We start from the raw sequence: 139,198 nt of genomic DNA on the forward strand, positions 1-139,198 counted from the left end.
ACAGACACAGAGTTTGCAGCACACCATGGGGGTTTTATGATGGGGTCGCTTCTATAAAGCTGACTGTAACAAACAAAGGAGGGAAGATCTGCAGAGGCCTTGCACATCTCCCCTTCTAGAAGATGCATGCTTAAATGAAGATGAATAAAGGTTTTGTGAAATGACTACTGAGTCCGGTGCCGTCTCTGGATGCCTCGAGGAATAAAAAAGAACCGGGGTGAAACTAATTTCGTAACAGTGCCTAATTATAAAGTCAGCAGATATTTACATGAAGTTTTAAATTGACGCTGACAATTACAGGTGTAAAAACATTGATTTTGCGCCCCAAAAATGCTAGAGCATATTTATTGAACTTGTAGGTAATTATATTTTATTTTTGTTTATATCATCAATACAAACGTAAAACAGTTACTAAATGAGCTTGTGAAATGAAAGTAAATTGGTATCTTTAATGGGGGGGGTTTTCTCAGAAAAAAATCGAAATCTTTCTATGCATCTATTTAAAACACGTGTCAAACTCAAGTCATTTTACGTGGCCAACAAAAGTTGTGCATGATTTAATTAAAATGAGTTTACTGTATGCTGCTGAAATGTGCACGCTGACTGTAAACTATTTTTTTTTTTTGTTTAAACCTCAATGTACCAGGGATGAGAGTGATGTACTGCCAGATCTGTTATTTAAATATTGACATGTGTGGTATCCACAGAAACTTCACAATCTCTGCTAAAAGCTAATAAAACCATTTCAGTGACCATCTCACAGATTCTGAAACTCCAGATTTTCAACCAAAATTCACTGAACCAGCAGCAAAAGAAGGCAACTACACTTCACGGTTGACAAACATTGTTATGACTGCCCACATACTGCCTGTCTCGCTTCTACCACGATAAAATCCTTCCTTCACAGCTCTATCTCTCATTATGCTTCCAGACTAGTTTCCCAACAAAAATATCTATTTTCTGCCTTATTTGCTTGCCTATTAATTTCTGCTTTACAGTACCAAAGAAATTTTGAATAATTACGCCAAATTGCAAAACACTTAGTTACAGAGTGTTTTTTTTTCTATTTTAAACACAAAGTTACAGAGGTTTTATTAGAGACATATATGTCTCTAATAAAACCTCTGTAACTTTGTGCAAAACAGAAAAGTTTATGTTTTTCACTTCCTACTAGAAATCTTTTTGGGGTTTTTTAAACTGGACAGTCTGTAAAAAGAGTTACTAGAAGTTGTTTTGTAATTTATTTATCACAATTTGAGTCCAAAGAGTCCTGCAGACAGATTTCTTTCTTTGTCACAGCAACTTTTTCTTTAACATGTAGAAAAACAGTTAAATATGTGACTTCTTTACACTGATGGAAAATTGAGTTTTACTCGTCGCTTAAGATCAAAGTGGGCTGTATGTGGCCCGCACTCCTGATCTAGAATCTAGATAGATAGATACAAATAATAACACTACGCAAGTCTCTCAGGTTTAGCAGGTTTAACATGATTGTTAGTGCTTAATTCCTACATTATTACAGTAATAACATGATAATAGCAGTGTATTATCCTTTTATCACTGTGCTCTAGAAAAACTGCTAGCTCTATCACAAGTCATTCAGAAATTTAGCAGCAGATGGTGCCGAATCAAAATAATTCACATTACAAGCTTTAACAAGTGCTGCACTATAGATAATTATGAGCAATGGGAGGATGTTAACAACACACTAGGTAACCAGTATTTTCTCCCCCTTGGTTTATTAATACAAATAATTAACTGCTGAAAATCCTGTGAGTGTTAGAATACAAGACTTAAGTTAGATAGGTAAAAAGGAGGATTGTAACATAAAAGAGAATTAATAACAACCATAAACAAAGTAAACAATATCACCGAATTCTCTACACACCTTCTTAGTTTCTTACCCTGTGCATTTCGGGGAAAGCCAGTATCCTTGGACTTCTCCCCAGCAGAGATCTATTGGAAGTGGGATAGGATATAACCCTCTGCAGCAAGCTGTGGATGGACCAGCCTTATAGATAAGCCAAGATGAAAACCTCAGAGGTAAACAACTTTCTAAGTATAAACTCCCACAACCCTTTGTAGAGCCATACAACTGTTAGCTGTTTTTTCTTGGAGTTCTCTGTGTGTTTCTGTAGGGTCTTACCTCACAATATGAAGTGTCTTGAGGTCACTGTTGTTGTTATTTGGCCTTAGATTAAAAAAAAAGCACAAATAAAAAACTGCATTGAAGTGATGAGCCAAATCTGGTAGAAGGGAGCAGTGGGACTTAAATAGATCATACCCAAATATCTGCAATGAACTGTGTATTAAGTTACCTCAGAAAATTGCATACTTTATCTTTAATGTTTGACTGGTGGACCAAAGTCGCTTTCAGCATCCACATACTTTTCATTTCTCAGTTAATGGCTGATGTATTGATGTAAACTAGGCAGAGTGACTAGCAACTTCACTTCTGCTTTCAATAAACAAACACATGACACAGTCTGCTTCTGTTTGCCCTCCTCCTACCAAAGCATTTGTCATACTGACTTTGACCTCGAGAATAATTCACTGCAAGAATACAATAGAAGAAGAAGAAGAATAGCAAACCTTATTTCTTCTTGTGTAATTAATGTAATCTAAAGAAAAACTAGATGACTGTCATTATTCTGGAAAGTTACACTTTATTTGCATACTTTTAAAAACAAAAATCTATACTTTTATCTACTACAAACCTTAAATAAGACCTTTAATACAAGACAACAAACCTGGCATGAAGCCCAGATACCAGAGAAAGATACAGATCTAATGAAAGTGTTTCTTTTTCTTGTGTCCTATTTTAAACCATTGCATTAGGTAAATGACCTAATGTTGTGTCATTATGGAAATAAGAGATTTTATTTTTAGAAGTGAGGCTTTTTTTTTTCATTCATTTATTTATTTTTAAACAAGGGAAAAAATATTGAGTTGATAATACAGAAGTTCTTTGAAGAAGTTCTCATGCTCACAGCATACACACCATAATCAAGATTAAATGGACGACTTTCAATAATGCTGTCTTCATTTGGACTATGGTTTGCATATTTCATACCACATACCATTCACTTTTGATACACTTTTTATTTGCTGATTGTTGATATTCAGTGGTGGCATGGTGGTTAGCGCTGTTGCCGCACAGCGAGAAGAACCTGAGTTCAGTTCCACCACCAGACTGCAGTCTTTCAAATAGTACATATATATGGTAGCATCTTAAAGTGAAATCTTGTGACTTTAAAAGTCAGTTTTTTCCTTCTGCCAACATAAACACTGAACAAATTTGAATATGAATACCTATTTAATTATATACTATACTCAAGAGAATAAAATGAGATACTGCAGGAATCAGCATGGCCAAAGTGTTGACATAAAAACAGTTAACAGTTATTACAAGTGCATGAAAATGACACATTCTGCTCTCGGTAACTCGGTGGTGCATTTTTGTTTTTTCCCCCCATTGCATTATATAATTTACCTGCAAGCTATCTAAATGATTATCACATTTTCATACAAGTAACAAAAAAAAAGGTCAACTACAGATTGTGAGAAACACAACACTCAACTCAACCTGCATATTTCAGAATTACACTTCATGGTTTTTTCTCTGGGTAGTCCTCTTCTTTTTTCCTATTTCCACTGCATCATGTAAATGAGTGTAACATAACCTTTACAGAAAATCTCTCCATCTGTGCATCACCATGGGAGTAAGAGATATTTGAAACGTCTGTATTTTAATATTCAAATTCTGACCTGAGCAAAAAGACGTCTCTGTGTTAGTATAAGAAGCAATATTTGTGACAGTCCTCATGAGTGCATCCAGAAGACATATCAAAGTGAAAGAAGAAGAGAAGAATTAACCACATGTAAGTATAAAATCTTAACGCCATTACATGCTCATGATGGAATGCAGAGGTGCAGTTTAAAGCTGTATTTATGGCACATTTATTATAATTTTCATCATTACAGGAAATCAAAGGTGGGTAAAAATGATTTTTGGCTAACCGTAACATCGTGAGTGACATGCCAGCACCCGAAAACTTCAGATACTTCATGAGCTGACTTTACAGTGTTTCAAAGATGTCCACAATGCAGAAATGTACTTTTCTTGGGGAAATGATATCTAACAGTAACAGAGACTCCAACTTACTTACCTGGATGATTGAGCATGCACCATGACAGTAACAGAGACTAATAACCGAGTGTTAGTTCATTATTTTTTTAAAACACATTTTTCTCAGTGTTACAGAAACACACAGAGTTTATCGTCAGAGTTTTTCACTCTCTGATTTTCTAAGGTTTTCTCTGATTTCCTTGAAGAACATAAAGATGAGCAGCATTGCTGCAGACTGACATTCCTTGTTTGCAGCATATAAAAAGCTGAGGTTATCTTTTAGATTTGTGCTGGACTGTGCACAGCATGTTGTCTCATGAAGTAGATCAGCTTCTACTCACATCAGCAAAGCTAATGTTGGGACAGCTGAGGACTGGGAAAATGAACCCTGGTCTGATAAATGAATGAACTTCAAAATAAAATATTAGATTAAGTTTTGAACTGGACAAATTAATGGACACAGTTTTGTTGGCATGCTGTTGTGTAGATGGTTTTCATGATTTGAATACTACAGGATATTTGAATAGGGCATCCTTTTATTTTTTAGAACACCCCTGGGATCATGTAGAAGAATAAATTATGTAACATAGAAGTAATGCAAATATTTTATTTCCCCATAAAAGAAGGATTTTTGAGTCTTTAGGCAGCATGAGAACCAGAGACAGACAATGAAAGCAGGTGTCACTGCAAAAGCATTGGTAACCCTGTTAACACTATTATATCTTTATTCTTGGCACCAATGCATGTAATTATGGATCTGCAGCTCATTTCTATAATGTCACAAGTTTAATATTACATTTAATTTATTTTAATATTAAATATTAAATTCTGATTTTAATGAAGTAATCAAGGCTTACATTACAGCATAATACAGGAGCAAGAAAAGAAGGGCGAGACAAGAGCGAGCAGAGTCAACGGGAAAACCATGTAAGTTCTTAATGTTAAAAACCTCTCCTTTCACAGATGGAGTCATTACTGTCAGCTGAATGTCTCACTCATCTAGTTTGTGCTGTAGTGACAGTCTGTGCATTTTGTAGGAAGAACAAACCTAATTTGCATGTTCCTAACATGTTCTAAATATCTCCATGAACAGAGAAGAATTGTGACATACATGCATTAGTCCAGCACACAAAATCTGTTGGAATCTTTATTTTCATTTTCATCTGACAGGGCTAAGATGCACTGGATATTATTTCTGCATATTCTGATGGGTAAGTAGATAATTTTACCAGTGCTGTCGAGTTTGAGTTTGCTCATTGAATGCTTTCTTCTAACAGAACATATATTATGTTTATCATATTTCTGTATTTTAGGTCAGGGTTGCCTCTTTACATGCCGCCTGTATGAGTACCACTTTATTAAAGAAAACAAGAGCTGGCATGAAGCACAGACATACTGCAGAGAGAAATATACAGACCTGGCCAAAGTGTTTGACATGACAGACATGAGCAGACTCCGTAACTCTGCACAGAATCAAGGAGAAGCCTGGATTGGACTGAACAACAACACAGGTGGAAACAGGACGTGGCATTGCTCTCTGCCAGGAGTGGAATACATTCATAATGACAGCAGCTGGAATCTGAATGGAAGACAAGAAACTGAACCTGGGCCTGGAAACTGTGGGAGGAAAAGAGACAAGCTGGTAGATGTTTCATGTGACAGTACTATGTGGTTCATCTGCTATGATGGTGAGGAGATGTGAAAATAAATAAAAAGTATGAAATGTGATGTTATCACATGTGATTAAAAAGGTGGAGGGTTTCTAAAGATAAATTATTGGGGGATGTCTTTGTGTGTTTTTTATGTTGGTTTCACAGGAATGAAGAAAGACAATAAAACATATTTGATTGAGGAGTATAAGAACTGGACAGAGGCTCAGAGCTACTGCAGATATAATTACACTGACTTGGCCAGTGGACTCGATCAGGTAGATGGAGAAGAAATTGAGGCCCTTATGAAATCGAAGGCAACTCCTTTTAGAGCATGGGTTGGTCTGTTCAGAGACAGCTGGAGGTGGTCAGATGGGAGTGATTTCTCTTTCAGATACTGGGATATGGAGTTATTCAATGATAAACAAAGCAACAAGACATGTGCTATGACTCTGTTAAACAGATCAGGAAACTGGAGCTCTGATGAATGTGACAAAGAAAAACCCTTCTTCTGTTATGATGGTGAGTTTTTATCAACATGTGTCTGACTGGTTTTCTCTAAAAGGAGGATCACTGGAATCACTGACAAGATCCAGCTGAACATGTTGTATATGTTTATACAACCTATTTATGGATGATGTATGATTTTCTTTTACAAATGAATTTCTAAGACATGAATGAATTTATGAGTTTATGAATGCAGCCAAATCACTTTAATTATCTGTGGGATAACTTACAGCAACTGTTGAACCACTTTTTTTTTAAAGTCTCTCTTGTCTGTAAAGAAGTTGAATATTTGAGGATCTTGTTGACCTGAGTGAGGATTGTTACTATTATCACACTTCGTTCTACTGAGGGTAGAGAAACACACAAACTTTCCATAGTTTTTTTTTTTTTTAGAACAAAATAAACAGTTAATAGAATTTCTCAATTGTACAGTTCAATAGATTCAATTGAACCTGTTATTTTGTTTTTATGGCAGATAAGCTGATCCTGATCAAAGAAAACAAGACCTGGAAGGAGGCCTTGGATTACTGCAGAGAGTCTCACAGGGGACTGGTCTCCATCACTAACCCTTACCAACAGAGATGGGTGGAGGTGAGAGCCAAGAATGCCTCGAGTCCTTTTGTCTGGCTCGGCCTGCGCTACTCCTGCACTCTGGATCTGTGGTTCTGGGTCAATGACAAGCTGGTCTGCTATGAGAAGTGGAGCAGAGAGGGAAAGACTGAGGAGTGTGGCAGGGCTGTGGGCATGCAGAGTGGAGGACAGTATGAGTGGGTCAGTCAGAGAGACAATGAGAAATATAATTTTATTTGTTCTTTAGAATAAGATTTAATCATAACTTAAAGATTTCACTCTGAGGTGAAATTGTTTGATTGTGTAGTTTCGTATTTTTTAGACTTTTCATGTTCTTCATTAAATTTGGTTTCCTTAGTTTCTTCTTGACTGTCTGATTCAGTGATATTAGACTTACTTACTTCACAATTGCTGCATTATTCAGTTTTTACACTTTTATTGTTAGATGTTTTGTTTATTATATTTGCTGTTATTTTTTGAGTATAGAAATAGCAATTGAATAAATATAAATAAAGTATTTTAATATTTTTAATCTTTAATATTTACCATATGATATAAATCAATCTCACTGAGAATTCAGGACAATTCATGGCAGAAAAGACTTAAAACTACTCTTTTTTTCATAATTATGTATTTGAAGCGACATGTTGTAAACTGATCATTTGCGTCTGTGAGGACAAATAAACTGAGTTGCAGGTGTAACAGTCTACACTACTTACAGTAGTCCTCTGAGCACCTATTTCTACACAGATTAGCATATTAATATTTATTTTAAATCATTAGGAAACCAATTGCACTGTGTTTTCAAATAACATTTAAAATTAGCCAACACAAAACTCTCCAACAGACACACAGAGTGAACTGAAACAGAGTTCATGACAACATCTTTTCTAGTGTTTTATGACGTTTTCCACCAATAGAAACCTTCCACTTGTGGTTCATTCATGGCAAGCTTTCACCTGGGGTGAGAGTTGAATATTTCAGCAGTGAAGCTCCAAGATTTAAAGCCACCACATCTACAGCAACAACAAAGGAGTTGAAAAAGCAACAAATAGCAGCGTCAACCACAGACCTCTCTAAAGACAAATATGAGCTATTAAAAAGAAAGTCATCATTTAAATCAATGTATTTAATTGTTATTTCACTGTAGTGTAGTTCAGAAACCAAAACAAATTCGAGAGTATTCACATAGACTATGACAGCCAAACAGTACCATCTAGTGGCTTTACAGGTTCACACCAGAGTAAACATGTATTACATTTCTAATGCGTGTACAGATGTGACTGTTACACTTTATCCACAGCAAATAATACACGATGCTAATGTGATTTTACAGGTTTCTACTACAGACCATGTTAGGAAACACAAATATTTAAGTCCTTCCCCAACTCACCTATGGTGGGCTTTTTAAAATGTAAAATGAGTGCTAAAGAAACCTGTGCATGAAGATAGAAGTGAAATGTTTGGTGTAAGTAACCAGGTCAAACCAGATCTTTTATAGGATGTGAGCTGGAAAGAGTAGGAGTTTGGTTGTTCAACCATTTGCAGAAATTTAAAGTAATTCGAGAAGTGTGAAATTACCTTTAAATTGTGTATGTGCATATATGACATGTGATTTATAATGTTATGATTATTTGTGAAAACTCATGTTCTTTGTCTCATAGGCCAGTTTGAATTGAGAAGGCTTTGCTTGAGAGTGTGTAAAGGTGGACTGTGGGATGTGGGAGAGATTAGTGGGTTGCAGTTTTGGAAGTTGATGTGTGAAAGATTGTCCAATAAACTAATGTTGTTGTCTGTTCAGAGTGATGTCTGCTGTTTTCCACACCACACCTCTCTGCGTAACAATGGTGCCAGAAGTGGGATTAATTATGTCTGTGAATTAAAGATGAAAACAGGCTAAAAGAAAGGAGTAGGATGTAGAAAAATCTGTGAGACAAGGATAAGCTCCCTTGCTGACATGGAAGAAGGAGAAGGTGGAAAACAGCTGAGCCAGATGGCTGATGAGGATGATTTTGAACCAGCGGTACGACCTAAGCAAATAACAGTTGGGGTTGTGAGTAAAGAACTTTCTGAACCTGATCTCTTTGATGAAATTTGAGAATTTATGTGATGATCCAAAAGAACAGAAACAATACTGTTAATAAAAACATTAAACAGCTGAGCGATAATTAGAGATGGACCAATCCGATTTTAGTATTGGTATCGGTCTGATACTGACCTAAATTACTGGATCGGATATCGGAGAGAAATAAAAAATGTAATCTAATCCATTAAATATCACAAAAGCGCCTCACAAAACTTGCGTCATAGCGTAACCCAGCTCATGAGCTTAGCAGTATGGTCTGGTGATAGAGCGGCTGTGGCATGCCAGACCTGTCAGCGGTCTGGTTGAGCATTTGGAGCCTCGTTTCCAAACCGGCATTTCATCTTGGAGGAAGTTATCCCAGAGAGAAGTAAAGCAAGTGTGTAAGTTCATCTCTGAATGTTTGTAAAGCATTCCCACGATAAGCTTAACAACCGATATATGGAGCGACTGCCTCTCTCTCCCTCCCTCTCCATGAAACTGCTTAATGATCAGCTGATCGGCTTTTCTGTCATGAGTCCATCTCTCTTCTTTGTTTTTGGCCCACTTTGCGCCAGAAAGAGGAAACCAGCAGCTGAACAACAGCAGCACGTTTAACCTTGATAAGCTGCTGTTAGAATTTATTTAATATTACTTTCTACACCAGGATCCTTTTCTACGCAGCTGACGGCTGGTAACTGTGCAGGGGCGGATCTAGCACAGTTTAGCCAGGGGGGCCGATAGGGCATGAACAGGGAAAAGGGGGCACAAAGACATACTTTTCTTTCTAATTGTCATGTCTAGCTTTTAATAAATAATTATCTGAATCTTACAACCAAAGTTGTCATCTGATGTAAAATGTATAGAAGTCCATTACTGTATAACTATTAAGTCAAATTTATAATCTAGAAAGCTACAGTACTTTTTCCTTTGCAATTCTGTTGAAGAAAGATGTTGAATCTATTTAATTATTGTAGAACAATGATTGACTTCTGTGCATTTTTTTTTACACGCGCTTTAAATTGAAGTCGATTCCGTCAATTAAGCATTATGAGGGTGCACTGAAAATAATGTTATTTTGGCCCTGTAGTTATTATTTCAATTAGCTATATAAATTTTACAAAAAAAATACAAATTCAGTGCTATTACTCTAAAATAGCAGTTTTTCTTGTAGTGCATTACTTGAGGATTGTTTGTAATTATGTGTCCTCAGTTTTGTATGTAAATTGAATCATTCGATCCAAGTAATATTCACTAAACCAATTCATTGGCTTAATTAGTTGATATTTCCAAGTAAAATGTAATGGAGTGACATCAGTGAATATGGCCACCTTCTCTGCATTCGGAGCATGACGTCAAAGCCCCTCCCCACATTTGAGCGGTCTTTCTTCAGACATACCATGGTCCACATTTCGACGGTTGGCAGACTTGACGGAAACGGGAAGAAGTGGAACCATGAATGTAATTTTTAAGCAGAACAAACTTTGTACGTTCCTGTTGGCTCACCTACTTAAGTCAGTTTCTCCGCACTGAAAGAAGCTGCGCTAGCAAATAGTGTATTTTCCTGCTAGACTTGCTGACTAACTTTCCTGGCAGGAGGTATGTCCAGAATTTCCCACAGCACTTTACAGCTTAGATGGCCACCTAAACAACACACGCCTGCTGCCTTAACTAACGTCTTTGTGAATAAAACGACCACGGTCCAGTTTAAAATAATTGCTGCACCGCTGCCATGAGGTGTATTTTGAAAAAAAAAAAAACAAAGCAAACAAAAAACGATTTCACTCAAGTCTTCATATTGACCTGTTTTAAATTTGCCACTGAGCTAACATATGTAAAAAAAAAAAAAAAATTAATATCAGTGTGCATCCTTGAGTTAGTAGAAATTAGTTGAAAAGCCTATAGATAACCTTTTTTCTTTTTTTTTCTTTTTTTTTTTTTTACAGAACATAGGACCTTCTGACTGCTAATTTGAACTCAATCAAATTAGTAACAATTAGGTTTAACTTGTCACATAATTGCTTTGTGTGGCAGTTTGGTTTAATTTTGAGATGGTCAATTTGTCTGTTTAAGGTGCCACAACATGAGATGGATGTGTAAGATATGTAGCTTTGAGTCAGAGAAGAGGTTGGGATTGTTAAAACACTACAGACTAAAGCATGGAAATGGTGGTCGCAGCCAGTCAGTCCCTTGTCTTCACACTGATTGCCCTTGCTCGTTTAAAACATTTAATGCCCTTAAGACCCATTTGTCTCGACACCATGTGAAGATGGTCACACAAAGTGGACCTCTTTCATTTACTTGTCTACTTTGCGGCTCTGTTTTTTTTAATTCAGAGAAGCAGTTTTTTGAGCATCTTAACAACCACTTAAGGAAGTTTGAAGTAGTTGCATGTGTTTTCAAAAACTGCAACTTCAGTACAAATATTTATTCCACCTTTGCTACACATAGACACAGAAAACACCAGTCACACACCCTTGAGGATTTTAAAACTGAAGTATTAAAAAGCAAACCTAATGAACCCATGTTTGCTCAGGATGAGACCTGTGTGGAAGCGAGCTTAGAGCTTTGGGATGGGGAACCACAGGAGTTGTTTCAAGATATGAAAGAGAAATTTGGCCATCTATTTTTAAAGTTAGAAAGCATGTTCAATGTTCCAAACAAATGCATTGATGAAATAGTAGATGAGCTTCAGTTTATATCCACCTCTGCATCTGGTCCACTTTTAAGAGATGTGGTGGTGTCCACCTTGAAAAGCCATAATTGTGATCTGGATCCAGCCATTATCTCAGATTTAGTGAAAAATCTTTGTGAGACACACCCTATAAGTACTGCCTTGGGGACAGGTGGCCCTTTCACAACTTATTACAAGAGAAGAGAGTTTATGAAGAAGCATTTTTCAGTTGTTGGAGAACACATACTTGATATTAAAAAAAAAAAGGGCAAAACCTTCCAGTATGTCCCAATATTGCCCTCCTTGGTGCAGGTCCTAAGTAAGTCTTTTCAAGAAAACACATTTGAAGGTGAAAAAAAACCTGAAAATGACTTTAAGTACCAGACATTTCGTGATGGATCTCACTATCAAAACAACAAGTTTTTCTCTGTAGAGGAGAACAGAGTGAGTCTCATCCTGTACGTTGATGACTTTGAGGTATGTAATCCTCTTGGGACATCTCGAAAAAAGCACAAAGTCACAGCTGTCTATTGGGTGTTGGGAAACATTCCGGTGCAGTCACGTTCCACATTGACATCAATCTACCTTGCAATTCTGTGTAAGGCTGAAGACACCAAGCAGTTTGGATTCCAGCGAGTTTTAGAGCCACTGTTAACAGATATCCAAAGCTTGGAGAAAGATGGTCTTTTTGTTCCAGCGTTAGGGAAAGCCATTAAAGGGACTGTGGTCAGTGTGGTGGCAGATAATTTGGGGGCGCACTCTGTGGCAGGATTTGTCGAAAGCTTTGCAGGGTCATACATCTGCCGGTTTTGTGTTGGGGAGCGATCCAAGTTTCAGTCCAATGAAGTGAGATCTGGGTCTTTTCATCAAAGAACCAAAGATCAACATACACTGCATGTACAAGCAGCTGTGTCTAGTCCAGATCACCCTCATTGTTATGGTGTAAAAAAACAGTGTGCATTGTCAGAAAAACTTGAGCATTTTCATGTTACATCTGGTTACCTTCCAGATGTTTTACATGATCTGCTGGAGGGCATTGTTCCAGTGGAACTGGCTTTGGCATTTGATAACTTGATCAAGAAAAAATGTTTTTCTCTCATGGAAATGAATGATGCCATTTCCAATTTCCCATACAAGTGGAGTGATAAAACAAATCGCCCTCATCTCATTCCTGCTAACTTTTCGACTCGAAAATCAGTAGGGAGCAACGCACATGAAAATTGGTGCTTATTACGTCTTTTGCCTCTGATTATAGGTTTAAAAGTACCCCAACAAGAGCCTGTATGGCAGATGCTGATGACACTGAAAGACATTGTGGACCTTGTCATGTCTCGAGCCCATACTGAAGAAAGCATTTGCTATCTTGACAGCATCATTTCAGAACACCGAAGCAGATTCCTTGATGTTTTCCCCCAACATAAGCTCATTCCCAAGTACCATTTCCTTGAGCACTATCCTCAGCTCATTCGGGAATTTGGCCCCCTAGCTGCCCTCTGGACAATGAGATTCGAGGCCAAACACAGCTTTTTCAAGAAGGTGGTAAGACACACTAGTTGTTTCAGGAATATTTTGCTGTCCCTTGCAAATAAGCACCAGCTCATGGTTGGATATCATCAATCACATTCTGTCAAACCATCACTTGCAGTCACAAAAATAACAGAGATCTCTTTAGATGTGTTTAAGGATGATCTAAAAGACCTGGTGAAATGCAGATTCCCTGCTGTTACAGCTGTGCATGTTGCCAATAATGTGTGCAGTTTAGGCACCAACTATGCAGTGGGAATGTTGTTGTGTTGTGGTTCCACTGCAGGACTGCCTGACTTTTCTGAAGTGTTACAAATAATGGTGATTTGTAACAAACTGACTTTTTTCGTGAGACAACAAAATACATGGTACAATGAACACCTGAGGAGTTATGAGCTGGAGAACACAGGGAGTGTGCAGTTACTTGAGCAAAGAGAGCTTAAACATTTTTATCCTTTACTTCATACACCCTTGCAGGAAGACGCCTGACAACTTTAAAGCACCACATTTGCCTATCCTTTTGAAATGTGAGGAGAGAAGCTTGTGAATAAATGTCTGTGTATTTCTCTTCTGTTGTTGCAGCTTCTTCCTGTTGATATGGCACCCTCAGCGAAACTGCGGATCATTTTTGGGGAGGTTGATGTCCACAAATTACTTTTACCTGCAGGCATCCCAAGCACACTTCAGGACCTCAATGATGTTCTTCGAGAGACATTTGATATTACAGGACCATTCACTGTTATGTACCAGGACATGGATTTCGACAGTCAGTTCTTCACTTTGACCTCGATTGAGGAAGTACAAGATAAAGCTAACCTCAAAGTAGTAAAAACTGAACCAGTAATTTTGAGTCTCACTACTGTGGACATGTCAGAAGTCGAATCTCCAGTTCCACTATCTAAAGAAGCAAGCTCCTCCTCATCTGTATGCGACACAATCCTGTTGTCCTCCCCAGATGAGAGTGGACCATCCTACAGGTCTAAGCCATGGCCATTTAAGTTTGAAAAACCAGACTTCTCTTATGATATAGACCTTGCACTGGAAGCAGGAAAGCAAGCTTATGAAAATGATGGCACACTTTTGAACAACCCAAGCGTAACTAGTAGCATTCTTGAGAAGCTTGCAGAGACTATATTTGGCTTCACAGCATATCCAACTGGTGTCCAGATTTTAGCTGTTGCTGAAGCCTTGGTAGCAAAATACCCATGCCTCAAAGAGCCAGGGTCTTTTAATGGCCTTATATGGTTGGCAACAGAGGATAAAGTATAAAATGGGCAACTACAGGGCAAAGTTAAGAGGTCGCCAATTAGCCATTCCAGAGCTCGAGGTGAACACACTGAAGAGACGATGCTCCAGTGAAGAGGGTTCACTTAAAGGCTTTAAAAGGGCAAAAAAAGCTGAAGTCAACTATCTGCAAGCACTGCCATTCGGTGAGACTGAGGAAACCTTAGAGATGGAGAGACTAGATTTGCTGAAGGAAATGAAGAAGAAGAACAATGAGAGGGCAATTAATGAGAAAATGGAGAAGTCTTTCGCTATGAGAAGAAAAGAGGTTGTCAAGGATTGCCCCGCAATCCAAGACCTCTTAGAGAGGTGGCCTTCTCTGTTCTGTGAAAATCAGGTAAATCCAGTTCTTGTTCATGCAGCAACTAAGTGTATGTGAGATCTCATGAGTCATCTTTGACATGATTTTGTGTTTTATCTCTCATTTCAGATCAAAGAGGAGTTTAAGCGAATAACCACAATTCATCTGGAGCGAACGTTTTTGTCCAGATTGGACGGGTACACCACCAAACTCCTGGAGATATTTCGAAGGAAGGGCGGGACTGCAGGGACCAAAATAAAACCAATGTTGGACTCACTGAATAAGGTAAAATTTTTAATTATTTTAATTACATAATCTAATGGAAAAGATGAGGTCATACACACTGAGAATGTATCACTCTTATTTAAAGGACAAGTTTGTTATTTTACACTTAAAGCTTTGTTTTCAGATTGTTTATGATGAAATCGAACGATTTTGATTGAAATTTGGACACATGCTGCTGGCCCGAGCTTTTTTGGTTTCTGTGGTAGCACACCCCCACCTCCACAATTATTACTTATTATTATATATTATAATTATTAATTACTTAGAAATAGCCCGAGTAAAGATTACAAGCACTTTCTGTGTGGAAAAAGTTGCCTAGCTTTTTTTAAGTAAATGTCACTCCAATTTTTTTTCAGTGTGGGGGGTGGTTCCCTGCAAAAAGAGGAATAGTTTCTTGCAGGATGTGTGTCTGGTGTTCTAGACGAGAAGTGGAAGTCAGAAGGGAAAGGAAGCACCTGGCGTGGAGACGGAGACAATGTTCTTTGTAACTGTGTTAAAAGTCATTGTGGTTTTAATCTGACCCATGTATGACATGGATCTGACGTTGAGGGGGCGTCATTAAATTCAAGCCCTGATGGTATAAAATATCTGTTTATGCTTTGATTAAGTCGGAGATCAGCCCTGTCGGCGAACTGAGCTGGTCCCCCCACGCGTGTATTTCATTAAAGTCAATTGTTTGACCAAGTTCTGGACCATGGTTGTTTGTACTCTCCTTCCTCAATATTTGAACCTTAACACTAGCGATAGTAAACCAAAGTTGCAACATGATGTATATTCTGAACTTCATCAGCCTTCTGTCCAGAGGGACGTTTCTACAACAGCAGCTTTCCCAAAGCAAGAGACTGAGACTCAGCTATCAGCTTTGCAGCTACCTCATAGAATCGCTTCTCCATCTCAACCACTCCATGCACAGCCTCAGCTGCATGTTGTACAAACTGCTCTGGTACAGAGAGCAGAAAACCTTCATGTAGGTGAACCAAAAATACCTGACTTCAAGGAAGGTTAGGATCTTGAAAGTTTCTTTGTACAATTAGATGGCAAAGCTTAAAACCACCATAGGTGAGATTGAGGACTTAGTACTGAAGCTGCAGCTGATCCCACATGATGTGGGGTGAGAGACAGAGTGCAGCATATCTGAATACTGATGCTGGCAAGCTGCATCCTGTTGTCTCCATAATTTAGATTACTTTATAAAAATGCATTTTCATGGACATTTTCATGGGTTTGGTCTTCTTTTCATGTTTATTGATTTATTTTAGACTGTTTATCTGTCCTTGATGTCTCTACATTTCAAGTGTTACAGTGCAGAAAAAATACCTAATACTTAAAGTGCAGCTCAATGTAAAAAAAAAAAGAAAAAAGGAAAAAGAAACTAAACAAAATATAACAAAAAATTTCAAACGTTTAACTGTAATGTTACATCACCTCACCGCTCTTAGTTTATGCTTATGTGAAACAGTTTAACAGAAGCAGATTACACCTGGTGTTTGTTTAAGGAAAACAGAAGCAGAGCTAACATTCATGAAGTCATTTAGAGTAACCTGATAAAATACTCAAGTTTGAAATGAGAGTGCTGAAAGTAGAGAGCTGACAGTCACACATTAAAGCCTTGCACATTCAGAGCATGATCTTCATCTCCCATTTCCAGCACAGAATTTATTACAACTGAAAGCAGAATTAGAGTTAGAAACTCAATCTAATTTCCATCAATGTACAAATTATTTAAAATTACTCAAGTTTTTATGTATATAAAAGTGCAAAGAAATACTTTTAATTTATCATTTTGATTTGATAGTCCAATATCCGGGCAGCACGGTGGCACGGTGGTTAGCACTGTTGCCGCACAGCAAGAAGGTCCTGAGTTCAATTCCAACATCAGGCCGGGGTCTTTCTGTGTGGAGTTTGCATGTTCTCCCCGTGTTTGCGTGGGTTCCCTCCGGGTACTCCGGCTTCCTCCCACTGTCCAAAGACATGCAGCTTGCGGGGATAGGTTAGTTGGAAAATCCAAATTGTCACTAGGTGCGAATGAATGAATGTGAGTGTGAATGGTTGTCTGTCCCTGTGTGTTAGCCCTGCAACAGACTGGCGACCTGTCCAGGGTGTACCCCGCCTCTCGCCCTATGACAGCTGGGATAGGTTCCAGCGCCCCCCGCAACCCTGAAAAGGATAAGCGGAAGCGAATGGATGGAGTCCAATATCCCCCTTTAACATTACATGTTTTGTTAAACAATATATGAATAATAATAAAATAAATGCAAGCAGCCTCACACAGACACGCAGCTGGAATATCCTCCAGGCTGGCCTGCAAGTCTGAGTTGGATAAGTTTTTAAGAGGATGGATGTTATCTACTCATTTTATGTAATGTTCATGCTCTCCCTGTGCCTCACTCCCAGATTAAGATAATGGATGAAGTTATTAAGCAGCATAAATAAGGAAGACGTGTTTATATGTTTTTGCTTCTTGGACTGTTAGCAGTGCAGCGGTTTCTGCACCTTTTTTCCTGTTTCCTCATCATGTAAATGACACCTTTTATGAGTCTTGTATAAAATTCCTCCCCCATCTGTGAGTCAGTCTGTCAGAGGAAACAGATGCACTTTTTAAAATTTAATATTCAAATCCTGACCTGGACAAAGAGAGCTCTCTTTGAGTGTATTTTAATATTTACTTGAGAGCTGTCCTCATGAACACATCGAATAGAGAATAATTTATCACATGTAAGTTTAAAACATTTAATATTATTACATATTTGTGGTACAGAGGTGATGTGTAATGCACATTTGTGTATTCAAAAAAGAAAAAAAAAACATATTATACATAATTATTACTAATATTAATCAAAGTACCAAGAGATTTCAAGATAAGTAACATTAATGGTTCAATCAGCTTGTTCATGAGCTGCTGAATTATTAAAAAAAACATTAACGTCGATTCTGGTTTATAATGGTTCACATATATTTCATATTCCCTACCATCTTGTCTTTCTTTCTTGGCATAAAGTGAATCGAAGAAGTTCTGTTCAAATCTTTGTTTCCTTGCGCAATAAAATATCACTTTCATCTGTCAGATCAAAGATGGAGTCTGTATCTGCTTATTCTGATGGGTAAGTGGATTGTTTTACCAAATATACTGTTTAAGATTTAAAATGAACACAGATCAATGCTGATTCATTAAACTTTTGCAGTATTTTTTCCAGAATATATACTGAATACAGATCATTGTTTATCTGACCAAGATTTTTCTATCATCTAATTTTTGTATTATTTTAGGTCAGTGTTGCTTCTTTACATGCCGCCTGTATGAGTACCACTGCACAGCTGCTAACATAGCCGCTAGCGTAGCCTAGCATATTCACTAAGCTCTTGTTCTGCTCTGTTTTTATTTATTAAGCTAATGCTAAGATTGAATGTTATCGCATGTGAATTGGCATTTAGCGGGGTTGTGTGATTCAGTAGGAGGAGACAGACGTCCTGCTGGCGTGTCAGAGATGTCCCTTCTGCTGGTGTGCTGGAGTTATGTGTTCACGTGGGAGCACGTGGAGAAGGTGACTGTGAGTGCTGCTGCCGCGGCCAGCTGGTAGCTTTGATCCAGTTTCCCCGCTATCCCCTTGAACTGCCTGGAGGTGGGAGTACTGTTATTTGCATGTGCTTTTTATTTTACTGCTTGGCAACAAGTGAAGCGACCATATTGTTTTAGGTCCCAACGCACCCGAGCCATGACTCAGGCCTGCAACGAGGGGTTTGCTAGCAGACAGACTGTAGCACTTGAGGTGTGTGTGTGTTGGTGAGAGTGCGTGTGGGCCCACAATATTATTTGATTATTTTGTTTCTGTTGAAGTAGATACCTTACCATTGTTTAACAAACTTTATCTATTTTACTTATTTTCTTTTGTGTTGTTAATTAATCATTCACTAAAGTGGAGTTAACTTTATAATTGACCTGCTTGTGTGTGATTTATTTCCATATAGTGTAGTTTTATTGCATATTTTATACCATAAGCATTAAAAATCAGTAGAAAAGTAACAACAGGAACCCAGGGCCCCTCTCATTAGAACGTGGGACGGGTGTTACATTACGTTACTATTCTATGTGCTTCATTTGATCTTAATTATCTACATTATATGTTTTCTTAAGTTCATTCCTAAAGGCAAATCAACTTGAATGTTCTCCATGTCTCCGTGCTTTATCACACCTAATTTGACTGGTCTGATAGTTTAATCAATGTGTGTTTGGGTGATCACAAAAAAATTTAAGTTAATACTGCAAATATACACAATCTAAGGTATTACAGTTATCAAGGATGGTTAAGTTTGTTTTAATAGGGAGAGAGTAAGCCTGTTCTATACTCCTGTCTGGCTCTTCCATGAACATGATATTCCAGTTCTAACTTTTGTTCTTTCTTCTTAATTTAAGCTTCCAGATTCATTGCCTGTGGTACTGACACATAGTCAGTGCTCCCGTGTGCCAGGCACTGTTACGTGCAGTCACACAGTGGCACTGCTCTTCTGAACAGCACACTACTCACAACTCAGAGTGCCGGTCGTCCCCCCTGACCAAACAATGTGATTGGTCACTTGCAATGTTGAACCTGGAACAACATTTTCATGATGATCTGGGAACAACACCAACACGACGATATCAGATCATCCATTAACACATAGTGAGTGAGAAAGGTGACTGGAAAGAAAAAACTCAATGCATCATGGGAATCCCTGGCAGCCTACGTCTATTGCAGCATAACTAAGGGAGGATTCAGGGTCACCTGGTCCAGCCCTAACTATATGCTTTACCTAAAAGGAAAGTTTTAAGCCTAATCTTAAAAGCAGAACGTGAAGTGCTCTAACAGGGTGATATGGTACTACAAGGTCATTAAGATAAGATGGGGCCTGATTATTTAAGACCTTGTATGTGAGGAGCAGGATTTTGAATTCAATTCTGGATTTAACAGGGAGCCAATGAAGGGAAGCCAAAACAGGAGAAATCTGCTCTCTCTTTCTAGTCCCTGTCAGGACTCTTGCTGCAGCATTTTGGATTAGCTGAAGGCTTTTCAGTGAGTTTTTAGGACATTTTTTTAGGAAGGTTTTTCAGCGTCACTCTGAGACAGGATATTTCTAATGATGCTGCCTAAGGGAAGCATGTATAATGTAAACAGAGTTGGTCCTAGCATTGAACCCTGTGGAAACCGTAAAGCAGAGAACTTTCTAAACCTGATGTATTTGATGAAATTGGGGAATTTATGTGACCTGTCCTTGATGTCTCTGCATTTCATTGTGGATCATTGCTATATTTCATTGTTGAATCTATGATTTCTGTGCTCTAAGGGAGAGTTAGTTTTATCTGTTTTGTTTTCAGTTTTCAGTTCAGTCATGTTTAATATTTACTCTTACCTTCATTGTGTCCCCGTGTCTCAGCAATTAACAGAAAACTAACAGTCACTGAATATTGTATGATGAAATTAACCTGGAACATTTTGCAACCATAAATGGGAAAGATTTATTTATAGTTTTACTTTTTTTTTCCTGTTCCTGCTCTTGCTCATTCAATGTTCAACAGTGCAGTGTTATATTTCTGTTTCCACAGCATTACATAAAATCCCCATTTCATCCTAGAAATATAGACTGGATCATTCTGGTGGAATATGTTAATATTCAAATGTTGACCTTTGGCAAACAAGATCTCTGTGTTAGTGTCACATACAATCTTCTTTTGACAGCAGTCTTTACGAACACACTGAGGAAAGACATCAAGGAGAGAACTAACCAGATGTAAGTTTAAAGTTTTTTAAGTCATTTAATCTATGTGCATATGCACAGGTCGAGTGTAGATGATGTCGTTACTGAGTATTTCTGACAGTGTTTCTATTTTTCTGGTTTTTAAATTTTGCGACCAAATATAAAAACTAAAATATTTTACATGAGTAATTTTTTAGTGCAGCAGAGTACTTAAATTTGTCCACGACACTCATCTAGTATGGAAGCTGTCCAGAAGACAAGAGCTAAAATTTGGGACTGATTGTGGATAAAGTTTCACTCATGATTAGCACAAAAACACAGGATCAGACCAAATCACAAAATGAGTCTGCACTGCTTTAACCAAACAAAATTTCTTCTTGAAAAACTTAAAAGTCACTGAAATATATCACACAATATAAGACGCATACAAGTGTATTAAGTGGACATGAACTTGTGTTTTTGAATGACCTGGCATTTGGCACTAATTTACAAGCATTTAGCTGCACATCTTTATTCTTTCCCTCTGTCCTCCCTTTTTATTCCTCTACATTACGCCGGGTGACTTGTGTACTGTAAAGTGTGGAGTCAGTTTAAAGTATTTCAGTTATTTTTATATTACTGCTTTAAGATTAAGAATATTGCTGTCTATATGTCAGCTCAAATATATCTGACATAAAAGATGCTGTAGAGTTTCTTTCTTTTAATTCTAACTGGCAAAGGGATTTTCTCTATTCATCAGCTTTATTTCAGCTGGTTTCATGAAACCATTTAGACTACTGACACTATTTATGAACCCTGTGGCTCAAGCCGCTCAGTTCTGATCAGTTTGATTGTATGATTTATCAGATTCTTTCTCCTATCAGCAACATTAGGTCAGTGTTTCTTCTTCATGTCTCACCTGTACCACTTTATTAAAGACAAGAAGTCAATTCAATACAAATCTTTTTTTTATATATCACAACAATTTCCTCACAGCCCTTTATATTGTAAGGTTAAGACCCTACAATAATAAAAATGAAATGAAAACAGAGAAAACGAACATTTGCAGACCTTGCCAAAACGTTTGACATGGAAGACATGACACTCCACACAGCATAAAGTTGAAGCCTGGACTGGACTTCACGACAAACAGATAGAAACATGACAAGCCACTGGTCTCTGCCAGGCGTCAAATTATTATTTTTAAGTAGTTAGGAAAGTTTGGAGTCATAATCTTTGGTTTATCTGGGGCCAGCAGCCTAAGCAGAGAAGAGCAGACTTGCCTCTCCCCAGCCACCTAATCCAGCTCTCTTTTCACCTCGATGTTTTGGTACAGTGTCCACATCACTGCAGCCACAGCACCAATCTGTTCATAGATCACTCTCTGCCCTCACTCATCAACAAAATACTTAAACTCCTCCACTTGGGGTAATAAGTCATCGCACTCTGGGAATGCTGGTGAAGAGTTGTGAGCTGAAGATCTTGACAGTTGAGACCATGTCAGGCACCTGTCTTTGTGCCTGACATGCTCGTCCTGTGATGTTTGTCATCACATCTGTGTTATACCTGTGTCGCTGGTGTATTTTCTCGGCGGTGTGGGTCACTTCAGCTCAGTTTTCTCTGTTTTTTCTTGTCTGCTCTTTGCAGAACTTGCAGACTTTTTTATATGAGGTATTCAGATTTGATAAGACGAATGGAATACTTAGAATGTTTTATATCTTGAAATGTAGCAACCCGCCCCTCCATGTGTTACAGTGCTGAACAAAATATCTAATACTGGAATTGCAGTTCAATGTAAAAAAACAACAAAAAACCCAAAACTAAAAAAAACTAAACAAAACATTTCAAACGTTTAACTGTAATGTTACATCACCTCACCACTCTTAGTTTATGCTTATGTGAAACAGTTTAACAGAAGCAGATTATATCTGGTGTTTGTTTAAGGAAAACAGAAGCAGAGCTAATATTCATGAAGTCATTTAGAGTAACCTGATAAAATACTAAAGTCTGTTTGCCTTACACATGCAGAGCATGATCTTCATCTCCCATTTCCAGCACAAAATGTATTATAAAAGCAAATTGAAGTTACAAACTCTGTCTAATTTCCATCAATGTACACATTATTTAAAATTACTCAGGTTTTTTATGTATATAAAAGTGCAGTGTAAACAAGACTACTTTAATTGATCATTTTGATTTGATAGTCCAATATCCCACCTTAACATTACATTTTTTAAACAATATATGAATAATAATAACAAAATAAGTGTAATCAGCCTCACACAGACACGCAGCTGGAATATCCTCCAGGCTGGCCTGCAAGTCTGAGTTGGAGAAGTGTTTAAGAGGATGGATGTTATCTACTCATTTTATGTAATGTTCATGCTCTCCCTGTGCCTCACTCCCAGATTAAGATAATGGATGAAGTTATTAAGCAGCATAAATAAGGAAGACGTGTTTATATGTTTTTGCTTCTTGGACTGTTAGCAGTGCAGCGGTTTCTGCACCTTTTTTCCTGTTTCCTCATCATGTAAATGACACCTTTTAAATCCCCCCATCTGTGAGTCAGTCTGTCAGAGGAAACAGATGCACTTTTTAAAATTTAATATTCAAATCCTGACCTGGACAAAGAGAGCTCTCTTTGAGTGTATTTTAATATTTACTTGAGAGCTGTCCTCATAAACACACCGAATAGGGAAGAATTTATCACATGTAAGTTTAAAACCTTGATGTAATGTACATTTGTGTATTCAAAAAAGAAAAAAAATGGTATTGGGTCATTTTTTATTCATTTGTGTTCTAGTTTCAGTTTAGCTCAATTTCTAGGTTGCTGTTAGTACTTTGTTTCTTAATTTCTTTGTGTCGTCTTCTCCTGTGTTAAAGTTGTTGTTTATTGAGTGTTATTGGTCATGTCTTTTGACTGCCTGGTTAATGTTGTCAAGTTCGTGTCACGCCTGCGTCTTGTCATGTTTTCCTGTTTATTTTGAAAGTCCAGTTTTCATGTCTTTATGTTTTGGTTTACAGTTCCTGTACAGCATTATGTTCATCCTAGTCAGCTGAATCCTCTTGTGTTTCTCTACCTCCCCTGATCACCTCATTTTTATTTAAGTCCTTTGTCTCTTACTGTTCTTTGTCAGATCGTCTGTTAGCCTCACCACAGATTTCATAGTTTTCCCTCATTGTTTCACTGTGTTTCATAGCACTTTCATAGTTCTTTCACAGAGTGCCATAGTCCTTTAGTTTACACAGTGTTCTTAGTCCCCTTAGTTTTCCCAGTTACAGTGTGTCTCTAGAGTTTTTCTCATGCCATCAGCCACAGTAAAGGCTCGCTTTATTTTTTGGGAAGTTAGTTCTGTCTCCACCATGTCTGCTTTTGGGTCGATCTCATCTACACACCGTGACAAGATTTCAAGATGAGTAACATAAATGGTTTAATCAGCCTGTTCATGAGCTGCTGTATTATTATCTATTCTGGTTTATAATGGTTCACATTTATTTCATATTTCCTACCATCTTGTCTTGATCCATCTTTTCTTTCCTGACATAAAGTGTGCATCAAAGAAGTTCTGTTTAAATCTTTGTTTCATGAGCAATAAAACATCACTTTCATCTGTCAGATCAAAGATGCAGTGGAGTCTGTATCTGCTTATTCTGATGGGTAAGTGGATTGTTTCACCAAATATACAGTTTTTAATTTAAAATGAACACAGATTAATGTTGATTTATTAAACATTTGCAATATTTTACCAGAATATTCACTGAATATAGATCATTGTTTATCTGACCAAGATTTTTCTATCATCTAATTTTTGTATTATTTCAGGTCAGTGTTGCTTCTTTACATGCCGCCTGTATGAGTACCACTTTATTAAAGAAAACAAGAGCTGGTCTGAAGCACAGAGATACTGCAGAGAGAAATATACAGACCTGGCCAAAGTGTTTGACATGACAGACATGAGCAGACTCCGTAACTCCACACAGAATCAAGGAGAAGCCTGGATTGGACTGAACAACAACACAGGTGGAAACAGGACGTGGCGTTGGTCTCTGCCAGGAGTGGAATACATTCATAATGACAGCAGCTGGAATCTGAATGGAAGAACTGATACTGATAAAGAACCGCCTGGGAACTGCGGGAGGAAAAGATACAATAATGGAGATAAAAACCTGGCAGATGTTTCATGTGACATTACTATGTGGTTCATCTGCTACGATGGTGAGGAGATGTGAATACTACTAAACGTTATTATAGTATCATGATATTAAGTAATCACATAATTGTCATTTCAGAAAAAAGTTTCAGGAGACAAATAATTGAAGGATGTCATTGTGTTTTATTCTGTTGGTTTCACAGGAATGAAGAAAGACAATAAAACATTCCATTTGATTGAAACATTTATGAACTGGACAGAGGCTCAGAGCTACTGCAGATCACATCACACTGACTTGGCCAGTGGACTCGATCAGGTAGATGGAGAAGAAATGAAGGCCCTGATTAAGAAAGAGGACTTCAAGTTTAGCGCATGGGTCGGTCTGTTCAGAGACAGCTGGAGGTGGTCAGATGGGAGTGATTTCTCTTTCAGATACTGGGATATGCAGTTATTCAATGATGAACAAAGCAACAAGACATGTGCTATGACTCTGTTAAACAGATCAGGAAAATGGAGCTCTGATGAATGTGGCAAAGAAAAACCCTTCTTCTGTTATGATGGTGAGTTTGTACAAACGTTTTCTCTGTTTTCCAAAATGAAATACCGCTGTCATTACTGAGAAGATTCATTATGATGTGTTTGTGTAGTCATTACTGTCTGTTGTACATTTTGTTTTTATAGCAGATAAATTGATCCTGATCAAAAAAAACAAGACCTGGAAGGAGGCCTTGAATTACTGTGAAAACAACTACAAGGGGCTGGTTTCTATCACCAACCCTGAGGTGCAGGGATGGGTCCAGGAAACAGCCAAGGATGCTGACAGTCCCTACGTTTGGATCGGACTGAGCTACAGATGCACTCTGGGATTATGGTTGTGGGTCAGTGACTACGTAGTCTGCTATAAGAAGTGGGCCACAGAGGGGAAGACTGAAGGGTGTGACATGTCTGCAGGCGTGGACAGAGGAGGACAGCATGAGTGGTTCAGTCGCAGGAATAATGAGACGTATAATTTCATTTGTTCCAAACAGTAAGATTTAGACTTAAACTCACTTACTGCTGGGTTAACCTGAATCTTACAGCTACTGGGTTGCCAAAGTAATCCCTGCATTTAATCTATGTCCAGTTAAAATCAAGAATGTACTCAGCTTTATAACCCGGTAAAAGAAACATATTGTTGTGTTTTTTTATGTGCAAAGATATTTACTCAGTCGTTTTATGAACACAATGTCTCCAAGTTGTGTAGTTTTTGTAAATTTAAGTTTTCCCTGTGGATCAATGAAACCTAGCGGACATTTAAAGACAGAATAGTTTGTTTCAGATGGATTAAATGTAGATAAAAATACTAAAACGATAAAGTAGATGATAAGTAGAGTGATTATTGAAATACTCTGAAATGTAAATACTGCTAAATTAAAAGGAAAATATAAATTAAAAAAAACAGGAAGTGATGTGGACATGAAGACACATCATTAGGTGGAAAGGTCTGTCATGGTCCCCGAGTCTTTGACTGTCTTTAGATTTTCTCTACGTTTGTGTTTTTGCTGAACTTTGGATTATGGTTGTTTTTTCTGGGTTGTTGATATTTAACTTCCTGTTATTTCCTTTTTATTTTCTTTATAAATGATACAAATGTCTTTGAGATTATTTGATGTCTTTAATTCTGAGCTTCTGTTCCAAAGATCTTCAGATTCTTTCTGTGTTTTATGACGTCCTCGTGGTTTTAGGTTTGTTGATCTCCTTTTGTGCTCCATTCTGTTCTTCAGTCTCATGTTTGTCTTCTGTCTCTGTCAACTTCATATCTTTGAGTCTTGGTCTCAGCGTTTGTTATTTCCTGTTTTATTTTGATATCCTGTTGTGACTCGTGTTTTGTGTTTAGTTCTACTTCCCCTGTCTCATCCTCTGTCATTAGTTTCAGCTGTCCTGACCTGTTTCCTCTCCCCTCATTGTCTGCTGTGTATTATTGTCTCAGTCTCTCCTTGTCCTTTGTTTCGTGCTCTCGCATAACTGTGTTTCTCCTCCTTTGTGGTTGTTTTGGAAGAGTTATTGTTTTGAATTGTCTGTGCCTGATCTGTGGTGGTTTTGTATCTTGTAGAAGTTCATCATTAAAGATGCTTAAGTTTATATCAGTTTCCCGAGTCCTGCATTTGGTTCCACATCCTGTCTGCCACACAGTTTTTGATAAAGTCACAGAATCCAGTATACTGCTGATTGATGTATAGCTGCATTTGCATTATATGTTAGCCTGTAGTTGGCAATAAATAGTGCCTTTGATGACTATTTACCCCTTATGGCATGGCTATTCAACTAAAAGGTTAGTTGGGACAGATTTTCAAACCGAGGAATTTATCTGGGCCAGATATTTTTTTTGCAGCCAGTAAGCAGCAGATCATGATCAATTTCAAACCCACACAACTGTATTGAAAAGCAAGTAATTTTTTATTCAAACCTTTTTTTTTTTTGCACATTTCAAATAATAACAAAAAACATTTTGATAATTCCCTTTCAAATTAAAATAAATATTTTGCTGACCACTCATTTTTCATGGGTTAGGGTTAGGGTAGGCCATGGATGGAGCACCCCGTCACAAGTATACAACGACCAGGACAGAGAGCCGAGGGATCGAACCAGGACAAGGTTATTATCGTTAACAAAAACTAACGAAATAACGAAAACTAGAAGTGAAAAAACATTTTTGTTAACGGAAATAAAAATGAAAACAAGACTTTGCAAAAAAAGGAAAACTAACTAAAACTGTAATGAGTGTTCACAAAACTATCTAAAATTAACTGAATTTATAGCGAAAATGTGTTTAGTTTTCGTTGATGTGTGTGTGTCATACAATAATCTATGGTGAAAATGAAGTGTAGTTTCCAGGTATTTTTCTTGCTGTGTCTCATTATGCCAGCAGGTACGTTAGTCGAGTCGTCTGTGTTGCTGCTCTGTCCTCGCGCAGAATCCTGTCAGCAAAAGTCGGGAGAAATCGCCAGAGTCCAAGTTGGGATTACTTTGAAAATGATTGTGTTTTAGATAAAGCAAGTGTCTTGTAGTGGAATGAGACAAAATATGCGGAACATTTCTAAAGGGAAAAAAATTCCACAAACCTTAAAGTGCACTGGAAAAGCTCACACAAGAAGGCTAACCTAGCTTACCTTGTGAAGGTAAGGGAGCACGCCCAACCCTCATCCCCAGAAACAGAAGCTAACCCCAGGCAAGGCAGCGTGATGCATCCTGAGACAACTCCACAAAAAACATTAATGCAGTGCTTCCAGCAGCGACCTGATGGCTGCTGGTTGGTCAATTCGCAGGAACATCACAAGCGAGAGGAAGCATTGGTGAATATTTTTATTGAGACTGGGATATCTACACAACTGTGTGAGTCAGTTGCCTTCAAAAAGTTTAGCAATTCACTTGAACCAAAATTATGAACACCCGGTGCTGCAAGAGTTAATAGTCAAGATATATCGTTTATAGTTGCCTGGTATCAATGGTTGTTCATCTGCCCTAATTTTATTTTATTTTTTTTAAAGAACCCATAGGTGGGAATGTGAGTTGTCTGTCTCTGCATGTTAGCCCTGCGACAGACAGGCGACCTGTGCAGGGTGCAGGGTATGGTAGCTGGAATAGCAACATACCCAAGGATAAGCAGAAGAGCATGACTGGTATGATGAAACTGGGATTTTGTTACACTTAATTATTGCAAAAACGACTAAAACTATAACTGAAACTAATCAAAACTAAACTGAAACTAAGGATTTTCAAAAACTAAAAACTAAACTAAACTAGCAAACAAATGGTAAAAACTAATTAAAACTGATATAAAATTGAAAATCTGAAGTCAAAACTAAAGAAAAATAAAAACTAATGAAAATTGCAAAACTATTAAAACCCTGAACGGGCAACCTTGCGGTTACAGATGAGCTTCCCAACCCCCTGAGCCACAGTCGCCCCTGCTGCTAGACTGAAAAAAGTCTGCTCTGATGATGACCAGGCTGCAAATGAAATGATCAGAAAACCAAAATAGATCTGTAGACTTGTATCAACTGTGAGTGCTGAGTGTGATGTAATAACGTGGGAAATGTTCTGTTAGACTGCACAGCATATCTGAAAACTATTGGCGACGAAGTGAATTTTACTTATTTAGAGAAGACCTTTGGGTAGACCAGAAGAAAGAAGGAGTAAGAAGACTGACACTTCCTACATGCAGTGAAGCAGAACAGCTTTAAGATTATAAATGGGTGTGGGTCACACTCAGCCAAGGTTTCGGGTGAGCTAATTGTGAAACCTGGCCCCACCCTATCATGTGATTTCCTGAGATCACATGGCCCAGGATGTGAGTGGGCGTTAAGGCATCTGGGAAGGGATCTCAAAACTGGATTATAGATGGCAGACAATTGGTGTCGTAAACCCCCGCCTCTGTTCAAAGATGGTCGCTCACAGTGGACATAGATGGCTTCTTTCACTCCTCTTTCAAACCATCTGTCCTCTCTGTCCAAAATGTGAACATTGGCATCTTCGAAAGAGTGACCTTTGACCTTTAGATGCAGATGGACCCGTGGAGGTGGCTCTTTTATGCTGTGCCATGTGTTTATGAAGTAGCTGTTTGGTCTCTCCAATGTAGAGGTCTGGGCATTCCTCGCTACACTGTACAGCGTACACTAAATTGTTAAGTTTGTGTTTTGGCGTTTTGTCTTTAGGATGAACCAGTTTTTCTCTGAGTGTGTTGCTGGTTCTGAAGTAAACTGGAGAGTCACGCGTAGAGAAAACTCTCCTGACTCAAAGAAAATTAATTTTAGCAAAATGCCTTTTAAACCAGCGACACAGAATACTTTTTCATCAAAATTGTTTGTCAATCATACTCTACTTAATACACGATCACATTCTTACTGAATCCTATAGCTTAAATGTCAGAGAGTCAGAGATCAGTGTGTCCTGTGTGATCTCATTCACTCACAAAAAACCCCCTCATACACACTAGGTTTATTTTTCCTTTGAAGCAGGCTAACCCCCTGACAGCCTCCAATTTCAGCCCGCCTCCTTTATCTCCCCTTCATAGAGAATGGCTCAAATCATTACCAAACAGCTACTGCCACTAGTCAGGTCCACTCAAGTCAGTTGGCAGCTGGACTTGAGTGGACTGCCAAATGGCTGTGACATATATCTTACACAAAACACAAAAGGATGCAATAATTGATATGGAAAATAATGCCAAGCCAATGTTTACTGGGAGAGTCTCCCAATTATTCCACACATTCTACAATATCTCTGTCTCTGCTAACATATTGATCAAACATATTGATCAAATTTATATTTTCATTCATTTTTTCAAGAAAGAATAAAGTCACCAGCAAAAGCACACAAAGAACAGAGTGATTTAGGCTCTATAAATCACATGTAACACTGGAGGTTGAGCCTTTCACTTCACTTCTGGCCAGAGAGATCTCAGTCTCCATGACACCGCCTGACAGTCTGTGTGCCTTACACAAACATAGTTAGAATTTCACAGAGCATGATATTTGTTTCCACAGCACAGAATTTGTTTATGAGCAAAAGCAGAAGTAGAGTTAGATACTCAGTCTAGCGTGCCTCGATACACAAATGTATTCAAATGACTAAAATGTTGAAAGCAGAGACTTTATCCTAGTCATCCAACAGTCCTGCATCATTTCACTAAGCATAAATTATGGAGGGCCAGGGGTGACAAAATGAATTCATTAAATATGCTAGTAAATAATTAATTGAATGTTTCATTCATTCGTTTAAATTGAAATTAATTAAATAAATATTTCAGTAATGACTTTTTGTCCATTGGTTTAATTTAAAACATGTAATAAATTATTTATGTATTTATTAACTTATTTATTTATTGTCCAGTTTATTAACTCATTCACTGCCATTGACGTCTATAGACGTCAATTACGTTTTTCAATGGGAGGGGCTAGAATACAACCTCGGGCAGCTTGTCAGTGAATTTTATTTTTTCATATATTTGTAAATAAATTGTTTTGATAAAACATAACCTTTCTCAGTGTTATTTCTGTTTTATAGAAGTGAAAAACTATTTTATATGTTAGAGGTGTCACAAAGCAAGAAATATTAGTGTCAAAGGCACTTTTCTGCTTGAAATGTATTTTTCACAAAAAGCTCGTTTTCTCCCTTTTTTTGGTCAAAACAGGCATTTTTGGTGGAACCCACCTCTCTTCTACAGATGATTACTAAAGAATGGAAAATGGTAGAAACAAGCTTTTTTTTTGGATGAAAGAAGAAAGTCTGTTCTTCATTTTGGTAGGTTCAGCGTTTATATGATCATAACACACAGTTTTCTGTGGCTCTTCAAAAATGAGTAAAAATGCTCAAAAACCCTGGCAGTGGGGAGTTACCTGATTTGAAAATGGCTGGCAGTGAATGAGTTAATTAATGATAGGGATAAACTGATCAGATATAAAGTATCGGTATCGGTCTGATCCTGAATTAAATTACTGGATCAGATATTTGAGAGAAAAACAAAAAAGTAATCCGATCCATTAAATATCCCAAAAGCACCTCATAAAACGTGCGACATGGCGTAACCTTAGCAGTTGGAGCAGTATACTTAGATTAAGAGTTCTTTCCAAAATTTTAAATAAAAAGATCAGTATCGCTGAACTGTGAAATGTTTTTGGGTGCAGTGCAATTTTCGCATACAAGAATAATAGAATAGCCTCAGTGTTTTGTTTTTTAAAAAGCAGCAAGACATTGAAAAACAGCAAGGGTACCTAGACCCGGTTTGTAGAGTACGCTTGGGGAGTGTGATCGTGTGTACAGCGTCTCTTTATGTCTGTCTCCACGTTGGTTGAGTGTGGAGTGAGTGCATATGAGAGCATGAGGGTGGGAATGGATGTTTGTGTCTGTGTGTGCCTGTATGTCTGTGTCTATATGTCAGGTTGGGTATCAGACGCCACCTCTCTGGGGACACCTCAGGCCCTCCAAGGTTTGGAGGCCTATCTCCACCCACCACCACTTCCCCTGCCGGTGGCGGACTCCCTCAGGTGTCGGTGTGTTGGTGGTTCTTTGTGTCTGGGGGTGGGCGTCCGGGTACACACCGGCTCACTCCTTGGCGGCCGCTTGTCGGGGCCTGGGGCCTGGGGCTCGCTCGGGCCCCTTTGGAGGTGGGGTGCCCCCGGCCTCTCGGCCTGGGGCTCGGTCACTCAGGCACAGCTGGCTGCCGGCGGAGCTCACGGGCGCGTCACTGCAACTCCCCCTGACTTCTGCTCCGCGGCTGCTGGGCGAGCCCTCATCTGGGACTCTCCTCAGCTCTTACTGGGACAGTGGCGCAGCTGCCCCTCTGTTGGTCTTCCATGGTCTCTTGTGTTCTGGGGGCCTCTGGATGTCTGGAGTTTTGATCTCCTCCATACCCGCTTCACACCCTGGAGGACGGGGCTGTGGCCCCCCCACACTCCCTAGCAGATCATTACATGGAGAAACCTCTGGAATGCAAGCATGCTGATCCACACAGGTATGCACACATGGGTATTCACAGACGCGGACTAAAGCTTTCTTGGCTGCTGCCTCAAAGCACACTGTGCGCTGTCTATCTTGCGTGCTGCACAATATCGTTTATTATTTAGTAAATATTGATAGCTATGACTAGCTAGTTTATTGTGATGGTGCTTTGTTTTCTCTATTATTATGTTGCTCTTTGTTGTTTGCTGTCTCCTCTGTTTGTTTTTTTTGTTTGTTTGTTTGTTTGTTTTTTCTCCATACAGGTGACCCAGGAGTTCTTTTTTTTTTTTCTCTCTCTTCCCCCCCCTTCTCACCGTCTCTTCTCCCCTTTGGCTTTCTTTCTTTCTCTCCCCCTCTTTCTCTCACTCATTCCCCCTGTCCTATTTATTAAAAAAAAAAAAATGACAAAGGATGAACTGAAGCTCTGCCATCACGTAATGTCGCATACTGCTGTTTCTGATGTCATTTAGGAAAAAAAAAGAAAAAAGAAAAACAGTTTTATTGATTATTAAATGGATCGACTATAGCGGATTCATATCAGTATCGGCAGATGTCCAAATTTATGATATTGGTATCGGATTAACTGTGCCTCACACCCAGTTTAAGATAATGGATGAATGTTTATATGTTCTGGCTTGGTGAACAGCTAGCAGCATAGTGTTTTCTGCCCCTTTTTCCTGTTTACTCATAATGACGCCTTTCATAACTGGAACATACAAATCCCTTCATCAGTGGATCATTCATTCAGGGGAAAGTCACACTCTTGTACTTTGATATTCAAATCCGATAGACTACAAAGAGAGCTCCCTTTTAGTGTATATCAATATTTACTTGAGAGCTGTCTTCATGAAGACATCAAATAGAAAAAAAATGTCTCATGTAATTTTAAAACTTGTAATATAATTTCATGTTTGTGGTACAGAGGTGATGTGTAGAGAATATTTGAGATAGTTTTTCTCTTTGTACTCAGAAAAAAAATATTAGATTTATGTTACGCAACTCTTATTGAAAAGAGGAACTAGCATAAAATGTTTATCAGCTTGTTCATGAGCTGCTGAAATAATAAAAATGAATGATTGTGTCTAGGGCAACACGGTGGTTAGCTCTGTTGCCTCACAGCAGGAAGGCCTTGAGTTCAATTCCACCATCAGGCCAGGGTCTTTCTGTGTGGAGTTTGCATGTTCTTACCGTGTTTGCGTGGGTAGGTTAATTGGAATCTCTAAACTTCCCACAGGTGTGAGTGTCAATGTGTTGTTAATGTGTTGCGACAGACTGGCAACATGTCTCTCATCCTAAGACAGCTGGAATAGGCTCCAGCCCTCCCGCGACCCTCGAAAGGATAGGTGGCAGAGAATGAATGGATGAATTCATATCAAGGAATAATAATGTCCTTGTCCTAATCATGTTTATGAGATGATTAGTTTCTCCTCTTGGATTCACTGAGTCTTCTCATGTCTGACAGTTTTAACCTGTACTGTTTAATTTCTTTAATCAGGCTTTTATGTATGTCATATTTCTGTTTTTCAGGTCAGTGTTGTTGTCAGTGTTGTCTGGTCTGTCAGAGACAGCTGGGGGTGGTCAAATGGGAGTGATTTCTCTTTCAGATACTGGGATGATATAACATGATATACCAAGTTCTGACTGTGGGGTTTCTGAAAAGAACTAAAACGAACGGCTCTGCTATAATTTCTGACATAATGAAGACAGAAAACAGCAGTGACGTTTCTGAACGCCAGTGAAGTTACTGAAGTTGGGCTAGCTGGTATATAATGATGTGCTACATGATCGCTAGCGACACAGCTATGTTAGCATAATATAAACACAGTGAAGATGGAGGCTGAACGCTAACCTTTTTCCACTCAATAAAAGTTAACGTGAGGGTTCCTGATGGTTAGGACCAAACTTCAGCCAGGAGAACGACTCAGATGGTCCGTCCGCAATACCAGGTTAGTCATTCATATACTGCTGCATGGGCTGGGCTGTAGTTACATTGTAAAAACTAAGCTTTAAAATGATTAGTGGTAATAAAAACCGAGAGAGACCGACAGTGATCACTGACTGTTTTAGGGGCTTGTTGAGATTAAATAGAATAAGATACAAAGCATTAAAACATGTTAAAAACACAACAGCCTAATTAAAAGCAGGGTAGTTTGGGCCCGGAAGCAGGTTTCATCACGTCATCACAAAAGATCAGGTGGTGATGTTAACTTGAAGCATTTTCGTGTACAACTTTTGTCTAAGTGCTGAGTGTTGCATTCAGTAAAAATGATAAATAGGAAAGATGTATTTCCATTTTCTTTTCTCTTTATGCTCTAAATAAATTTTTCTTTGTTGATCTATTTCATTGTGGGTTGTTATTCAGCTTGAGTCTGTCTGGACATCCTCCCCACTGGGAGTAACATGATGACGAGTGTTCCTCCTCTCGCATCCACACAGCCCACTGCCTCAAATGTCCCAACAGCTCCATTTGCTCTCTTCCTCTCGATATGCCTGCAAATATGACGAGAAACACCTGCAGTCAGAAGGAGAAGGACAAGTCCTGAATTGGAGGATGAGAGAGAGAACCACAACCACACACACACACTATTGACGCTAAATTGTTTGGGTATTTATTTCCTTTTTTTGTCAAGTGCTGATGGCAGTTTTATTTTTGCCTCAGAAATAAAGACAATAAAACACTGTATTTGACTGAAACATTTATGAAGTGGACACAGTCTCAGACCTACTGCAGAGACAGTCACACTGACCATACTGCTGGACGACACCAGCGAGATGAAGATCTAGATGACCTTCACAGCTGGTGAAGCCAGCACACAAAGATGACCCAAAAAGAAGCAGATTCAAAACAGAGGCTTGGAGTGACATGAACTTTATTTACAAAGACATGATTTAAACGTGAGAGACAAATATTAATAAACATGGGCAGGGGGCTATATACACGGTTGATACAGGAGTATGAGCACAAAAACTATGAACATGAATGAGGGGCTATATACAAGTGTGTGACATAGGTGCTGGGACTAAGAAAAAGACTATATACAAGGACCTGAGAATAACACTATAAATAATAACATGAGCTAGGTAGGCAAAGACATGAACTTGGCAAAAAAAGGAAATCAGAGCTAGAGCATGGGGGCCGAGTGGAATAAGGGACCTGACGAATAAACAGGGATAAGAAAAAGGTGGTAGTGAGAAACATTGTTTACAGGTGCATGAGATGGGGAGGAGTGGCTGCAGAGCTCCGGGTGAGTATCGGAATGATCCTGCTGGAATTCAGAGTTCCAGGAGGTGAAGCAGGGAGGTGAGAGCGAGAATGGAGTCTAGATTCTAATCTATTAACAGTTTAATAGAAGCAGGCTTTACCTGAAGTTTTTTTTTTTTCTTTCAGGAAACAAGTTGAACTAATAATAATAACTTGCCTGACAGTATCATATTAAAGTCCACATGCACAATGAAAGTCTCCTTTTCACTGAGCATGATATTTGTTTCCCACTCACAGCAAAGAATTTCTTTGCAACTAAAAGCAGAAGTGTTAGGTGACGGCTGTGTGCGGACAGGGATAGGACCCAAGATGCAGACTCCAGAGACAAACTTAAACCAAAACAGCTTTAATGCTGAACGCAAACATAACATAACAGGAAAAAACTCAAAATAAACTATCACCGGTGGACTGGCAAACACACAGCAAAATAAACGGTAGATCGCGACACGGACACAAAGAAACACAGGGCTTAAATACACAGAGGGAGCAATCAGGGAATGAGTAACAGGAGGGAAACACAGCTGGGACAAATCAGAACTGACGAGACCAAAGAAGCGTAAACTGAACACACCGAGATAAGACAGAGACCTTCAAAGCAGGGGTGTCACTAGGTTTTAAGGACAGGGGGGGCTTAGCCCCCAAGAGATGCACACGACATGAACGAACGTAGTGAATGAGCACAAAATTTCACAAACAGAAAACAAAGACTGAGAAATTGTTTTCCTACTTTTTTGGACAGATTAAACATCCTAGGCCACCAATAGATCTATTGTTTTATTTCAGTCTGCTTTATAATACAGTACAACAAAAAAACAGAGGAAATGTGTTTGCTGCATCAATAACAAGAAAAAAACTGAAAATAAAAAAGTACATTTTTCTGGCTGCAATCACCAGTTACTTGGTGGGTGGAAGCATCAAAGAATGACGTCTGTTTTTAAGAGTGGCAAATCGGTCAATCACTCTGTTGTGACTCAGATGCTGAAGCGTGTCTTTTTCAATAGACATGACTGCAAGACTGTGAAGTCTTTTCTGACCCATTGTTTGACGCAGCCAGGAGTGCAGCCGACGCAGTGCACTAAAGGACCGTTCACACGAGCAGCTGCTGACAGGCACTGTTAGGGCAACTTGGATGGTTGCCTTCAGAGAGGGAAACATGTCTGAATCAAGGAGGTTGTACACAGACAACATATTTTTGGGTGGACATCCAGCCTCTGTTTTCCGGGTAAGAAAGTTTCTGGCCACCAGAACCTCCTCTTTTTTCAGGTCAAGTCTGTAGTGCTTTGCAAGTTCATTCAAGTGTGGTTCACTCAAGAAGTTCTCAGATTTAGGACTGCATGCCTGGACGCCTTTTAGCAGCCCTGCATCTACACTGCAAAATCTTTGATCAAGCTCGCCAACCATCCGATCCACACAAGGGAAAAGTAACTCTCTTTTCAATGTGTCTGAGTTGTTCAATTCAGTGCGTGAACCCACAGTTGCCTCCAGGACAAAATCCTCCATTTTCCTCTGTTTGTGCCTTGTCTTGGCACCTGGTTCAGGGATACTGTGGGTGTTACACAGGGCCTTGGTTTTCTCATACAGCTCTGTAGCAAATGCATCTGAGTGTTTGCCCTTAAGTGTGTCACACACAGCTTGTTTGCAGATAAAAGCTTCTGCCAGGTCTAAAGTCTCTTTCTGCAGGAATTTGTGGAGTCCTTTGGTTACCGACAGAATAGACTAAAACATCAGTAGTGCATAGACTGCTGAGAACTTGTAGAGCTTTGCTCTGAGACCAACAGCTATGGGGGATCCAATTGCAGATAGGCACTCCAAAATGGCAGGCAATGTCTCAAGAACTGCACTGATTGATCACAACTGACATGCCCAGCGAGTGTTTGAAAGTTGCACAAGCTCAGTTTTTGTCAATCCAAGCTTTGCCTGAGTCTCCATGAACTTATGATGATTGACTAGGGAGGTGCTGAAGAAAGAATACACACACTCCAACAAGCTGAAAAGCTCCACAGCCTCTGGGACAGCCTTGCAAGTATTGCACAAAACCAGGTTGAGTTGATGAGCATAACAATGCACATATATAGCCTCAGGATGGAGCCTTCTAAAATGTGCTTGTACACCTCCGGTGGAGCCACTCATAATGGCTGCACCATCATATGTTTGTGCTACACACTTAAGCTCTGCAAGACCATAGTTTTGGATCTGCTGCTGAATCTCATTTGCAATGGACTGGGCATCAAATGATTTTATCTCTGCAAGTGCAAGGAAACGCTCCTTCACTGCCCCCTCTGACACGTACCTGACACAAACAGCTAACTGCTCTGCCTTTTTATCCCTTGCCTCATCCACCATGATGGAATAGACTTTAGACTTTGTCATTTCAGATACAATGACACTAGTAACTTCCTGGGCACAACAGTCAATCATGTCATTCTGGGATGTTGGTGAGATATACTGTGCATTTGATGGGGGATTATGTTTTTGAAGAAAAGGATCAAACTCCTTCAAAAGCTCCATGCACGCAAGAAAATTCCCTCTGTTTGGGCTGTCTTCACCTTCATCATGACCACGAAAAGGGAGTCCCTGTCTCCCTAACATAGAGGTGACTGCAACAATTCGTCTGAGATACTCTCTTCTTTCGACTATCTCACTCACATTTGCAGTTGCTATCATCTGTGCAACGTTTACCTGTTTGCTAGTTCCCTGGTAGCTTTTCCATGTAACAACACTGTCCTTATGTGTTTGTGCCATCTCATGCTTGCCAAAGATGACTAAAGCTTTCTTCCAGTTCTTGCAACCGTTACTGACCAAACTATCATGTTTGATGTTTTTGCCAAACACTCTACATGGGAAGCAGAAAGCTGCATTCTGGTTGACTGAATATTCTAACCAGTTGTGCTTTTCAAACCAGCTGTGGTTAAATGCTCGCTTCTGTGTACCAAAAGTATCATGTGGATAGCTCTTCAGCTTCACCTGTCTGGGCCCTGTGTCTTTGTCACCTAAATCAAACCCTGTAGTAGAATGAGTTGCTGCAGCTGCTTCATCATTTTCCCTCTCTTGGCCTGTTTGCTCTCCTCTCTCTGTAATAACTTGATCTTCCTCTGCCTCTCGATCTATTTGCTGCAGCTCCTCTGTCTCTCCTTGCTCTCTCTGACTTGAACTTGCCTGTTGACCTTTTTCTCCCTCAGCCACTCCTTCTGCCTCACCCTTCAAGATACATTAAAACATACTGAATTGTAATGTAAATTGCTAATATCATGACTTCTGCTCCCGCTCCACAGTAATTTGTTGCTCCCAAATATTTTGAAGTTACAAACATTATATTTTGAGCACGCATGTGACTAAAATGGTTGCAATTTAAAGCCCTGAAAAATATTACTAAATTACTTGAATTGAAGTAATATTAAAATAGAACCCTCAAAAATATGTGAGTCAGGCTAATTTGACTTATATATATCTCTCTCTCTTTGCTCTCTCCACTTTCTAACCTTGACTCTCCTAAATAAAAGCTCAAGTTAAACGGGTCTTATATGTTGTACCGTGACTGAAATGTTTCATATTTCATATCCATATTGAGTCCCATAAAATTCTAATCAGACTGTCTGCATCACAAATGACTCCATCCTTTGACTCACCTCTCCAGCAGACGTCTCTCCCCTCTGCCTCTCTGTGCTCCTCTGCCCTGACTCCTACAGGTTAATGGGGATGGAGTGATTATTATTATTTCCACTGATGATAACCATACCTGAATGAGCTCAGCTGGATTTTTCAGAGCTAAAACGAGTGACAGAAATTAACATTATGCTAACAATTTAACTTAGTGCGCTAGCCAGGTTTTTATTTACAAAATGGGGAGCACCTGGTTCATTATTTACATGGGACTCTCTGCTGTTAGCTGGAGCTAACTAATTGTTACTACCAGCCAGTGATGAAGACTTACTTTCTTGAAAAACGTGCGTATATCCATGATTTCTTGCCGTCTGCCACATGCACGCTAGTGTTTCTGCAGGTGTATACGAGCGGAGTGTAAAGTAGCAGTGAAAACGAGGACTGGATTTTCAGTCATGTGGATGTCCCCTGTGAACAACTGGAAGGGATTGGATAACGAAGCACTGACGCTACCTTAACAATGTAAAGCGAAAGGGACCAACCGAGTTATGATCATATTTGTGTGAATAGCGACAGGTTTATATTATTATTTCTTTAAACTCATATTCCTGCATCTTTATATTGAATTTGTCTGCAAGTTCTGTAAAAAAAAAATCGAATAAGTTAAAAAAAAAAAAAAAAAAAAAAACCCACCAAATTATTTAGGGGGGCTTAAGAATATTTTAGGGAGGCTTCAGCACCCCTAAAATAGGCCTAACGACGCCACTGCTTCAAAGTAAAACAGGAAACACATAACACAGACTGAACAAAGACACAGACTCACATGCAGGCAGTACAGAGGGAACAGAGACGTGGGACCAGGGCAGACACAGACACTGACTGGACACGGGGATATAGGAACTAAGGTTACACAGAGACGCGAACTAGACAAGGGGATACAGGTGACAGGGGAGACAGAACAACTAGAGAAGACAGAGATAAACCATAAGACAGAACTCAAAGAAACCAAAGACTAGAAAGTATAAATAATATAATAAACTCAAAAACCCCGGGGTCAATGACCCAGGCATCCTAACAAGAAGTAGAGTTAGAAACTCAGCCTAATTTGCATCAATACACAAATTTATTAACATTACTCAACTTTTGAAACCAGAGACCTTTTATGCATATGAAAGTGTAGGATAATCACAAATGTGTGGAAATAAATGTAACCAGCCTCTCACACAAACAGCTGGAACAACCTCTGAGTCAAACCCAGAGTTAGATTATTGTTATATACACCTTCTTTTTTTTTACTGGCTTATACAGAAGTAAGAAGACGTCTACAGATTGTTGATGCTGTACAGCCAACAATGTGTGTTCAGACAGTTTGTAGTTTATGATTTATACTCATTTGTTAGAGCTGAATAAAAATCTAAGAGGACTTTTTGGAACTTTGCTGAAACAAGTTTAACTGTAAGGTTGATGGAACCAAACTTATTATACTGAACTAAGAGTAAAATTTAAACCTAGATGTGAAAACAATATATAGTTAAGTAGAATAAAAATAAAAACTGGAGTTTGAAAAAAATAAGTCAAATACAGTGAAACATTTTATTTGATTAGGAATGCTAAAATAAAATATAGTTTAGTATTGTTTGGAAAAAAAATTATTACAACTTGTCTGAAAGGCAGTGAAAGTACATGCACTCATTTTGCCTCTGCATGCCGTCCATACAAAACAAGAAAATCCACTCTGGAAACAAACTAAAATTAAACTGAATTCAAAGCAAAAAGTAAAAATGAAATAATCATTTATAAAACTAATTATACAAATCAGAACTATAATAACAGAGTCACTGACATTTGTATGATGAGGTAAACCTGAAGCATTTTTATGTACAACTCTAGTCTCACTGTGACGAGTTGCATTTATTATCAACTATAAATGGAAAAGATATATTTACATTTTCTTTCTCCTTCCTGCTCTTGCTCGTTCGACAGACAACAGTGCAGTGTTATATTTATGTTTTCAACAGCATCACATCCCCGTTTCATATCTGATATATACACTGGATCCTTCTGGTGAAAAATTTTAATATTCAAATGTTGACCTTTGGGAAATAAGATCTCTGTTTTAGTGTAGCCCATAACATTTACTCAACAGCAGTTTTCATGAACACACTGAGGAGAGACATCAAGGAGAGAACTAACCAGATGTAAGTTTAATTTTGTTTATTTTGTTTTTTTGTCATTTTATCTTTGTACATAAGCACAGGTCGAATGTAGATGATGTCATTACTCAATATTTCTGTTTTTCAGTTTTCTATATGACGCAAATATTTGAATTAATCAATTTATATTTTTCGACCAAATATAAAAAGAAAAATATTTAACATTAGTAACGTTTCAGTACAGTCGAGCACTGAAATTTTTCCACTACACTCGTCTAGTATAAAAATTATCCAGACTACAAAAGCTAAAATTTGGGACTGATTGTGGGTAAAGGTTCACTCATGATTAGCCCAAAAGATCAATGTCAGGCTGAACCACAACATGCACTTCTTTAACCCAACAAAACTTTTCAAAGGATTATCTTTATATTTAACCATCATGTGTAAGTATTAAAAACTTCACAGTCAATGAAATATAACACACAATATAAAGCACATACAAGTAAATTACTAAATGCATATGAACTTGTGTTTTTCAATGACCTGGCATTGGGCACTAATTTACAAGCATTTAGCTGCAACTCTTCATTCATCTTTCCCTCTGTCCTCCTCCTTTCTTTATTCCTCTACATTACACTGGGCGACTTGTTTAATGTAATGTGTGGAGAGAGTTTAAAGTATTTCAGTTCACTTTGTATTATAATAAATTCATGATTTGGAGTTTGTATGAATATGTTTCTGCATTGATCCTTTTGATTGTGGTTTGCATATTTCAGCCTGACATACACTGTTCATGCAGCACATAAGAGTTACCAAACTGGCTCTATGTCAGCTCAAATATGTCTGATATAAAAGATGCTGCGGAGTTTATTAATTATTTATTTTATTTATCAGCTCAATTTCATCTGGTTTAATGAAAACATTTGGACTCCTGACACTCTTTATGAACCCTGTGGCTCAAACAGCACAGCATTCATGAGTTTGAGTTTATGGTTGTCAAACTTCTATCTGATTGATTCAGAACTTATAAAATCTATATAATTTGCACAATGAAAGTCACCTTTTCACCGAGCATGATATTTGTTTCCTACTCACAGCACAGAATTTGTTTACAACGAAAAGCAGAAGTAGAGTTAAAAACGCAGCCTAATTTGTATCAACACACACATTTATTAAAATTACTGAAGTTTGGAAAATGGAGACTTTTTTATATAAAAGTGTAGCGTAATCAGAAATACTTGGAAATAAACATAACCAGCCTCTCACTCAAACAGCTGTAATAATCTACAGGCTGGCCTGCACGTCAGAGCAGGATAAGTGGTTAAGAGGATGGATCCATCTTAACATTATATATTATAAGAACTTTATGTTTTTTATGTAATAATCTTCATTTAGTTGATAACCTATACCAAGTACCTGAGTAACTGTAAAGTGGTTACTATTGTTATAAACACCTGCTTCATGAGGCTGATAACATCCAAAGCGTGTGTATATTAAACGTTGTTGAACCTGAAAAGACTTGTTTCGTCAATTAAATACTGTCAGTTTGAGAGGTTCGGATTAAAAATGATTAGATGTCTGAGTAACTGCAGCTGAAACAGTGATGTCATGATTCATAATGGTTCACACTATTTTTCCTTATCAGGCTTCTTGTCATATATATTTCATATTTCCTACCATGATATATTGATCCATCTTTTCTTTCCTGACATAAAGTTTGCATCAAAGAAGTTCTGTTTAAATCTTTGTTTCCTTGAGTAATAAAACATCACTTTCATCTGTCAGATCAAAGATGCAGTGGAGTCTGTATCTGCTTATGCTGATGGGTAAGTGGATTGTTTCACCCGATGTACTGTTTCAAATTCAAAATGAACAAAGATTAATGTTGGTTCATTAAACATTTGCAATATTTCTACCAATGTATTCAGTGAATATAGATTCATGTTTATCTGGCAAACCTTTTCTCCATCATCTAAATTAGTTTCTTGCATCAACACATTTCTTTCAGTTTTTGGGGGTCAGTTTCTTGTTGACATGTCAGCTGTATAAGTATCATTTTAGTGAAGAAGCTCAAAGATATTTAAAATGATTCGACCAAAATGTTTGACAAATCATTGCAGTCATTCTCATTTATATGACAGTTTTAACCTGAAAAGTGTAATTTGCTAATCAGATTTTTATTTTATCATATTTATGTATTTCAGGTCAGGGTTGCCTCTTTACATGCTGCCTGTATGAGTACCACTTTATTGCAGAAAACAAGAGCTGGTCTGAAGCACAGAGCTACTGCAGAAAGAAATATACAGACCTGGCCAAAGTGTTTGACATGACAGACATGAGCAGACTCCGTAACTCCACACAGAATCAAGGAGAAGCCTGGATTGGACTGAACAACAACACAGGTGGAAACAGGATGTGGCGTTGGTCTCTGCCAGGAGTGGAATACATTCAAAATGACAGCAGCTGGAATCAGAGTGGAAGAACTGATACTGTTAAAGAACCGCCTGGGAACTGTGGGAGGAAAAGATACGATAATGGAGATAAAAAGCTGGTAGATGTTTCATGTGACATTACTATGTGGTTCATCTGCTATGATGGTGAGGAGATGTGAATACTACTAAACGTTATTATAGTATCATGATATTAATAAGTAATCACATAATTGTCATTTCAGAAAAAAGTTTCAGGAGACAAATAATTGAAGGATGTCATTGTGTTTTATTCTGTTGGTTTCACAGGAATGAAGAAAGACAATAAAACATTCCATTTGATTGAAACATTTATGAACTGGACACAGGCTCAGAGCTACTGCAGATCAAATCACACTGACTTGGCCAGTGGACTCGATCAGGTAGATGGAGAAGAAATGAAGGCTCTGTTTAAGAAAGAGGACTTCAAGTTTAGCGCATGGGTCGGTCTGTTCAGAGACAGCTGGAGGTGGTCAGATGGGAGTGATTTCTCTTTCAGATACTGGGATATGGAGTTATTCAATGATGAACAAAGCAAGAAGACATGTGCTATGACTCTGTTAAACAGATCAGGAAAATGGAGCTCTGATGAATGTGACAAAGAAAAACCCTTCTTCTGTTATGATGGTGAGTTTTACAATGAGTATATTTTTACAATGCTAAAAATACTATCAATATGAAGTATTTTTTCTACTTATTTTTTGTTTTTCATAATATAAAAAGAAGTAGTGACTGTAAAATAGCCACAGCACTCCTTGCTCTGTCTCCTTTTTTAATACCAATACTCATTGAAGTTATTTATTTTTAACAGATAATTTGATCCTGATCAAAGAAAACAAGACCTGGGAGGAGGCCCTGTATTACTGCAGAGAGAACTACAATGACCTGGTGTCCATTACTAACTCCAATGAACAGAACTGGATCCAGGAGAAAGTCAAGCAGGCCAACTCTACCTACGTATGGCTGGGACTGCGCTACACCTGCACTCTAGATTTCTGGTTCTGGGTCACTGATGAGGTAGTTAAATATAAAAACTGGGACTCTGATGGAACGACTGATGGCTGTGACATGTCTGGAGCCATGAATAGAGAACGCCCACATAAGTGGTCCAAACAAGCTGATAATAAAATGTTTAATTTCATCTGTTCTAAGAAGTAAAATCCTCTCTGATTCTTGATCAAAAGGGTTTGCATTTATTTACTTTGGGGTTGGGTGTGTGTTGATTTTTAAAAAGTTTCTTCAAAAGCATTCTGGGAAATGTGGATTCAAGTAGTTTTGGTGGGAGTTAGTATGGTTTGTATTTTGTACCTCACAATATCTAAAGCTGCTTGAGGTGACTGTTGTTGTAATTTTTGCTTGGTAAGTAAAAATGGATTGAATCATATTTTTATATTTTTATAAAATATTGCTGGTAGTCTTTTCTTTGTTTGTTTTTAAAAATATAATTTTAGACTTCAAAAATGTTAACTTTTTCACTTCTTTTACTTCAATGTCGTTTTTAATAATTCATCTTGGCACTAGCTGCTCAAACCCCAAATTACTGTATTGATTCAGTAATAATTGAGGTAAAACCATAATTACAGTTGAGAAGCTGTAATTGTGATTTACTCGACATGAAAGAAAAGCTAAATATCAAATTGATTACAGATTAAGTAGCTTAAAAGATCCAATTTCATAAGGACTTCCATTTCTACATGGAAACGGTTTTATGTAAATGCTATAATGTATAATATTATGAAGTTTAATATTAGTTAGTATATGTTGCATTAAGGTAAAATCCCAAGGTAAAGTTCCTCATCCTTGTACAGTGCACAGTGGTACCTCACACCTGCTGCTTATTGTCTTCATCAGCTCACTGGAACCAGCTGATTGCACCAGACTGTGTGCATGAGTGATGAGCAGGCTCTTTCTTCTTCTTGTTCTCTTTCAAATTGCAGTTTTTCTGCTGTGAGTAGTTCAGACTGAGTCTGGTAAAACAAGGCTTTGTGAAGCTCTGAACCTTGTTGAACCACTGTGTGAAAAATTGATTGAAGCTTCAGTTATTACACTCTTGGGGGACATCTACTGGTGACAGTAGTTGTTGTACAGCCAAATGAAGCCTTACAAATGTGATTGAAATATTTTATAAAATTGTAAGAAACAGAAACTTCCAAACATTATTCAAATGTCCTGACTTCATTTGATATGTCTTTGGTGTTTGTATCTCATTTTAAATACTGCCTGAATATGTTAATCTATAAAATAATGAGGAATAAAACATGTTAAAAAGAGAGTGTGAAATCGATCTGTTGATTGTAAATTTCAGGAGAGAGGAAAGATGTATCCTTACAATCCAGTGAGCCAGTAGGTGTGATTGATGTTCTTTTTTAGAAACTCCACACAGATAATGTCAGTTTCATCATCATCATCATCATCATCATCGTTTATTATATAGCGCCAGACAGACCAAAGTGCTGAACAACACAAAAACAAAGAAAAGCAAAGCATAGTATAAAATAATAGGAGGGACTTAAAAGCCAGGGAATAAAACGGGTTTTCAATCCGGACTTAGAGAGCTGCACTGAAGACACTTGTCTAATATGAAGGGGAAGGTTGTTCCAAAGCATCGGAGCTGCAATTGAGAAAGCTCGATCTCCTCTGAGTTTCAGCCGCGACTTAGGGACTGACAACAGCAAGTGATCAGCTAAACGGAGAGAGTGAGTAGGAACATGAGGCTTCAACAAATCAGATAAATAAACAGGGGCCAAACCATTTAAAATTTTTAAAACCAATAAAGGACTTTAAAACGGATCCTAAAAACAATAGGAAGCCAATGTAGTGAAGCCAGAACCGGAGTGATACGGTCAAATTTCCTTCTACGAGTTAAAAAAAGTGCTGCCGCATTTTGCATTAATTGCAAGCATGACAGGGTGCCTAACCCAACCCCAATTAAAAGGGAATTGCAATAGTCCAAACGTGAGGTAATAAAGGCATGAATAACAGTTTCCAAATTACGTTTGGAAAGTAAAGACTTGACCTTCGATAGGTGTCTGAGGTGATAAAAAGACGATTTATCCACCCCATTTACATGACCATCAAAGGTAAGTGCAGAATCAAAATTCACACCAAGATTTACGATTGAACTTTTCAGATGGGAGGTCAAAACACCAATGTCAGCATCTGGAGAAACAATAGAGCAATGTGGGCTAAATAAAATTTCTTCCGTTTTATTATCATTAAAATTTAAACAGTTATTTGCCATCCACAGTTTAACGTCACTGAGACAGTCAAGTGATGATTGACAGGGAGAATATCCAGGTAGCTAAAAGCTAAATAAAGCTGATAATCATCCGCACACGCAACAGCAAAAGCAAATGGCCAAGTTCACATAAACAGAGTGAGTTAAGCACTTTAATGACCTATTACCAGCTGGCTGTACCTTTTTTAATGTTCAGAGAGTTTCTGGTTGTGGAGGAGGGCTCGCTAAGGTTTTTAAGACACGTTTGGACTTGAAACAGCTGTTCCCATCAACTCGCTACACAAGCTTTTTTGATATTTAATGGATCGGATTACATTTTTTATTTCTCTCCGATATCCGATCCAGTAATTTAGGTCAGTATCGGACTGATACAGATACGTAATATCGGATCGGTCCATCTCTAGTCAGAACTGCTGCAGATATCTTCACACTGACTCAACCAGTCAGGCAAAGAATTTGGCTCGCTGATGAGTGTGTGGATCAGCCTGTTCAAAGACACCTGAAGGTGGTCAAATGAGAGTAATTTCTCTTTGAGAGAAATTGATGAACTGATTAGAACAAAGCAACAAGATATGTGGTATGACTATTTTAAAGAGATTAGCAAAATTGACTTTTGATGCTTGTAAGAAGACAAAATCTTTGCTCCAGTATGGTGGTAAGTTTGTACAAAGATTTTTCTCAGTTTCTCCAAATGGAGCACCACTGGCATCACTGAGAAGATTCATCATATTGCATTTGAACAGTCATTTGTACATTTATGTTGAAAAAGCAGAACAATTTTAATCTAATCTGGAAGACAAGATGTATATTGTTCAAGAAATATGAACCTACAGAGGACTGAATTTAAAGACAGCCTAAAAATCTAAATGAAAATGATCAAGCAGGCTAGCAAGTATTTAAATGCAGTGTATTTAGATATTCACAAAGGTGGAAAATAACGAATTACATTTACTTGTGTTACTGTAATTGAGTAGTTTTTTTGTGTATTTGTACTTTTTAAAGTCATTTTTCAAGTCGGTAATTTTACTTTTACTTAAGTATATTTTTTAAAAAGTATTGTACTTCACTACATTTTCAATCACACCCGTTACTGAGTAAATTAAAAGAACAAACAAAAAAAAAAAACCCAACATTGCGCTTCGGAAATACTGCAGGGAATGATGGGTAGTAGAACAAATTAGCGTTGGGTCACGATAAAGATGGAGTCTGACATCGGTGGTACGGATCCAGCGAAAAAAGAAACCCCATCGAATTCTGCTGACCCTGAACTCGAAGAAACCGATGTGACCCCCTGGCCGTATTTAAGGGACCATTTTGGCTTCAAGTGCAAGAAAGGCAACAGCTTTATTATGCAGTGTAAGCTGTGTTTGCCCAGAGAGACCGAGTTAGCAGCTTTTACAAATTCCACATCAAACCTGCGCAAGCATGTAGAGGTAAGTTAAATGAAACTTGTACTTTTATTTTAGCAAAAAAGGCTGTGCTCAAGTTAATCACATTAAGTTAAGACATAAGCTGTTATTGGGCACGTTGTTGTCCACGCAACTTAAAAATTTTTTTACTTGATTGGTAAATTGCCAAAAGAAAATGTGTTTACTTTTCCTGTTTGTTAATAATAATAATTTATTTAAAAAAAATTTGTTAAATTAGACAGAAGACAGAAGTGGCTACTTTCTTACTTGACCCACATATGTTCACACTGCAGGCAAAAGAATAACATGTGCTATGTGCAGAGGTGTTTTTTCTCTGTTCTCAAATTAAATCTCCCTGTTGGAGCTCAGTCTGGGGGGAGTTATTTTTTTCTCCTTATCTTTCCTCATGTTGTGCATTTTCCATCGTTATATCTCTCTGACCTGTCTTCCCCATGCAATGTTTGTGTAATGTATGTATGGTCGGAGGGTAAGATGGCTCTGGCAAAGGTCGGCAGCCTTAACCCAATTTCCTTCGGGGTCAACCTTCAGGATTAATAAAGTTTTATTGAATTGAATTGAATTGAATTGCTCCTCAAAATTAACAGAGCAGGGTCAAGTTTAAAAAATTAGAACACATTTTTATAGCAGCTGCCGTACAGCTCAATTCAGTACTTGTTCTCTTATTTGACAGTTTAGAACACATTCACATGTAAAAGAATTAAATGGTTTTGACAGTTTGGTTGGTTGGTTTGGTGACCATTATCCATTTTGATGTATAGACTTGCAGTTTAACCGCCACTGCACTTTAATTTGTAAAGATTTTCTTTTAATTAAAAAACAACTACTTTGAGATTTATCCCATTGTCTGTTTTGCACTACTCAGAAGAGGCTGTCCTCCTGCTGACAAAAAAGTAACTATGTAACTTTTACTCTGAGTAAATTTTAAATGAGCTACTAGGTAATTTTACTTGTACTTGAGTAAAATATTTTAGTACTCTTTCCACCTCTGGATATTCATCATAAGATAATTGGGCACTAAAGCTGTAGCTTCACTTAATCTACTTGCTGACTCTGTAAACAGTGTTGATTTGCTGGTGAAAATGTTGATTGTCAGTTTAGAGATTTATACTAAATGCCCAGAACACTAAGAAGTTCTAAATTTTTTTTTAAAAAAATTATCCTTTAGTAAAACAGGTACACATCAGGAGTTTGAATTTTACCAGACCTGAAGACGGTGTAACTGCAAAAATAATAGCTCGCATATTTCTAGCTATGATCAGCACCATGCACAAGAACCACAGTCAGATCGGAAGAATGGACGCATTTATCTAAAGTGACATAAAGACAGCTGTGATGTCTGAAACAAAAGAAGCAACCAGTCATTTATAGATTAACTGACTGGATGGGGTTATTGCACCAAACAGCGACAGTTATTATAGAATTCTTCATTCAACAATCATTTCCAAAGGACCAGCTTCTACATATATTACACACATATATTGCAGCATGTGTGCATAATCACAAGTTTTCATAAAACATGAACTATCCACCCTTCAGAACGTCAACTTTCAGACATTGTGCTTAGCAAACTGATTGACAGCATTGCTCAAATCCAAACTGTTGGGGGTAAAGTCATCCTTTTTTCCTCCCTCCTCTCCTTAGCATCGCTTCATTTCCTGCTGGTCATAAGATGCTACTGTACTGACTAGCTATTCTATGAGATGCTTGCCAAAAAACAGACTTTTTTTGGTGCTGGGTATTTCAAAAATAAAGGTCCATTAAAGGCAGTGATGTGAAACACTACAGGCCTCAGCAAAGATCACACAGTAATCCAAGAGCTGTAGCTCACAAGTTTCAGCCAGTGAGCGAAGCAACAGAAGCAGCAGAAGTGAGGCAGGAAAGTGCAGTGTAACCACCTCATGAACCAGCAAAAGTGTTAGTGTCTTCAGTTTCATCATCATCTCTGTAAATACAGAAGGAACCTGCAACAGAAGATGGAGGATACAGAGTCAGAGGAACATATGGACAACAAGGAACCGGTACCAGAGCCAAGATACAGAGGAAGTACCACGATACAGAGATCAAGCACAGCATGTTTACATATATACAAATGTGCTCGTGCAAGATGGGTGAAGGTAGGGTGCATTTAACAAAAGGTGAGCTGTTTATTGAGGCTTGTGTCAAAAGTACAAAACCAAGGAAAATTACAAAATAAAAAGAGAAACTACCAAAACTAGACAACATTGACACAAGAGGACACAGGTGAAGTACATGAACAGACACTGACAAACGACAGAGAGAAACATAGACAATATATACATAGAGGGGTAATTAAGAAAATAGGAAACACCGGGGAACACAGCTGAAACTCATCAGGGAAACAAGTCTGTGGAAAGTGAAAATGAACACTGAGTGCACAGTACAAAGATTACCAAAATAAATCAGAAAGCAGGAGGACATTGGACTAAAACACACTAACTTGACACAGAAAATAAAACAAACACAAATGGCTGTTTGTTAGAGACACACAGGACAAAACAAAGGAAGGTTAAAGGAAGCAGGATGGAAAATAACTCAATGGAAAAATAACATAAACACATGAATAGTGTTAAATATCAATGTGTCACCATAGTCCTGTCCCACACGGCTCACCCTTGCGTCCGCGAGCGATTGGGGCAACCACACCCTAGGTTAATTCTGCTTACTCTTTTCAGTCGCTATCCACAACAGCCAATTAGTTTACTCGGCTTATTTACTTAATACGTCCCCAATTTAGTTGCTCTAACGCACTGGGACGGATCACACACCGCCTCTTTGTCTACTGCAGCAAATTGACCTGAGTACTCGAACAACTTAGCGAACAGGCAGTTTAGATAAGCTCCAATATGCACACTTTAGATTAAAGGTGGTGCTTAGCTTTTTAAGATGACCCGGGTCGCTGTTCGCTTCGCTGGTCGAACTCCAAACCACCCAATCTGTCTTGCTAATCCCGGACAAGCCGCAAATTGTTAAATATCAACACTTCACTGAATTCTTTTGATTCCTCAGAGGCATCCGATGGGAGACAACACACTGCTCAGTAGACTATTTCACACTTTACTCTCTTACACAATTACTTCTAGAGGGGAGATGCGTCCTGCATGATACGTTGCAGCGGACCTCAAAATATTGACGGACACTTGACAATTTTATTACTGGTCACCCGATTCTAGTCTAAACAACAGTGTTTCAGTAAGTTTCCACTAAAAGATGGTTCCCTGTTATCTGGGGAGTACAAAATACAAACATAATACGTAATACAAACTGACACATGAACAGAAAGGGAAACTAACATGGAAACAAAAACTGACTGCGTTCAGGGGCCGGTAGGGAGGACATACCAAGATATGACCAAGACAGCCTGGGCATGAAAAGAAACAAAATGAGAAACATTGTTGACTAAACTAGGAATGACCGAGAAATAATACAAGATACTGTAGAAATACAAAGAAATCCCATCATAAATCCCAAACTAAAAAGATTCAAAAGTCCAAAAACAAAACAGTGTGTCAAAGACCCAGAGCCATGACATTCAGCTCTGGAGAGCTAGAGCAAACTAATGCTTGCATGCGTTCCCTGCCTTGTGACTGATACTGCCCCAAACCAATATGGACATGCTAAACTGGAGACCAACATCAGAATGTTGAGTGCATTTTAGCTATATAAGTAATCTGCAACTTTGAAAATGTGTTGTAGAGTTTGTTGCAGTGCTCACCAGACAGTATGAAGTACATGAGTTAAGAGAATAGTCTGTGTTCTCATGTGGTTTGATGAGCACAGCACTAGAGGCAGCCTGTCAACAATGTCATGTTCAGGAATAATCATATATTGATTGCAAATGTTATGGGAAAGCTGAGTGTGAGTGTTAAGTGTGCATTTTGGGTTACGACCAATGAATTCAGCAGTTATTTTTTAATTCTCTAAGTTAGGGGTAGGTAATTTTATGTTAATTTGTTTTATTTCATTTGCAAATGTTTTAACGTGGAATGATGTTAATTTAATGTGATTCTAAAGTAAATATGTTGAATAATGAGGGAATGAGTGAAGTGCAGTCAGCCTCCTGTGGCACTGCTTCCTGAACCCACTGTTGCAGAGCTTTCTCTTCACTGAGTCTGCTTGCTTGCTCTCCAAATAATGTGGATTTTATGTTAAAATCCTAGTGTGTTTTCAGTTCACAGACACTAAATCCCTGGGACACCTTGAAGTTATTCATTGTTTCAAAAAATTAACCAATGTATCCTGTAACACAGTCAAGAGCTTGAGTTGTTTTTCTTATTAATCTAAGTTACGGGTGTGTGACGATGTAATAATCCACAATTTTGGTCAAATTGGCTACACAGTGCTCCCTAACCTGTGTGCCACTTGATGAAGGCCCAGATATCCCCATGGCACCAGTAACATTTGCTCTCTGCAGTGACTTCCCTTGTGTGCTCCTAGCCTGTTTCTTGGATTACATTTGCCATGATGTGTTTTGTTTTTATTAAGTCTGCCTGTGGATTCTCAATTTATGCTTCTCATCCATCCATCTTCTTCTGTTTATCCAATCATAAACAGAAGAAGATGGATTGTCATAGGTTATTAGAAAGAAATATATTTTCACCAGTCTGATAGTTTAACAAAGGACATCAAAGGACATTTGAAGTGTATTTTTTTTCCATTGTCACTCACCTCTCCCACACAACTGTGAACACATCTCTGAACACCTGATAGCACTTCAGGATTATTATATTTCTTCTGTGTCAGACTCTACATTTTGTGCATCTCTCAACCTAAAAGAACACCATCCTTAATATGATAAAGAGATGTTTCCACCGTTGCTTCACAGATATACATTTTTGGGTTGTCAACAAAAGTCCTCAGGAAAAAACTTTGTTTTGTTTTAAATTTTTGAACAGTTAACCAATGCAGCCACTTTCCCTAAAATTTTACATTACCAAAGTCATTTACTGCACAACCCTTGAGTTATCGCACCACAACCTATTATTTATTCAGGCTTTACAGTAAGCATCCTATATTTATTCAAATAAAGGTAACCGGTGAGAATTATTGTGTTTGACTCAGAGCACACTAAATTATGACAGTCACTCAGATGAGCAAGCAAGCAGGGAAGTCTGTTTCTCCTGATTCTGATAGGTTAGCAGATCAGATCTACAGGCATTTTTTTTTGTCTCTCTGTGTTAACTCAGTACCTCACCTCTTTCACAATGGCTGTGAAGATGAAGGCTTCCTTAAGGCTTTAACTCACTGCAGAGCCTGAGTTTGATCAGGACAGAAAAATAATAGTTAAAAAAAAAGTTTTAAAAAACTTTTTGTTTGCCATGTCTTTAGTTTTATGCACACACACACACACACACAGAGAGAGAGAGAGAGAATAATAAAGACGTCACAGTTTAGCAAAAACACTAAATGCAATTTTCTTTTATAAATTTGGTCAGAAACGGAACTTCATCTGTGTAAAAAAGAAAGAAAGAAAGACAAAACATCGTATGCTGAAGCACAAAAGTGGAGGAAAGTTTTCCTCATACTACATACTTAATAGAGTAATTACCCTTTATTTCAGTATTTCCCAGAGCGATATTTGAGGCTATTGTTGGATTTAATTTCTTTAAATAATACAGTTCTCCAGTGAGGAAGGAGGAAACGATGCCGTTCACGGCTGGTGACGTCTAAGAAGCTTTGACAGTATGGGCTGGGCTGTTGAGCCTCTGACTGCTGGAAGCTTTCGCTCCAGGTGTGAGTTTGTTTAGTCTTTCCAGTTCACATTATGGGGGACATTTACAAGTATCCCGTTTTCTTCGAGTGTTCCAAACTGAGCGCAGAGCAAAGGAAGAGGATAGAAAACTATTTCCATATTCGTCGCAAATCGGGCGGCGGTGAGTGCGGCTCGGTGACGGACGTGAACGACAAAGTTTACAGCGTCGCGTTTAAGGAGCGAGATGGTAAGTCAAGTGAACTGATTTGAATAAGAGTCTTTTTTGATCTCTTAATGTGAAAACTATTTTGATGGCATGAAAATGAAAGTATGGAAAGCGAAAGTAAGCATGAAAACAGTTTATATTAATCGATTATTGTCCATCATTTTTTGTATGTTTTAATGAATGTGAACAGTTTGAATACGACAGAGTATTTTTACTGTGTATTTATTTTTTAAAGTACATGTTTTAAAGTATCTGTCACTGCGTCACTGTGGCCATTTAGAAAAACAAGAGAGCATAGTTTCACTTTCACTCTTTTTGTTTAGGGCAAGTGTCACAAACCAGTAAGACGTAATCGTCGCTTGTTATATTGAAAGAAAAAACATCCAAAACTCTGCGCAAAGATATTAGATTACAACTAAAACTCCAAGAAAGAACATTAGCCTACTGAAAAACAAGCAAACAAACGAGCTGGCATTCTAATTAAAAGTAAAGCAGATGTGGTACGGGCCCTACAACAACCACGTGACAAGCTTCAGAATCAGAATACTTTATTGATCCCTGGGGGAAATTATTTTTTGTTACAGTGCTCCATTATAAACCAACATTAAGACAAGACAGACAATACGCTAACTAAGAATAGTACAATATATACATATATACACATACATACGTCACTCATAAATAAATAGTTGGAAAAGAAACATGTGTAGTTGTAGCAGTAAACAGTGTGTTAAGTGGATGCGTTGTACAGGGAGATGGCCACAGGCAGGAATGATTTCCTGTGTCGTTCAGTGATGCTTTTCGGTAATCTCAGTCTCTCACTGAACGTGCTCCTGTGACTGACCAGCATGTCATGGAGTGGGTGGGAGGTGTTACAACATTGCTGGCCTTACGGATTAGTTTATTAAGTCTGTTGGCATCTGCGACCCTCAGCCTGCTCCCCCAGCATGCAACAGCATAGAGGATCGCACTGGCCACAACAGACTCATAGAAAATCCTCAGCATTTTCTGGCATATGTTGAAGGACCTCAGTCGCCTCAAAAAATAGAGACGACTCTGGCCCTTCCTGTAAAGTGCTGTGGTGTTTTTAGCCCAGTCCAGGGGAAAGTAAGGAAACGGCACACCACGTGATCTGGAGACTTATCCAACTGATGCTGATGCCGGGGGTCCAAAAACAGATCCTTGAAACCCTCATGACTGAGAAGCTGAAACTTCTTGTTTTTTAGCTCTACACTGCAGAATAACTAAATTTATTTTGAAGCATCATGTTTTCTCCATTGTGTATATGAAATATCATTCCTGTTATAAAGGTAGTGAAATAGAGGCATGCAGTGGCACCCTGCTCTTTACTGTACTCAAGTCAAGTGAAAATCCTTGAACCTGAAAGGTTTATGTGCAGTAACAAAAGCAAATGTCACCACCTGTCTGTGCTAATCACATTTATACACATAGATTCACCTGTAGCGGAAAGAGTGAGTCTGTTAGCATGCCGCTGACTGGGTATCTCATGTTAACACACATTTCATATGCAATCAAAATGTAGCGGTAATAAATAAATAAATAAAAGCTGGGCTTTAAAGACAATGTCTTCTTTTCTGTTTCAGCTCAACAAAGAGTCCTGCAAAAATCTCGGCATGAGTTCAACTTTCCAGATTGTACTCTGGTTCTGACTTTGAGAGACAGCCCAGGACCTCCCATCTCTTCTCCCACATCCTCCTCGTCTCCAGGCCAGCCAGTTAGCCCCAAACTGGATGTAAGCTCTTCACAGGTCAGCTCTGTAATGTGTTATTGCTCTGTAAATGCAACACTATATAACTGAAAACAAAGGAAAAAAGAAAGTGATCAACTCTTTTTGTTGGTTAGACACTGAAAAAGTTTGTTTGTTGATTAAAAAAGACAACCCAGCTGTATAAAACTTGCCAAATGAGTAAAAACAAAATGATGCAGAGGTTAAGCATAGATAAGCAACATTAGCATGTTATTTATCTTATTGCAAGAATGGCGCAAAGACACTCAGAAGCAAGTGTGAAAAGATGACTTATGACGACAGAGTCACAGAAACAAAGACCACATAAATATATATACACATATATATATACACACAAAGGAATGAGATTCCACAAGGGGTAAACAGCAGAGTTGCTAGAAAAAAAAGCTCAATAAACTCTGAAAATAAAACATAAAAGAAACATAAAGTGACACTATTGTAATGGATTGGAATTACATATCACCCCAACAACCATTGTGAAAGAACAGAAGATGGTTTAGTGTATTTTTCCAGTCTTGAAAACCTCAAATAATATTAATCTTTAAGACTTAAACAAATTAAAACTCTTAATGAAGGTAAAATGTGGAAATATATCTTTTTATTATTAACAACCATTATTTGGCATATCTTTCTGCAGAATCAGCAGTCATCTCCTGCATCAAGCCTGACACTCAGTGGTGAAGAATACGAACCAACTATTGATAGCTATCTCCTCCGTTACTTAAGTGAATGTCCAAAGGCTGGAAAAGAACTGGAGACAGAGCTTTTCTCTGTGGGCTGCAGTGCTCAGCTTTTCCCAGATAAGGTTTTAGTCAGAAGAGATCAACCATGTGCTGCAGATGTTAACTGGAAAGCTGAGGTAGACAAGGTTTTTGATGGCTACCTGTCCCACTATGAGGTGGATGCTCGCAATGTCAAAGCTTTGCTCCAGTCCTTGAACTCTCCAAAGACAACAGATGAGGTGAAGGTGTACAGCGAGCTTGGGTTGACAGTGGTGGTTGGGAGACAGTCTAAGGTGAACGCCAAGTTATTGGAAGTCAAGGGCATAAGAGGTAAACTTGGATCAGCATCAGGTGAGAGTGAGAAGCAAAACAGTATTCGTCGACTGGGTGAGGCCAAACTCCGTCTCCTCTGGAGAGAGATTGAGCAAAGTTTGGGAGAACATTTTCCAGAGGTGAAAGCCACACAGGGTGACGAAGGTCAGCTGACTTTGGCAGGTACTGTGGAGGAGATTCTTAAGGCTGGACAGCTAGTATCCGATAAGGAGAAATTGGTGTTAGACCGCACAGTTTCTGACAAGAGCCCACATTTTTTCAGCTTCCTCAGAAAGGTGTATGGAGGGCCAAGGGTGCTAGGTGATTTTTTAGGTGTCGGTGACAAGGTGGAAATAGAGTTAAGAGACACAGAGCTACTTTTCTTTGCACTGTCAGCTGGTAAACTTGATGATGCGGAAAAAAACCTGCAAGAAAAATTCAAGGATGTCAGGTTTGAAGTTCCGAACTGCTCCATTGTGCCACTGGAGCTTCGGGAAAAACTTAATTCCAAGACAAATAAGATGAATCAAGGGCAGTGTAGGGCTCAAGTTGTGTTTACCTCAGACAGCATTGTGTACTTAGTGGGCCACAGCAAAGAGGTTGAAGAGCTGAGCGACATTGTCACACAGTTTATTTTGGACCAGGCAAGTGTAGAAGGACATGTCGCTCTCCCTTTCCCAGAGTTGCTAGAACTCTTACCAGACCTGTTGCAGCTGTTTAAGTGTGACTCTTCAGAGGTTACCTTACGTCCTTTAACATCTTCCTCTAGACCAGTGGTGCTACTGGAAGGCCCATCTGGAAAAGTGACTGAGTTTAGGAATAAGCTGGGTCCACTTCTTCAGTCCCTTGTTAGGGACAGAGTCAGCATTAGCATGCCAGGGGCAGTAAGGTTTTTTGAAGGTCTCGCTGGACGAAATACTCTCGTAAGTGTTGGTCAATCCTACAAGTGTCTCATACAGCTTGAAGAACAGAATCATGTTAGTAGAAAAAATTCAGGAGTTACCAAATACAACCTTTGCGATGGGCTCCAGGTGTTGGTCTGTCAGGGTGACATCACCACACAATGGGCTGATGCTCTGGTGAATGCTGCTAATGAAGATCTGGAACATGGTGGTGGTGTGGCTGCAGCACTGAGTAAAGCAGGTGGCCCTCAGGTGCAGATAGAGTGCAGAGCCATGGTGAAGCAAATTGGAAAAATCCCTACAGGTGATGTGGCAATAACCACCGGTGGAAACCTGAAATGCAAGAAACTGCTGCATGCAGTTGGGCCTGTTAATGGAAAATGTGGTGGCAAAGAGAGAATGCTACTGGAAAAGACTGTCAGCTCTGCTCTGAATTTAGCAGAAATGAAGAAGTTTACATCCATAGCCATGCCCTGTATCAGCTCGGGTTTGTTCTGTGTTCCACTTACTGTGTGCGCTGAGGCTATTGCAACTGCTGTTAAAGAGTTTGGCAGTCAGGGAGGTCGAAGTCTGAGCAAAATCATCCTAATAGATAAGAAAGAAGAGGTGGTGAGGGCCATGCGGGATGCGTGTGACAGAATTCTTCGAGGGACAAGTACCGAACTCCAGCCAAATGCATCTGGCCCAAATACAGCGGGACAAGCCACTGCTGGCTCTACTGGGTGCTGCGTCCAAGTGGAGATCGTTCAGGGAACACTAGAGAACCAACAGGTAAAATACTAGTGAGCACAATTGAATATTTCTATATAAAGGTTGAATATACAGTTCTGCAGTAGTACTAGGGGTTTATTTACACCTACATATATCAGCTAATATTAGCCATTTGCTAAAATGCTGGTCTCAGTATTAATAAAGACTAAAAATATGACATGAAAATTTGAAAAGTAAACAAGAGATGAGAGAAACAGGGTTACACATTACAAGTATTAATGTTGCAAAGTTGAGCCACAGAAGGCGCTCAGTAATGTCCCTGTTGCCTAAATGTTTGTGGAGCATCACAAATATAACCAGCTGATCCACGTAGAGTTGTGAGGCAGAATAAAGCAAGATTATTAGTAACTGCATTTTCATATTATTTTATTAAGGGCTCACAAATAACTACACATTAACCAATGTCATGGAAATTTGTATTTGTTTCGTGTATGAAAGGAAGAAGTTATTGGCTGATTTATTAGATTTTTAAATTAATTGACATGATGATCAAGATCTTTAAAACTGAATAAAATTTGCTTTTGATTTAAGGTTGATGTCCTCGTATCTCCTATGGTTGCCCATGATCCTGTTTCTTCTCGTGTTGGAAGTGGGCTGTTAAAAGTGATTGGGCCTCAGATGATTGCAAAGTTTCATCAGGAAGCAGGAGGTGTGACACTGCCTGGTGAAATAGTGTTGGTGGAGAACTTACCTCCTCTGCAATGCAAAGCAGTGGTCTTCCTCAACCTAATTTCCTGGGACAACAATCAAAATGGAACAGCAGTCCAGGTGAACTAAGAGGGAATTCTGTGTGCTGTTATAGGTTTTTGTGACTCAGATTTACAACCCTAATGATAAATTAATCTTCCAGGTGCTGAGACAGGGAATCAGAAAAATTCTGGCATCCTGTCAGATCAGAGGTTTTAGTTCAGTTGCCTTTCCTGTGCTCGGGACGGGTGCTGTCCTACAATTTCCTCACAGCGTGGCATCCAGGGTTCTTCTGGAGGAGGTTGGTGAATTTGAAAAGAACAGAATCAACAGTCCACCTTTCCTGGTGCGTGTTGTGATTCATCCCAGTGACAAAGATTCAAGCAAGGTAAAGGCCATTTAATTACAGTCCTTTGTTTAAAAAATAAAAATAAAAATGTTTAGCTACTAAATGTGTTGGTCAGTGGACAACCTTTCACTACCAAGAAGAAATACAACTGACTACTAAAAGAGCATCACTTTGTTTTTATCTGCAGGCCTTCCAGTCTGTGCAGGGAAATCTGCATCTCAGAGGATTCACAAATGATATTAACCCAGATCAAGGTTGGGAGGTTTTCATTTTGAATTTTAAAATAATTAAAAACATGCGTAAATTTCTTCTTTAGAAATTAAATGAATTCATCCTTAAGACCACATTAATTATCTGATTCCAAAGAGGCAGGAAAACACCACATAAGTGTAACACACTTATGTATAAATAGATATTTTTATTATTTTTTAGTTTTTTACAATATTTTATCTGGAGGCAGAAAGTTGTTTATTGCTTTATAACAATTTGTGAAAATTGTGACTATTTACTGTATCATATTTAACCATGACTCTTTCTTATTTAGAGTCCTTTTACCGCCATGTCTCTCTGTCTGATCATGAGGTCACAGCCATGTTGGGTGCGGTCAAGGTTCAGATGCTCCGTGGAGACATCTTAAATGGGGGCACCGATGTCATTGTCAATACGACTGATTTCTCTCACTCTTCTGGTATAATCTAAATGTTGTATTTATTACTGAGCAAAAAATGTGAAAACAGGACCACAAGAGTTTTGTTTATATTTTGCTTAAACTGAAAATGACTCTAGGTTTATACCTAACTGTGTCTGCAGGTGTCTCCAAAGCCATTGTGACAGCAGCAGGGCCATCAGTCCAAGCAGAGTTAGCTCAAAGTAAGTCTTAGGAATAACACTAAACACTAAACATCTTTATAGATTTGTGTTTTTGATTGATTAATCTTTCTTTTTTCTTTCTTTCTTTCTTTGGGAAGGAATTCCATCAGAGTGGATGGTCACCACAGGGCCTGGAATGCTGGGATGCAAGGAAATCATCCACGTTGGCTTTAACTGCGATCCTCAGTTGATTCGCAAGTACTGCAAAAAGATACTGGTGCACTGTGAGAACAAAGGCTACAACTCTGTGTCCTTCCCAGCCATCAATACGGGTTAGTACTCCATACCTGTGTGTATGCTGATATATGTATATGAGTCTGCAAGTGGAAGTGTTTATTTCTGCATCTTATTAGCAGCAAATTAGTGCCCACTGAAAAAATGTAGAGCATATAATCAATTATTGTAACATTGTATAATGCACATTATTTTCTCAATAACTGTCTTATATCCTATCAGGAGTGGGGGGTATGTCCTATGATAAAGCTTGTAAAGCCATGCTGGATGGGATAGCTGCAGCTATTGCAAAGATGAAACCAAGTTCTCTCTCACTCATTCGCATTGTCATCATGGAACAACCAGTCTTCCAGGCTTTCAGGTTTGAAACAAAACATCTTCACAACATGAGAGTACATTATACCATAAGCATTGTTTTCCCAATCATATTTCATCGTTTAAATCACCCGCTTTGTGTTTGCAGAAAAGAGCTGGAGAATCGCTTTGGACAAATAACTCCTTGCCGCATCAGTCTGAGAGGTTTGTTGTAATTTAAGATTTTGGAAAGTTTCCTTCTGCACTCCCCTTGAACATTAATGAAGATTTCTTTGTTAAACCAGGACTCCAATGAAAAATTAAAAACTATTCAATGAGCATTAGAAATCTTTGACAATTGCCAGTTACAAAAATTAACTGACAATTACAGCTGTCAGCAGTTTTCATGAATCTAGTACATCTCAGAAACTTTCTAAAGAAATTCATGTAATAAGTATTCAAGTTTAAATGCAATTTTTCTTTCAGATGTGAGAATAACTCAAGTAACATTCCTTTGATTCATAGCGAGCTAATGTCATAGGTTATATATAAAAGTTGGACTTAGTTACTTTGACAGTACTGACTGGGTTCCAGACTCAGCCTCAATGTTAGTGTTTTGGCACTGTCCATGTTGGGTTTAAGAGCCAAGAATGACCATATTTAGCTCAGAGGTTAAGTAATAAGTATGCTTATGAAGTAATTAATGTTAAGTACCAGGATAAGAAATACTAGAATTTCACCCACTGATATCTTGAAATAGCTCTACAGCTACCACACAGCAATTCTCACGTTTTGTCAACAAATTCGCCAAAAGAAGCCACCATGACAGGGATGAAGGCCCAGATCAGAGATTTAAGCTGGTGGTGATGAAACCTTGTAGACAGGACTGTAGACAAAGTTTCCACAATCCATAGATGTTTCTGGTATTAAACAGCAATATTGTAGCCTGCTAGCTTGCACACATTAGCAAAAGAAAGCATTAGCATTAGTAACCTGTGCTTTAGGAATATTGAAAATTTAAAGCAACTTCACAGCAGTCTATCTACCTTATTTGATCCTGAACTGCAGTCACAAAATGAGTAATAGTGACCCTAGAGCAGAAGCTGATACTCACTGGGTATTTTCCACTGCCCATTTATTTGCTGCTTTTTTTTCATTTTCTAGAAAAAGCCAAACAAAAGCTCAAGAAGTGGCAAAAGAAACAATCAAATTTCTTCTCTTCAATGGGACCACAAGAAAAAACCTTTGCCTCCTCTAAACCTCAGCAAGCTATGATACGTGTAATAAGCTGTGATCCATACATCACCAAGACCATCCAAAGTGAGCTGGAGAGGATCCTGCAGAAGCACCTGATAAAGAGGGAAGTAGACGTGCAGGAATTTTCAGCGCTTGAGCCCATGGAGCTCGAGGCTGTGCAGGCAAAAATCAGAGTCTTTGGAATAAGCCTGGAGCACAAGAAACATCAACAGAACGCTGGAAATACGGTCAGACCAGAAGCAAGAGCTCAGACGGGGTCAGGAAAAGACGTCTATGTGCTGGAAGGCCTAAAAGAGGACGTTTTGAGTGTCACTGAACTCATAGGCAGAGCAACCCAAGAAGCACTTTTTAAAGACTTTCAAGATAAAGAAGAAGCAATAACAGCTCTAAATGTGCAGTGGTCTTTGAAGGGCATAAATGGAGCCTGGCAGGAGGTGAGTCTGCGTGACAACTACATGTTGGAGTATGCTCATACGCGGGACAAAATCTTTCTTGACATAGATGCACCAGATGGCTCAAGAGTGACTGTAAACCTGAAGACACAAGAAGCCACAAATGGGGTGACAGGAATGACATACAAGCTAAAAAGGATTGAGTCTGGAGGTTTGTCACATTTTCTAGGTTCTCTTTTTTTGTTTTGTTTTGTTTTATTTTAACCATAGTCACCTGTGTTAAGACCATTCCCTTTTGTGATGTAGAAACTTTGCCTCACTACTTATTTCAGGAAAGTATCTTGCCTTAACCATATGGTTCATTTGTTTGGTTTTTACTTTAGCATTGGAGATGCCAGTTAAATGGGATCCTATGCAGGAAGAATTGTTCATGAAGGTAGAACTGCAGCCTACCTCACAGGAATACTGGGAAATAGCCCAGGGTTTCCTGAAAACAGCCAAATTCAACATTTGCAAAGTGAGTATTCTTACAAGAAATCATGCTTGCTAAGATATTTTAACATAAAACATGAGGCAGTTGACTAATTTGTTTTCTGACCTCAGATTGAGCGTGTGCAAAACCTCTACCTGTGGAACGCCTACAGTGTGTGTAAGCAGCGTATATTTGCCAAGAATGGACAAGCAGAGCTAGGTGAGAAGACTCTCTACCATGGCACGACAGCAGAGTCATGCCAATGCATTGAACGGGACCGATTTGACAGGGGTCACGCAGGAAAACATGGTAAGGCATCTTTTATAATATGTCATTTAAATCCCTCAGCAAGAAAGGACATGCTCCTAAAATGTATCCTAATTTTTGTTGGGTTTTTTGTGTGATTTCATTACAGCTGCAAAGTATGGAAAAGGAGTTTACTTTGCTGTCAATGCAGCATATTCAGCTAACGGATTTTCCCCAGCTGACAAATCAGGCTTAAAGAGGATGTATGTTGTTCGTGTCCTGACTGGCCGTTACACGGTCGGTAAGAGCAGCATGATTTCACCTCCTCCTCGAGGCTCAGATCCCACTGACTGCTACGACAGTCTGGTGGACAACCAGCAGCAGCCCAGCATGTTTGTGATCTTCCATGATGACCAGGCCTACCCAGAATACCTCATTACCTTCAAGTGAGAAGGACTGAGGGAAGTCATGCATCAACACTGTGGGGTCAAAGAAATGTACTATAGTGTAAATGTTTCTACTCTGAGTCAATGTTAGATCTTGTTATTTAGATTTTGTCTTAAGCAATGTATCCCGGTAATACAGATGTAGTAGTTATTTAAAGTGAATAAGATTTCATCTCAGCTAACTGAGTATTTGAGAGATTTTTAAGAACGGTTGTGAGTCATAACTTTGCCTCATTTGCTCCCAGCAGCCATTAAGTTTCTACAGTACGTAGTTCTTGTGATGTGAAAAATAACTCCCTCTTCTTTTGTTCTTTTTTTTATTACAAATGTTCCTGAATAGAACCGTTTATTTTAAATAAAAGACTAAGTTTTAATTCGCATAGATACCATAGCATAGACAATTGTGGGGTTTTTTTTGCATTTCCCACAATAATTACATAATTACTTAGAAATAGGTAAGGATTAAGAACATAAAAAAATACTGTATTTATAAGACTGGGGAGGGGGGGTTCATGGTTATTAAAACATCTTTATTAGATGGAGTACATCTTTGTCAACCACACAAAAAAACAAATACAACATTTTCAGAAGAGAAAATAAAGTGTACAAAAAATGACACGTCACATTTTTGTCTGATGCCACTTCACATTGGAAAAAGCAAAAATCCAGTGAATGTGCAGTACTTATTTCCATTATCACTGATCTGTCGGTTATCCCAAAGACGAACATTGACCTTGTCTCCAACTTGTAGCATTAAGACTGCACTGTTTGAGCCACTGATGGGATGAGCCCGACTGTGACCATACCATGATACAATCTGGTTTCCATTGTGGTACAGACTGCCACCACTGGTTCCAGTGTTTCCTCCCCACCAGAAAGAAGAAAAGGTGAAATAATAGACTCCTTGAACTGGTGCTGTAAAATACCCTGCATCGAAAAACAACCAGAAAGTAACAGCAATTAATCCAATAATGCTCCTGCTGAATAGAACAAACTGAACAGAAATACTTTTTAGAGATTATAAAATTCTCAGCAGCAGAACAGGGGGAAGGCACGTGCGTGCACACACACACACACACAGCCACACTGGTTTCTAACCTGTTACAGGACTGTAGTGTCCTCCGACGTTGTACAGAACATGTCTGTACACCAGAGGGTAAAGAAAATTTGCTGGCCCAATAGTGGCTTCTGTGGGTAAAGCAGCAGAAAATGCAACCTGACGTTGTCCTAAAAACACCAGAAAATATATTTTAGCTTGTTTCCTCCAAATGAATAAATAAATAAAAGTAACAATAACAAGAATAATCAGTTTTCAAATTATTTAATATTTTTATTATTATACTATAATGTTGCCACCATTCTTAAATGTTATAGAGCTAGAATTGTTTAAACACACAGTGACACCTTTTCTTTTTGTTGTTAGTACAACAGCAGTGAAGCTCACAAGAACTGAAACTTTACTAGAATAATAATAACATCTGTATTTCACCAGATCTGGTTTGAGCCTTGGTTCGATTAATTCTGAGCTTTAGTATTTAGCCAGTATTTATTCAGCAGAAAACAGTCACCTTTCACCTCAACTAAGTATGAATTCAATAATATCAGAGAGAGATGAGACAAAAAGAGAAGAAAAAGTTTAATGCGTTAGGGCATATAAACATGTGGGGAATTAAACAAGGGGAGTGGAAAAGAATTGGAGATCCTCCAGCAGCCTGAGCACTAAGCTTTATAAAAAAGGAAAGTATTAAACCTAATCTAGAAGAGAGAAGTAGACAGTGTACTATACCTGACACCTGAAACACAAATTAGAAGCTGGTTGAATAAGAGACAGGCCTGAGAGCTGAACGCGCTGCCTCCCATTCTACTCACAAACTCAGAACCATAAGTTAGTCTGCAGCCTGAGACTAAGTACTCTGTTCGGACAATATTGTGCCGTGAGTTCCTTGTGACAGGATTTCAAATTTGATTCTGGGTTTTACAGACATCAAATGAAGAGAAGCTAAAATAGAAGAAATCTGTCTGTAGGCACCAAACATGTGAACCTCCCTAATGCTTAATTTTTCGCCTGCAATAAATTAAATTTAGTATTATAACTAAAATGCTTTTGTAACAACAATCATCAAAAATGAGTAATAAAAGACTATTTTGTAAAATAGACTTCATGAAAAGTTACATGGCACAATGACTGTAAAGTTCATTACTTTTATTCATTCATTCAGTTAATTTTTACCAAATATTACCTTCATACATTGTCCTGAGCTCAGTCAGTGTGCTGTTAAGTGCAGCCACCTTCTTCTCACTGGCTTCCAGCTTTCTGTTTGTTTCTTCAAGAGCCCTCACAGTAGCTTTCTGTCGTTCTTCTAGAGCCCCCAGTTCCTTCAGCACCATATAGATGTTGGGTTCACATAGATGGTCAGTTGTTTTGCTTACTGTCCGAGGGGCTGTTGTTTCAGACCCTGGGTCAGCTGACACGTCGTTATTGTTCTCGGCCTTAGTATCTTCATATGAGAGCTCAGTGATCAGGTTCTGATTGATTTCATTCTGATCACCCGTTTCCTCACATTCAGATAAACCAGCAAGTAAACAAATAAGAATAATTACTGTTAATCTCTCCATTTTCCAGGTTAGATGGTATTTCTCCGATTTGTGTGTTTCACTGATGACCACGGTGTAAAGAACCTATTTATAAAAGGGTCTGGGTTAATTATTAGAAATAAAGTGATGAAAAACATCATATAATCTTATGATGATGGAATAAACTTTAACCTTTTTCCTTATTGCCAGTTTGTTATTCAGGACTTTTATGAGTTAAATAAAGCATTGGAAATGGAATATACATTTATCACACTCACCAGATTACAAACAGAAAACGTGACTTTATCTTTGACCTGCTTTTTATCTGCACGTGGAATGGGAATAGGGTTGTAGGAGAAACAAGGGGTTGGGTAAAAGTAATTTAAGAGATATAGAAACTATGATAACAGCATGACCACGTTTTAGCTCCTCTTTGTTTTTGCTTATCCCCATGTAAAATATTAACTATTTAAAATGTTTTTTTTCTTGTGTATGTGTTGTTTGATACTGCAAATCAATTTCCCATTGGGGACAATAAAGTTACTATTGATTATTGACCACTGATATTGGTGTGTCTTAGATATAAAAAACTATGTACCGCATAGATTGGTGACATTTGTTCATGAAAGTACATTTAGTTTTCAGCCATAGACTGGTTGGATGTTTATACCACTTGACATCTGTGTCTGTCCAGGGTTAAGATTAGAGTTGAGTTTTGTTTTGTACAATCATCACAGCCCAAAGCTTACACCCAAAGCCTAACTCTAACTCTAGATATGGCACTTTTAAGATGCCAGATCTTTTATATAATTCTTTATGATACCTTTTTGCAAGGGTATTTATTCATTTAATATACGAGTGGTAACCATCAACCAACCTTAAAACCACCAGATTCACATTGTATCTATTTTAATGTTTTGAATTACAAAACATTGCAAATTTAAGCAGTTTTACTTAAGACTCAAAATTTTAATACATAGCATTTAGAGAATTATGCTGCACCAGCAATGTTGTGGAAATCTAAGACTAGTATCTCTTACTACTGTCTACTAAAGAGATTATGATAACAAATCGAATAAGTCAATAGTGCGCATCTGTTTTAATGTTACTTATTATTAGTACCCTATGCATCCCCCTGTCAATTACGTGATGTTAATTCAGGTCTGTGCAGTATTGTACAATTTTCCCACTGCAATTAGATCTCCCAGAGATTATGCCATCAAATCCTTCCTCCTCATTGTGTATCAATCCCTATTTCTAAGAAAAAAAGTTCCATTACTGCAAGTAACTGGAGAACTGTAAAATATTTTCTCTTTAATAATCACTAATAGAACCTAACTATATTTAAGGCCAATTGCTGTCATTCAGTTTAATACCTGTTTAATGTGAAATGTTTGTAGCAGAAAAAAACTCTATTCTCCTTATTCTGAATCAGTACAAACCATGTGAAGCCTCACTTGAAATTAAACCTATGTGACCCAGTAGCTATAAATAGCTGCTTGTTTATGCAGAAAGTGAACTTGAGACCAAGACAGAGAACGACAGGGGGGATTTAAATAGGAAGTAGCAAAAATCATTAGAACAGTATTTTTTTTTTTTTTGCTGGATGGCATAAGTAACTGAAAAGACAAAAGTAGCTATTGCTCAAAAAGAAAATAACCAATGACATGGAGTTTACAAGGCGTTACTTGCCAATGGAGTGGGAAGAATGGTGGAGGAGAGAGAAGGAGAGAAGGAAAAGAGTTGTTGAAGAAGGTGGTGAAGGTATAGAACAGGACAACCGGGAGCTACGAAGAATTGTTGCTTACAATGATTCGAGAATGGGCTTGACAAGTAGGAGTGACAAAAAAGAGACTCGAGATGGAATGAACGGTACTAGTCAGGAGGGAATTGCGGAGCACATAAGCGCTGAAAGCTTGGGAGCTGAAGAGAATAAAGTCCAGGCATGCCACAACAAAACCTACCCTAAAGAGGTGTTTGTAGCTCTGAAAGAATTCTTGGATTCATCTCTTCTTACAGACCTGACATTGACAACTGAAAATCAGAAAAGCTTCCAAGTGCACTCCCTTATCTTGGCTGCTGTCAGTGGCTTCTTTCTGGAAAGACTACAGGATAAAAGTGAGGAGAAATCTGACAATAGTGAGGACAAAGATGGAGTCCAGAGGTGGTCAATGCAATTGAGTTCAGAGGTTGACCATATTGGGCTTCAGGCTGTTGTTGAGTTTGCCTACACTGGGCTTGTGTCATCTTTGAACAATGATAATATGGCCCGGATCAAAGCTGCAGCTCAAGTTCTTGCAATTCCAAGACTTGTGGACATCTGCAAAAACAAGGAAAGAAAGGAGAACAGTGAATGTTTCAAGAAAGAAGCACAAACCATCTCTGCTCTAGAACAAATAAAAACTACTCTTCGGTCCATTGAACAGTTGCGGGCAGATAGAGTGGGGTGTGATGTCATTTTGGACGTGGATGGAACTTTTTTCCATGGTTAGTACAACTGCTTTTGATATCCTAATGAATGCATCATAGTGGTCAAAGTTTAAGCTTTTCTTTTGTCTCTCTTCAGTCCACAGAATTGTTTTGGCAGTAAGCAGTGATTACTTCCGTGGCATGTTCACATGTGGAATGAGGGAATCCCATCAGAGTTGTGTTGCCCTTCCTTTCCTGTCTACATCTGAATTAGAGGCTCTTATTGGCTACTCATACAGTGGGATCCTTCTACTTAGCTGGGACTCTGTTTTTGAGATTACCTGCATGGCGCTTCAGCTTCAATTCCAATCTGCTCTATCAATTTGCCTCAACTTTATGAAAAAAGAGATCCAGGCAAGCTCCTGCCTGGATGTGGCATCTTTTGCTGAAGCATATGAAATATCAGAACTTCTTGAGGAGGCCAATGACTTTGTGTTGAGGAACTTTATGGAAGTATCAGGCACAACAAAGTTTCAGGACCTACAAGCAGAAAAGCTTTTAAGCTTCCTTCGCTGCGATGACCTTTGTGTACCTTCAGAGTTGGCTGTATTTCGAGCCGTAATCTCATGGATTGAGGCTGATCCCGAAGAAAGATTGGCCCATGCAGGCTTACTCATGACTGGAGTTCGCTTCCCCCTCATGACCTTTCGAGAGTTCAGAGAGGTTAGAGCCATTAATCTACGCATGGAGTGCTTTGGCAACAAAGAGGTGGAACTTTATGGTTCAGCACTTAAAGAATTTGGTTTCAGCCTTCCAAAGTCCCAGGATCACTGGCGGATCAGGCGACCAAAAGATACTCTAGTTCTGGTTGGAGGAGACCAACTGAATCCAGATGTTGGTCAGCGCATACCGAGCAGGGAAGTGTGGTTTGCAAACTCCCTACGCAGTGGCACAGGGTTGGTGAAGGACATTGAATGGAGGAGATTGACTGAGATTCCAGATAAACCAAAGTTTAGGCATGGAGTTGCCGTAATGGATGGGAAGCTGTATGTGATTGGAGGGTGCTTCTTTTATGCAAAGGATGACATTATGAAAACTGCCTACAGGTAAATAAAAACTGTTAGTCCATGAATATACATCTTCTTACATTCGCAAAAACAGATTGTTACATATATCACATTTTATTTTTTTTATCGCACTCATGCTAGTTATGACCCAGTGAATGATTGCTGGAAGAGGCTGGCAGACATGCAGGAGTGCAGAAGTAACCTCTCAGTCGTGGTACGTGAATCGCACCTTTATGCCATTGGTGGAGATAAAGACATCAACACCAACGTAGACAGTGTTGAGATGTACAACCCAGACACTGACTCCTGGAGGTAAAATTAGTTATTTAAAATGAAACAGAATCTTGAATAATGGATGATGGATATTTTAGCTGGGCTTGAATAATATATCTGTTTTTAAATTGTGGACATACCAATCAGCCAACAAAGTTAAAATACTGAGGCAATATGAAAAGAGTCAAGTTTTATAATAGTTATAATGGATAGAAGTTTTTCATGCTTTACCCTTAAATTCAAATGCAGTACCATGATTTCCACAGCAGATGTCAGTCTTGCCCTTGAATTATAGTATTCACCAAAAAATGGGTTTTTCACACTACTGTAATCCCAGAAATGTCTCATGTTTTAAAGAAATTCGTATTTTGCTGTTCTGGTTTCACCAGGTGAAAAGTTACACAGGTATGGTGGTGCATCTTAAACAGAAATGCAAGTTAAAGAAAGCAAAACAACATAAATATTGTCTATTACATCATTACAGCATTCAGTTATAGCATTTGTGAGTTAAAGAATGAAATCTAAACATTCAGACTTTAATGAGGATTCATCCGAGTTGCTGCCTTCACCTCGTCCAAAGTCATGCTGTCATCACAGAAATGTAAACTGGAAGGTTCATGGAAAATGCAGCTGAATCACTTTTTGTTTATATTTCACATGATGCTCATTTCTGATAAAATTGTTTTGTTAAAGTTACATATATGTCAAGTAATGCCATTTTGTGGTATATTGGATTCAAGGCAGATAAAAAAATATATATTTTCCTTACAACTGTCCATCTGGACATGACTGCCTGGCTTCTCTTGTTTCACAGCTTTGTCCAACCGCTGGACCTGGCTCTGAGTGGGCATGCTGCTGCTATCATTAATGGAGAGATTTTCATATCTGGAGGTTTCAACTGCAAATATGAGTGCCTTGTTTCCACATGTCTGTACCACCCAGAGAGGGGAACCATCTACCTGGCAGACATGACCTATGATAGAGCCCAGCATTGCATGGAAGTCCTACAGAGTCATCTATATGTTGCCGGTGGAGTCTGTAACCTAAGGAAGTTTTACACTGATCAACTAGTTTGTGAGGTATATGATACTGTGGCTGATTGCTGGACTACTTTTGCGTCACTGCCCATGCCCCATGTTGGTGCAGCCTCCATTGTTATGGAGGAGAAGATCTATGTACTGGGAGGGTATTGCCAAGATGACTACAGTGAGTCTGCACTGGTCCACCGCTTTGATCCCATCATGCAGAGATGGGAGACCATGGGCAAATTGCCTGGAGCTGTTACAGACATCCGAGCTTGTCTGATGCACCTGCCCCAGCACCTCAGACAGTAACTGTTTTATTGAAATGATACACTCCTCAACTAGGCAGTCTGTTTAAACACTGAAATTACTGCAATAATAGAAGTAAAATATTCAAATGTGGATATCTAAGGCCTCAGTCACTCAGGCCTACAGACCAGTCAGCAAACCTTTTGATAACCATAAGTTGCTTGGAAAAAATATGTATTCTCCAACCAGTTGGTGAGTGGTTGCTGGAGGTTGCTGACAGTTGCAAAGAGGATGCTGCACTAAGGCTGTTCCTTATGACTATTTTGGTTAAAACCAGTTTATCCCAGTCAACCATGGTTTGGATGGAAGATGTTGAGTTGTTTGCATGTATTGTTTAGCTTGCAGAGCAGTAGTAAGACTTGAAGTGCAATGAAAACCAGAAGCAGTGACCATTTGTTTAAGTGAAAAATACACCTTATTGGTTAAACCAACACATTTCAAAAGGCACAAATTTTACTTTGAAGGCAAGTGTTCCCTAATTGAGGTATGTGTTGGAGCTTTCATGGTTTCACTATCATACAAAGAGCAGTTGGAGAGTGTTTGCAGATAAGTCAGCATCTTTGATATAAAACTATAAGAAATACAGATAATCTGCTACTGATCAAAGTAATTGCAAGAACGTTTTTAGTACAGCACCTCATATCTCTTTGTGACCAAATTTCCCTTGCAGCTGCCAGTAGCCTCAAGCAACAATTTCAACAGGCAGTCTTTTTCCCTAGCAGCTTGCAATTATTAGGGGTTCACTGACTGGTGTTTTTCAATCAGTTTTAAAGTGACTGCCATCAACCTTCATGAACAACTTACGAGTCATAATTGCAACCAGTGGTACCAGAAGGTTGCCAGTATCTAGTATCAGCATCTAGGCCTGTGTGTGTGAATAAGAATAATATATATGTAAGTGGTAAGAAAATAGATGGAGTTTATCATTTTGAAATGAATGACTACTTTGACCACAGGCTAATCGTAATAGCTAATTCTTAATAACTGTTAACTCTCACTTGGTGCAGCATTCGTGTTTCAGGTTTTCCACATCAGGTTGTCATGTTCTAGGTTCTTTATGTTTAGCTCACCTAGTTTAGGTTATAGCTTAGTTGTGCCTTTGCCTTTTGTTTTTGTACTGTTTTACCAGCCTTCAATAAACAGCTCGCCCTTTGTTAAAATCAAGTTTAATTTTCACGTGTCCTCACTTTGGTCCACCTCCTCACTCCACACAGTCTGCTTCTGCAGATAGTGACAGTGCCCAAACTTGACTGGTAGTGTAAATATGATAGTTTCTCTCTCTCTCTGATGGGGGGCTGTCAAGTTAGAATAAGCAAAAATTAAGTGATACAGAGTTGATGAAAGCATTACAACCTAAACTTTTAGATCTGAAGAATTTTCATTGGCACCACATGACAGTGACATTTTGAATGATAAATGATCTGGTTTCATATTCTTACAGGCTTAGCTATTCAAATCTTTCCAGGAAATGACCATGTGCTTTCCAAACCATCCCTATCTGAGTCCAAACAGATCAAACTATCTGAGAGTCTAAGATCATTCCTTCTGTGAGATTCTAAATGTTTATGTAACAGCTGAATGCAAGACAGTGAATTATATTTTTGTTTGGTATAAACTTCCACTACTAGGGAAAGATATAATGCTTAGTTGCCTTAAGGTTAATGCTGTTGTGATTTGAAGTTATATAGTACAAATAAAATTGAATTGCTGCCGCCTATAGTGCTGTGTTATTGCCTGGGCTTGGGCTTTGACTCAGCTTGAAAGCTTTGGTTTTTCCATTTGTGTTTCAACTTACTATATGATTACTATTAAAACGTTTTGACTCCAATATGTGATGATTCCTAATGTTTTTATAAAAAAAACAATTAAACCTCCTGTACTCACAATGAATCCATGAATGTAAAATGTTGCTAAAATGTAAAATGCTGAAACCTTTTGGTTATCCTTTCATGCCAACCTGCGATATGGGAAGAAACAGTAGGACGATCTAAGTTAAATACACAAAAAATGTTCAAAATTGCTTTAAAAAAGAGAGTTGAACCTGGCCCTTTTAGATTTAAATTTGACCAAAGTTAACCAAATTCGACCTGTACAACCAAACAGATTTCTCATCGAAAGCAGATGCTGATTTAGTATCGTACAAAATAATAATAGTTGATAAGAAGAAAGAAGAGGGGCAAATCCATGACAAAAAGGAAACACTGAAACATTTTTCACATGGCTAAACCAGAAAAACCAGCTCTCCACAGGATGATGTTGAACCAATAGATTTGCCGGTGATATCCAGTCCTCCAAATTCCCAGGCGCTCATCTGGAAATGCCGATTCTTCAGCAAGATGGCCCCTGAAGTGTAGCTGTGATAGTCAGTGTCATGAAGGTGAACTGGTGAACTATAAAGGACTGCTTGTGGTAAACAGAATTTCTTTTTTTCTCTAAATCATTTATGGAGAAAAAAAAAACCACTAGTAAAAGGCATAATATATTAATCAAACTGGTCCAAAGTCCTTAAAAAGTTTATTGTAGAAAATGTTGCTTCCAACATTGCTGTAGTTCTTTGATATTTCTTTTATGAACTTGTCAAGCAATGAAAATGTCAAGCAACACAAAGCAGATCATTTTATATTTAATCAGACAACCTTTTCATGACAACAAGCACAGCATACACATTAGTGTAAGTGTTACTAACGTATTATAATTAATTAGTAAATATGAATATTAGTTTAGAAGAATTGATTTTTGTGGGAGATGTGTGGAAGTTTGCTTCTGTGCAAAGCAAGCAGAGGTAAGTGTAATTTTGAGTTATGATTTCAAAAGTTTTGGTTATCATCTTAAAATTTTGAGTTCTCTAGCATATCGAGACACTGTGTGGAGAGATAGTCTCGATATGCTAGAGAACCCAGGTTACACCATAACCGTACGTTACTAATTTAGTGCCATGAAATTCTAGGGTTTCAGCTTTATCTATTTTAAGTAATAAGAAACAAACTAAGACGGGACTAAAAAAAACCTCGTAGTTCTTCAGGTGATTGTTGTTGTGATTCTTGTTTGTTGAGCCAGGATGTGGACAGAAAGGCGACACGGACATCAGTGAGTGGATGAAGGCAAAAGAGAAGTATTTGTATTTGAATCACAGTCTGGGGTTTGAAATCCACAACTCAGCTGCTTCACAACATGAATGTGGCGACCAATTGAACAGATTTTTTCATTGGATAAACACATTCAATGCTGGACCCATTTATCGCTTTCCGAATGCTATATTTTGCATAATACAGTACTTTTCTTTTCTACTCCCCTGGAGCATTTAAAGCGCTTTATGCAACATGCCACATTCACCCAACCACTGCTTTTTATATTTGGCATGATCAAACCACCAACCCTCCAATTAGCAGATGACCCTGCATGATGCTCTACAGTCTGAGCTACAGCCAGGCTGGCTGGACAGAAAGAAAACAATATATTTCCTTTATTCTGTTGCAGGAATCTTCACAGCACCAGTGAATGGTCTCTGCTCAGTTGCAGTAGTTCCAACTACTCTACTACTCTCACACTCACACAGCAGGTGCTATTCTTGTGAAGAATAATGTCAGTCAAATTTCAACATATGACAGCCCTTCAGCAGACGGCACTGGCAGCAGCAGCAATGCAGTAGCTCTGCTGGTTGCAGTTGATTGGGTGCACGTAGAATTGTGGGGTCAATACAGCGGTGTATAATAACCTAAACAGCCACAAAACCTGTTTTTTGTTTGTTTGTTTGTTTTACTCTTTCATGGTTTATGCATTGTCTTAAAATGTTAAAGCAGCATTAGTCATCAAATCTCTTTATCTCTGTGTAAACTTCTAATGATCTGACCTAATATTACCTCAGCACTTACCTGAATATGTGCACTTATATTATTAAAGGACTCAGTTCATTGTTGTTTATTTTCAAGTAGAATTTAATGCAAATATAAATTGAGAAACTTCTTCAGAATAATAAATGCAAAACAACCTTTTTGTGTACAGTTTTTACAGTGACAGCTGTTTTCACCAGCATCCCACCACAAAGTTTGGTAAAGACAAGAGGGGAGGCAGAGAGCTCCCTCATGTGATCGTACCTTGTTATTGCATTCCGCTGTGGAACTCACACACAGCTCAGTTTAATTCATATCAAATTTAAACCTTGTGTTATATAACCAAAGAAAATCGGATGCCAAAGTGAACACTAAATATCTGACACACACACACACACACTATATGAAAATAAGAAAATTCAGATAGATATTTTGACAAAAACTTTCAGAAAACTGAAAAACATATTGTTTAATTTAAATTATTAACAGTTCCAGTTCATTTCCTTTACGCGGTTCAGCTCAAAGTATCTCTCCTTAATTCATATACTTTATAATGAGATATTCTCCTCTTGTGATTATAAATAATAATGAGATTTATTACCATGTCTTATAGTCGCAAATGCATTGGCAAACACAGCAGACATGCACGGATATCATTGTTTGGCCCGGGCATCTTTCCCATGTTCTCCCATTTCTGTCTGGCAGGATCATAGCGGTGCACCACCTTAGTGTCGGTGTAGTCCTCCTGACTGTATCCACCCAGCACATAAAACCTTCCCTCCAAAATGGCACTTCCTGCTCCAACATGCGACACTGGCAGAGATGCAAAGGCAGTCCAGCAGTTAGCCACTGGACTGTACACTTCACAAGATAGCTGATCAACAATAGTCATGGTATCATCAGTGGTTACTCCACCTGCCACGTAAAGATATTCACCCAAGATCTCCATACAGTGATGAGCTCGAGGTGAAGCCATGTTTGCCAGGTAGGTGCTTCCTGTTTCTGGATGGTACAGAAAGAGGGATGCAACACAAAGGTAATCATTATTTTCCCCTCCTGTTATGAAGATCTGTCCTTGGGTAACTTTTGCTACATGACCGCTCAGAGGCAGATCCAAGGGTGAGGTGAAACTGAAAAAGAAAAGATGAGTGATTTGTGACAGCAAACTACAATATTTTGAAAAGTTTTGAATAATTTTAAACAGCTTATTTAGGAGAAATGTAATGACATGGTAATGAACAATGAATGCTCTCCCCAACCTACCTCCAAGAATTTGTAGATGGGCAGTATCTTTCAACACTATCTATAGGATCGGTCTCACTGTGTCCGCCGATGGCATATATCTTTTCATTAAGTACAACCACTGAAAATGAGCATCTTTTTTCTTGCATTTCAGCCAGAAACTCCCAGCTGTTTTCACAAGGGTCATATCTACAAGTGGTGAAATTATGCACATATAAGAAACAGTTAAGTATATGTTATTATTGCTTTTGGAGGGTTGACAATGAACCGCTCTTACCTGTAAACATTATTAAGGGTGTCACCAATGCCATAATACTTCTTGCCTCCCAACACATACAATCGTCCTTTTAGGACAGCCACCTCATGCCCGAATCTTGCTGGCTCAGGCATCTCTCCCAGCTTTCTCCACTCCAATGCCTTTTTTACCCCTATGTGATTCCTGAGGGAATTCCCAAACCAAAGTTCTCTGCTGATGCTGCGGCTGCTCAGGTCTTCCGAAATCTGGTCACCTCCAATCAGAACGAGACTCTCTTTTGGCATATAGATGCGGAACTGATGCTGTGCACTCTCACTGGAGCAGAAATCTTCAAAGATTTCCTTATACAGCTCTGCCATGTTGGGATTACACCACATGGTCTGAGATCGCACTTCCTTGAATTCCTTGAATGTCATCAAGGGAAACTGGACAGTTTTCATAAGTTCATGAGCTAGTCTGAGCCTTATCCTGGGCTTTGCTTGGATCCAAGCTGCCACGGCTTTGAATATAACAAGTTCAGATGGAACATAAAGTGAGTTACTGTTTAGGTACATCAAGAGCTTTTTAGCTGACAGGTCCGTAAACTTTGAGGTGCATGCCACCATCTGGAAATGCCGGAGGACAAAATCATCAGCAAATTCAAGAAGCTGTGGCATTTCATAGGCCTCAGCAAAAGATACCACATCCAGACAAGTTTGAGGATTAATTTCTTGACACAGGAAATTGTAGCACAAGGAAAGTGCAGGTTGGTACTGAAGCTGGAGAGCAGTGCTGGTGATCTCAAAGATGCACTGCCAGCTCATAGGTAGAGCGCCACTGTAAGAGCAGCCAATTAGAACTTCTAATTCTGATGCCAAAAGGAAGGGAAGGGTCACAAAAGGCTGATGGGACTCCTTCATCCCTGAGGTGAACATGCCACGGAAGTAATCACTGCTTACAGCCAAGATAACTCTGTGGACTAGATGAAAGACATCAATGAGTAAATATCTCTAACATATCCAGGTCACATGCTTGTTTTATAATGTACTTCATTAAAGATGAAGCCTATAAAGGCCCAACGTATGTTTACTACACACTTTGTGCAGAATGTAAATCCAGATTTATTTGATGGTCAAATGTTCCACAATATGGAAATCTGGACCACCCAGTAGTCGCCTTGCAAAAAAACAGAAATATGAACAACCTGAAAACTTATTTGGCAGAACTATAGATGCATCTTAAGAAAATGTATATTTGATGGTAAAATTCTCAATACACATTTATCTAATATTGAATATAGTCACTTTTGCAATGAATGAAGTGATGTTAAATTTGATTGAGGACCTACTTGTGGATGAAAGAAAATGTATCACAACACAGAAATTTACTTGAGCAAATAGGTAAAAGTTAAAGTGGGCATCCAGACAGCATTAAATGGTCTACTTCTCTGACATCATCACTAAAAACAGCCATAATGCTCGGGTCTTATTTTCTACAGTTGACAGGCTAACAAACCCTCCTGAGTCAGTGGCAGCTGAACTTCATTCGACCATGGCCTGCAATGACTTTGCCAAATTCTTCACTGAAAAAATCCAAAAAATTAGACAAGCAATTGGTACATCAACAGCAGATCCAGGATATGTACTGTGTCCACCAAAAAACTGTTTAAACACCATGAAACAGTTTCAACCTATTAACAGCAAAGACCTGGAGGACATCTTAGGTCAACTGAACTCCTCCTCCTGCTGTTTAGATGTCCTGCCAACAAGTTTTTTCAAAAAGGTCTCAAAGACTTTAGAGTCAGACCTGTTGCAGATCGTCAACTTTTCTTTATTATCAGGTGTGTTTCCAGAATCACTAAAAACTGCTGTAATCAAACCTATACTGAAAAAGGACAATCTTGACAAGACACAAATGAACAACTACAGGCCGATCTCAAATCTCCCGTTTTTAAGTAAGATCATTGAAAAAGCAGTTTCTCAACAGCTCAATTACTTCTTAAAACAGAATAATTGCTACGATGCCTTCCAGTCAGGTTTTAGACAGAACCACAGCACTGAAACCGCTCTGACCAAAGTGTTTAATGACATATGTCTGAATACAGACAGTGGAAAAATGTCAGTCCTAGTTTTACTGGATCTCAGTGCAGCATTTGATACAGTTGACCACAACATATTACTCAAACGACTGGAGAACTGGACAGGTCTTTCAGGAACTGTACTAAACTGGTTCAAAACATACGTAGAAAACAGGAAATACTTTGTATCAATAGGTAACTTCACATCTGAGCAGACAAGTATCACATGTGGAGTTCCCCAAGGTTCCATCTTGGGACCCCTTCTGTTTAACATCTACATGCTCCCACTGGCACAGATTATAAACAACAACAAAATAAACTATCACAGCTATGCAGATGACACACAAATATATATCACAATGTCACCAGGAGACCGAGGCCCTGTACAGGCTCTTGGTAAATGCATTGAGGAAATCAATGACTGGTTGTGCCACAATTTTCTCCAGCTAAACAAAAACAAAACTGAAGTAATAGTCTTTGGCGCCAAAGAAAAACGATTACAGGTCACCAGAGAACTTCAATCTATACATCTAAAAACCACAAACCAGGCGAGAAATTTGGGTGTAGTGATGGATGCAGACCTAAACTTAGAAAAACACATTAAGACAATAACAAAGTCAGCTTACTATCACCTCAAGAATATATCAAGGATAAAAGATCTGATGTCTCAACAGGACCTGGAAAAACTAGTCCATGCATTCATCTTTAGTAGGCTTGATTACTGTAACAGCATCTTTACAGGTCTACCTAAAAAATCAGTCAGACAACTACAGCTCATTCAGAACTCTGCTGCTCGAGTCCTCACTAAGACCAAAAAAGTGGACCACATCAGTCCAGCTCTGAGGTCTTTACACTGGCTGCCTGTCCGTCAGAGGATAGACTTTAAAGTTCTGATGCTGGTCTATAAAGCTCTGAATGGTTTAGGACCAAAATACATCAATGACCTGCTGACCCAGTATGAACCTTCCAGATCCCTCAGGTCATCTGGATCCGGTCTTTTATCAGTTCCCAGAGTCAGAACCAGACACGGAGAAGCTGCATTCAGCTTTTATGCTCCTTATATCTGGAACAAACTCCCAGAAAGCCTCAGATCAGCTGAAACACTCAGTTTATTTAAATCCAGGTTGAAGACTCACCTGTTCTCAGCTGCATTTGAATAAAGCACCAAATCCACACTTTAAGCTTAAATTTCAAAACTTACATTTAACTACTGATTTTATCTACTGTTCTGATTTTATCTGTTTTGATTTTATATACTGTTGTTTGTTTGTTTGTTTGTTTGTTAACTAGTTAGTTAGTTTATTTGCTTGTTTTATTCAATTTTAAATCATGCTTTTTATTTGTTCTTGTTTCTAATGTCTCTGTAAAGCACTTTGAATCACCTTGTTGTTGAATTGTGCTATACAAATAAACTTGCCTTGCCTTGCCTTGCCTTACTCACCATGAAGCAATCCACCACAAGCTTCCAGAGTCACATCACATCCCACTCTGTCCATCCACAGCTGTTGGATGGACTGAAGGCTGATCGTCATTTGTTGTGCAGTACAAATACTTTCCCTTTTCTTATCCCCTCCAGTTTTTGTGGACTTCTCTTCTTCCTCAGTGCAGAGATCGAGAACCCTTGGTGCACCCAGTGTTTGAGCAGCAGCCTTTATCTTGTCCAGATTATCCTTGTTTAAGAATGGTATTTGTCCAGTGTAGGCAAACTCCACAATCGCCTCTAACCCAACATGCTCTACCTCAGGACCAAGAGAGATTGACCACGGGTGAACTCTAACACATGTGTCATCGTCTTTTCTTTCATCAGCTCTTTTGTTTCCTGCTTTGCTTCTTTTTAGATTATCACAGGTAAGTGAACTGACAGCAGCCAGCACTGGGGAGTGCACACAGAAACGCATCCCATCCTCTGTCCTCAAAGTAAGGTCGGTGAGAACGGATGAACTCCTGAATTCATTCAAGGTGAGAAAAACATGTATGGGGTAATCATCTTTGAAATATGTCTTTATGTCATCTTCATCACTAAAATCCCCATCTTCATCCACTGAAGGTTCTGTTTCCTTATCATCTGTAGAAGCTTCCTCTTCCCAAGCTTCCCAAGATTCTGTGACAGTTTCTTCTTCATCTGTCAATATTTCACCGTTGAATTCTCCATTCCACTCCAGAGTAGTCTGAGTTTCAGAGATATCTTCATTTCTGTGTTTGTTAAAATATTTATCTTCAGAAACTGTGAAATCAGAACCTTCTGTTTCTGAACCACTTTCTCCTTTGTCATCTTCAGTTTCCTCTGCATCCCTCACCTCCGGTTTTGCCTGCACTTCTTCATCTTGATTTCCTCCTGCTTCATTTTCTTCCTCATTCACATCATCTTCCTTGCTGTCAGCATCCTCACCATTCTCTTCCACCCCTTCTTCTTCTTCTTCTTCTTCTTTATTACACACCTCTGCTTTAATCCAGCATCTTATCCTGTCCCACAATCGTCTCCTTCTCTTCTCCATCACTCTCTTCCATACATCCTACTGCTTCTCAAGGCAGGAATTAGCAACTGCCAGAGTGTCCAGTAGACCTATAATCTTCACAGCTACTTTAATCTTTCAGATTTGCACCTCAGGAATCAAAGAGACTGCAGATCACTTACTTCTTGAGCTGGACTTCGCACTGTGAAACAGCTCAGACCTTACCTCATCTGCAGACAAGAGCTGTGTTGTCTATTTGTTCATCTCCTGCCTCTCTCTCCCCTCTTGCATGTGGCGTTGAGTGGCGTGAGAGTGCATGATTCCTCATATAACCAAATAAGCTCCTGTATACAGTGTAATATATCACTAGGTGGTGGAAATTCTAGACATCATGAGGCTTCAGGCAGACACCCAACAAAAGTCTGAAAATGGCACAGTTATGTTTTTATTTACCATATTGTCAAATATTGTCACATTTTTTTTCCAATTTTGTCCTCATTTTATTCCTTATATCTGATATATCTCCAAAGGATGTGCAGTTTATTGTTGTGGTCTTAAATGAAGGACTTTGCAGTCTATTAGTGTAGGGATTGTGTTCAACAGTTCTAAAAGGCAAACTGGAAGAAGCAAAAGCAAGTAATAAACAAGGCAATGACTTGGAGGCAGCTGAATCTCTGCCCATCTGAGTCTATCAACCTCGACATCTCGGGAAGCCTTGGCAGGCTTATTCATTCTGAGGCATATGACTTGGGGATAAATTTTAAATGCCTAGAGGGTCATCAGTGAGATCACATTGCTCCTCCACATCCAAGTATAGAGGAATGTGGGTCAAGGCGCAAGAGGGAGGAGGAGGCCAAGAGGGCATAAAAACAAACAACACCTGTTGACTTGAAGGCTTTTGTGCTAACAGAGAAAGCAAACAGCTGGGTCACACTGTGTAACCTTGACTTGGAAAATAGCATTCATACACATGCTCTCTCCTTGCATTACCACATTTTTAGAAATGTAACTGGATTGGCTTGCGCCAGCTATTTGTGAATTTGTCCTGTCACAGTGCTAGGTAGTGTTTAGTTTTGACTAACCAATGAAACCGAAGAAATCTCTAAGCTGGAAACAAGCTTCTTCAAGTCAGTTGAAAACATTTGTCAAATCAGAGGCAATTAGACAGGAAGTCCCAGTTTTAGAAGATCTGTCAATATATTAGCTGCTAGAATTTTATAAAGATATTTTAAAATCTTCTTTGCCTTATTACTAAATGGTCTTCAGACTTGAGCAGGTTCTAAACGTCTAGTTATAATTTAGTGGAGCATAAATCTCAGAGGTATGCAAACCTAATCACAAGTACCTTTTTATTTCCTTTTTTTAATCAGGTTGACACTGAAGAGAATACTGTGGTAAGGTTTGGGATGTAGTGGGGTATATTTTGTTTTAGGACTAATTTTATTCATACCATTCATACAAAAGTTTAGAACCACACCTCTTTGTCTTTCATTTCAGATATTTTCAGTCCCATTGCCAAAGGTGTGCAAAATCAGGCCCCCAGTCTGTCTCTACTGCCTTTAATTATTTGTGAAAGAATGGGGAATTCTAAAGAGCCCCTTGAACTCCAATATGATACTGTGATAGGATGCTGCTGATGCAGGAAGACAGTTCATGAAATTTCTGCCCTACTAAATATTCCACCATCAGCTTTAAGTGAATTATTGCAAAGTAGAAGTGTTTGGGCTCCACAGCAACTCATCCACAAGTTTAGTGTGCAAAGTCACAAACACTTGGCTGACTCAGTCACTGCAGACCTCCAACCCTCCTCTGGCATAAGATAAGATAAGATAAGATAACCTTTATTAGTCCCACACGTGGGAAATTTGTTTTGTCACAGCAGGAAGTGGACAGTGCAAAAGTTATGAGGCAAAAATTAGAATACAATAAGAATAAATACAGTACACAACTGTACAGAATAGAATAAAATAAAATACTATATACAGTAGAATAAAATAAAATAAATATACAATAAGATAAAAATAGAATACAAATACAAATACTATATACAACTGAGTAAAAATACAACGATGACAGAAAGGATTTTTGCACTTAGTATTATTGCATATGTATGGATGTGTGTGCTTGATCAGTTAAAGTCTTTATTATGGAGTCTGACAGCAGTGGGGAGGAAAGACCTGCGAAATCTCTCCGTCCCACACCGTGGATGCTGCAGTCTCCCACTGAAGGAGCTGCTCAGTGCTGTCACAGTCTGCTGCATGGGGTGGGAGATGTTGTCCATCAGGGATGACAGCTTAGCCGCCGTTCTCCTGTCACTCACCACCTCCACTGGGTCCAGAGGGCATCCTAGAACAGAGCTGGCCCTTCGGATCACCCTGTTCAGTCTCTTCCTGTCCCCAGCAGAGATGCTGCCGCCCCAGCAGACCACGCCATAAAAGATAGCAGAAGCCACAACAGAGTCATAGAATTTCTTCAGGAGTGGGCCCTCCACTCCAAACGACCTGAGTCTCCGCAGCAGGTACAGCCTGCTCTGCCCTTTCCTGTAGAGGGCGTCTGAGTTATGAGTCCAGTCCAGTTTATTGTTCAGATGAACACCAAGGTACCTGTAGCTGTCCACAGCCTCAATGTCCATACCTTGGATGTTCAGTGGTTGCAGTGGAGAATGCTTGTGCCTGCGGAAGTCTACCACCAGTTCCTTGGTTTTACTGGCGTTGATCTGGAGGTAGTTCAGCTGGCACCAGTCCACAAAGTCTTGGGTCAGACCTCTGTACTCCTTGTCGTCTCCATCAGTGATGAGGCCGACTATTGCAGAGTCATCAGAGAACTTCTGCAGGAAGCACTGGGTGGAATTGTGGGAGAAGTCTGCAGTGTAGATGGTGAAGAGGAACGGAGCCAGAACCGTTCCCTGTGGGGCCCCCGTACTGCAGACGACCCTGTCCGACACACAGCCCTGAGTCCTCACATACTGTGGTCGGTCGGTGAGGTAGTCCAGGATCCAGGTAGTGAGGTGATGGTCCACTCCAGAGTTCACCAGCTTGTCCTTTAGAACCGAGGGAAGAATGGTGTTGAAGGCACTGGAGAAATCAAAGAACATGATTCTCACAGTGCTTCCAGCGGTCTCCAGGTGAGCGAGGGAACGATGTAGGAGGTGAATGACGGCATCATCCGCTCCAATGCCAGGCTGGTAGGCAAACTGAAGTGGGTCCAGTGATGAGCTTATTAGGCGCCGAAGCTGAGCCAGGACCAACCGCTCCAGGGTCTTCATCAGGTGGGATGTCAGAGCCACCGGCCTGTAGCTGTTGAGGTCCTTGGGGCGTGAAGTCTTTGGCACTGGTACAACACAGGAGGTTTTCCAGAGCTGTGGGACTCTTCCCAACCTCAGGCTCAGGTTGAAGAGGTGCTCCATCACCCCACACAGTTGGTCCGCGCAGGACCTGACGACCCTCGAGCTGATGCCATCTGGACCCGCTGCCTTCTTGCCATTAATCCTCCTCAGTTCCCTCCTAACCTGGGTGGTTGAGAGAGACAGGCTGGAGCCTTGTGTTGAGTGTGTATTGGATGCTGTTGTTGGGGGTGGGGGGGAGTGAGCAGGGTGAATAGAGGAGGTGTGAAGTGTCTGAGGTGGAACAGCAGCAGTGGGGGTGGGTGAGTCTGCAGCCGATGTTGCAGACCGCCTCATGGCTGAGTCAAATCTGTTGAAGAAATGATTCAGTTCATTTGCCCATCTCACATCCCTCCCAGGCAGAGTTCTGCCTGCATAAAAACTGTCCACGGAGAACTTCATGGCATGGGTTTCCACAACCAAGAAGCTCCTGTACGTGTAATGTATAAGTCCATAAAGTGTACCATTTTAATCTGATAAGGAAACTGCAGCAAAAACGGCTAGGTGCATTTATTCTCATTTGACAAAACATTTTGATCCGATCTTTGTCTGTACAGCAGTGTTGATCTCGTTCATGCTAGCTGCTGTTTTTGTCTCTGTTTTGTTTAAATGTGTTTAACCCTCCTGCCATCCTTTAAAAAACTCACACCCATCACCCTAGGGACCATTCTCAGCCACGCCATAAAAAGACCATATATCCATATTTTATTCCACTTTAAATTAGCCAACCTTGTAAAACTACTTCTCCCTGAAATATTCATGTAAAGTTTTAATTATATTTTCGTTGTTTTAACCCTTCAAATCCCAGTGTTATTACATGAGCGCCCTGTGTTATAAGCCCCAAAAACCAAAAAACGAAACTAAATATTTCCACAAAAAACCAGTTGAAGTAATATGTGATTGTCATTATAAGTAGGCCTTTAGATGGACCAAAGATTGGCACCAACATACATTTTGACCTGCCATTATTTTTTTTGCATTTTTTTTGCAATTTAAAAATTAAAACTTCAAGGCCCTGAGTCTTCATTGACATCCAAGAAAAGAAGAAAAAATAAAATCATATGATGATAATTTGGGGTTGAAAAATAGCGTTTATAATGGAAGTCAATGGGCAGAAAATGGTCCCCAGGGTGATGGGTGTGGGGATTTCTGCTGCTCAGCCATTTTAGGCTGATTTAAGGAATTCACACTGGAATATTAACATTGACAGGTAAAAACTATTCTGTGGCAAGTTTGGTTATATTCCACTGAACACAGTGGAAATGGCAGCCATTTAACACATAGCAGTGGCACAAAAAGGTCCCAAGAAGGCAGGAGGGTTAAGCTCAATATCACTGGTTGAAGATCTTTTATCTTTAAAATCAAAACCCTGCTTCATACATACTCTAAGATCAATGGATGTTTTGTTCACACTGTGGGTTCCTAATAAAAATCTACTGACATGCTTTGAAGTTTCGGGACTGTGAGTAGGTGTTTTGGAAATGAAACTGGTGGGCAACAGATCGCTTAAAAAAAACACTCCTACCTGAGGACACGGTGACTTTGGCTTCACATGTGAGGCATCACACGAACACATGCCTACTGTGCATTCACACGCAGAAGGATTTAAACAAGCAGGCAAGTGATTAAGGCCCCTTTTCAACTGCACTCAAAAGAGCACTTGAGTGCTTAAACATTTCTTCACACTGAATGTGTGCTTGTAAGCATTCAACTGTCTGTAAGATGTTTTTTTAATGCTTTAATACACCCTAAAAACGTCGCCATTCAGGAACAACCTGTACAGATATTTGCCATTGTATATACATTCACGGCAGATACGGATACACTTCTGTACCTACATTATTACCTACAGTTTAGCTTTGGGCAGCTGCTCACAATCTTACTTATGAAAAGTCTGTTTCCTCTGCAGCAGTTCTGATTGTTACCATGGCAATGCAAGCAGTGAGAGGAGGAGGAGGAGTGAAGAGCGCTAACCTCGTTATTGGACCCCCCCTCCCCCCTTCAGGCCCTTTTGTCAAGAGCAGCTACACTGCTGGGACATGAGGGTTGCATTCTTCTTTTTCGGCTCAACAGAGTGAGAGGCACAAGTAGTTCAAGCACCGAGCACTGTCATCTTTTGTCAGAGTGCCTATTCTGTAACTCTGCATGGTCTAAAAAAAAAAAAATCAGAAACAATAACTCAACATTTTGCAAAAATGTCATGTGACTGACCTGCAACTTGTACAGCTCTCTCTCTCATTTAGTGTCACCTGGGATGAGCTCCAGGATCACCATGGATGGGTGGGAAAATATACATATTTGCATTGATAAGATCCTGCAAGATAAGATCAATGCAAGTGTAATCTAGATCACAGAGTGGGACAGAAATGAGTGAAGTGAAATATATATATATATAAAAAGTTAAAGTCATAGCGGTTGACCTAAAGTGTTGCTGAGGCTTTTGGAGGTTTACAGATAATCCTATGTGTAACCACCTAAAACTGAATTTTGGACATGAAAATGCAGAAAGTGTGGGCAAAATTGTTGGTACCAGAAGATCAGTGTAGTCAGTTTGTAGTCAGAGCTTTACTCAACAATCCTGTTTAAACCAGCTTTGGTTCCTTCAAAATGCAGTTTCCAAACCATTTGCTATAGTCTAAAAATGGAAATGTAAGGCAGTCTCGAAAAGGGAGATTTTAGACTATTATTGACTTATTTTATTAACTTAACTGCAATGATAAGCAATGGCAGGCACAAAGTCCAGAACTGGAAAACCCTTATCTACTATCTGGATATCCTGACTACACCGGACACAGTAAAATAAAGAAACCGCTGATGTTCCCAGAGGCTAAGGACCCCATTATACCCACCATGTCCTGCCTGGCAAACAGAACTGTACCACAAAGTTGACGTTAAACTGATATCGACTTTGTCAGTGTTGTCATTAGCTGCCGTTTTCGCTAACTCGTGCACCTCTTGATTTTTGTAACCTGGTGTGTTATTATATTTCCTGCCACCCGGTTAAAGACAGCATGATATGATGTCCCTGTGTTCGTGTTGTTGTTGGTCCAGGTTCAACACTGCAAGTGACCAGTGACATAGCTGTGATGTCATAGTTTTGCAATGTGGAAACACCATCACAACACACACCAAACCCTAACCCTGACTGCCATCCTATTTTTTCTTGAGAGTCCATCGACAGGCTTTTTCCACGATGCAAAACTATGACATCATAACAATGCAATTGGTCACTTGCCATGTTGAACCTGGACCAGCATTTACTACAATAATCCAAAAACAACGCCCAATACGGGGATATGAGATACAATTGTGTTGGTTTTTACTATTTTACATTTGAAGATGTATGAGTGCTAATGGTAGTAGCTATAACGAAGACATAAGTCAGCAGTTTAGCCTCATTTCTGCAACCTGCTTGGTTTTAAAGTGGTAGTGGAGAAAAAAAGAAAGAAAGAAAGGCTTTTGTTGTCAAAATACAATCTAGTTTTATTGAATTTCTGGGCCCCATGAAACAGAGATAAACACATATAGAAATAAGATGTAAGACTACAACATGACAACAAACTAGGAGAGAAAAATCTCTAAAACTAACCAGTTAACACAGTGCAACCTGATATTAACCTAAAATGATCATTTTTCTACAGGCAAGCAAGCATCAGTAGTGTGACGTGTGGAAGAAGAAAAAACAACCCTAACTTCAAAACACATACAAAACAACATAAAATGAAATGTACAGTACAAACATAGCCAAAAGATGGCGTTTTCTAGATATTCCAGCTTGAAATAAACAGCATGACTGATTGTCAAGCTTAGTCCTCTTAAATCATAATTTACATAAGCATTCTTAAATATGAATGTAAGACTGTGAAATAGTGTCCAAACTCCTGTAACACACTGCCACCAAAGCTCGTTTTATTTTGAGGTCTGCGGCGCGTAAATTAATACATGTAATTTATTCGTTATAACAGATGTGCTGTAGATCATACACGATGGGAGCTGTATCAGATCTCTCCTGGTAATGCTTTTTAAATTGGGTCACGCTCTACTTTGGAACCATCGAGTCCCTGCATTCACAAACTGTACTCCTCAGAGGAAGAAAAGGGGACGGGGGGCCACGAAGGTGTCGACAGTGCCAAGGACATAGGAGACGTACTCGAACAGCAGTTAAGATGCCGCGGTACAAACAGAGGGATTGCATAGTTCGGCAGCATTGTCTTTCGCAGGTTTTCCTACCGAGCCTCCTAGTTTCCTTTTTAAAAGTACCTGCACAGCCATAAAACCTTGCCCCCCCCCCCCCTCTGTGTCACTCCAGTGGCTTGTTAGAATAAGGAGCGAGATGAGAGGTCTATTTTTACAAACGAGGGGGTGAGGAAAAGTGAGACGGAAGGTGAGATTTTATGAGACAGAGGCAGGAGCTGAGTTTGTGTTGTGTTCACTGTGAGCACATTCTCGATCAAAATGCGCCGCGTTATGAAAGTTTCTCAGTGCCTTTTTGGTTTCGAGGGACGACCTTCGCTTAAAGTCAAGATATTTAAAGAAAGGAGGAAAAGAAACATTGAACACAAATTCAGTATTGCTAATCTATTATTATCTTCAAGTCTTTCTACTCGTTTATAAAGAAATTACGCTATCCACTACATTATATGAGTCGGTAGAACTTTCTGTCATTTCTGGAATGAAACTAATATCCTGAAGCAGGCATGGCGGGGGTCAAGCACTGGCCCACGGAAGGAGGAAAGACACGATAAAAACAATGAGAGAAACAGAGAGAGGTAATGACAGGAGGAGGATAAGAGGAAGAGAGAAGGACGACGGCCACAGAGACGTCAGTTTGGAGCCTCGGGTCACCTCATCAGGACTCTTCTGCTTCTCCACGTTTGGCCTGCAAATGATCAGTGGCCTGACCTGTGATATGCTCTCCTGAAAGGCAGACGCAGGAGAGAACTGAGATAGACCTCAATTTCTCTGTTTGTACTTCATTTTTAGACCCTAAATGAGCAGAGTAACTAATTAAAGCAACAGGGAAGTAATAGTATGAACCTGGAAAATTCTGTGCATTCAGTGAGTCAGAAAGTATTTGGATAATGACACTTTTCAGGGGGCAATGTTCTCTCTCTGTACACCACATAGTAGATTTAAAATCAAACAATCAATATTCAAGACTTTCAACTTTAATTCAAGGGGTTTAACAAAAGTACTGTATTAGCTACTTTACCATTTCTATAAAGATTAAGCCATATTCAAAGCAGTGTTGCCAACTTAGCGACTTTGTCGCTATATTTAGCGAGTTTTCAGACCCCTTAGCGACTTTTTTTCTAAAGAAAGTCGCTAAAAAAAGACGTGAAAGCGCGTATCGCTTTTACTCTCAACAAGCAGCGGGTGCTGTAACGCAGTCAGTTCTTCTTTTACTCTTTTACTCTTATGCTGTTTTGTGGATCACAAGGTTTAAAACTACTTATAAACACACACATAAAGTAACTCCACCAGAGCGCCTATTTCGGGTCACTTTTACCGGTCCAAGCCCGGGTAAAGGAGCAGGGTTGGAATTGTGACATTAAAAAAAACAATAATTGCTAAAATAAATTTAATTTGTAGTTATAAATAAACTCTAAATGCATTTAGGACGTTTTTTACTCACTTTATGTCACTTCCACGATGTTATTTCTCTCTCCAACAACATCAATTATGCAAATTAGGCGATGACGTCATTTAGCGACTTTTAGGACAACCAATAGTGATTTTCCTTACTGAGGAGTTGGCAACACTGATTCAAAGGCTCAAGTATAATTGGACAACTGACTGACAAGCAGCTCGTTATTTCATGACAAATAAAGCAAACATAATATCTGAGTTTTTGTGAATTTCAAATATGAATGAATAATTGATACCAATAGCAGAAGGCCTGAAGGACCACAGAAGATGACTAAAAGTGCAAGATGGCAGGATTATTTCAATGGTTAAGAGAAAAAACATCACAACATCTAAACATGTCGAGAACACTCTCAAGCAGGTAGGTGTATCATTGGGTCTCCAATCAAAAGATGCTTTTGTTAATGGAAACAGATGTTTACAATGAAGTGCAAACCACTGGTTACAGGCTCAAGACTCAGAAAACATGTGAAAGAGCCAAGTGTACATATGTTTGGACAGAACAATCAAGACTGACTTTTATCACAATGATGGACGAGAAGGGGAAAAGTTAGTATGTCAAGCACGGTGGAGGCATGGATACACTGTCCATGTCGTGTTTATTGATGATGTGACTGCTGATAGAAGAGGACAACGAATTCTGAAGTGCAGAGGGGGTTATACTCTCTGCTCAGATTCAACCGAATGCTGCAAGCTTGATTGGATGATACAAAGCAGGCTGCAAAAGTTTTTCATGGCAAAGAAATAGAATTTTCTACAGTGACCTGATGTCAACCGAGTGAAACACTCTTTTGGAGTATTCAACTAAATGCATAAAATTAATGGATTTTTGAATAAAAACCTCTTGAATTAAAGCTGAAGGTCTGCACCACAATCACATCTTGATTGCTTGATTTTGATTTGTTTTTTTTTATTTCTTCTTACCTCGAGTATGGTTCTGCTGTGTGCTCTGTCAGGACTAAGCCTCAGATTCCATCGATGGGATCTATGGCTTCGCCCGCCATCATCCTCGCTCTCTGTGGTGTCTTGTCGCGCTACTCGAGGACGTTTCCGTCTCCGTGAGCTGATTCGCTGGAGAGAGCCAGGCTCCTGGAGTCTGAACAAATTGAGTCAAAGGCACAAGGTCAGATACAGTAAGGTACAGCGCAGCACACTGTGTGAATATGAACGTGTCGGTGACCTGCAGTCTGTATCCTCTATATCCGCATCTGCGTCACTCTCCCCCTGAGGGTCAGATAACACACACTCCTCCTGCAATGGAGCGAAAAAGACAAGAAAAAATATATAATAACCAACAGAAACACAGAGGAATGTGTTAGCAGCCATTAAGCTGGGATAAAATATGACAAATACAAAAGTGTTTTCAATTTTTTGAGTTTTTAAAAAGAAAGAAACACATAAATCCCAGTGACTCATCACAGACCAACACAGTTTGTGAAACCAAATACCACTTGATGATGGCATTTGTCTGTGTGAGTGTGCTAATGCGTCACTTTTTATATTACCACCATTGTTATTAAGCATGAATCAGCTCACACCTCTATCCATAACGTAATGAAGTCAGAGAGTATTTATATCCCAACAGTACCAGTCTTTTTACCTCTTTCTGTCACAGACAGACAGACAGACAGACAGACAGACAGACAGACAGACAGACAGACAGACAGATAGATAGATAGATAGATAGATAGATAGATAGATAGATAGATAGATAGATAGATAGATAGATAGATAGATAGATAGATAGATGTACTGTACTGTACTGAAAATACAAGTTTAGCATTTAAATAAAAAACAAAAAACAATGAGCTATTAACATAATGTGCTGTGTGTTTTTATCTCTGGCCAAAAAATGCAGTTCCTGTAATGGCCACTTGAGGCTGAATCCAAAAGCAAGTCACCACAGCGCCCTATGTTAAAATGGCTAATGTTGCAACACAACTATAAATTGTTACAGCCTGCTACCAAAAAAAAAATCTCCCTTTTCAAGACTGCCTTACATTTCCATTTTTTAATATAACTCATAGGTTTAAATTATAGCAAGGCTTACAGTTTCCATTGACTGAGGGTGTGGCCTCAAATGAGCAGGTGGGTGCAGACACAACTATAGCAGCTAGCTGCATGACAGAGATATAGCGATATTTTGTGATTTTTTTTAAGAATACCAAATATTGATAACTTTTTTAAATATAAACAGCATAGACAAACTAACGTTTTTAGCATTAAAAAAATCACTTTCGTGGGGCCCCACTTTGCGTGGGGTTTCGTGGCGTCAACGCAGTTAGCTTGTTCACTCATTAGCACCATGCAGCCCCACACACAAGGTGATCCACGATAACTCCCTAACAGAGATTTGCAGCGTTAATGTGGTTATGGTGTTAATGTAATTTTAACGAGATTAACGCTGACAGCACAGCATGTTAGAACAGCTGCACTCTGCTAAACAAGCTACCTAGTTCAGGCTAGTTTTAAGTTCAGGCTACAGTAAACAGATAAAGGCATTTTATTAAATGATTTCATTATATTTGACTTGTTTGGTAAATTGCTCATGTTTCCCCTTATCTTGGATATTGTTTCATGTAAGGGTAGCTAGCATTATCACCATCAATTCAGGAAAATTGTATCACAAATCAAATCACCTACCTCACTGATTAAAATATTTGCGGTGCTTATTTCCATTTTGATACGTATTAGCCAATTATAGCCAGTTTTGTTGTGCAAAAATCTGGAGTCCCTCCTAATTTAAATTTTTTGCTTTAAAGAGCCAGAATTTTTATTTTATTTTTTAAAGTGGTCTTGAGCAACAGTACTCCAGCCTTTCTGGAGCTCTTCCACAGTTTTTCTTTGGTTTTTCCCCTCTTTCTGTCAGTCCAGTGGCTGACACTTTGGTATTCGCAGCCTGTCACAAAACACAAAACTTGTACTCATTTGTGAAATCTGTGCAAGATGGAGGAAATAAACTATTTGTACACCAAAAAGGGTATTCCCAAAGAGCTATTACCCAAAAACCTGGCATAACACTGGATGTCCTTTAAAAAAAATCTGTGGAAGCTAGACAAGTAGAGGACAGAAGAAGTGTCAGGCCTAAAAATCTAACCAGAGCAAGAGCCAAACTGAAAAACAATAGCAACAGGTCCTCTGGAGTGAGGAATCCAATTTTTGTTTGTTTGTTTTTGAGGAAGGCAGGAGAGAGGAACATAAGTTTTTTTGTTTGTTTTGTTTTTTAACATTTTATTGCTATGTCTGGTTTTATTACTATGTGCATATTAGTATTGTACAGCACTTTGGTCTACCAGGTGTGTTTTTAAAGTGCTATATAAATAAATGATGATGATGATGATGATAAGTGAGCGTGTATGAAGCACGGTGAAGGCTCCATCATGGCTTGGTGTTGCATTTCAGCCAATGGTGTTGGAGATTTTGATCTAGGACAAAGAAGAACTTTGAATGTCCTTCAAGAAGCCTGGAGAACTATTCAAAAATTAATTAAAGAAAGATTGTCTAAGAGATTTCAAGCTGCGTTGAAAAATAAAGGTCGTACCAAATATTGACTTTCAAGCTCTGTTTTTGATTTATATGCTGTATTTAGAATAGAATAGAATAGCCTTTATTGTCATTGTACAGAGTACAACGAAATTGGAGTGCCACTCCCTTGGTGCAAGTTTCAATAATAAATATAAATGTAAAATATAAAAAGTACAAAAAAACAATCGTAAGTACTCAAATAATAGTATGTACAATATATACAGGATAGCAGCATTAATATAATGACAGTATGAATAGCAGCATAATATAATGACAGTGACAGTATGGAATAGGTTCAGTTGTTTTTGTGCTTATTTACTACGGTGATTGGTTGCTGGGGTGAGAGTGGTCCTTGATGATATTGCCAGCTCTGCTGAGGTACCGAGAGTTTGCAGTGACCTCCAGGCTTGGCAGAGAGCAGCCAGTGATCTTCTGGGCTGTGTTGATGACCCTCTGCAGTACTTTCCTGTCCGCAGCTGAGCACCCTGCATACCATGATGTTATGCCGTACGTTAGGATGCTCTCTATGGTGGCTCTGTAAAATGTCACCAGCAGCCTCTCCTCCAGGTTGTTCCTCCTGAGCACTCTCAGAAAGTGGAGACGCTGCTGGGCCTTTTTAACCACCGCCGTGGTATTTGCAGTCCAGGAGAGGTCATCAGAGATGTGCACGCCCAGAAACCTCATGGAGTGTACCCTCTCCACACAGTTCCCGTGGATGTAGAGTGGGGCCGGGTCTGCTCTAACCTTCCTGAAGTCCAAGATAAGTTCTTTAGTTTTCGTGGTGTTCAGTTGGAGGTTGTTAACTGAACACCACTCAGTCAGTCTGTTGACCTCATCTCTGTAGTCCGACTCATCCCCCCTTGAGATGAGTCCAACCACTGTGGTGTCATCCGCGAACTAAATTTATTTACCTGTAAGTTTGTGCATGTTAAGATAAGATAAGATAAGATAAGATAGAAATAGATAATTCTATTCTAATAGAATAGGATAAAATAAAATACTATATACAGCAGAATAAAATATACAATAGGATAAAAATAGAACACAAATTCTATATACAACTGAGTAAAAATACAACTTTGTCAGAAAAGTTTCAGTATTTGCCTCAAAATATGACAAAATATAGAGATGTTAGGGCTGGCTCAAGACTTTTGCACAGTGCTGTATATCAGTTAGCAATAAATGGTCCAACCCTAGATTTAAGAGACTGAAAATCCTTTTTGAAAATGTCTATCTGTGGCATGAGCATCAATCATCTGGCCTAAGTGAACCCTGGTATTACTCATGTACTGCTCACAAGCTGGAATCTTAAAAGCCTATAAAAATGCCAGCTGCCTGCCAGGAAATCAACACAAATATCAAAAAGTCTTATAACGTGTTACATATCTGGACTCCACACACAGCGCTCTGCAACAGCATTAAGTAGCTGCACACAGAGCACTGTCATAAAGACACGCACACATATGCTACACATTACCTCTGTGCCGTATCCCTCAGAGTACCTGGTTACCATCACTTTGTTTTTTCCACAGCGTTCACACAGCCGCGTGTCCTGAGAACAGAAAGCAGGAAGAGAGACAGACCTACTGATTAGATTCACATCTCGAAAAAAAAAAAAACGAAAAGCTAACACGTGATTCGTCGATATCTGTGAACAGGTACTTTAAAATAAAACAGGGCAGCGACAAAGATGCAGAGAGGTCGTCGGGCAGCATTTAGAGCCTGATTACAGATGAAGAAACACTCTCAGATCTGAGCGGGTTGAGCGACGGCCACAGACACTTAAGTGGAAAGCCTGAGCACTCACCGGCGTAGGCGTGTGTGCTTCTGAATAAAGTGTACAGGGACCGGCCTCGCACAGACACGCTACATCTACCTCTCTGCAGCTCACCCCCATCTAAGACAGAGAGACAAAGACAGGGAGGATAAACAACTGTGATCTGCTGACTTGATGAAGCTTCTGGTCCCTTTTATCCTTAGACAGCAGCATAATGACAGAGATATAGGGAAGGAGTAAGAAGCTTGTACAAACTTACATAAGGTCCAGCAATATCACTGTCACATGACCTGGGATGAGCCTGGCTGTTGGATATCATTGGCAAAAGTTTTCATATCTCTGTCAACGGCTCAGAGGAGAGATTTCTGGCTTTTGACATTATCTGCCTACTCACTTAAAAATGCTTGACTGCCAAGTGCTGAACACTAGAGTTATTAAAAGGAAAAAAAATAACACAATTAAGTCAAAAAGTTGGGCTATTACGTGTTCAGCAACTGGACCTGTGGGTTCCTTCGGTTACATTTTGTGTCAACTGCAGCCTACTTTAGAGCCACATGCAGATCTAAGAGGTACGCCGGTAGCAGGTATAAATAAACAGCCTCACCTCACAGTCATTGTCGGACGTCTCTCCGAAGGTAAAGAGGCCGTGGGAGTCGGATTCCCTCCGCAACATGACCTCTGACCTGGCTCACGCACTCACATAGATTTGCTGAGACGCACAAACAGCACACAGTCAGGTTCAAAGCTTGTCATCACTTAACCGTGAACACCTTATACTCGGTGTCTTCTTCTGATGCTGATACTTAGCAATGTGCTGAAAACAACAGAGTGACTAAAAGTAGTTACCATATTCCTGATTTCTTAGGGTTTGTTTTTTGCATATTTGTCACACTTACATGTTTCAGAGCATCAAACTAATTCTAATATTAGACAAAGAGAACCAGAATAAATACAAAATGTATCCGTTGCAACAAGTCGTCCTGAAGCAGCAAAGCAGCCCTGACCATCACACTACCACCACCATGTCTGACTGTTGGTATAATGTTGTTTCATGAATTGCTGTGTTAGTTTTTTGTTCAGCTTCTGTCTCATCAGTCCACAGAATATTTTCTCGGAACTCTTGAGGATCAGCAAAATATTTTTGGTAAATGTGAGACCTGCCTTTGTGTTCTTTTTGCTCTGCAGTGGTTTTCTCCTTGACCTCTCCCATGCAGTCTGATTTTTACCCATTCTCTTTCTTATTGTTGAATCATGAACTCTGACCTTAACTGAAGCAGGTGAGGCCTGCGGTTCTTTAATGTTGTTCTGCGGTCTTTTGTGACTTCCTGGTTGAGTCGTCCGGGTGATCTTGGAGTAATTTTGGTAAGCCACTCCTGGGAAGGTTCACCAGTGTTCCACTGTTCTCGAGTCCCAAAACCTTAAAAATGGCTTTGTAACTGTTTCCAGACTAACAGATGTCAATGACTTTGTTTATCAGCTGTTTCTTTAGATCAGGACATGATGTGTTGCTTTTTGAGATCTGAGCCTGCTTCATTTTGTCAGACATCTTCTATTGAAGTGATTTCTTGATTCGCCAGGTCTGGCAGTAGCTAATGAACCTGAACATGATTTAACAAAGCGGGGCAATTAGTTTTGCACACAGGGGTTGGATAGCTTTATTTTTACTTTTATAAATAAAGTCATCATTTAAAAAACTCGTTTTTTTATTTTAATCAGTTATCGCTGTGTAATGTTAAAATGTGTTTGATGATCTAAAAGAAGTAAGCATGACAAATAAGGGGAAAAAATCAGAAAGAGAGTACATGCATTTTCACAGCACTGCAGATATTATAAAAGTATGAGCAACATCAGTAGCAACATTAGACATTTATATATTTTCCAGCTAAAAATACAAGCACAAATCACTTAAATGTTCTTCTGTTTTTAGCATGTATTTGTTCAATGAGGACCTGTAATTAAATGACTTTTTTTCTTTAAAACAGTAATAAATCAGTCATAGCTGGGTCAACTAACAGCCTGGAAAACCGTGAAGTGTTGTGCTTTGAGTGAATCAGTGAGGGGATAAATGCGTTATTTGGCTACAAACTTGGTGTTACAGGGGTGTGCAAATATGACGCGGTCTTTACTACGCAATCCGCGAGCTTGTGCTATCAGAGATGTGTCATCACGGCACCTCACTGTAAAATCCGTTCAGCAGTGTCCGCACTCCCATTACGTAATAGCACAGCAATCAACGTTAGGGAGCCGGGGAACTTTTCCCATAAAGATACGGGGAAACACGCCGTCTGCGTTTAAAGGTTTTAATTTTTTAACAAACAAGAATTCAAACATCAGCTACAATTTTCAATTAAAAACATTACGAAATAAACTAAATGAATTACAAGTAAAAAGCAGTAATTTAGAAAAGAACTGAGTGACCCGTCTCACCTCAAACGCATCCTGTCCAAAATCGCGGAATAAAGCCATGGACGGTGGTCGTAGTTGTGGTCGTAGTTGTGTAGTATTTAGAGGATGAGCAGCAGGACGCGGCGGTGTTTGTCATTGTGGCGCGGGGAAGCCATGAGCTCGCGCTGCTTGTGAGTATTTGACATTGTAGCAAATCCTCCGTGTGATGTCAGCGCCAGCGATGACGGGCAGCTACGGTCCGGGAAGCGCGTGCTCACTGGGAAACCGAATGTTCGGGAGCGCGGAGAAGCAACGGCACATAACAGGGATTTCCGTCCGGTGTTTTCAAAATAAATGCCTTTGAAGCTAACCATTGCGTGCCTTTTTTGTACCACTCATACATTTGAAAATGATGAATCTGTGGACGGAATACTAAAAAACAGGTGTGAACGTTTCCTGAGACAAAACGTAAATCCAGTTGTTGAAAAAAAATGGTTTCAAAATATTACAAAGTATAACTTGAGAACCCCCCTGAAAATTGAATTTTTAGTAAAAACTAAATTACACTTAAAATATAAATAACAAGATAGGTATTATTGGATTTTTCAAAAAATCTGATGACGTTTCACAAATAGTTTTTACTATCCATAAGTCACAAATTCTTTTTTCGATGTCTTAAAATTTCAACTAACTCGAACCTGTGAGAAAGAGTGGCCTACATGAGAACTTAGTCCACTCTTAAACACTAGAAAGAAAGAAAGAAAGAAAGAAAGAAAGAAAGAAAGAAAGAAACAAACAAACAAACAAACAAACAAACAAACAAACAAACAAACAAAAGTGGGATTTATTTTTAAGGCTACAGTGTTTATTCATACTATTTGTATTTATCTGTGGTAGTTTTATTTGTACATATTAACCGGTATCTATGTATGGACAGCAGAGAAAGAATTTCATTGCACAGAGAAATGCTTTTCTTTGTACACATGACAATAAACACTTTGAATCTTGAATCTCCTAACGGTTCCACAGACATGATTCTGGGCACTGCTCTGCTATGGGTACTCTGTCCTCACTCAGGGACCTTAACTGTCCAGTCACATTCTTTCCTCCAATAAAACACCCATTTTTTGTGAGTTAGTATATGAGCTCATGTTATATATATCCAATAATTCAGTGCTCTTAAAACATGACCTGATTCAAATGAAGGTTTTTTATATTGCACTTTTCTACAGTACTGGAGCACTCAATGCACTGTATACAACATGCCTCATTCACCCATCATACAAGCACTTTTTTGTATGCCTAAGTGCTTTCCATCTAACAATCATACTCCTCAACTCAGGGTTCAGTATCTTGCCCAAGGATATTTGGCATGTGGACTGGAGCAGCCAGGGATTGAACCATCAGTCTTCCAGCTAGCAGATGACCTGCTCTACCTGCAGCATCATATGATAACAAGGTGATCATTTTGAAACAGGTGTTTTGATGCCAGAAAGAAGTAGAAAGGACCACGGTGGTTAAATAAAATAATAATTATAAGCTCACGGTCTTAAATCTGGATTTTTGGTCAAATTGCACATTTCTGTTTTTGAAACAAGGACATGTCCACAGGTATGCAGACATGTGAATATGGATGCAATTTTGTGTGTGTATGTTGATGCTTTTATCTACATGTAAAAACCATTTCACACCACTGAAAACTGAGCTTCTGATAAAAACACCTTCCAGAATTTAGATTTTTAACTCCTCCATTTACAGGTGAGCAAGGAAAGGGGCAAAAGTGTGCACCTGTGTCTCCTTTCCTGATGTCAGATGGTGCTCTGTGTTACTATTTATAGGATTTTCATTGGCCGACATCTCTACACAATGAGCTGTTGTCACATGCTACTCTGCCATGCCCTTGACAGCACATGAGGTTGTTTTCTGACATTTTCATGTGGATGGGAGATATTTAAAAAACAAACAAACAAAAAAAAAACAACAGAAAAAAAAATACAGAAAAATCTTTGTTTTAAAAAATACTTGTTTGTCCGTACAGCAGTCCCTCGCTATAACATGGTTCACTTTTCACGGCCTCGCTGTTTCGCAGATTTTTTTTGCATGCTTTTTTTTTAAAGCGCATTGTGTTCTGCGTCCTGATTGGCTGCACACCATTGTCAGTCAATCTCGTGCCGTGTCTCCCGTACTGTACAGAATGCTTTCAACTTGTCAAATTTACATAAATCTTCGATCTCTAGCAGTGTGATTCTGAAGTGCTGTACTGTACGTTTTATCCCCAACAAACACAAGAATGTTGACGAAACGTTTTGCACGGTCAAAGGCATCTATGGTAGCATCCAAAAGGCAGAGGACAATGCTAACCATAGCACAGGCAGTTGGACTTCTGGACATGCTAAAGGAAGGTAGAAGTTACCGTATTTTTCGGACTGTAAGGCACGCCGGATTATAAGGTGCATTAAGTAAAACAAAACAGTCAGAAAAGTCAAACTTTACTCAAGTCATTCTTCTTGCTTTCTCCACTTCCATACGACTGATTCATTAGTGTTGAATTCTCTCACAGCTGCTCTATTCTCATGTTCTGGACCTGAAAACAGGGTTTGATCTTTGGTTTCATTCCATAATACTGGACTTATTTTTCTACGGTTTGAACTTTGAGAGTGTTTAAATACGAGAGAAAAGTGTGAAAATGTTCATGCCTGTCTGAGAAAAGTGTATAACGTGTGCAGTGAGGGTTTTTACAGCCTTAAAACATCTATAATAATTGTAAAAAAAAAAAAAAGTTGGCTACTTTGCGGATTTCACCTATCACAGGTTGTCATTGGAACGTAACTCGCGCAATAAACGAGGGACCACTGTACTCTGTAACAATGATAAGATATGATACTAAACTGCCAGAATATTTTAATCCATATTGTTCTCTACCTCTGGCTGGGTTGTCACACCCTGGTTTTGTGAGCCGACAATACATCAGGTCCAGTGAAAGGAGAAAATGTACCATCACTGGTCACAAGTCCCGCATTGTTGCAATGAATGTGTGCTAGAAAGAAGTGTGGCACACTGGTATGTAATTGTCTTCAGAAAAATAAGACCTTCAGTTGCTTGGCGAAAGATGGTGCACATTCAAAGGCATGTGTTGAGTGGTTTGAATGTAATTCAAGGTCTTTTTTTAGCTTGTTCTAGAGAATCTTTGGCATGAAGCTGAAAGCACATGCCCAGTTCCTCTTAGATTCAGGTTCAGGATACTTTATTTGTACCTGCAGGTAGATTTGGTTTGCAGTGGATGAGTCATCAATCCTCACATGCACATTTTTCAAGACAACACAGAAAACACAGAGCCCCTTCAACATCATCTACATTTTGTTCATTTAAATGATAGCTGCTGAAAAAAGCTACTTTTACATAGTTTAGATTTTATTGTTCTGCATTTGGGTTAATGCATTTATGGACATAATAATAATAATAATAATAATAATAATAAATAATACTGTATCTGGATCAGTAAAACAGCTAAACGCTATCATTGCATTCTTTCTAGAAAACTGTGACATGGTCACTGATATATGCATCTTTATTATCTAACTAAATTGATAAGTCCTAGTTCTAAGTGACCTTGTAAATGAAATATTTAAAGCTCTAATTCCTGACCCCCCACTTCTCAAAAACATCAAACTGGGTACGATTATGGGTAGTTTTTATCCTGATCTTTATCTTGGCACAGGGTTACAGTCAGCAGTTGTGCCGGGACAGACAGAGAAGCAGTTGAAAAGAGATGCATACAGTCACATATACAAACACGACAACACAAATATACAGAGGGAGACATGGAAGTTCCCACTCATTTTAATCAAAAGAACTCACCCGGAAATGCCATTCCCAAGGGGGATCTGTCTGTTTTTGTACAGATGTCACATGATAACTAAAATATTGTTAGGTTAGGGCAGCTGACATTATGTCTGGTAACTGGGTAAGAGTCAACCTAATTCAGCCTTTAACTGCAAGTATGAACATGTTTTAGTGAACACACACCTCACTATCGGTACTAACAGATTTTTTTCTTAAAGCCCTTAACAGAAATGGTCTCAGTGGAGACGTGGCTGTAAAGTAGTCATTCTTAAGGAAGGAAAAATGGAGAAAAGGCTAAGGTATGCAGAACTACACAAGAACTGCACTGATGAGTGATGAATTCAAGTGTAAAATATTTGGTTGATATCAGTATATAAGGAGGAGGCTCTGTCATGGTTTGGAGCTGAATTTCAGCCAGTGGTGTTGGAGATCTGTCAAAACGATTTTTCATGTGTAAAAGTACCACCAGGTTTTTATCCACCATTAAATTCCACCTGAAATGCATTTGCTGCCTTGTTCTGCATTACAATGATCCAAACATACTGCCAATGCAGTAAAAGCATGCCTAGATAGAAAAAAAACACAGTGGAAGTCAGTCATGGATCGGCCTCCCCAGAGCCCGGACCTCAACAGCACTGAAGCAGTGCGGGGTCATTTAAAGGGGGCCAGCATGCAAAGAAGAGCTTTGTCTTAGCCTGAAGAACTATTCCTGAAGACTACCAAAAATTTCCCAGAGAGAATTCAGGCAGTGTTGAAAAATAAAGGTGGTCGTACCAAATATTGACTTTCATGCTCATTAGAAATGTACAAACTCTGTTTTTGCCTTAGATACTGTATTTCCATATATTTTTATATGTATTTCAATTCAATTCAAGAACTTGTTCCACCTATTTCCCCCTTTTCCAAAATGTAAATATGAAGGGTGGTCTGAGACTGTTGCAGTACTGTATATGCTAAATGAGCTTAACCATTGCAAATAGACCTCATTTTAGCCAAAATGTCCCTTGAGCCCTACTGCTGCTTGTAGACAGCAGGCCCACTGAACAAGATAAAGTGTAATTAGGAGAGGCTTAATGGCCTTGGGAGGGATCCGCATTAGAGCTGCACGTCGACCATGCAAACGACTCCCTAGAACACAACTGTGTATTTTGTGTTTTGAAATGCTACGATATTAACGATTATAACTTGCAATCTTACAGCAGTGTTTTTGCAGTTATGCTCACTGAACTCTGTTTTTTAAAGTCATTAATTTGTTTTCATTAAGGATTTATTTTCTGTTATGAGATGCTGTTGTACCCATGAATATTTTCTCCATTTTAGCACAAGGTTTAAGCAAAGGATTTACAAGCATGCATGGAATAATGGTGCGTCATTGTGTGCTTTGGCCTAATGTCGTGCAGTTACTGTTTGCTGATTTGTTGTCCACAAAGTTGCATGTAAAATGAAAGCAGGTCAACATTTGGTCAGTTGCACTCTTTTATGTGCTCATAGGGGAGAAGGGGAGGCAAAAGAGGAGGGGATATCACAGATCTTCAGAGGCAGATAGAGAGGTTCTGTATACACAAGTAGCAATACAAACAGGAGATCCAGGCTCGATAAGAAAATTAAGGGAAAGGGTGCAACTCAAATAAGCCGAAATTGATACACCAACAGACGAACGAGTCTCTCTCGCTTCCTCATGAAAGCGCCCTCGTTGTCACTTGGAGAACAACAGAGGAAGATGAATGTCGAGGGACGGCTACAGAGGCACATCATTTGGATATTCAGACAGGCATTCTTTGGATTTTCTCATCAGATTTGGATACAGGACTAAATACAACCTGTCAAAAATTGTAAGAATTTTCCTTTGTCTGAGGCTGTGAGCTTCTGGCACCCAGGCAAGATACCGGTGGACTTTTGGATCAAACACGGCTTGTCATTTTAGATGCGAGGGACAAACGCTACACCCTAAGGCAATTGCAGGTTACGGTGCAGCGAGAACACCCAGAGGTGGTTGAAAAATTGTGACTTGGGTGTGTGAGTTATGCACTTCTGTGGTGGACAAGTGAGGCAGAGCATCCACAGACATTCAGATGGATACAGAGTGTTTGTGAGGTGGTTGTTGAATGCATGGTGAGAAGACAAGGAAGGATTTAAGTTTTGCTTTATGTGAAAGATCAAGACGTGTGGAAGAACCTTATTCCTTTTTTTTCTAATATAAAAAAGAAGTTTTCACTTTGGAGTAGCCTTTTATTAAGCAGGAAAAAGTAAGTATAGGTCGCCACGGTAATGGTATTGGATTTTTACTTTTGAGTTACAGGCAGCTTTGAAGGAACAATGAAGGAGCTGGAACAATCCAAAGAGCTGACCTGGGATTTTGACCAATCCTGGAGTTCATTGCTAACACCAGCTGCACGCCTCTGTCTCAACACCTTGGATTTTTCCGACCTCTGGGATGAGGAAGACAGCACAGAGGATGAGGGAACCCTAACAACTATCAAATCATCAATTTGTCTCCGAGCACCTCCGGCGCCCCCTCCTCTTCCTCCCCCACCTCCCCCTCCTCCTTCTCTCGCCTCACCTTTGCCCTCAGCTTCACCTAAAGATGGTACCGTTAAGTCTCGCACTTTGAAGCTTCACTGGAGGGAGCTGCAGAATCTGGCACCGCTCCCCAGGATGACACGCTTTGGGACTCAGACCATTTGGGCCAGACTCGAGCCGGTGAATTTGGATAAAAACCATCTGGAGTACTTGTTTAAGTCTAAAGCCAATAGCAGCAGTCTGAACATTGTTTCAGGGCGGCAGGTGAGACTGATGACAGAGACATCCTTTTGTTCATTCATCCATGTAATTCTGGTTTTCAAATAGCTACAAACTGATGTGCATTATATAGATTAAAATGCCTTAAATCCTTTTTTATTCCCCCTCAACACAGAAGCAGCCATCAATATCGGTGTTGGGAGTGAAGCGCAGCAACATCATAACTATTGCCCTGAGCAGCTTGCCCCCTCCGCGCCTCCTCCCCCCTGCTATCTACAGCATGGACAGCTGTGTGTTAGAAAGAGAGGACATTCAGGTACAGTAAAGGGTAAATCGCCCAGATTTCGAGCTAAAGCATTTTTGTTTGATGAACTACCCAGCAATACCCAGGTAAAATAAAAGGGTTACAAACTAGGTCTAAGATAATCTGTTCTACGCTCATTCCAAAACAGCGTCTTCAGGCACTGATCCCGACTGAAGAGGAACTCTGCCTGATCAAAGAGGCCAAGGCCCAGAACCCTAATGCCTCTCTGGCACCGGCTGAGCTTTGCCTCCTCACTTTGGGGGAAATCCCACACTTGAGCACCAGGCTTCAGCTTTGGGCCTTTGCTCTGGATTACGACTCCTTGGAGAGGGTAAATAAAAATCCAATAATTTCCCACTCACAGATCATTACATAATGAAGCTTTGCCAAGACCCCTTGGTGTCACATTTTTATGCACTCCATCAAACATTTAAGATATTCCCATAGACTTCAGTAAGTCTATAAATAGTCTGGTTTTATCAGTGTTCCTGGATGCATAACAGTGATAACCAAAGAACAGAGACAGAAGCTTGTTGCAGATGGAAGAAGCTTGCATAAAAGTTGCCTAAAAAGGAGCAGCCAAGGCAAGCTCCTCTCGTTGTTTTTCTATGGCACGCCACCACTCCCACCCATGTGCAGTTTTCATTGCTTGTGTTCATGCAGTATCATGGTACACTTTGAACAACACACAATATGTCAGATAATAACACATAAAATGTAATCAAACATGATAAACTACACTTTAGTGCACAGTTTGGAGAACCGCAAATAATGTCTTGCAAAGTTGAATGAAAGTGCAGGACAAGAGATGCTGCTGTATAAGGACACTGCACTTATACAAACTAACACAGGTTCTGCAGGGCAAAAACACCACTGTGATGACTTCTCCTAATACATCACCTGACTAAAAATAAAAGATGGATGTGATGGCTCAACTATTCTATATGAACCACCAAAACGCCCTCTAAATGTATACTCCTCTTAAAAAGGAAATTGCTGAGCCTCTCTTCCATCTGAAGTTGGGCATGGAACAACTGGCAGCCAGCCAGACCTTCAAGTACATCCTGGCGACAGTGCTAGCGATCGGTAACTTTCTCAACGGATGTAAGGTGAGTGCATTCCGACGCAAGCTTGACTTTATCCATCTTTCCATTATTTCTTACAACACATTGTTTTATCCCAAGGCCCGTGGTTTTGAGCTGAGTTACCTGGGGAAGCTGTCTCAGGTAAGGGACACACACACTCGCCAGCCCCTGCTGCACCACGTCTGCGTGTTACTGCTGCAGCTCTATCCAGAATCCTCTGACCTCTACTCGGACATCACCGCGGTTACTAAAGGTGGAAAGGTGTGTGGCTGCATCTGTGGATTTGCATTTGTCCAACACAGCTGATTCATTCTGAAGATCACTTATAGAGTCAGTTAAACCAGCAAACTGTGGAAAGCACAAAACCTTCTCTTCTCTTTACAGTGTGACTACTCCCAAGTCCAGTCTAACTTTACCCAGCTGGAGAGCCTGTGCAAAGCATCATGGGAGCAGGTGAAGCTGCTGAATAAAGCCGACGAAAAGAGGAAAGGAGGAAAGGGGGAAAAGATGAAAGGGATAGGTGATGAGGCCCTGGCCCCGGACGGTTCGCTCCGTCACAGGCTTCCGAAGATTCTGAAAGAGTGTGAGGAAAGGCTGAAAGTCCTAAGAGCCGTCCATCGTAGGGTTATCAACAGGTACTCTAATCATATTTTAAATGATATTTGTTAGCAAACAAAACATTTTCCATCTCAGTCCTTACTCACACAGGCCAAGCACTTTTTCAAGTTTCACTGCTACTTCCTGAGCCGTGGGGACTATTTGTACAGAAGTTTTCCATACAAAGTGTACACATCCACAGCAGTCTGCTAGCAATACAAGGAAAAGCACAAGGAAGTTTTCATTGCAGCATCTTAAGCTTCTTTGTGATAAATTTTATCTGAAAGTTCTCTAGCAATTGGTGGTTTCCAGGAGGCCATGGATCTGCCAGTGGGTATGGCAGACTGACTGACTCCTTAATCAACAAGTCTTTGCTTACACCGTTTTTACTTTTTTCTAGGTTCCACTCTTTTCTCCTGTTCCTTGGCTACTCCCGGGCCATGGTGAGGGACACCAAACCGGAGGACTTCTGCAAAACCATCAGTAACTTTTCCCTGGAGTACAGGACCATGCAACAGGCTATCCTACTGCAGAGAGAAAGAGAGCGGGAGCGACAGAAAAATGCGACCGAAAGCTCGGGTCCAAACACCCCTGTAGGAAAAAGAAAAAATCAACAAACTCCATCAAAGGTTATTACACTAAATTAATTTATACAAAAATATTATAGTCAATTTGGGGGGTATGAGGGCACTATTTTATTAATCCATTCATACTCCTCCAGGACAATGATGAGCAGGGTAGGCTGGAGGAGGTACTGAGAACACCCGAGTCCATGTCAAGATTGGATGTTACTTTGCCTCGAAACAGGAAGAAGATGGCTGACCTCCAAGGTACTTTATATAATATGCTCATTCCATTTTTTGTATATATATATATGTACATGTATATGTATACCCCCCCCCCCAACAGCCCTTTTGAATGTCTCCCTACTTCTGAGGTCTCAAGGTTGGCCAGTATGATTGTCATGTGTCACAAATGAATTCCTTTTTGTTTACCTCACAGGTGCATTTTCTCAGAAAATGAAGTGGTGACCCTGCTGACATATGCAGAAGCAATGTGTGATTGTTATTAATGGCATTGTTGTTATACTGCAGCTTTACATTTAGAGCACTATACCAGTAAGAGATTGACAAGCGCATGAGATTTCACATGCTATTCAATGTTAATGAATAAAATGGTTTTGGTAAAATAATGGTTTTGATCAAATACATAAAAATATATTCATTTCTATCTCTGTCTTAATGGAAGTAATTCAAATAAACTACAACTTCAACAATCAATTGGATCAAATCTATTGTGTATGTAACATTAACTGAATTTTTCATATTAGCTCCTTAATAAAAAATAAATAAAAGTAAAGACTCAAAATAGAGACTGGCAAGCGTGTCTGTTTTTAGGACTTAACCCCTGCTGCTCTCAACCAGTAAAACACTACAGTTGTGCCTCGGTTTCGGGTTAAAACAAAGCACAGCCATCAATGTTTTAGAGCCACAAACTAGCAGTGTCGTACGTACCGTGGGGTAGTCAATTGATTAGCATACATGAATGTCGTCATCAATGAGCGGCAACGGCAGTGGCAAGAGCACGAAACCTATCAGCGAAGAGATTAAACAGACACGGGCTCAGGATATCCAATCAGGAACTAGGATTCGGAAGCGGGCGTGGCCTTCCCCTGTCGCCAGTGCGAGTCGACGCCATTTCGTGTCCACTGGGTTCAAGGTGATACGTTGAGCCAGCAGCGCTGTAAGCGGATCTTTACCCGTGCAAGTAGAAAGAGCGTTGAATTGTTCTCATTTTTAGTGTTAAACTCCTGGTGAGTATTTTTAAATGAGAGATTTTTTTTTTACCTTTTTACATTTTTTTGTTTTTGTCCTGACTTTGAACCGTCTTTGGGACTTTTTGTTTTTATTTTTAATGTGTTTTTTCCCCTCCTGGCTGGTATTCCTGAGACTGTGTTGGCTGTAGTGACGTACATTTTGAAATGGCACAAACTGCACAGAAACTAGTTTTAAGTAGCTTCCACAACAACATATAGGCTTATATATCTTTTTATTATTATTATTATTTGTTTTTATTTTTTCGAATACGACATTTTAAAGGCTTGATTTTTGTAGGGATGCCGTGTAAAACTATGATTTATTTGCGTGTGCTCTAATTTCTATGAAGATAAAATATGGAAGGATTTTCTGGACAGTTTTGCCAGAAAGAAAATAAAAGTGTCGCCGTTTTTCTGGGAATATGTTTTTAAATTTTGCATTTTATTCTGGTCCTGTGTTTTGCCTCCACTTGAAACTTGTTATGCGGTCGTTTACAACGAGTCCTAACGACGTATTTTTCCGTTTTCTGTGTGATTTTGGCGGTGCTGAGGCGGTGTGTTTGCCGCAGCTGATCTCAGGAGTCCTGTTATTTTGCAGGCGAGATGTTTTCCCTCTGTGAGAAGCGGGGGCGTTTTTGGAGGAACATTAAAGCAACAGTGCTTTTATGTATCGCACGTTCATGGACGGGGGAGGGAGGGGGGGCTGTAACACTGGCACTACAGAATTATGCATTTGGTAATTTTGATATAATTACTCATTTTTTTGTGTTTTAACAATCTTGGCAATGTACTCTGAGCTGTGCAGCTGCTTAGACCTGAAGTGCTCAAGTGGGCCTGCTGTAAGCAGGCTTATAGACCTATGTGGGGTTTTTTTAAGCCTTTCATTGGATTTAAAGCTTTATGAATTAATATTTATATACTAATAAACAAACTTATAATCAATTATGCAACATTTTACAGTGGAAAGTCAATGAAGTCTTTTTTTTTTTTTTTTTTTTTTTTTTTTTTTTTTTTTTTTTTTTTTTTTTTTTTTTGACCCACCTTGCTCTACCCAACTTCCACGGTCCCCAAGTGGGTGTGGTCTGCAGTGAAGTGGCCTTAAGCAGGGGTGTTCTGACCCCTACATGGAGGGCAGGCAGGAGGCCAAAATAAAGCACCCACCGCCCTTTTCGCAGACCACTGATTCCTTTGTGGGTCAGTTTACATTAACATAGAAGCTCAGATAGCAAAATTGTTTTTTTTGTGTTATAAATGATAGAGTTCAGTGAAGAGATGCAGATTTAAAATGTCAATTTCTCCTTCAGAATCCCTGGTGTTAAAGGTAGTATAACAGCTAATCCAGGTTTATCGTTCTGTAGAATGAAAAAAAGTTAAATGTAATAAAGTTGAAGTCCTACTGAACTCACTATCATGTAATTATTTTTAAATTTCAGGATTTTTCCAGAAGGTATAAAGTAAAAACACTCTTTGGTAGGTACTACATTTTTTTTAATGCAGTACTCATAATTACCTCTAGGGGCACTTGCACTCCAATTTGATAAACACCGGTTTCACAATATTACCAGATCTGTTAAGAATAAAATCTTCATCTTTATTCTAGCTGTACTAAATGGACAGAACTGTACTGTACATCTACAGGAGCTGCTCAGTCATGGTAACCCAGGCCATGAAGCTCCTGGTGCACAGTGTTTGTGCTGATGTTAATGCAAGAGGAGATTTGCAGCTCTGCAGTAATTTGCTGAGCAGGGGTTTTGTGACCTTTAAGCATCGGCGACCCCGGTCTGTAACTTTACAACATCGGGCACGCTACTACTTCAAAATGCTTCCATCTTGCAATAACACCACTTAAAGCTGATCGTGGAATATCTAAGATCGAGGAAACCTCATCAGAAGTCCAGTACGTCTGTACTACCTAAAGTGCATATAGTTAAACAGTCATGAGCTGTAATAAGTATCTTTATTGTAGATGTGATTTTTAAAATGTCTAATCATATTTTTCCATTAGTGTTTTTAAATTTTGGTTTAAGAAGAAATTCCTTGGAAAACTTGACTTCTCATATTCCCGGATCTCTTGTCACCGCAGTGTGATGTAGAGCTCACAACTTATCCTAAATAAGTGATGAGCCGCTTTTGTAGCGTTCATGTTTTTTGCCCTGACGTTTTCTCCCCTGCTTGTTGTGATGACAGCATCAGAACAGTCTAGAAACCTTCTTTTCTAATTTCTACCTTTTTTTTTGTTTCCCCCGTTTAGTTTTTGAAGCCACTTTTTTCAGCAGCAGCAAATCGTAAGTTGGTCTACACTTTTTTGTTTTTTCACCTCAACTTTTGCATCATTTTTTTTAATATATTACTCCACTTTCACCCCTTTTTGGCATTAGTCTATTTTCTACCTCCCCCACCACCCCCTTTTTTTCTTTTTTGTTTAAAAGTAGAGAGTAGTTCGGGGGGCTTTGGGTGCTGTAAAAGAAGAGAAATCAGCCACTTAATTTTCAAACTGTTTGGCCCTAATGGCCTCATAAATGCGCCTCCCAGTTTGTGATAATCAGATGCATCATGCTGTTGATTGTGAGTGGCCCAGTTTGTGTTGGAGCTGATTGCTGGATAACACCTCTTCAAATCTTCCCACATAAAGTGCTTAGATGAAGGAAAAGCACCGACAGAGACCAAAAAGAGGACTGTTTCTCCTTCTTTGGAGTGATTTTTTTTCCCCTGTTCTTTTTGTTGTGAGTGTGCATGTTAATTGACAAATTAAAAAGTGCTCCATTACTTACGTAAACACAAAGTTGCCTGCTCTATAAGAGGCAATTATCTGTCCCTAAAGTGGCTTTTTACTGCAGCATGCAAGGGAAATAACCTTAATGAGTGACTAATTCAGTAATCACTAAACACTGATTTTTTTTTCTGCCCCTTTTTTTCTTTTTTTTTTAATTCAGATATTTTTTTAACAAGTTCCATTTCACCTTTTCACCTCCATCATCTCTGATCTGATTTGGAAAACAAATCAAAAGAACCTCTGGTGACGACCACGTCGCCACTTTCTGCTCCCTGAATGTGTATTAAAAAAACCTCTAGCAGAGCTGCTCTTGTCATTTTGTCTCGTCTGTCTTCAAGCATGAATCCTGAGAGCTGCAGTGTGTTGTCACAGTTGAAGCACAAACACAAATCCAACACTCAGAGGGAAGCTGAACAGTGAACAGGTTTTTTATGGAGTTGTAAAATGAGGCCCAGATGAGGCAGTGGATAAGAAAAGTTCCACAGAGGTGTGTTGAGCCATTAATGAGTGACTATAATAAGCAGTTGTTCCTGAATAATGAGCCCCCACATGTTGAATTTAGAATTAAATCACAAGGGGACCACAAACTATCATGCAATTGAATAGAACTGGAAACGTAACAGGCCTGCAGTGAATGCTAGTTAAAGGAAGTGAACACAAATGGCTCCAAATATCATTACACATAAAAGACAAACAAGGTCCTCCAATTGATGGGCATGTGCCCAAAGATTTGAAAATTGCAAAATTGGTGTTTGCAAGATATTTGCCTGTTTCAGTCCAAACACAAGCTTCCCATCCACATGCCTATAACATACAAGGGTTTAATGTTCCTTTCTCCATCTTGTGTGTAAATATAACTTGACTGGTTGTGTTTAGCATCAGACATTCAGATCACACTAGAGTGCACGTGTGCCTTGATATTCTTGCCTAAACCCCCCACAAAGCTTTAGAAACATAAGCTAAAGAGGCCACAGTTGTCCCCGGCACCTCCTGAACACGCCCCATGTTGTAGACGTCCTGTCAGCTCGCCAAACAGTAGACGCATCCTGGCCAAAATCATGCAGTGGCAAGCAGCGCTTTCAGCTGTGGCCGGAATGCTGTAAACTGTAATCCTCTGCTAGGAGTCACCAGCCAGAGCGGGGAGAGGCTGCTGGGCGCCGTTGTTTTGGCAGCTGAGGCGTGACTTTGCAGTAGCTGAAGTGGTGGATAATGAGATGAATGACTCTGGGGACTGAGCAAAGAAGATCATTTCCCGCATGCTGGGGTTTAAAGTTTACTACAGAATTGTGACCAGAATAAAATAAAGACTTCTTATGAAATCACCCTTTTCCTGTAGTGTCGCTTTGACACTGCATTCAGGGACTTGTCCCCCTCTCCTGCAGTGTTACACAACTTTGCAGTATTGGCCACTGGTGAGACAGCAATCCAGCAACAGTGTGGCAAGACTGTACTAATTAAAATCAACGCTGGTACGCCACTGACTGCATGCATACACTGTGCGTTTATGCAGAACAGCAACAGGAGAAGCTTCCAAAACTGCACCAATGCAAGTGAAACATGACGTGATGCAAAACTTTCATGTCAGCAGAGCCGTCAGAGGGGACTCTAACATGTGGCAGCCAACATGGCGGATTGTTACTGGCATACACCGAAAGAAGGGGATCGTACCTGCAGACTCGCGAAGTGCACATGATGCAAACTTCCTGGTGTGCGACGATCCAATTTTGATGCAGTCGGCACTTCAGAGGTTGCTGTGTTTATTAAGCTGTACAACACATTTTATAAGCTTTGTCCAGCTGCTGTAATGCAAAGAAAATCATTTTAGCTTCTTCACCCTCTGTGGAGGATGAAGGTTATTGGATTTGCTCACGAGTGAATATGCTTGTTTTTGTCATAACAACAATTTATCCCACAGGTTTTTAAAATATTTTAACACCTCTTTCCATTTTAATCCCCTTTTTTGGCCAAATATGAGGAAAAATCCTATCTTTTGGAGGTGTAGCAAAAATCCCCCCCACAGTCTCCATGTTTCATAGCTTCTCCACGATGCTCTTCTCTCCAACAGACACAGACAGGCAGACCTCCACCGACCCGAGTACAGATACAATGGAGTGAGTGCTGGCTGCTTCATGACCCGATCACACTGTCTACTCTGTCTAGTATCTATTTTTAGATGCTCTTGATAGTGCAAACTTGCAGTTAGTGTGTAAGGGGTAAGAAGCACAACTTAAAGTTCCTTGTGCGTAACAGTAATTGCAGTGGCATTCTCATATGATTATAATGAGGCTATTATGTAATTAGAGATAAATGAACTCAGTTTGATTAAAGAGAATTAATACCTGTATTCACAATGACGAAGCATGTGAAGCTTTTCATACACAAAATGCCAAAAATTAGTTGGAACGGCTGCTGGTTTTAACATTTTAGAAGTCAGGTTTTCATCTTTGGATGTTTTATAAACTATTAGATCAAAAGAAATTCATCAATAATCAATTCACTGACTATCATTCTGAATTCTCAAAGGCAGTGTGATTCAAGTCATACCGTTAAAGAACTTGAAGGTTCAACACTCACACTGACCTTTGAGCAGAGATTATCATTAAACTTTAGTACAAGACAAATCTATATCACACCTTCTTGTTTCTCTAAACACTGCTGACCTCCACATGCTGACCTGCTTTTCTTTCCCCACTGCTATCTTCACCCATGCACTCACCCTTCTCTTTCTGTCTCCCTGCCAGTTGGTCATCATCCTCCTCCTCCAGCCTGATGGCCAGCAGCAACGTGACCAACAAGACCGACCCCCACTCCCTCAACTCCCGCGTCTTCATCGGCAACCTCAACACCCTGCTGGTCACCAAGGCCGATGTGGAGGCGATCTTCTCCAAGTACGGCAAGATCTTCGGCTGCTCCGTCCACAAGGGCTACGCCTTCGTCCAGTACTCCAACGAGAGGAACGCCAGGGCCGCCGTGGCCGGGGAGGACGGCCGCATGATCGTTGGACAGGTGCTAGGTGAGATGGAGGAAAAAAACAGCATGTTAAGGTATTGCTTGGTAATGTCACTGAAGAATAAAGCAAGTTAACCAATAATATAATACTATTTGCACTACATTAAAGACTTTTGGAAGTGTTAGATAGTATATTTTGTTACCATATTTTGTGATCTAGGTATGCCTCCTTCTGTGCAGCGTATATGTGATATAGGTAAAGTTGTGGCAGTAGCTTTATATTTACTGCACTGAAAGCAAAATCAGTCTTTCTAATTTGGCAGGAAAGCAAATGAATACATTTTCCAACCTCCTATTTTTCTAATCACGAGTGCATTTAGAAAATTGTATGGAGGCACAAAGTATAGGCTGTAAATATGTTCACTCCCTGACTTGTATCTGTTACAATGTGCAGTTTATTTGCTCACCTACAGATTAAAATCTGGGACGTCCTTCCCATTTCACAGTTTAAACACATGCTGCTGCCCTCTAGTGTTACAATCAAGTAAAATGAAGTAAAGAAAGGGGAGAGTTGCTTCATATCCACTCTGAACAAGAGCAGAGGAGCCTCTCTGTTGTTCAGGCAAATAAAAATAAATGTGAGGACTTATTTGCCGATACAGTCTGTTAGAGGTAAAACCTGCACTAGTCTGACAAAAATAACATACCAGATGGAGATGTGGTGTGATGTGTTTGATGAAATTTCACACATTCTCTCCCATAGCGTTTTTCTTTCCTGGATTTCTAGTCCATCCTACCTTACCTCGATGTTTCTCCTCCTACAGACATCAATCTGGCAGGTGAACCGAAGCCTCATAGATCGAAGACAGTGAAGCGATCTGCAGGAGACATGTACAGGTGTGTGCATGCTGCTTTGCTCTCAGTCACAGTGCAGCAGCTTTAGCACATTGCTGGCTAATCTTTCTGTCCCCTCTCTTTTCACAGTTCATCTTTTGATTTGGACTACGACTTCCAAAGAGATTACTATGACAGGTAAGCAGTTTATTCTTTACACATGTAAGAATAATCTGCCTGCTGCTCAGCACATTTTTGGCCAGCTGGGGGGTTGTAAAGCAGCTTGCAGAGCCAGTAAGCTCAACACTTTGATGCTCTCCTTCTCAGAATGTACTCCTACCAGTCCCGGGTGCCTCCTCCTCCTCCCCCTCTGTCCCGCGCGGTCATCCCCTCCAAACGTCCCAGGGTGAGCCTGAGCAGTGGCGGGAGCCGACGAACCAAGACCAGCTTCTCCTCCTCCTCCTCCAAGAGCAGCCAGAGAACTTCACGTACAAGTAGGTTCCTCACAGAGTCATCCATGCCGTCTTTACTGGTGACTTCCAAAGGTCATCTCAGTAGTGGCTTATCCCATACTTCCCCTACAGTGAAGGCAGATGATCTACAGACCATAAAAAGGGAGCTTACACAGATCAAACACAAGGTGGACTACCTGTTGGAGAGCTTAGACCACATGGAGAAGGACCACAGCAAGAAATCAGGTGGGTCCTACTTTGATTTTAGGGCAGCCAGGCATCACGTCAACAGCCTAAAAACCTCCAATGTGAGACCAAGAATGCATTTACAAACAGACACGTGTACGTGATTATTTACTTGTCTGGTTGGCATTAGCTAATACCAGTTCAAGCAAAGTCCACTTCTTCCAAAAGAGAAGATGTCATTTTTTTTCACAAATATATTCTCTGTGACTCACGCTGCACAAAGATGAGTCATGGAGGTGCTTATGCAAATGTTAAATATACATTTCATGCACCCAGCGCCATCAATTATATAAACGTTTCAGGTATGGAGCAGACTGGCAGAAACAGAAAAATCAGCTTTTTATTTGAGTGTTTTTGTGTGTTTTTTTTTCCACCGTCTACTCAGAGATGAAAAGCTCCAAACCTGAGCCAGGTGAAGTGTCTCCTCTTCACTCATCTACCTCCAGCAAGAAGGAAGACAGTCTGAAGAGGGGCAAAGAGAGCCGGGAGCTGAATGACTCAGAGGAGGAGGGGGACCTGCTGGAGGATGAAGATGAGGTGAGGACAGGGGGAAAAGGAAAGGAGGACATCAGCAGCTGTTTTAAACAAGTTGTTGTATGCACATAGTTTGTTTTCAGCTATTATTCAACAGGCGAATTTAGTGCAAAGAACCTAACATGATTTATTTTTAAAACCATAAATCCAAAAAAGTTGGGATGATGTTAAAATATAAATAAAATTATTTCCAAAAACCATAAAACAATATTTCTTTCATAGTAGAGCAAAGGAAATATCAGATGTTTAAAGCTGGACATTTTACTGTTTTGTGAAAAATAGAAGCTCATTTTACATTTAATTGCAGCAACACATCTAAGGAGAGTTAGGCTGAGGGCAACAAGAGAAACAGCTGGAGGAGCATTTTGCAGCTCGTTAGGTTACCCAGTAAAGAGTCAGTCACATGATTGGGAGAGCCGGTTTTATGGGCTGAGGTTTACCAATGTGCAAAAATCCTGCACATATAGATACTGGAACAATTGCTCAACATAAAATTGTGAATACTTGAATCTCTCATCATCTATAGCAGCGGTCCCCAACCCCCGGGCCTCGGACCGGTACCGGTCCGTGAGTCGTTTGGTACCGGGCCACGAGAGTTGAGGCTCAGGTGTGAAATGTATGGTTTTCAGGGTTTTTATCGGTTTTCAGCGTTATTTTGTTATCGTTTTAATCGTTAACTCGGTTTTCCTGGGTCTTTTCACGTGTGTTATGAATAAATCTTCTTTTTTTTCGGTACCGGTACTAGTTTTATTTTGTTGTATTTATCCGCGACACCTTAAAGGCCGGTCCGTGAAAATATTTTCGGGCATAAACCGGTCCGTGGCGCAAAAAAGGTTGGGGACCGCTGATCTACAGAGCATAACGTCATCAAAAGATTCAGAGCATAAGGCCAAAGACCAGTATTGATCTTCGGGCCCTGAGGCAGCACTGCATTAAAAACAGACATGACTGTGTCATGGAAATCACTGCATGGGCTCAGAAACACTTTTAGAGATGTGGAAAAGCTTCATAAGTGCTGAAAGGTATACAGATGAAGTCTTTGTCGGCAGAGGCCTTGCATACGTTGTAGATATATATTGATCATAATCATTGCATTTGATAGTTATACTTACATTTTACACACCGTCCCAACTACTGTGGAGTTTGGGCTTCATTTGCTTGATCCATGTGTCAAATACTGACGTTAACCTTTGTCCTGTGTGTGTGTCCCTGTGTGCAGACGAAAAGCAGAGGGAGAGAGGACGATGATGATGATGAAGGTGAGCAGGAGGAAGGAGAAGACGATAGTGCTAACGGAGATGAATCCTGAATGTGAAACACACACACTCACATTTCTCCACACCAGACTTGTACGCAGTGGTCATGTCTGCTGAACTGACTGGACAGTTATTTACATCATATGGTAGCTATCACTCCTCTCATGTACAAATTCACAGATATGAGAAGTACTTGTTTCAGAATTTTCTTTCAAGTCGGGAAGGTAAATATACTCTTTTTTTTTTTATTTGACTTTTAATATGAACATGTTTCTGCTTCTTTCGCATAAACAGCAAACTCAGCCGAGCTTAACTGTAACGTTTTATGTGTTTGAACGATTTGTCACAACGGATTAAAGAACTGATTGAAAAATCGAGTCCCTTACCAGCTATTAGCTAGCTAGCTCAAGTGCCGCGGTTTGAACTAGTGTGTAGTCTTTAATGTTGGTGGGCTCCTGCTAGACGTTTTAACATTTAAAATGTATTGCTGATCCAGCTGCTGCACAGCTGCCTCCTAACCAGCAGGTGGCAGTGTGTCCCAATAAGTGGCCCACACAAAGGCCACAAAGAGTACTTCTTTTGTTCTCAGAAAATCTTGGACTTCTGCTTGTCGGATAATGCCACAAGCATGTGCTCGTTTGTGGCCACACAGATCCTCACTGGTCCTGAAACAGTCTTGTGTGCTGCGGAGGTGTGATGACCTTTACTGACCTTGACTTGTGTAATGCAGTGATGCTCCATGTTTGTTTGTGTCCGTCTCTTCTGTTTCCTGTTTCATCTGACTGCACTGGTAAAAGTGAATAAACATGTTTTCCAGTGTGGAGCCTCTGTGAGCCTTTCATCCAGTCCAGATGCACACAGTCGCTGTGGCATTCAGGTGGGGCTAAATCAATGAACTGAACTGAGAAACTGTGCGTTATGCAACAGTGTGCTGAGTTGACAGGTTGAGGCTTCAGTGAGCAGGATTTTTATAACTAATTTGGTATTTTCTCATATACCTCCAGGTCCATGTAGTTAGTTTTAGCTCTAAAATTCCTACAAAGGTTTGTTAACAGCTGTGCACACTGACCCTTCACATCACACAAGACTTGTGACTCAGCTGGTCAAGCGGCTTGTCTACCAATTAGAAAGAAAGCAGATTGATCGCGGGCTCCTGTACTCTTCAGGCTGCATGCCAAAGTGTCTTTTGGGCAAGATGCAGAAGCCCGAGTTGCTCCTGATGCATCCATTGGAGTGAGTGTGTGAACGTGAAAGTAATGTATGAATACTGTATTTTTCGCACTATACGGCGCACTTAAAATTAAATTTTCTCAAAAATATACAGCTTACAATCCGGTGCGCCTTATGTTTGAATTCTGGTTGTGCTTACTGACCTCAAAACGATTTTATGTGGTACACAGCGCTCAAAAATCTGTCAAAAAATGTTTTAGTGCGACTTTGGTAATCTACGAAGCCGCATCGCTTGATGGATTGTTGGAGCATTATGGCTACTGTAGTCAGGAGCCTCGCGGAGTAATCTGGGTCCAAAACGCCGTCCGCTTCAGGTCCCAAAATCAAACGATCACTGCGGCATCACTGAGTTAAAAACTGTCTAAATTCTTTCATCTTTAATAAAATGATCAGCGTTGCTGCTTTACCAGGTGTAACGATTAAGTTTAATATCCAGGCAGAATGTATTAAATTTAACTGAGTTAGAAGTCAGCAGGAAGTTAGCTCACTTGTTTCCACCTAAACATGCTATATCATGTTTAGGTGGAAAATAAATCAAGGCACTAAAAGGCATCATTCCCATCATTGAAAACTTAGAAATCGGTTTCTATGACAGGTAAGCAGTTTATAAGTACCGTAGTAAGGTTTAAAACTACTTAAAAAGACACACAGACTCAAAGTAACTGGCAAAAGTGTCTATTTCGAGTCACTTTTGCCAGGTGTTCTGGGAATCCATCCTACCCATTGTTTCTACACATGCGCACAACATGAAATTAAGTGCCAAACCGTCTTACCTTTGTAAATGTGACGTACAAGCATACTTTAACAGCTATAATTAAGTGGCAAATCATCCTACCTTTGTGAATATGAGCTAGAAACATACTCTGACGGGTAACATTACGTGCCAAACCATGCTACCTTTGAGAATGTGACCTACAAGCATACTTTAACGGGTAAAATGAAGTGGCAAACCGTCCTGGCTTTATGAATGTGGGCTACAAGCATACTCAGATGGGCAAAGTTAAGTGGCAAACCGTCATACCTACTTACATTTGTGCTGGAGTTACTCTGTGACAGCAGAAATGTGCATAAACCACTTATGGTAGGACGTTTTGTCAGAACACCGGTCCCAAGTCCACAAATTGTGACATTGAAAAAAACAATAATTGCTAAAAAAAAAAAAAAAAATATATATATATATATATATATATATATATATATATATATATATATATATATATATATATATATATATATATATATATATATGTAGTTCTAAACATATTTTAAATGCTTTTGGGTGTTTTTTACTCACTTCATGTCTCTTCCACAATGTTATTTCTCTCTCCTACGTCTGTTACAATTACCTGCGCATGACCAATTATGCAAATTAGGCGATTACATCATTTAGCGAGTTCCAGCGACTTTTAGGACAGCCAATAGCATTTTTCTTACTGAGGAGTTGGCAACATTACAGCTATCACTTCCAACATAAATGAAGACAGAACTAAACAGCAGTGACATTTGGTTACTTAAGTTGGACTAGCTGGTATATAATGATGTGCTACGTGACTGCTAGTGACACAGCTATGTTAGCATAACAAACAGGTGAAGCTGGAGGATGAATGCTAACTTTTTTTCCACTCAATAAAAATTAACGTGACGGTTCCCGATGGTTAGGGACAAATGCAATCGCAGGTCAGGATGCTGTAAAAAGACCAAACTTCAGTCAGAAGAACAACTGAAATAATCAACTCGAGGTCATTAATATACTGCAACAACATGGGAATAGAGCAGCTGCGAGAGAATTCAACATTAATGAATGAATGGTACAGAAGTGGAGGAAGCAAAAATATTTATTCACTGGCTATGAAAGGTGATCTCTTCGAAAAGGAAAGTCACAACGAGCTCTCCTTAGAACACACAGATGTTCTCAAGGTAGGTACGACTTTTTTAACTTTCATCACTGAGCACCCCGACCTAATGAAGCACACAGGAAAAAGCAACAGAAACCGAATCTCATGTCAGACACCAAAATCTGCAGGAAGCTATGGAGCCTGTTTGCCCAGAGCTTAATGAATACGCGTCGATGCTGCTTCCTTGTTAATATATGTCACGCAGCTTGGAGAACTTAAAGCTCTGTGATAAATGGAGGAACGTGAAGCCGGCAGGGATAAAGAGGAGGAACAACTAATCAATAAGCGGCGGGCCTTGGGGTGAAGGGTGAATAATGGGGGGGGGGGGGGGGGGGGGGGGTTATGGCAGACAAGCAGGGTGAGACTGATAATGATAGTATAGATGATGGATGGATGGATGCACAGGTCACAGAAGAGTGGAGACAGATGGAGGAGGCGCTAACAGATGGAGAGATGACAGGAAGAGCTGAAGGAGGGAAGGGGGCGGGAAAATGTGATAGTGGTCTAACAGTTAAACAGTTAAAGTGAGTGATTGCAGAGTGGTTTGAGCTCGGAAGGTCCTGAAACACTGTTGCACAGGATGGAAGATGGAAAACATTACTTTTTTATATCGGAGGCTTAAAGTTTTTCTGAAACTGTACTTCCGGGCCTCCGTTTAGATAATCGACTGAAGAGAATATCAAACAGTCCCATTACACAGCAGGTAACACTGTTGCCCTTGTGTTCCTTGCAACAAATGACAGCATTTTCAAGGAAGCTGCGTCACTCACCGTTGCAGCTGCGACAATGAGTTGATCATCAACACGTTTTTGAATGCCCACTCTCTGTTCGCATGCTTGCACCACACCGTGTCTTCAAATCAGTTAAAAATCGAGGTTAAAGCATGAACTCGCATGACTTGAGCACCGTTAACATGCTGTTATGTTATAGATGCCTTGAAAGCACTTCAAACTGGCGCAGTGAAGGTGAGTATGCCTAATAACACACGAGGTTCCCGACAATACCTGAAATTGTGTTAAATGAAGCAGTTCAGGTGACGATGTCCGTCTGCACGACCTCGCCCGCATACTGTCTGGGCACACGCCACACTGTATGACTGTAACTAAGTGAGCATGAATGAAATTAAAGTGGTGACATTGCAGTGGGTTGTTAACACTCTACAGAGGTGTGAGCTCTATTATCTGGGGAACATTTCCCAGCCCAGCAGACTTGGTGGGCCTGCAGCACAGAAGAGCTTCTTCACAAGCAGCCGCAGTTGTTCTCACTTTCTGGTTTTGTCATTTACGAACATACTCCGCAAAGACTTCACGTGTTTAGATCGTTATCCTTCACACATTTGGGTGGCACTTTGTGAAAACACACTTACTTCACTTTGAGTTCCTAAAATCTTTCTGCAGTGCCGTTTATGACTGATTTTCTTACATCAGCTCATTTTTATGCGGTTCAAATACAGTGGAACCCCGACTTACGAATACCCCATTTAACGAAAAATTCAAGTTACGAAGGCACTTAACAGCAATATTTCTGCCCGTGTTACGGCAAAATGCCCGCGTAATGAAATCCGCTGGCTCTGATTGGCTGAGCCCACAATGCCCACAATGCCTTCCAAATCATGTGACAACCTCTTGGCATTTGTACTTCGCTGTTCCACTTGAACGACATATTGTTGTTGCAGTTAGCAATTAGCCTATAGCCTATCGTTCACTCAAAAGGCGCGATGGGTGCTTCAACTTACGAAAATTTTTGACTTATGAAAGACCCTTGGGAACAAATTAATTTCGTAAGTCGGGGTTCCACTGTATTTGAATGCGCACATGGTTAATGGTACAGTTGCAGGAAAAACTGGACACCATCACACAGCCATAATTACGGCGTCTGTGGGTGATGAACTTGAGATTCAAAGACAGATCTGCAACCGTTAACTTCAACTGCCGTCTTCAAAGCAACTCTGATGATGATAAAACAGCAGTAATATAAATTCAGCCTGCTATGGGTTTGCAGTGAATTGGATCAAGTTAGTTGCATGCAATCTGTTTGAGCAAATGCGTCAATTAGCCATGAAAAGTCAGCAAAATATTGCAGCTCAATCGCAGATTCAATTTTTTTCTTTTTCCAATATGTACTGCTTCTTGACCTTAGTAAACCATGTGCACTAGGTCGCAGGTTTGATTCCGGCCCATCCAGAAAGAAGTCTCAACACCAAAGCAACAGCTAAATGAGTAGCAGCCTTGTTCTCAATTTGACTCTACTGAAGCATTTAGTGCCTGATAGTTCATTAAAAATGTACCTCTGCTTTAAACCATTAAGTCACTCTATCCTGTGACTGTACTGAGAACAATACTGCAGACAAGTCACCAGAAAAACAGCCATAAATCATTGTTGTAGTGGTCTTTGTGTCACGTACAACAGGAAAGGTGTAAACAGTGTTCATGAAAGGCTGTAGTGCTTTCAGGTGTGTCAGCTGAGCCCACCTAGAACAACCTGAACCAGCTTTCACAACTAAACTGTGGCCAAGCGATCCATCTTTCTTTTAGCATCGCTTATGCTTGTGTTTTGTGTTATGCAGTCATGCATGGTCATGCACATATGCAAATATCGTATGTAACCATTGGCTGAGCTAGTAGCATTGGAGTTTTTTGGGTGAGATTTACAGATTAAAGGGGCTCTGGAAGTCATCCTGAAACTCTGCGGCAGTTTGGGTTGGGTGTAAAAACCTAACAGAGATATTTTCCAATGGGAAAAGAGAATCTGCAACAATTCAAAAGGAAATAAAAGTGACACAGGCATGAAGAAGGAAAAGACTGACGGTGAGCGAGGGAAGGGAGATAAAACCAAAGAAATAATTTGAGCCACCGAGAGGTCGTGGGGAGAGATGGGAAGGATGAGAAGGTTGGGGAAAGAGAAGACAGAGGAGAGAGATGAACACGAGCGGCATTGCAGGACTGCACAGAGGTCGTGAGGCAAGGAGAGGTGGGGAGGGGAGGGGGAGGAAAGGAGGTACAGGGATGGAGCTGTAAGTCTCCAAGGAGATTTCTGTGTCACTGGGAGCTCTTTGTGTGAATGTGTGTGACTGTACGTGTGTGAGCATAAAAGTATCTGAGTCGGTGTGAGTCTCAGAAAATCACACCAGGCTGTTCATAATGTGTGAGCTTTTTTTTTTTTTTGAATGTGTGTGTGTGTGTGTGTGTGTGTGTGAGAGAGAGATAGATAGCGGGGAATAGATAATGTGTCAGGAAAACAGAATGAAATACAAGTTAAACATCAGGAGAGGAAAGTTCACTGCCTGTGGGTGTATTTCACTTTGGTTTCAAGCAAAACAGCTAGCTTTACGTGTGTGTGTGTGTCTGTGTGTGTAAAACAGGCACCGGTAGCACAGTGGAAACTGTTTTAATTGTCTGATTTACACGTATTTCCCCATCCATTAGATGCAGTAATAACTGATGCACTAATGGTCATCAAGGCTCTGCACTGTAAAAACCTCCTGCCCTGAAAATATTCTCATTCTGCTTTCAGTTTGGGCTTTTCAAACTAAGAAAATGTGTCCATATTTGACCTGCTTCCCCTGAAAAAACACCAAACGTACCCCCCACCCCCGCACCCCGTCCTTCAGAGATACTTAAAGTAAATTAATCTTTTTTTTCTTCTCGTTTTGTTTAAATTCAAGTCAAGGTGTCCCTATTTTAAATACGCTGCTTCTAAAGGGCAGATTTCTCCACCTCCAAGGCTCAGTCTTGTGAGCATAGTGACTGAGCACATCTGGCATAGAAGATGTAGCTATATAAGGCCAGATACGCTGCCACATGTGCCTTAAAATTTATAGATAGTAATAGGTTGCGAAAAGCTCATCATCATTGTGAACAACCAGGATAAAAAGTTCTCATAAATTTATCGTAATGTCCCAGGTCTTTGGCAACAGCCTAAAGACCTGTCTAAAGAAACAGTCCCACCCACAGTGTAGCAGACAAGCTCTGGCCTTCAGTGGGATTAAGGAGAGAAACAACAATTTAACCAGTCCACATTTTGGATGTTCAGATTTCCCGCTGACTCAGTCTGACTTGCTTTGGCCCACATCTATGTGGGGTTAATTGGAATTGGTATGGATGTGAGTGTGACTGGTTGTCTGTTTCTCTGTGTTAGCCTATGATGGATTGGTGACCTGTCCAGGGTGCAGCCTGCCTTTCCGCAAACATTGGCTGGGGAAACCCACAGCCAGCAATCCTGTTTGGTTAATTAATTCATAAAAAAAAAAACCCTGATAGATGGATGCAATAAATTACATTGAGCTACCTTCCTTGTTTCTGCTTTTGCTCCGGATGGAGAAATAGTAATTCCTGCCTTAGTAAGATGGATTGAAAGTAAATGTATTGTGCTGCGCAAATGTTTAATCTCTTTATATCTTGGTAGGATAATTAGGAAATAGGTGCATTGGCTTATTGAAACATGCATACAAATATTTGGAAATGCAGTGTATAGCCTCCTGAGAACCAGCCTATTCATTTGTGTCCTCTGTGATGGACATTTGTTTTTCGTCTATACCTTTGACTTATTTGAGCTATTCTTATAAGTCATTATGTACTAAATAGAGAACATTATGGGCTTTCCATTGTTATCCCATGTTTGGGTGGCCTCTTTTAACTCCAAAAAAGTTCAGTGGAAAGATAGATTTTTCCTTGGTTCTCATAAGGTTAAGGCAAAAACTGTTTTTATCATTCTAATGAGCTTGAAAGTCGCTATTGGTATGTCCACCTTTATTCTTTAGCACAAGGTTTCTCTTTGACAAGGTTTCTTGTAATTTCTTTAAGTAGTCTTAAGGAATAGTACTCCAGGCTTCTTGAAAGACATGCAAAGCTTCTCTTTGGATGTTGGCTCCCTTTAGATGATCCCGCACTGCCTCAACAGTGTTGAGGTCTGGGCTCTGGGGAGGCCAATCCACGACTGATGGTGTTTCACTGTGTGTTTTTCTATCCAGGTATGATTTTGGGATCATTGTCATGCTGAAAAATGAAACTGCTGCCAATCAGATACTTTACCAATGATATTTTATGGTGGATCAAATCTGATGGTACTTTTCTGTGTTCAGAATACAATCAGTTTTGACAAGATACCAAGTTTTACCATTGGCTGCCGCTGATTTTCAGTTCATGTCTTGTGATTTTCAGTTCAGGTCTTGTGTTTTTCCCTTTATTCTGGCTTCTTCACCGCCAACCGAGACCATTTCTGACGAGGCCTCGGTGAACAGTAGATGGATCAACTATTGGTCCACATACATTTCTTGGGTTCTGTCTCAGATCTTTGCTGGATTTCTTAAGAGATGGACAGTTTTGTTGTTGTTGTTGTTGTTGTTTTAGGCCTGTCACTACTACTTTTGTGTCATTTGTTGGCAGAGGCAACACATTCTGTCCATTTTTCCTTGAGAAAATGACAGTTTCTCACTACTACCTTCTGGGATAGTTTATATTAGGAAACAGAGCTTTGAGCAGGCAGGTGAGTGCCACATTCAGGCTGATTGAAACTGATTGCTGGCAGTGAAATGTGTTCAAGACTAAATGTGAGTCGGCTCTAGCCTCGTGGTTCTGGAGTCTGCTATGATTTAATCACACCAGAGAAGTGGCACCACCTGAGCCTGCACTATTTATGACTGAGAGGTTTTTTTCTCCAAAGCGACATTATGAAGCCGCACGACCTTGAAATGACATCTCCCGAAGACAGAGAGATTTATTAAAAAATAACTGAAACAAAGATATTGATTCTTACTATTACTGACATTTTGCAAACTTAAATAATTAATCTGTTGTTATTTTCTAATATTTTGAACCAAAAAAAGAAGAATACTACTTTGAGTTTGTTTTTGTTTTTTTCCTTCAGTCTGTTGTGGCTGCACTTGGTTGCCCTAAATTTAGCTTTACAAAGAAGATTCCAACTGTGTATTTGTGCGTATTCATGTGAGTTTGTGTGTGTTTGGAAAAGTAGTATTGTGTGGTGATTGCCCCCTGTGACTAGCCCCCTAGCTCCTGTGAATATAAATGAGAGAGAAAAGGGAGGTTCCCATTGGAGACAAATCGGAGGGAGAGAAGAGGAAGAGGAGGAACTGTTGCTTTGAGCTTATTGGACTCCATTTTAGCAGGAAAACTTGGATTGTTTTCCTCCTCCCATTTCTTTTCTTTCCCAGAGTGTCCCTCTTTGTGTTTTCCTGATGTGTGCAAGCTTCTCTAATTACTACTATCCCCCTGTCTTTATGCTCTTGCCCTACATCTCTCCCTAATCCTTACCCTTTTTATTTCCACCACACTTCATCGCTTTCCTTCCATCCTTCTGTCCAGTCTGTAAATCATTAAAGACTCTCCCTCTCTTTTCCCTCTATCCTTCCTTCCCTCTCACCCTCTCACTGTTGACTGATCTGACTGTAGCCTCAGATTAGATACGACCCTGCAGGCATAATCAGCCGCCAGCTTTCCTGCTCCTCGCAGATAATCTGCTTGTGTTCAGGAACACAAAAATCTGCCGATAAATCTGTTTCCCACTGTAATACATTTATACATGTACACCACACTGATGCTTCTGCTAGCGGCAGAGAGCACCGAGTGGAAAATACACCATCCTACTTTGCTGAGGTAAAACTAGCAGCATCGCAGTATTGAAACACTGTAACACACATTCTCCATTTTCAACCTCAGTGAAGGGAATAATTCAGCTTGTTGCGAAACATGCTTCTTTGCTTTCTTGCGGAGTTAAATGAGATAACCGACACCACTCTGATGTCTGGAGCTATGGGATATTTCTTGACTGGGCAAGAAACTTCCTGCAGTAAAACATCAAACATTATTTTACAGCTTCCTATTATTACATTTGAACATAGACAACATACCTGTCCTCTTCTGGTTTTGGGATAGCAGAGTGCTGAAGTGCAAAACACGTAAACGTCTACAACACTCTGCTGACTAAAAACTTCAAAGCTCCAACCTCCTTTGACATTTACATCAGCAAAGAAAACAAAACAAAAAAACTGCACCCATGGGATCGGTTTCAGTGGCCAAGCAGCTCATGTAGGTGTAATGTGTAAGGACTTCAATATCTTTGTCTCTATACTGTATTCTCTTTACAGGCCTACACGCAGAAGCTGTAACTAATTTGTTTCACTGCTTTTAACATGATGAAGGATTCCTGGTTTAAATTAGGCTAAAGTTGACTGAAAAAGTATCCTTTTTACTTTTAAGAAGCTTTTAAGCAGATTCATTGTTATTTAACTTAGATATTCATATACACAGTAAACAACCTCTAACCTTAAAACCAATAGTATATCGAAGACAACTTTTGAATGCAAGTACCTGCAGCTACTTAGTAGCTTCTTATGTCTGTTTGTTCCAGCAAAAATTGTATGAATAACACACAGAGTTCTTGGAGTAAATTATGTTTACTGTCTGTCATTATATACACACACATATGTGTGTGTGTGTGAGTGTGTGTGTGTTTGATTCTAGAATACTTTGGTATAAAGAGGAGTTCATGGTCAATTCAGTGCCTGCAAGGTGCCCAGGTCCTTTGACTCCAAAGCAAGTCCAAATTATCACCCTTGCACCACTGTGTTTGACAGCTGGTATAAGGTGTTTGTATTTAGATACATTTTTACAAAATGAATAAGAGAAGAGTCTTTCTCCTGGCAACACTTCCAAGTAAGATATAATTGTTTAGTCTTTTTCTAATTATGCTGTCATGAACTTTAAGTTTTCTATGTCCTTAACAATCACGATGAGTCTCTCTCACGTTTTTTGCAGTTTCTGAGAATTGCATGGTCTGACTTTGCTAGGACATCCATCCCCGTGGGAGTCCTGTGAAAACGTTATGATCCTATTGTGTAAAATATAATGGGGTCATAAATGAGCCCATCCTGTCATTCAAACCTGGTCACTTATAGGGTGAGATTAATAGTCTCTCATACTGTGACAGTAATTAACTGTACAGTAGTGAAAACCTTTTGACCTAACCTGGGCTGCTTTTGCCACTTCCAGCCTCGCTTAAGGAACCGGCAACCATGTCATCCAGATGTCAACCAACTGCTAAGACACATCTGACATGCTAAATGTGGCCCATTGGAGAAATGCAGATGTGCAGATGCAACGTTTAGGGCAAACATGCAGTGCATTCTGGTCCCTGGAATATAACTATATATAAATAAATATAAATATTTTGTAAATCTATTGCTTTTACTGTGCTGGATTAGAATATTCAACCTCACTAAAATCGTTGCGCAAGCACAGCATCCCCCCCCCCTCCCACGGTTATATAAAACCATCACTCCAAAACAGGGTTTTGAGGTCCCACAGTGCCTTTCCGTCCATATGGTGGAATCTTGCCGCCTCGTTTTGTCACGTCATCGGGGCCAACGCTGCTTTCCAACACATTAAAATTCATCAGTATAGCTTTAATCTCCAGATATTGGGTTATTGGCAACACAGGACTACTCTCATCTCTCCTCTGTGTCTCATTTTGCTGATGAACTCTTCTCCCGTGTGTTTGCCTCTGCATAATTACAGAAAGGCTGGGAAAAAAGTAATAAATAAGGACCAGAAAGATGTGAATGAAGGAGCCAAGATGGTAAGAGGCTGAGAGAAAGGGGTTGTATAACAGACGGGGTATAGGGGACAATGGATAAAAAAAGAGACAGACTGAAAGAGACAGCTGTGACGTCATGGCCACTTTAAGTAGGTCAGGCACGGAGTTGTGATGTCACTCACGCTGGAATCAACCCACTGGGCCAATGGCGTGCGGGGACACACCCCCTTTTTCCACCACCGCTGCCACCAGGATAATAAAATGCACCCCCCTCCTCTTCGCCCCTTCTTTTCTGCAGCTGTCTCAAATCACACATATGCACACACCCAGTAACACACACGCATACATTCCTGCAGCTATAAACACCACTGCTGACTGTAACAGTACACTACTGTAATTCTCAAGATGCAGCAGCTTCTATTTGTCTCATCTTTTCTTAGTCTTTTTTCTTTCTTTTTGCACTTGCCCCCTTTCCAAAAATGAAAAGCCTTTTCACTCAGTCAGACGAGACTGAAGGAGGCATCTGTGCTGCATGTAACAGTGGAGCCGCTTCTGATGTTCTTTTGACTTTTAGCATCAAACAAATCCACTTCCCCTTCATCAAGACTTGATAGCAGATTCTCACATTCTGTTGTATAAGTGTGTGTGTGTGTGTGTGTGTGTTAGATTCATACCAACCCCGAGGCTGAGGCACATTATTTGTGACAGAAGATAAAAACTTGCCAGTGTAAAGGCCTAATTTGACAATAGCTTTATATTCCCCAAGAAATCCATACAACATTTGACAGAACGAAAAAGATTACAAAAAAATAAATAAAATAAATAAAAACAGATAATAACTTGGGAAGGATTCTGGTGTAAGCTCCATTAGCGGAGGTCAGACAGGCAGGAAAGCAGTGTGCGGTATTCTCAAACAACATAATGAGACAGTGACACTAACATGATCCTAATTATCACTAAAAATGCACGGCTGAGCTGATTTGTTTATAAATGTTCTCATTTTCACCTCCTGCGCTCAAGAAAAGGAATCACAAAAAAGTTGCTTGATTGATTGCTTGTGTTTCTTGCTCTTTAAAATTAAAATGTTGTTTACAAGGCTTCCCGTCAGAAAGATTTTTCTTTTGTCATTCTAGTGAGGAAGCTACACTTGGCTGAACTGTAAATCAATCGGGAATAATGGAGAATAGAGTAAGCAGAAAGATTCAGATGTCGACGGTACTTAAATGTAGGGCTGGGCCATATCATACCGTTCACGGTAATACCGGTATAAAGTTGGGCAATGATAAGAAAATGAAATATCGCAATAGAATATGGGTAAAACGCACAATCGCAGTGCCTTTGCATGACGGAGAATGAGAATGGTGAAAGTGGATCGTTGAATGAATCGGATGAACCAGAACTGGTTTGTAAAAATGCTGCAACTTCAGTGGTGTGGAACTGGTTTCGCTTTCGTCCGTCAGATACACAACAAAGCACTATTTTTGGTAGAGTATGCTAGCGGGCCGTCGTTATTACCGTGTTTTTTTTTTTGGAAAATACATCACACTTAAAATCAATCCATTGATTTTTCTGAAAATCGACAGTGCCCCTTATAATCCCGTGTGCCTTATGTATGAGTTCTGGTTGTGTTTACTGACCTCGAAACGATTTAATGTACACGGCGCTCGAAAATCTGTCAAATGTTTTAGTACGACTTTACTAAGCTACGATGAATAAAGTATTCTGATTCTGATTCTGATACTTCTCACTTGTAATATATATATACGTAAGTGAGGACTTTCCTTTAGCAATTGTGGTCTCAGCTGCTAGCATAATGCAGCCCCATTTCCAGCATAATAGAAAATAGAGCAACTTCTGGTCATAACACAACTTCAGATCCTAATGGGAAATGTTGCATTAGCTGTGTGTGTCCATCTTACATGTACCGTCTATAACTGGGCAACAAATAACAGGAACAAGTGTTAAGACTAAGTGCAAAAACATGAAAACTAAAAAGAATTTTTAAAAAACTGCTCTCTGTCTAATGCAAAAGTGTTTTTTCTGTGGAAAACGTTGCATTGTTCAAGGCATGTGCAAGGCATAATAAAAAAAAGCCTGGCTGTTCCAGGGTCATTAATAATGACAATTTTTTGTCCATTGTTATTTTCTTCTCCTTCCATCAGCATTAACCAGGGAGACTACAGTCAGCAGGAGGCTGACCTTGGAGGGTAAAATAGGGGAGGATGTATTTATGAGGCTATATGGGAGAATGTGTGTGAGTGTGCAGAGGGAGAAGACAGGGTCACAAGGTCAATTGCAGTGATTAAAAGGAGCCGATGAGGACCACCAACTGAAGCTGCAGCACATTTTGTAGTTGTACTTGAAATCTCAGAGTGGAAGAGACAACTGATCAAAGTAACTTTATTCACAAAGAATCATTTTTTCCCCACAAAACAAGGGTAGAGGAAGAACAAAAGGAAAACGAAGCTGCTGTAGAGTAGCTGAAATGGCGGAGATGAAAGTTTAAATCTCCAATTCTGGGTTAGCATCCCCCACAGGAGAGCCAAAAGGCCCATAGCCAGTTAAAATGTGGGACTAACAAGGAACGATGCAGATGTTTGATCAGCTGTTTTTTTGTAAGTCAATTCAAAGGGATCAAAGGCCTCAATATTGCTGATACATTTTTAAAAAGTAAATGCAATGAGACCAATCTGTCAGTTAATCTTCTTTGAGTTTGTAATTGTTAACCTGGAAGGACACGGAGCAGTGGACGAGAGTATGCAGAAAAAGTGATGATGGTAATGAAGGCGAGCGTCAGGCTGATCGTGGCGCAGAACATGAGCTCATTCATTTTAAACTGGCAGCGATTATGTGAAGAAATGTTACATTTCAGGAATAATGACACATACCTTGATGTGAATACAGCAGTAATTTCAACATGAGCCACTACATTAACGAAGAGTATTCTTATTCAAATACACATCAAGTAGTACAGCGCCATATTTGAAAATGCTTCAGTGCCTGGTATATTTTCTCTTCGATGATCACTTGGAAGCACCTACAGCACATCCATCTATAATTTAACATCCATCTCAGGAGGAGAAGAGAAACATTGCAATCATAATTATCATCATTGCAACAGCTGTAGTTCAAAGAAGGCAGTATACCCACACATGCATATACCCACATATCTTTATTAGTCACTGTGAAAAACAGGCTCTGAAAGCAGGGATGCCGCAGTCAATAGATTAGATGTTAGAGGGGAAAAAAGAATCCGATAAAATTCCATAATTCTGTTTCTGGAGGAGGCTAAACTCCAGCTAAAAGGACAATGGATGTTGGAATCGATTAGGTGGGAGGCCACATCAGCTTCCTGGAGGTTGCTGGCCCGCTAACTACTAGCCCAACTGTAGTAAAACTTCAAAAAGTCTTGACAGTGCAGCAGCCAGCATTTTTCAAAAGGCACAATTTTAGCTTTGAAGACAAAAATAGTCCATAAAAAACACGCACAAGGGTTAGGGTTAAATTTAAAAACTGTACTCTTGAGTTAAAATATATATTTATAATTTTAATAAATGACAAATTAAAAATGCATGAACATTTTTTTTGTATCGAAAAAATATCGAACCGTGACACCAAAGTATCGAACCGAACCGTGAATTTTGTGTATCGTTGCACCCCTTATATATATATATATATATATATATATATATACACACACACATATAAAAAATAATGGATTGGATTTATATAGCGCTTTTCAAGGCACCCAAAGCGCTTTACAATACCACTATTCATTCACTCTCACATTCACACACTGGTGGAAGCAAGCTACAGTTGTAGCCACAGCTGCCCTGGGGCAGACTGACAGAAGCGAGGCTGCCATATCGCGCCATCGGCCCCTCTGGCCAACACCAGTAGGCAAGTAGGGTAAAGTGTCTTGCCCAGGGACACAACGACCAGGACAGAGAGCCCAGGGATCAAACCGGCGACCTTCCGGTTACAGATGCGATTCCCAACCCCCTGAGCCACGGTCGCCCCAAATATACACACACACACACACACACATATAAATACACAGACATACATAAATAAAATATACTAAGGGGATAAATAGAATAAATAGGAATAAAAATAAAAATACAGATGAATTGCACATATATATATAATGGTCCTGATTGAATTAAAGTTGCTGTGGCACTCTATTTACTATACACTACACCAGGCTGTTACGCAGTTCACATGCCTTTGTATGTACATCAGGAATTAAAGTGCATTCTCAGTATCTTAAATTTCATCTGGCTTTAATTTGGAAAGTAGTTCGCCCCATGACTTTTAAAAAACAGGCCCAACTGCACTGACGCAGCTACATGGGCTGTGTTTTTTTCCACTGGTAAGCTAATAGTACTTGGCCTTGTGCTTCAGTTAACACCAATAGTCACTGACCTTTCTTAAATTCCAGGACTTTTTTTTTCCTCTTCAGTGTTTGGTCACACTGGACAGATTACATTTACACCTGGCTGTAAACTCCAAGTGTAGTCTGGCTGGTGTGACATGAACCAGAATACTTCTAAAAACAGAACTTGGGAACACGACTGAACCGACTGAGTGGCAAACGAGTTGCTAGAAGTGTAAAAAATCTCGGACCCAACCAAAGCTAGATTTGTGTTGATGCTCAAACATGTGACAAATACTTTCCTCCCCATGACCGGCTACCCAGACCTACTGTGGCTGCAGTTCAATCATGATAAAGCTCAAATCTCATTATTTTAAAAGCACTAGAGTGAATAAGACCACACAGGCAAATATTTAATTGGAGCTGTGGGTGAACATGATTTTAATGGAAGCCTGTGCCTTCTGCTTCATCAACAGTCCAAATGAGAAATAACCTATTTTTCAAATTGCCTGAAATCCACTCACAATTCAGAATTAATTGTTAAATTAAATGATCCTTAATTTTAAATGTTTTTGAATGCAATACTGCATGCAGTGTCAGATTGTGCTCAACATGTAGCTGCTGGCGTGTCCTTGTAGCTCAGCAGTCAGTGTTTTATCAGAAAACAAACAAAACTAGTTCCAGGCTGATTGTTCTCTCTGTGTCGTGTAACACGCTGTGCGTCAAACTTTTTTTAATGTAGAGAGTTGCTGTACACTGGAATAATTCAGTCCTCTCACTAGCCTTTTTACTGGCAGTAGTACAAAAACAAAGTTCCCCGCAATGACATGTTTACACCAGAAGGTATCTGTTTGTTACAGTGTTGACTGGCTCCAAGGGTGCCAGAAATCCCCACAGACCACACACATACACACACACGTATTTTATCCTCAGGACCGGTAAATGTAATAGATGCCAAGAAGGAGAAAATTTTTCATGGGCCAATCAACCTGCCATGACCTCAGTGACTCACTATTGTTTGGTGGAGCGACGCTGCTCAATCACTGGCTCCTGCTGTGCTTTAGTGATTGCAGACACAGTAGATTTGGCCTGATTTAAAGTTCGAGTTCATTTCAGGTCACACAGAGGTCGGGACAAGATGGAGAGAACGTCTCACATGCTGTTTCAGCCCGTGGTGCAAATAAGCTGACCTGGGACAGCTTTGAAAAACACATCTGGAAATGACTGCTGACTCCTATACATTTAGTTGGAAGACAGAAAACATGCACCAGTTTAATACTGGCTGTCCAATTAACTCCAACACCAGCCGAGTAGTTGGCTGAGATAGGCAAACAAATTCAATATCCATCCAGCCAGCCAGCCAGCCAAGTTTTACATAGCTATGCACATGTATGATGTAATCTGAATCTGCATGCAGGTATAAATCATCCATCTGCCTCCCACTCAAACTAATCTGCTTCTCTAATCTATAGACCTGGAACTATTACTATTAGTTTTCAGTGGAATGTGCTGTATGTAAGCATAGTGACATGATAAGAGTACCATAAATACTGTAGTAAGTTTAGAATAAATCAAAAAAGTTGTTCTTTTATCATTTGTTGCATGACGATCTGAACTTGTCGGACTCTTACAAATAAATCTTTTCTGTCAGCATAATAAGTTCAGGAATTCTGTTATATCTATACAAGGTTAATTAACACCTTGTGATAAGCTGTGAACTCCAACGCATGAGCTCATGAGTTTGAGCCACTGCAGCGTTTATTATTCTTCTACTGAGAAACTTTTTTAATTGGAAAAAAATTCTAGAAATGTAGAATAGAGTTGTTAAAGAAACACTTTTTTTTGTTAAAAGTCTAACATGAACATCCATTAATTTAAATTCATTAATTTAAGTTCACTTTTAGTTGTTGTCATCTTTTGTACCAGATTGTAACAATAGTCGGCCTCCTCAATAGTTGCCTCAAGGCCTCAATAATCACTTTCAGCAGCAAAGACCTGCAAGCACTTGGCAACAAGAGAAAGAAAGAACTCTATTTTAACATAAAGAGTACAGCAGCAGAATCAGGCAGAGCAAGGGGCAGCCCTCTACTCTGAAAGTTTGGAAGGGGCACAAAAAAGACACACACGCAGACAATAACGATTTACGCTGCATAGACTCTTAGTTTACTGTTTGTATGCAGAGAAAATCATTTTATCCAAAACTGAGGACATTGATTCGTGTTATGTTTGCAGCAACAAATATTATCAGACGTCATTGGGCCTCTAGTGAGTCCACCACAGGGTGTGTTATGTCACCTGAAAGCCCTTTAATCCAGCCTGTCTGCACAGCTGGTGGGTCAAGATAAGCAGTGGCCACGGATATATATGTGAGGCAATTGTAGCAGTTGCGACAGTGCGTGTCTTGAGTTCTTTCCATCTCAGTTTTAAATGGAGCAAATGCTGTGTCAGCTCACTAGAGTGAGCCTATCTGTCTTCTGTAACGGAGAGTTTGAACATATGATAGAATGAGTCAGATTTTTTTTACACAGTGAAGTATGAGGGCATTCGTATTGTATTTCCCGACTTGGACTGAATTCACAGCGACACTGTAACTTATTTAAATGGGCGTCAGTGTGTTCTGGTGGAACAAATATCTGGCTTACAACAGCATGGCAGAAGCACAGGCTGGAGGATCATTATGTAAGGGGGTGCATTTAGAGCTGTGAAGAGATTTTTAAACCGCCAACTATGATGCACAGAACATATTGATGAAGTTTTATGCCAAATCTATCCAAAGAGCACAATGTTTGAATGGATGTGGGGAAAAAAAATCATAATACCACTACAACATGCAGCATTTAGACAACTTGTCTAAAAATGCCCTCATGCAGCACCATTTAGTTAGGATAATTTTCTTTGAAGGATAATAATCATACAGCTACAATATTTATAGGAACTCCTTTACATTTTAGAGGTGGAAAAATAAGGCCACAGTATGGAACCATACATTCCGTATGAAATCCCACCGGAATAGTTCAGTCATTCACTTTGACTGTCGCTGTGAGGAAACACATGAGGAAATAATGTAATTGAGTGGCAATATAAGTCTTTATATGTGTCCCACTTGGGGAAACTCTAACCTGACTTACACAACCACAGAGCCGATGAGCGACGCTCTGGTTCTCAGTAGTTGGGTGTAGCTTACAGTACAGTTTTAGCTGGAACTGCATGTGTCATATTTATTTTTCCTTCCGTGAGTGAAAGAGCCCACTATGAGTTCTAGCGCAGAACATAGAACTATGCAACTGGACTAAATTGTAGCTAAATGCCATTAAAAGATGTGTATATATACAGAAACATTTACATATCAACAAGACACCGCTATACAACTTTAGTTTGCCGAAAGGATATAAAGACTGCATCACATAGCTACATAACCAAATCAGTTAATCTGCCTTTAAGTTAACAAACAGGGTCTAAGTACAAAGTTAACGTTCAGTGCAGTCATGCAAAATTTATTTAAGCTTTTGCCAAAGTGGGACTGCTAACTGCTTTGATAACCTATGCTAACCTTTTCAACCTATCCACACCTCAGTTGCAATTTGTTGGACGTATATAGGCTAGATGTCGATTATCAAAGACATGAGATCCAACAGGATAGAAGGTAGAATGTCAGGAGGGCTCTTCCACATTAAACAAATATTAAATGTGTTATGGTAAAGTGGGCCGACGGTATGAGTTCCACTAATATGTTTACGTCATAATTCTACCTTGTGAAACCAGAGCCTAACTTTTTATTTATAAAGCATACGTTATACAATTTCCTCAAGAACTGAATTCCAGCTATGCAAATATTTACTCTGTCATTTTACACTCCACGGATCATAATCGGCACCTTTTCTGAAAATCTTTGATGGTGCAGAAGCAAGTTGTACTTCCTGACCATGCTCTCTCTCATTTGTGGATGATGACCAAAACGCAATTGAAACTGATTCTGTTCATCTGGACGTCGCGTTTCCAGTGGGAGAAATGTTTCATCACTTGTCCAGTCTCGGCTAACTGATGGAGATGTTTCTCACACTGACACGCAACATCCACAGGAACAGAATCAGCTTTCTAGGATTTATTTTTTTACCTGGAAAATCGAGCAAGCATCAATTAGTTTTTCACAAAGTGTTTTATAGATTAGTTCATGGGCACAGTGGCATGTGTTTAAAAGTCTCAAGTGCTTAAAAATGGATGAAGAGAAGAGAGTATTGTGAGTATATTGCCAGGAGTTTGGATTTGAGCAGTGCTGTCAATGACTTTGCTGAGTGCAAGATGAAGTTCTGATATGCCCGTAGTTTGTGTTTGTTGAAAATATGCATTCATACCGAACAGTGTGCGCGTGATATATGTACCTGGTCCACTGGAGATGATTGTTGAATGAGGATTTGTAGAAATAAGTGGTTTGTTTGTGAGGATCTGTGGTTAATAAGCTTGTCTCATTTGTTCTGTGCTTTTAGACATTACAGCTTTCTTCGTTACTTCAGCATGACAATTAAATCTGTTTTGGGTTTGTGGTAATATGTCTGAAGATGTTCACATGAATTCATACACCTATATAAATTTGTACATTCGCCAACCTCTCACTGTGGTTGTTGTTCATGGAGCTGATAAAAAGACGGAATTATGCTTGATATTATTGGATTATTTAGATATGCAGAATAAAAAAAGAAAAAGAAAATGTGCCCAGGGGCCTGTCACAGAGTTGTTTTTACTCTACGCTTCACTCTCTTACTATCACTACTGGGATGTTGTTGGCAAATAAATGGAGCAAGGTATCTAATTTTTCTACTTGAATTTTTTAAATTATTAATAAATTTTATTATTGTTATTATTATGAATCAGTACAGAATTCACAAAAATTACTGTCAATAATTTGTGCAAAGTGGGTGATTTAAAGATCTTACACTTTGGTAATTTCTCATCCATGCACTGGCACTTACATGTAAAATCTGCATTTTTAAAATTACTGTAAGTAATTTGTTATTACTGAGCTGTTTTTGGTGGTTAGTTTTGTTTTGACCAAAGGAAACTCGTGAAAAGTCAAAGCCCTGCTTCGTGGATGTTTTTAAATGGCCCAGTCTTTGAGGGTGGCATACTCCGGGGCACAAATACACAGAGTGACCAGAACCTCCTTCCCTGACCCCATCCCTAAATGCCACCAGACCGTCTTTGGTTGGGGAGTGGGGCTCATTATTGGTCTTCGTTAAGTTTATCTTTCTTTTCTCTGCGTGGGCAGGTGTGTTTATTTACCTGCTGGCTCGAGCCCAGGCGGGAATGCTCGGCTCCATTCCACAAGCCCGGTGAGGGTGGGCCGTACCACTGTGGCGTCAAAGCAGAGGGGTGAGCCAGAAAAT

General features: G+C 39.6%; 5 protein-coding genes across 9 annotated transcripts; 3 read left to right on the top strand and 2 right to left on the bottom strand.

Moving 5' to 3' along the window:
* Window positions 1-54,206: 54,206 nt before the first annotated feature.
* LOC308391761 (protein mono-ADP-ribosyltransferase PARP14-like) lies at window positions 54,207-67,275 on the top strand. The gene is made up of 15 exons (XM_080874501.1): window positions 54,207-54,432; window positions 56,016-56,179; window positions 56,817-58,886; window positions 59,418-59,654; window positions 59,737-59,961; window positions 60,110-60,176; window positions 60,467-60,610; window positions 60,733-60,792; window positions 60,891-61,064; window positions 61,249-61,387; window positions 61,490-61,545; window positions 62,485-63,180; window positions 63,353-63,486; window positions 63,573-63,750; window positions 63,857-67,275. Exons 1-15 carry the CDS (start codon window positions 54,258-54,260, stop codon window positions 64,135-64,137), a joined length of 4,800 nt encoding a protein of 1,599 aa, XP_080730627.1. The 5' UTR covers window positions 54,207-54,257; the 3' UTR covers window positions 64,138-67,275.
* Window positions 67,276-68,374: 1,099 nt separating this feature from the next.
* Window positions 68,375-73,204, top strand: LOC308391837 (kelch-like protein 33; the record flags this gene model as incomplete). The annotated part of the gene is made up of 4 exons (XM_080874594.1): window positions 68,375-69,194; window positions 69,274-70,222; window positions 70,325-70,495; window positions 71,271-73,204. 4 exons carry the CDS (start codon window positions 68,375-68,377, stop codon window positions 71,788-71,790), a joined length of 2,460 nt encoding a protein of 819 aa, XP_080730720.1. The 3' UTR covers window positions 71,791-73,204.
* Window positions 73,205-76,224: 3,020 nt separating this feature from the next.
* On the bottom strand, window positions 76,225-81,666 carry LOC308408194 (kelch-like protein 33; the record flags this gene model as incomplete). The annotated part of the gene is made up of 5 exons (XM_080900345.1): window positions 76,225-76,430; window positions 76,533-76,747; window positions 76,881-77,048; window positions 77,137-78,073; window positions 80,613-81,666. The coding sequence occupies 5 exons, from the start codon at window positions 81,664-81,666 to the stop codon at window positions 76,225-76,227; spliced, it is 2,580 nt and encodes an 859-aa protein (XP_080756471.1).
* A 6,792-nt stretch (window positions 81,667-88,458) lies between these two features.
* Window positions 88,459-98,638, bottom strand: LOC308391987 (uncharacterized protein). Of its 2 annotated transcripts, XM_080874829.1 has the most exons (7): window positions 98,382-98,638; window positions 96,559-96,663; window positions 95,985-96,074; window positions 95,655-95,729; window positions 91,833-91,903; window positions 91,577-91,748; window positions 88,460-89,923 (listed from the first exon to the last, which is right to left on the bottom strand). In XM_080874829.1, the coding sequence occupies exons 2-7, from the start codon at window positions 96,625-96,627 to the stop codon at window positions 89,714-89,716; spliced, it is 687 nt and encodes a 228-aa protein (XP_080730955.1). In that variant the 5' UTR covers window positions 96,628-96,663; window positions 98,382-98,638; the 3' UTR covers window positions 88,460-89,713. The 2 variants fall into 2 exon arrangements, with proteins under 2 accessions (XP_080730956.1, XP_080730955.1); XM_080874830.1 differs by lacking the exon at window positions 95,985-96,074 and having other exon boundaries at window positions 88,459-89,923.
* Window positions 98,639-108,594: 9,956 nt separating this feature from the next.
* Window positions 108,595-118,567, top strand: LOC308391943 (heterogeneous nuclear ribonucleoprotein C). Of its 4 annotated transcripts, XM_080874761.1 has the most exons (11): window positions 108,595-108,720; window positions 110,157-110,193; window positions 110,975-111,008; window positions 113,562-113,607; window positions 114,238-114,509; window positions 115,270-115,342; window positions 115,430-115,477; window positions 115,607-115,773; window positions 115,864-115,977; window positions 116,363-116,514; window positions 117,731-118,567. In XM_080874761.1, exons 4-11 carry the CDS (start codon window positions 113,603-113,605, stop codon window positions 117,818-117,820), a joined length of 921 nt encoding a protein of 306 aa, XP_080730887.1. In that variant the 5' UTR covers window positions 108,595-108,720; window positions 110,157-110,193; window positions 110,975-111,008; window positions 113,562-113,602; the 3' UTR covers window positions 117,821-118,567. The 4 variants fall into 4 exon arrangements, with proteins under 4 accessions (XP_080730887.1, XP_080730884.1, XP_080730886.1 ...); XM_080874758.1 differs by having other exon boundaries at window positions 115,607-115,977; XM_080874759.1 differs by lacking the exon at window positions 110,157-110,193 and having other exon boundaries at window positions 108,616-108,720; window positions 115,607-115,977.
* Window positions 118,568-139,198: the final 20,631 nt, after the last annotated feature.

The sequence above is a fragment of the Rhamphochromis sp. 'chilingali' genome (genome assembly GCF_963969265.1).
Source record: "Rhamphochromis sp. 'chilingali' genome assembly, chromosome: 1".
Lineage (NCBI taxonomy): Eukaryota > Metazoa > Chordata > Actinopteri > Cichliformes > Cichlidae > Rhamphochromis > Rhamphochromis sp. 'chilingali'.

Bases quoted from the DNA above. Each gene is read 5' to 3' on its own strand.
- LOC308391761 (XM_080874501.1), top strand. From the start codon at position 54,258: ATGGGGGACATTTACAAGTATCCCGTTTTCTTCGAGTGTTCCAAACTG. The intron at 56,180-56,816 runs GTCAGCTCTGTA...ATCTTTCTGCAG, and splicing joins TGGATGTAAGCTCTTCACAG to AATCAGCAGTCATCTCCTGC. The intron at 60,611-60,732 runs GTATAATCTAAA...CTGTGTCTGCAG, and splicing joins TGATTTCTCTCACTCTTCTG to GTGTCTCCAAAGCCATTGTG.
- LOC308391987 (XM_080874829.1), bottom strand. From the start codon at position 96,627: ATGTTGCGGAGGGAATCCGACTCCCACGGCCTCTTTACCTTCGGAGAG. The intron at 96,075-96,558 runs GTGAGGCTGTTT...TCTCTGTCTTAG, and splicing joins CGTCCGACAATGACTGTGAG to ATGGGGGTGAGCTGCAGAGA. The intron at 91,749-91,832 runs GTCACCGACACG...CAATTTGTTCAG, and splicing joins ATAGAGGATACAGACTGCAG to ACTCCAGGAGCCTGGCTCTC.
- LOC308391943 (XM_080874758.1), top strand. The intron at 114,510-115,269 runs GTGAGATGGAGG...CTCCTCCTACAG, and splicing joins GATCGTTGGACAGGTGCTAG to ACATCAATCTGGCAGGTGAA. The intron at 115,978-116,362 runs GTGGGTCCTACT...CCGTCTACTCAG, and splicing joins GGACCACAGCAAGAAATCAG to AGATGAAAAGCTCCAAACCT.